Source organism: Aphidius gifuensis, linkage group LG1 (genome assembly GCF_014905175.1).
Source record: "Aphidius gifuensis isolate YNYX2018 linkage group LG1, ASM1490517v1, whole genome shotgun sequence".
In the NCBI taxonomy this organism is placed as follows: Eukaryota; Metazoa; Arthropoda; class Insecta; order Hymenoptera; family Braconidae; genus Aphidius; species Aphidius gifuensis.
In genome coordinates, this window is record NC_057788.1 from 11,090,026 (window position 1) to 11,234,204 (window position 144,179).

Consider the following 144,179-nt stretch of genomic DNA (forward strand, 5'->3'; position numbering starts at 1 on the left):
CCAAATTGACCCATGCAAAGAAATGAGTGAAAAAATTTTCTCCCCGGCGTTGATTTCAAAGGAATTTCTCCGAGGTAAAATTAGTTTTTTCGCACGTTTCTTCGCGTGTGTTTTTTTCGCGGAGAAATATTTCCGAGCGTTCCTCCACTTAATGTTCCTCCAGTTAATTCGGAGAAACGATGGAAAAATTTCTCCTTGTCGTTGATTTCAGAAAAAAAATTCTCAGCAGTAAAATTATTTTTTCACACGGTTGGAGAAATGACGGACAAATCTCAACCCTTTCTCTAACTTTTCTCCACTATTTGTTTATTTTTTTTCTAACTTTTCAGTTTTTAATTTTTCCAAAAATAAATGACTAATTATTAATTGTTACATAACGCAAAGCATGATGATGTTCATTTAGGCTTGGCTACGGTAAGTCGGATCCGGTTTCCCTGATTTGAAACGGATCCAACTTAGAAGTATTTGAAAAAAAAAAAAATCAATTTCAGAATGTCATTTTATTTTTCGATAATATTAAATACATTGTTGCATATATATAGTATTAATCATATCAAGTTTTTCTATTGTAATTTTTATTAACTTTCTACGCTTGTAAAGGACTTTTGATTTCAGCGATTCCATGTATGCCACCGTGGTCAACAGGATAGAGTTGCCGACTTTGAACAGAATAGCCCAGAGATCATATATTTTTTTTTTTAAATCAACATTTTTTTAAAACAAAATTCGGATCCGGTTTAAATATATATTCGGATCCAGTTTAAGTATACATTCGGATTTAGTTTATGCATAAAATCGGGTCCGGTTTGGATGTAAAATCGGATCCAATTTAAATGTAATTTCGGATACATAATTTGGTATTCGATTTAGCCACGGTGTCCGTATTGTAACTGGATCCGGTTTGCCGGATCTGATCTGGAGCCTAGCCGGCGTTATATTTTCAGTCCGAATTGGATCCGGCCATCCTGATCCGATTCAGATATGTAATCAGGTAACCCGGATCCGACCTGGATCCGAATCGGACTGAAATGTCCACTCGGGCTGCTATACTTTACATTTTTATTTTTAGCCAGTTCGCTGTCTGATAAAAATCTTTCAAATTACGATCAAATTGAAGTGTTTAAAAAAATGAATCTGCTCAAAAAGTTTGAATTCTTTCTGACGTGGATTTTAAAAAATAAATAACTTTAAAATATTAAAACTTTGCTAGATGCGTGGCACACAGACATGAACACAAGTATGGTTTTGGTGTACGACGTAAACTTTGCTTGCTAGTGTGTTGCCGCGTACACACATACTACCCGGGAAAAAAGTAGACGATCGTTGAAGATGTTATATTTGTCCACATTTTTGTCGATCGCCGTCGATCACTGTCGATCGCTATCGATATACAACAATCTACAGAAAAATATACAGTTTATAATAATTATTAACTTATGCTGGAGAATTTATCATAATTATAATTATTGAAATATATTTGTAACTTAAATAAAAAAAAAAAAGAATATTCCTGAGTATACTATAATTATGATAAATTCTTCAGCATAAGTTAATAATATTATAATTCGTATATTTTTCTGTGGATTGTTGTATGTCGATAGCGATCGACAAAGATGTGGAAAAATATGACATTTTCAACGATCGTCTACTTTTTTCCCGGGTACTAAAGAACTTGATTTTTTTATTAGTGACAAAAGTTTCAGGACACGGGAATAAAAAATAGCGTTATACGGGCCCTTCGTGGAATAAATATTGGTTCGGTAATGCGACTGGGAATCAACCTTAATCTGATAATTATATTTAATAACACAATTCGAGGGGTTATTCATTGGTGTAGTCATGGTGTCATTCAGAGTGTAGTCATGGTGTAGTAGCATGTAGTCAAGGTGTAGTCACGTTTAGTTACATATGTAGTATTTGTACTTTTTCCACTAAAACTTTTGTGAAAATATTTTTCCGAATTTCTTCGCGATTACGTTAAATTTCTCCGTGATTGCTCCGATTTTTTCCTATGTTCACCCATGCGGAGAAATGAGGAGAAAATTTTTTTCCTCCAAAAAATACTAACGTGGAGAAATGTGAAAAAAAAAATTCTTAAACTCAATAAAAAATTTAAAAAATATAGTTAAAATATAGTAAATAGTGTTGTCATCATAATTATCATAATATCATTAAAATCGGAAAAACTGAGAGCTTAAATAATTTGCATACACGCTGTTCAACGATTGGCACTTATTTTTTCCCTACTTTTAGTTGTGACTCTACATTATGTCGTACAGAGGTGACCAAGGCAAAAAAATTTACAAAAAATACAATATACACTGAAAAAGAAAGTTGAAATTTGTAAACAATTCCAATACTATATAAAAAATATATTTAAAAAAAATCTTGTCTATATTTTTCATTGATTTTATATGTGAGTTATTTATGTTAGTATTTTTATATTTTATTCCTGCTTTTTATCGTTTGATTCAAATTCTGCTAGTATGTAGTTTATTTGACCTATAATTATAATTTTGTACACAATTTTAATTAATCAAAATCATATGCAAAGTAGGGAAATAAATTTTTGATGATGCGGATCATAGACCATTTTTCCAAATTGAATCTCATGATTTTCTCATAACCAGAAAATTTTTCATTAAAGTTTCTTCCAGAAAAAAAGTTATTGATACAGTCACTGAATGCTGAATCCATGAATACCTAAAATTGAATCCTAAATAATTTCATTTGTTACACATGAGAAAATAATTTATATTGATCCAGCATGCGAATTGCAGATGACGTAGTCTATTCGTTTCATTTGATATTGAACTGGCTGTTGAGATAACTGAGATAGATGCAAAAAAATATTGACTTTGTGCATTTAGCCTATTGTCTCACTTTCCTTTTTAATAGATTTGTTCCGCGTATAAAGTGAGATCACTGGAAAAAGTTCAAGAGGTATTTAATGCGCACATACACATGTTGTGTATATTTATATTTCTTTCACTGTTTTGTGAGCGTTCAAGCATAGTGAACTTCTTCCAGTAAACTCACTTTGTACAAGTGTAATTGATTATTTACCATTGTGTGGTATAGTAGAATATATACTTGGTCATTCATGGACATGGGTTGCAATTTATCCATCAGAAGACTTGATGAATAAGTCAAATTTATAATCGATTCAGCGAAAAACTTTGAGCTTTATTATCAGCGAACTTTCGTAGAACCTTTGGATAAAATAAAGATTCACCATCATAAATTAAATAAAAAAATTTAATCAAAATATTCAGATGCTCTATATATTTTATTTTAATCAACGTATAGAACCATCAGCAGTTGTTGCTTGGAACGATTGTTTCCACGTGATTGGTGAAAAAACTGTAGCAAGCACTGATGACGAAAAAACAACGACTCTTAAATTGTGAAATGTTTCTTGCATTCACTTGCATCGCATCCTTGGTAGAAATATTACTCTATTTTTTCTCAAATCATCTGCGCAGTTTGCCACATTTCTTCGCAATTAGACCTTCCAGAAAAACAACAATCTTTCCAAATTGAATTTCTTTCCGCTTTTCCGTGCCCTTCTCCGCAATGGCCCAGTAAAATTTACAATAAACAGTCGATAGTATAAGATGAAAAAAAATATTGTTCGTTTGATTAATATTTAAATAGTTTTTATTTATCCATTCATTTTAATTTTCTAGCTATATATTATAAAAATTCTTTGGTGTAATTGGCGTAGTACACTAAAATTTATTTCGAAGAAACGGAGTTCCTAGTGAGTTTTAATAAATGTCGTGCTTCATTAACAGCTGGTCCCAAAATGTCATTCAAATAATATTTAAATTTTTTACACTTTTCTTTTGTACTAAAGTCATTTGAACTTCCCCACAGTATGTGCCCATCAGCACCACGTTTGATCATTTCTTTGAATCCATTTACAATATCAATCTGTAAAATAAATACAATATATGTAGCAAAATGTTGTTTTAAATTTACATTATAATAATTCAACTTACTTTACTAAGAAAAATATCTTTTTGATCTTGATATTTGTACCAAAAATAAGGTAATATTTTTGATTGAGGTTTGTATGCATCAACAAGTCGTTTAGCTTCTTCAAGTCTTCCAGTAATAAGACCGATTTTTTCATTGCTTGATAAAGAATTTCTCAGATAAACAGATGGTAACATTATGTCCTCCAATTTCCAGAGCCAAAAGAGCCTTTTAAATAAATAATTTTTTATAACAAATAATATACAATGTTCCAAATGATGATCAACTTACTTGTCATTTTCTTCTCGAATATTTGAATGACAATGATAGCTTGATTGTTGAGGTGATAAATTGAAACAATACGGGTATGCATAATAACTCCATGATGCATAGGGTCGCAATGTCTTGGCCAACTTTAAAGTTTCTTCCATAAAAACTCGACCAGCTGTTTCAAATCTTTGAACTGCCTCGTGTTCAATTGACCACTTGTCCCAATGTGGATGTTTTTTATTTTCAATATGAATAGAAAAATCACGATAAGCAGCAAGTGATGCCCAATTTTGACGAAATATTGGTCGCCAACTTTCGAAATCAATAACTCCAATACCAGAAAATGATTTATCAATAATTTGTTCTTCAAGATGTTTCTTGAAAAGTCTTAAGTGTTGTTTAATATTACCTTCTTGTGGAACACCACCATTTCTGATTGTTAATGAAGCTATTTATAAAATAATAATTTAATAAACTATTTTTTTTTATCAATTGATTAAATTTACTTGCCATTTGGATGTTTTAGTAAAGCTGGAAACATTCCAGGATCGTAAAGTATTGCAATCTTTTCTCCTCGAAAATTATCATTTTCATTTTGTTCTATACCGAAATTCTTGACATCATCAAAGTTGATCCCATACTGATGACACATAAATGTTGGTATATTCCAATACACTTTGTAATCTTGTGATGTATGAGATGATATATAATTTTCATTTCCACCAAATATTGTTTGAGCAATTCTAAAAACAGAATGAAATTAATTTCTTTTTTTTCTCTCGCTTCTAAAAATTTTCCTTTTTTTTTTTCTTAAACTCAGAAATGAGATACTTCAACAGAGGACAACAGGTATTGTATTTCATCATTTTTTGAATTCTAGGAATTTTTTAAAAATAATGTATAATATATTTTTTTTCTAACACGATTATATATGTAAAAAAAGTGCCTCAAACAGAGAAAAAATATTACAGTAGTTGAGCAATTGCATCTCATTAATATTATCACAAAGTGAGTGACAATTAGCACCATTAAATAATATCAGTTCAGAAAATCATGGATTTCAAATTAAAAAAAAAAAGATTATAAATTTATAATTTTTTTTCAATTGAATGGAGTAACACTATAAATTATGTTAATATAAAAAAATACTGTATAAAAATGAGGAAAAAATTAAATTATAAAACCATCGAATTTTGAATTAAAAAAAAACTAATAACATCAAAATTAAAAATAAAATGAAAACAGAAATAATAATAAAAGTAGGATGGTAAAAATTAGCCTGTTTTGCACGGGATAGTCTTTCAAACTAACAAGGCAGCTCGGGGAACGACCTAATTCAAGCCTTAATTTTTACCAGGGCCATGTCACACCATAACTTTGTAAGTGGTTGCACGATGCGCACAGAATAAATTTAACTAAAAACTTCACAGTATATAAGTTACAATGAAACAAGTTTAAAAAGTTTTAATTTCACATAATTTTTCATGTGATATCATTCGTGTAAAACCACATAAAAATTTACATGAGTTTTTCCGTAAAATACTCTCATTCAAAAATGTTTTCACAATTAATTATTGTAGAACGAAAAAAAAATTATAAAAATATTTTTAAATGATAAAGTTTATAAAATAACTGATGTAGAATTATATGTAGCAATACATGTGGGATAGCGAGTGGGAAGTGATACAAGATTGCTTAATTTTAATTACATATTTTTTAAAATATTTATTTCTATATGAAATAGTTTCAATCGATTTATTTCATTTTAAAATCTTTTTCATGAGTGAACTTGTTAGAATTGAAATATTGAGATTCATTCAAACAAATAAATTGAATGGATGAATCAATTAAATCAATAAACAATTAGTTAATAATTAAAATAGATTTTAAACGTAATTTAAATCAAATAATAAAATGTATATGAATTTCAAACAATTAAACAATTCTCTACCAATTGGCACAGCAATATTCCTGCCCCAGAAATGAGTAATAAATAATTTAAAATATGATTAAATAATTATCATCAAATTTACTTTGAACACAAGAGTAATGGTAAAACAAAATTATTAACTATTTTAATAATAAATATTAAAAGAAAAATCAATATTTAAATTCTACGTCTCGATTAACTTTCATTTGAACCGTTCGATAAATATAAATAATTAATTAACAATAAGTTCTAACATAAATGAAATTTTTTTTTTTTATAATATATACCCTAAAAATGAAGCTTCCATCAATGGAATAATGACCAGAATAATAACAATAATATTCATATTAAAAATGACATGTATTATTTAAATTTGTAAAAAAAAAAAAAAAAATTATCAAAACATGAGTATATTTAAAACTTTTGGATGATTAATTATTTGCACTTTTACTACGGTTCGAAAATTAAATATGACTGAATTTACTGAGTTTTGTTAGCGAGTATTTATTAGCCTACTCACATTCATATTTTTCCCACTCTATCAACTGTGGGTGTGCGCTGCTCTTTGACACTCAAAATGTCCTCGTATGTACTCCACTTCGCTGGAGATGACCGTGAAATAACGTCATAACTTTATACTGATATATCATGTTGAGTATTGTATTTAATACAATTTGTAAATTATATGATTTCCGGAAAAATAAAAAAAATTCAAAGGGCGTTATTAAGTGTTGATTTAGCTAAATTACAATACGTAGGTCATTATGAGCTTAAAAAAAAAAAGATACGGGCTCATTGACATTCGTTTATTGTTTCTTTATTTGATATTAAAAAATTGCTCATCCACTATATCATAATTCTTTATTATTACTAATAATATTATTTTAAATATTTTTTTTAATTATCATAAATACACAGCAACCCATGTGCACAATATACATCGATAAGAATTTGAATAATTAAAACTGATATTAAATCTGGGTGAAATAAAGAATCAATTGCTCTTTAAAATTAGAATTTTCTCATATTATTGCTATAATTTCAATGGAGTTTTGTGTTTTATTAATACCAATGTGAATTTTTATTTTTTATTATGACAAAGTTGTTGTATTTCAAGTTCTATGACCTTCGAGTTGACAAGGTCTTGGATATACCTCCGAACAAGGAAGATAAGCTACATGTCATTGAGTACTTATAGATTTGTCAGATGGCCTTATGAATTAATTGCCAACACAATTTGCTAATAGATAATAGCTGAGTCTTCTAACTGAAAATAGATGTGTCAATTGATCGTGTCTTCAATCTCGAAAAAAAAAACAAGAAAAAATATTTCAAGGTATTTTTTGGGATTGAGGAAATAATAATAATGGTCGTTGAACTTAATTTTGGAGGCTAATGAGACCGAGGTTTTTAGGTAGTGAAAAAGTCATGCGTGACCGATAGTAAAAGGAAAAAATTAAAATAATAGGTGTATATAAAGATAACGACTTGACGGGGACCTTGTTGACGATGTTACTTTTTATCATTCTATTGTTTAATAAATAAAGTATATATATACTTTTGCCACTTTATTTCTACTTGTTATATATTCTAAACATTTCAAATTTTTTTTTTTTTACTTTGATATATAGTTATACAACAGAATTTGACAAGTTACGAAAATGAGGTCAATATGTTCGTTCTCATCCCATTTTTTTTTTAATACAAAAACGATTATACTCGACATCCGGAGGTTTTGTCAATATTTGTTATGTCATTTTTCTTTTTTTTATTAGTTTTTTTTTTTTATACTTTGTTTATTTGTTTATTTATTTTTTTAGATATAGATCTAGAATTCATTTTATTTTTTTAAATTGTTGTTTGTTCCAATTGCCTCTTTTTATAATTTTGTATATATTTTGTATATATAGGATTTTTAAAAGTTTTTTGAAAAAATATAATCGAGTCAATTGTATATTTATTGATTCACAATATTTTTAATGACTTTTCACTATGATCTGAAATACCGACTGGAGATTCGTAGAAGTATTTCAGATCCATCGAGATTTAACTTTGTATAAATTAGAGGCACTAGAAACTCTATAAATGATTATCATCAATGAATATCATTATTTTATGAATATTATTCCAACAATAGCTACAAATTTGATATAACTAGTTGATTGATGAATAATTTTTATCACACTATGATCTGAAATACTGACTGGGAATTCGTGGAAGTATTCCAGATCGCATCGAGATTCAACTTTGTATAAATTAGGGGCACTAAAAGCTCTATATATTACTATCATCAATAAATATTATTATTTTATAATTATTTTATAAATATTATTTCAACAATAGCTACAAATTCAATAACTAGTTGATTGATAAATAATTTCTGTCACTATGATCTGAAATACTGACTGGGAATTCGTGAAAGTATTTCAGATCGCATCGAGATTTAACTTTGTATAAATTAGGGGCACTAAAAGCTCTATATATTACTATCATCAATAAATATTATTATTTTATAATTATTTTATAAATATTATTTCAACAATAGCTACAAATTCAATAACTAGTTGATTGATAAATAATTTTTGTCACACTATGATCTGAAATACCGACTGGGGATTCGTAGAAGTATTTCAGATCGCATCGAGATTTAACTTTGTATAAATTAAAAGCACTAGAAACTCCATATATGATTATCATCAATGAATATCATTATTTTATGAATATTATTCCAACAATAGCTACAAATGTAATATAACTAGTTGATTGGTAAATAATTTCTGTCACACTATGATAACCTTTTGGGGCTGAATTTCTTTGATATACTTTTATAACTAAACCAACTTGTTTTTTATCAGTAAAATAATGAATATAAAGAAAAAATCGCTAAACATAAAGGAAAATCTCATAATTATGGGAAAATATCAGGGAAATGATGAAATGATTAACGCACACACTTTGTTTCTTTCAATCTATCAAGTGTGCATAAAATTAATTATTATTTAATTTATTCTCACAAACGTTCACGATACGTATTATTTTTGTTGCTGTTGATTTGCTGTTATTTTTAGCACAAATAACATTTATAATTCCAGTAATTATTTCAATTAACAATAATAATATTAGGAAAGCTGTACCGAATGTTATTATCTATGAACAATAACCAGAATTAGCAAGTTTTCTTGATACACCAAAATTAAAATCACACAATAATGTAATAGCACATGACTTTACACTTACCACTTACATTCTGTCATGATGATATGCTAGGCTATGTCTTGATAAGTTGCTGCTCACTTTGAATTTACGTAGTTCTCGATGAGTGAAAAGACAGAACTTGCAGATATAGCTGGTTTTTAAATGTTTAGACATAACATGTTCTCGACATCTTAATAGTCTATTGTAGACTTTTTTTGCATTTTTGACAAGTGAAATTGCTAGATTTTTTATCTGCACACATACAATCATCGATTTCGTCTATAGAAGCTCCGCAATACATAGCTCTGTTGGCAATCAGTATTTCATTGTCAATGAAGTTTTCTGACAAAAAAGATATCGGTGAGGGGCAGCTTCTGTAGATATTACATTGAACCCCTATATTTTTTCCTGATAAGTTGTCTTTTTTTTTTTTTTTTTGTTGATCATCGAAGCCAGGCTCATCTAAGGAACAACCTATACATATACTTTTTTTTTTTTTCATTATATAATTTTGACAAAATATAGAATAATTTGTTTTTTCATTTTTATTTTTGGTTCCAATATTTGTACATTTTTTCACAACAGTATTTGGCAAATACTGAGAACCTTGTCATGGTATTTTTGTTTTTGGTTCCAAGTTCAGTTCTTTCCATAAAACCAAGTTCTTCTGAATTTTCTTTATCATAATTTATCATTAGAGTTTGGCTAACGAAAAATCTCGTATAGAATCATACCCTCCGATGTTAGAAACATGACTTAATGCATTGTTTGATGAATTTACTGAATACAGCATACTTGACTGAACTCGGATATATTCTATATTGTTTTTGGTTATTGTTGGATTGTTTTTGTCATTTTTATAATACTGACTGAAAAGAGCCCTGGTGAAAATATTTCTCCTGAATTTCTCCGCGATTACTCCGAATTTCTCCCAAATTGACCCATGCGGAGAAATGAGTGGAGAAAGGTATCAAAATTTTTTTCCGAATTTTCTCCGAATCGACTTGGGTGGAGAAACGTTCGGAAATATTTTTCCACGATGAGAATACGTGCAGGAACATGTGAAAAAAAAAAAATTTACCGCGGAGAATTTTTTTTCCGAATTTTCTCCGAATTGACTTGGGCGGAGAAACGGTCGGAAATATTTTTCCGCGATAAGAGTACGCAGAGAAACGTGTGAAAAAAAAAAAATTATCACAGAGAAATTCTTCCGAAATCAACGACGAGGAGAAATTTTTCCACTTATTTTCCCACATTCATCAATTTGATGCAACGATCACGGGAGTTTTGTAGACCAAGTACCTCAGGTATATCAACTTTTTTGAAAAAAAGTGTCTTCGAATTTTCATTTTTTTCAAAAAAAATAAACGCATCATTATGCTTTGCGTTATGTAACAATTAATAATTAGTCATTCTTTTTTTAAACAATTAAAAATTGAAAAAGTTGGAAAAAAATTGAACAAATGGTGGAGAAAGTTGGAGAAAGGGTGGAGAGATTCGTCCGCCATTTCTCCAACCGTGTGAAAAAATAATTTTACTGCTGAGAAATTTTTTCTAAAATCAACGAAGAGGAGAAATTTTTCTGTCGTTTCTCATCAACTTGGGTAAGGGAACATTCGGAAATATTTCTCCGCGAAAAAAAACACACACGGAGAAACATGTGAAAAAAATAATTTTACCGTGGGGAAATTCTTCCGAAATCAACGACGAGGAGAAAATTTTTCCACTCATTTCTCCGCATGGGTCAATTTGGGAGAAATTCGGAGTAACCGCGGAGGAATTCGGAGTAATCACGGAGAAATATTTTCACCAGGGAGTATACGCAGTGACTGATGTGTTATTTTTTGTGCCATTATTTTGAATTAATCTTTGGGTCTCAATTTGTCCCGTATCAAATAAACTGAAATCAGGATAATCTCTTCTGATTGTAACTTTACTGAAAATTTGAGCTGAATCTGGATGGAGTGTATGACTATTTAGTAATATTTTTTTGGAGCCAATTTGATCTTCGATTTCTTTTATATTCGGTATTTGTTCAATTATTGTTTTATGATATTGAGCAAATATCGCGTATTTTGTATTTTCAGATTTATTTTTAGTTCCAATTCTACTAACCAATCTTTCACGTGATAAATTATCTGATTTTTTGGAACAATATTTTCGACAAAAAGTTGTGAAATCTGTGGCAATTATTTTATTTCTGGTGCCAATGTTTTTAATACTTCTTTCGATATTGCTCGTTTCATATAACTTTCGTTGGATTACGACAGTTCGTGTAGCAAGATTATCCGGTGTTTTAGTTATACATAAATCTGGTGTCAAATGAACGATATTTATTGCAAGATCATCATATGAGTTGGAGGAAAGAGGTGATCGGTCAGCATGAGAAATTGACAGATAATTTCGTGTAACAGCTTGTTCTTGTAGAATTACCGAAGATGTATGATCGTATGATCAACATTTTTGAAAAATGGTGTTCTAGTTAAACCTTGTTGTTGTTGTTGTTGTTGATCATCCTCACAATATGACTGAACAAGGCTTCGTAGATGAATCATAGGATCCGTCATATTTTTGAATTTTTTTCCAATTGTTTGAATATTGATAATAATTTGGCTTGTCTTGAAAAATATATGTAGTAAAACGTTAAAGTTGATTTCCTTATTTTCTTTGATGGTTCGATTTTTCATCTGCTGAAAAGTAGTTGAAATTTTGAACAGCTCTTCAGAAATAAATTTGTTGCCGGTTTCGTCTTGTCCGGCATCATTTATATTTTGCCAACCCGGGAAATCTATGACATATCCGATCCTATTAGTGACATCATCTTTTAAAAAGAGGATAGTAAACCACCGCGATGATTTAAGATTTGTAAATGAACCTGCTTTAAAAAATAACACGTGATTAGTGGTGGAGAAAAAAAAGTAGTAACTAAAATCGAAAATGACACGCAACAAAGCATACCTTTTGACGAATTATGTAATTTTAGAAGAACATTAAGGTTGATTCCAAGTCCCATCGCCGTACCAATATTTATGCCACAAAGGGCCCGTATATTAATAACGCTATTTTTTATTCCCCGTATCCTGAAATTTTTGTGGCGCCACTGATGAAAAAACCAAGTTCTTTAGTAGTATGTGTGTGCGCGGCAACACACTAGCAAACAAAGTTTACGTCGTACGCCAAAACCATGCTTGTGTTCATGTCTGTGTGCCGCGCATCTAGCAAAATTTCGAAGTTTAAAAGTTAAATATTTATTAAAAGAAAAAGAAGAAAAAATTGAAATAATTATCAAAATTTTGTCTTGTCCAGGGCTACAATCTGATAGTAAATGTACAGTTTTGAATCAGAACAAAAAAAAGTTATTCGTAAAAACATGAGGTAACGCGTATACCTTGTGTGTTAAAGTTGTCAACTTTGACAGTAAATATCTCGAAAAAAGCAAACAAGAAAAAATTCAAAAAAATTCACAATATAGATAATTATTTCATTTAGAAAATAAGCCGAAAAAATCGAAAGTCTATCAGAAATTCAGATATTCGGAATCAACCTTAACACAATATCTAATTGATTTTTTCTTTAAATTATTACGAATACAATCCGTAGTTGAGACCTTTGCCCGATATTTTATTCCCGCTAGGATAAGGCTTCATCTATACTTGACCATTACGTTATCAAATTAGTTCAGGGTTTAATTCGGGTCAATAAAAATTTCAAAAGATGTAAATAATAATTTTTTCATGTAATCTATAAATTGAATATTATGATGTCTTTCAACTTGTACTATTTTTTAATATGTTCTGTTGAATAATATCAATACAAGATTACGATGAATAATTATTTATTAATAAAGAATATAACAATGTTCACACTTGAAGTACCACGATACTCACGATATCGTATTTTTTCATATAAAGCGTTGACTTACATTTCAACTTGTACACTAAGCATTTCTTATTCTTCAATTATTAATTGTAAATTACTGCGTCATTTTGAATATTTATCAAGTTTCCACAAAACTGATGATTAATGACATTACAACTGAAAAAAAAAAAAAACTGAAACAAATCGCTGACTAAATATTTGAATTTAATGTCGTAAAATTTCATGTCAATAAATATAATGGTAAATTTTAATGGCCCATGCTTGGCGACCACTGTTAAAATTGTGTTATTATTCAGGCTTAGCTAACATATGGCTCATAAATGAAAGCCAATAATTAGCAATATTATATTATCCTACATTTGAAGAAATATATTTTGTTAAAAAAATCTCATAATTCAGGAAAATTTTTGGCTCTATTGTCAGTCAATTTTTTTATCTTTGCTATTCTATAGCTAGCTAATTAAATGTGACATTGTGAAATAAAGTCAAAGTACATATAGTAGATTTATAATAGTTTTTTATAGAGATGTAGACAAGAGTCAAGAGACGCCTGAGAATATTGCGCGAAGTCGCGCACTTAATACACCAGTACTACAAGGAACACAACGAGTTTTACTGGTTCAAGGTGTATAAGTAGGCCTCAGGCCATCTTGCTTTTTGAAGTGCACTCTTATAGTGTGCTGAATGTAGTTAATATATACATGTATATGTATTTTTTCACTCATATATGCGTATGTGTATAAATTTCTTGAGTTTCATATTTCAGCATTATGTGATATTCCGGATCTTCTGGTGAGACAAGAAGATTAAGAAAAAAATAATCAGTCAGGTTACTCTGATCATCATATTGGAAAAAAAAAAATACAAGAGAGAAAAAGATATAGCTAGAGAGAAAGAACCAAGCTATACATCCAGCAGCAGCTACTGCAGCATCAAGCAAACTTTGAAGGAGGTGGATGTTGGAGAAGGTAGAGAGTGGTATGAGCCATGGCAAAAGAGGTGGAGGTAGAGGCTGTATGATGCAGAGTAAAACGAAACAGCCAGTGAGACGAGTGAGTTCGGCAACACACAGTTTTACATCGTGTCACGAGGTACCCCTTATCATCAGTTTAACTCTTTAATTGTAAACAACCACTTTTTAATTCATATCAAATTATTATTTTTGTCATTTAACTGTCATTAAGCACAAACAAACAAATTGGAATAATCATATAGTTTAGTGAAATCATCATCAACAATCACAACCATCATTATAATCTTCATCAACACCTCCATCAACACATTTGCCTCTTTTTTTCTTTATTTTTTTTTTTCCTTTTTCTATACTTGTTCTCTTTCTTATTATTAATTTTTTTTATTTATCATTTTTTGGTTTCACAGTGGATTACTTGGATTTTTCAACAGTGTTTCATGTGATTTTACAACGTAATTTATTATTCACATATGTTGCTAGAATGACATAGTTGCAATATTTCATTTTTAAAAAAATAAAATAAATAATATTCCTGTTTCAAGTGAGTTTTTTTTTTTTTTTTTATTACTCATTGGAATTTACGACAACGTTGGTGAAAATTATTATCAAGACAAATTATAAATCAAGTGAGTAAATTTAAAAATAGTTTTTTTTTTTATCTACAAGTTTGTTATAAAATTGTGTAAACAAATTTTTAATATTTAAATTTCATAGTGAAGAAATAAAATTAAATTATTTAGACGATTAATTATAACAAGTCCGGGTGTGAGGTGTGTGTTTCCTTTCAATCTTTTTTTTCTCTTATTGCTTTTTTTTTTTTTCTTTTTTGGCTTTCTCACTTCTATCTTCACGGGTTTTTTTTTTATTTTTTTCGTTCTGCAACGGCGTGAAAGGTCGAGAGATTCTTATCGACTACCGAAGGGTGATGGAAGCACGCAGATTAGTGCCTCAATGCGTCTATATATATTTATATAAAATAACAATTTTAAATTACAATTTTTTAATAATACAATTTATGAAAAAAATTAATAAACATCAAGCTATAATTATTTTATATAAAAAACAAATTTCGCCTATTAAATGGTCAAAGCTTTAAAACTATACTTACAGAGTAAAATTTTAATTATATATATATGTATTCCTGATGGAATTTAGTCTTGGAATTAAATGAAATTGATCAAGATGAGTTATTTTTTTTTTTATTTTACTTTTCTTATCTAAAATCGGCTCTGAACGAAAACTCCTAAAAAGGGAATCAAGAGAGAATCTGTTGATTCTCAAATACGAATTCAAGTTATACCAAAGTACGAAATATTTGAAAAAGTTTAAAACTATTTTGTAACATGGTTTTTTTTTTTACTTTTTTATTTATCATTAATTCTTGTATTTGTTTTTGAACCCAAATTCTTAGAAAAACAAAAAAATTACATCATTTAAAAAAAGAAAAAAACAAAAATTTGACATTTTTTTTAATTATATAAAAAAAACTATCAAATGATGATGGTTGATACGAAAATAATGCTGTATTTGTGTGTCTTTGAAAAATATATTATATACAAATATATATAAACTTACAAGTATCTCAAGTTTCCAGAGATTCAAAAAAATTGACAAAATTATTGAAAAAAAAATACCCAACAAGTTATATCTTTCACATGGTTTACTTGCTTCTCATGTTTCTGAAAAAATAAAAATTTAATATCTTTTAGCCCTACGTGTTGTTATTGTTTAAAAGAGAACAGCTCATGTGGCAAACCACGTGTGCATTAAACCCGAGTGGCATCCCAAGTGGCTCAGTCATCCTTGACCAGCCTGACCACACCGAAAGTACCGTAACGTCAAAGATGTAACGGAGATCCTCATCAAGAGACTATATACATATTATGTGCACCCATTATTAAATATCAATTATTAACTCAAGTGCATTTTTTGTTTATTATTTTTTTTCTTTCGTTTTTACCTATCAAGCTAATTATTTTTGTATATAAATATATATTTAAAATTTAAAAGACAATATTCATCAGATGAATTATTTTGAAAGAAAATTAAAATTCAATAGTGGTTTTAACTCAAAGATTCTAAAGTCTTTCGGCTTACTGATTTATGTATCGTCATACTAAAAAAGCTTTATTAATAAAATTTTTCAAACTTTAAAAGATAATAAAAAGTTTAACTTTAAAAATTGAATTGTTCACTCTTCTTGAAATTGTTCTGAGATATCTTTAGCATAATTTAAAATCTCTCATTGTCATAATGTAAAATATCTAATAAACTGAGATGAAAATAAATTATTTATTGTGTGTAAAATTTGATAACAATTACTGTGCTTTATTGTACAAATCATGTCACAACTTTCTTTCTTTTTTTTATAATTTTTATATATTTTATCCCGTTCAACAATTTCCAGGAATTACACCACGATCATAAATTTTAGATCATGATTGTGTTGTGACTCTTAGAAATTTTAAAACTGGATAAATTATATAAAAATTAAAAATTTATTTGCAATGTACTTAAAACCAACTATTGCAATTCAAAAAGCCGCACTTATCATTTTGCGCAAAACTGTCATGATGTATTTGAAGAATTCACTATTACCCTTAAAGATAAAAAAAAAAGTTTCACTATATTAAATATCAATAAAACCCAAAATTTTTTGTTACCATTACCTAAATTGCGAGTGGTCAAATATTGTTTTCCTGACCAATTCATCCATAACCAGCTTCAGTTGATGATAAATGAGACGCGTTTTTTAAATATGACACCTATTTATAAATTATTTCTGTTTTTGAAAATAAGTTTATCTGTTTATGCCAAATAAGTTTATTAGCCCCGGTAGAAATATTTCTCCAAATTTTATTCCTATCCACCGATTTCAATATTCTTTCTCCACCTGAAACAATTGTAGAGAAATGCGAAGAATCACGGAGAAATATTTTTATCACGGTATTATTTACAACAATTGACCAACACATAAATATTTTATTTTTTAATTTTTTATTATCATGGTTATGATTAAAAAAATTAACAATCGAAAATGATTGAAACATTGACTTTGAATTACCATGCGTAAAATATGTTATTGATAATTTTTTATTTTTTTAACAATTGGTGGCAATATCTTGTCAATATATTTTCAACATACTTAATCTTTTCTAGTTGTGCATACATATTTTTTGGTCTATATTACAATATATATTTTTTTGTTTGATGGCATTCTTTCTTTCACTTAGTCTACATTTTTTAAAATAACAGTTAAGTAGACGAACCCCTACCCTGGTAGAAACAGATTTTTCCGAAATTAGTCTACTCCGAAAAGAACCCGGAGGAAATATGTTATTTCAACCATGGTGAGGCTTCGTCTACTTGACCATTGTCTTATCAAATTAATACAGGGCTCAATTTGGGTCAATAAAAATTTCAAAAGATGTAAATAATAATTTTTTTATATAATCTATAAATTAATTATTATAATGTCTTTTAACTTGTGTCTACAAATTTATGTATCGTCATATCAAAGAAGCTAAAACACTATTTTTTATTTCTTATTATTTTTAAAAGATAATAAAAGTTTTAACTTTAAAAATTGAATTGTTTACTCTTCTATAAGATTTTTTTTTGAGACTTGAAATTGTTAAGAGATATCTCTAGCATAACTTCAAATCTTTAATTGTCATAATGTAAAATATCTAACTAACTGAGATGAAAATTAATTATTTATTGTGTGTAAAATTTAATAACAATTACTATGCTTTATTGTACAAGTCATGTCACAACTTTCTTTTTTTTTTTTTTTTTTGTAATTTTTGTGGCTACAGCGGTTAACAATGAGTACGGACGTACGGTTGACACGGTAGTTTTTACATCGTTAAAACTGAACAGAAAAATATATTAAAAATGTTAGTAAAGTTTAATACAAATTATATAAATGGCTTGTTAATTTTTATCAGGAAAGAAAGAAAATAACAGAAAACGATTATGTTTTCCATATTGTAAATTGTAACAATTGCAAAAGAAACACTTTGAATCTCGTTAATTTCCATATAAATAATTAATGAGTTAATCAAATTAAATAAACTATCTCTTCATTTGAAGTCAGATAAAATGATTTGAATATGAATATGTAGTTAGAGAGTATATAAACAAAAAAATAAATAAACATCATAAAAAAATTAAAACCATTTGAACCAACCCACCTTCGGCTATATTATTTTTACTAGTAAAATTATTGCAGTTACTTTTTGATGAAAAAAATAGTAATTATTAGAATATAACTAGTAAAACAATAATTGTTATATATCATAAAACTTATATATATGTTAATTGAATCTACCCAATTTGTAAATTGTAATTCCTTGGGATCCATAAAATAATATGCAACACATGGAAATTGTTAACTTATAATAGTACAATAACCACCAACCTAATTTGTACTTGTAATTTTTAATCTCTTCCAAGTGTTCTAAAAAATAAAAAAAATATAAAATCGCAATGATTTTTCATGATGAAAAAAAAATCAAAACATTTTTTCACCACAAAACTGACTGAACATAAAAAACTCGTGACAACTATAAAGAAAAAAAAAAATATGTTAGCGGTTTAGTTTTTGATTACCAGAAACCAATTTAAAAAACAAACATTAAAAATAACAATGTCATCATATTTTAACGACATGTTCCTCAGTTTTAGATGGCTGACTTTGTCCTTTTTGGTACAGCTATATAATTGCCATTGAATATTATTATTCTTATCAAAAAATGAATATGCGTGCGTGATTTTTTCCTTGGTTCTTTAGACCCAATCCTTTGTTATTTATTTTTTTTAATTTTTTTATACTCTTAATCTTTTTTTTATGTTCCTGTTGGTGATGTTGTTGCTGCTGCTGCTATGGTCTTAAAAATAGTCGATTTGTTTTTTTTTTTTTTTTCAAATTTGGTTTTGCTGTAGATGCAGCTTCTTTTATCCAGGAGCGAATTAGTATGAGTGAAGAAACAAAAGCAAGGTGATGCCAACCGATTGGGGCAAAAGTAACATTATGGTAGGCCAAAACGATGAAAGAAACAAAGAATAAAAAAAACAACTTGAATTGGCGCCACACATTCAGTGTGTTTTGGTCATCATCCCATGTTGTTTGCAAAAAATTTTTTTTTATTTGTCGTTTGTTTCTCAGACTTTTGACTTATTTTATCTTTTATTTTTTTTTAAACCATTTATTTCATGATTTTAACGCTTCTTGCATTATCTTTTTTATTTTTTTATAATTTAAATTCAAATTCTTGTGCTCTTCCTGATATTAAAAATATTTTACCATTTTTTTATACAATAATAAAATTATCTATGATACAATTGCAACTCTTCGTTGTTTTTTAAACTTAAATTCGTTGGTTTAAATATTTTATGAGGAAAGAAAGAAAAAAGAGAAAAATTAAGTGGGCCGGTATTCCTACACCTCACGACCTTTCACGTTTAGTTAATATATATTTATATTCGTTTTTAAAATAAGTAAAACGTATAAATGATATGAGGTTGAAGAAGCAGGAAAAGAAATAAAAAGAAAGGTGAAATGGCGCCACACGTTTAAGTCATGCCCAAAAGCCGTCGGCAATTTTTTTTAAACTTTTTATCCTTTATATCTGTTCGAAACCCACTACGATATAACTACTTTAAATCAGAATTTAATCAATTTTTATCATTTGCATTTATATAATAATTAATAATATACAATTGACAATTTTTTTAATAATTAAAAAAATTAACTAAAGCTTTAAAGATGATAAATTTATATACTTTTTTTTGTGAATATATTTTCTTTGTGCAATAAAAATGGCGTCAATATACACCTCAGACATTGATGTCCTTTTTTATCGACACATACTGTAGACTTCAACAAGAAGTAAAACATATTTACCAAATACAAAAAAAATATAAAAAGAATGCTTTAAGTGTATTGAATTAACTGTTGTAGCATGACTAAACTGTCCAAGAAACCAGATTAACGAGTTCTCAACACGAAAAATTACGTTGGAAATTCTCCTATAACTTCATATAAGCAAAAATTTTTGATCGCCATGTTGAATCGCATCGATAAAAACTTGTTTACGTTAATAACAGGATGAATTGTACAACAAATAAATGATCTTGAAAGAAAAATTAAATCTCACAGTGAGATTCGATAAATTGATCTTTTTTAAAAAAAAAAAATATTCCATTCTCTCTTCTTTTCATCTCTTGTTATTTTTACTGTCTGAATATGTATGTATTGTCTCTCTTGGTTAGATGAAGATACAAAATATATATATACAGCATAAATATACGATCGAATAGGAGAACGTGATTATGTTTCTGCATATATAATCATTTTACATACATATATCTACGAAAAACCTTGGTGCGAACGAGAAAAAATGACGTCAAAAGAATTGCGTACGTAAACCTCGTGTGGGAAAAGGCCAACACCAGCGAAGGCAATCTCGGATCTTATGTATTATTATTACTTGTGAGGAGATAGAATTGTGCAAGGAATTGAGTGGACCAGTAAAGAGAAAACCAACTGCTACGATATATATAGTTAGTGACAATTTTTATTGTTTTTTAATTTTTCAAATAAATATTTTATATTTATGTTACATATTTTATTTTATTACGCATCGTTATTTTAATGCATACAGAAACGACGTATTTATTAGAAATTTTTATTTTACATAATTGCTCTAGTAATAAATAAATATATATGCAAATTACATCTTGTAATTATTAATTTTATCTTTATTAGACAAATAAAATATCACAGGTAATATTGAATTGCGATTGCACTGTTAGAAAAAAAAATAAAAAAATATATATCGAAATAGATTATTTTTATGTTGACTCAAATCTGATTGTAAAAAAAAAAAAGAAAACGAGCGCTATAACGACGTCTCAAAGTTTAGCAATTTTAACACTCATACTTTTCATTTTTAAGATTAAATTTTCAGCTGAATGGATACAAGCTTTGCAAACTTGATACTATTATTTTTGTATTATATAGAAATAAGTGTGCAGGCTTGAGGTTATCGTGTGTTGAAATTTCTCGTCTTTTTATAACTAGATAAAATTTTTCAGCTTTTTGAAAAATAGATGAAATAATAATGCGCAGTTACAATAGTCAAATTGTCTCTCAAACTGCATCATCTTTGTTCTTCTCCGCAAACTTTTTCTATATAAATTAAAATAAAATTTGGTGATACATGTAAAATTTACTGTACCTGCTTCAGTATATTGAATACTTTTAAAATTATTTACAAATACAATACATATATGAGTTGCAACATATTAAAAAATATCATCATTTAAAATGGATATTTTATATTGAAAGTTGTTGACATTGTCAACGATTAAATATCGAGTAACTATCGAGGATGATGATATATTAATTTTTTTATGTTTTCAAGGGAATTAGTTATAAGTATTAGCTATGAAAAATCCACAAAGTTTTAGTTATCTGAGGTCCTACAAAAGTGGGGAAAAAAAAACAGTTGCCTAATATGAGAATAGGTGTTTAAAGATGCCTCAAAGGCGAGAAGAGAAGGTGGTGTAGCAGAGCTTTAGACTTCTGAGTCGGTGGTTTCAGGGACGTGACCATCAAACACCTGATATTTATTCATTTAATTGGCGGAAAGAGGGGAGGGGCTTCTGAATCGAAACTGCCATCTAGGCTCTATTAAAAATTCTAAGTATCTATCGGCATACCAAAGGTCTATACAGGCTTTTGAAATATTTACTCGAATAATTATAAGTATATATATATTTTTAATTTTTAAAAGAGGCTTAATATTGTGGACAAGTTTTTTATACAAAAGGAAAGATGATAAACAATATTATAAGTCTATGAATTCTCCTAGAAATTGTCAAGTAAGAATTTATAAGAATCATATTTCTCATAAATATTTTTATAACACTAATGAGCTAAAGAAGTGCTGAAAAAAAAAATACTGCTAATTTAAAAGAAAAAAAAAAGGGTATACCTAAATTTATTTTGCCATTTTTTTTTCTTGTTTTTCAAGTTGTTTTAAAGAAAAAATAATATTTAAAAGTGAAAAGGCATAACTTATGTCACAGGAGTTTATTTATGGACATAAGCCTCTTTACTTACACATGGAGTTGCAAAATACGATTAATAATTTAAAAATTTTAAGAATCTTGAAAGAATTTTAGACTTATACAATTATTTATCTTTCTAAAAAAAGTTTTCTAAAATATAGTCATGCTTATCTTCGACACCACAAGATAATTAAAATAATATTTATACCGTAAAATATTGTGCTTGAAAAGTAATTGTCATTGAAATTATTGCAATCTTCTTATTCACAATGAATGCAGTTTCAAGAATTGATTAAATTTCGAAATATTATTTATAAAAATAAATATAAATTAAAGCCAGAACGACAAAGGCAATGCCTAAATTTTAAAATAAAAAAAAAAAAATTCTATGAATATAAATTCGCAACAGAAAATAAATTTCATAAATATATTCGTGAATTCCATTCCACGTTCTATTTAATATTTTGTTTTTTTTATTTTTTTAACGTCTAGTATAAATATTTCTATATACTTTTTATTTTTTTTTATAATTCTTGTTCTTTCACAGCGCAATCCCTCGTCCACACTGATTCTGACACCAACTATACGCGCGAATTATCACCTTTGAAACACGAAGAGATGCACGACCCTGAAGCTCCCTACGTTTCTTAGAACTCACAAAATGAGAATTAAAAGCGATCAAGCGAAATAATCTGTACATGCACTGAGAGACTTGTATATAATATGTATTAAGGATAAACCGATTCTCTGGCTGCCCTTCGTAGCAAATAAATAAAAAATATAATGGAAAAATTTGAATTAATATTCTTGTTTTGCGCAAACCGGATTACCGGAAAAGCAATGTAAATCAATTTTAAATATAATAAAATATAAAACAAAGGAATAAAAGGTGAAAAATATCGAATCGAAATTCCATTAGTAAACATAAATATAAAAAACATAGTTTATCATAAGAATCATAGAGTTTACATATTAAATGTAATAATAATTAAGACTAAAAATTGTTTAGTTGTTTATTCGATATTTATTTTGTACGCGCATGCGCTGATGCAAGTTTTGGGATGACGTAATAGACAGCCTTACCGGTCGTCGAACCGGAGACCTCGAGGCCCGTCGACCGGCTGTGCCTTTCATTGATAAAGAAAAAAAAAACATCATATACTCAGCAGCCACGAGATTTTTTTCAAAGACGTACAGAATAATGTAACCTGCTGAGAAATTTATATATAATGTAACACTAAACAAGAACTATAAGTATAAACTTTTATTGTTGGAAAGAATTTTTTTTCTCTTCAAATATGCTAGGTTCACTTTTTCCAAAAAGGAATAAAAAATCTAGACAACTTTTAATGATGTTCATGAATTTATTTGTGGTTTTCTTTTCTTTTTTTTTTTTTTTATCGGTTTTCAACTATTTTGTTATGAGCTTTAAGATTAGAGTTGTAGCTAAAAATTATTTTCTGTATACTAAAAAAGAAGTCCTGTGGATATCTGATAAAACAATTGCATAATTTTTTTTTTGTTTTTTTTAATTTATTATTTGACATTTTTATCATGAATCAATGCTTGAGTGTTCTGATCTTATTGATCATCATTTTTTGTATCAGTCCATTTTTTAGAGTTCGAAAGAGCATCTCCGACTTTTGTCAATATTTCTTTTTCTGTGGTGATTAGACCAAAAGATGCTTGATCTTCAATAATGACTCCTGTAAAAGTTATATTTTAATTGTTATATATATTAATAAAAAACAAATCATTTTAAGTTCTAGTGAAAAAAAAATTACCTTTTAAACAAGAAAAAAAACAAGAAGTATTGAGTGTTTTTTTGCCATTTCTTTCTCTCTGAGCAACGAATTGTTCTGCAATTTTTTTCGACAGAATTATTTTTAAAATCGTTACACAAGATTTTGATATGCTATGATTACGATCAACATATTGTTTTAAAACTTCACACTGCAAAAAATTTTAAGATAATTTTACGATATTTCTTTAAATTAATGCCAATTTTTATATAAATCATATTGATGTTATGTTATACTTACAAGATCTTTTTTGAATGAGCTATTAGTATTTATCAATTCATTTAATTTATCAAAACCATCCAATTGATCTATTGGAAGTTTTAATTGATATTTTTCACACATTAAATGCTTTCTTCAGAACGAGTGGGTTTGTGTTGTGTCAGGTGGTTTTGGATTGGGTGTGCCATTCCTAGATTGCAGTCATGAGCGAGCAGATACGTGCCCAATAATCGCTTTTCTAATTCGTTGCAATTCACGTTGTTTTCTAGAACGTAATGTAGACTTATTTACCTGCAACATGCTTTTTTCAAATATTAAACTGACAAAAAAATTATCTGCTATTGAAACCAAGTTTTTTAAGTAATAACTATAGTGTCTATTGATGTATGGCTATCAATAGGTGTGTAAATAATAATGTAATTGTTTAATTTGACGCAGAGCGCTAGAGTTGTTTTCGATCTGATTTATAATATCTATTTTTTTCCTATTTTCTGGGTATCGGGTAGGTTTTGAAAAAATTCGATTTTATTATCGAATAACAGGTGACACTGTCATCGCTCACACTCTATTTTTTCTATCTAATATTTGTCAATTTTCTACTTAGCTTTTTTTGAATAAATTATACATAAACTGGTCTTAATCTAACAAAACTAGAATGATTTCTGCCAGGACCCTTGGCACGAACACTAAATTTTCTCAGTTGAGATAAATATAACTAGGTGAATAATGATTTTTACTATGTTCACATAGTAGAATTAACAATAGACGCTCGTGAGAATGATCATGCACCAGACAGACTGTAAATTATACTGTTTAGCAGTTTTATAATGTGCTATATGGTTGAAGTGAATTTTACTATGTTAGCATAGTAAAATGTAAGAAAACAGAAAATACAAAATAAAATCGTCGTTTTTATTATGTTTGTATGGTAGATTTGTTTGGTTTGACTTGTAACTTAAGTAAAAAAAATTTGTTTTTTGTTTAACATTGTAAAGTTCGTCTCACGTGTTAAGGCATAGGGTATATAGGCAGTACTCAAAAAAAAAAAAAAAATGAATTAAAATAATAATAAAATATTTTTATAATTTCATTATTGCTGACAAAAAGAATCCTAAGGTATAGCTGAAGGAAATTCTTGCTTCTCTTTTCAGCTCCAATTATCAAATCCACAGTAAAATTTTGCTGAGTTAGTTTGTCAAAGTGAGCTCATTGAACTTTTCAGAAATACTATTGACCAAACAATTAATCTGAAAAAAAAAAAATTATCTTATGAAAAATGAGCAATAGTTTATGAATATGTCACTAAAATTCAATGGTTTGTTCAAAAACGATTGAACTGTTAGAGATGTCATTTCAGTTAACTTTCGCCAACGACCATATCGGCCTGAATGCACCAGTTCTCGTCCGATCACTGAAGTTAAGCAGGGCTGAGCGTGGTTAGTACTTGGATGGGTGACCGCTTGGGAACACCACGTGCCGTTGGCATTCTTTTTGCATTTTTTTACTATTTTTTAGAATATTATACGAGATATAGTCTAATAGTGCATCGTACACTACTGTCACTAATAAACGAATTTTTTATTGATTTTTACATTTTCTACACTATAGTTTACATTAATTGTTATTAATTTCAGCCTGAGAAGAGTCTTACAAAATCTCTATGTATGCAAATAATAAACATTTCTTTTTGTGTACGTATAGATGCGTATTTAGTTTTCAAGCTAGTCCAATCCGGATCAAATTTGTAATCTCAGGAACCGGATACGAATCGGACTGAAATTTCCACCCCATCACTGCTTTTTTTTTTCAATCAAGTTCAGCTACCACAACCAGACTTTAAACCTTATCTGGTAGCTCGTCAGTACTGCAAAAAAATTCGTTTATTTCCGATTGACTGTGTATGTTGTATGCATGATGCACACCTAAACATCGGATCACTGCCATATAATATTTTTAAAATTGCAAAAAGAATGCCAACGGCACGTGGTGTTCCCAAGCGGTCACCCATCCAAGTACTAACCACGCTCAGCCCTGCTTAACTTCAGTGATCGGACGAGAACTGGTGCATTCAGGCCGATATGGTCGTTGGCGATAGTCAACTGAGATGACATCTCTAACAGTTTAATCGTTTTTGAACAAACCATCAAATTTCATTCAAAAATATATTTTATAAAAAGTCAGGTAACTACTTGTACCAATTGGCTCAAATGTAAGCTTAGATATTCGGCCTCTTCAAGGCCAGTAAATATAACTCTTGTATGAACAAACAAGTTTTTCGTTCATTTTTATTTTATAACTATTTGGTTCATTACTTGAAAATGCACGAATAGTCGAATACATGTAGAAAAATATCAATAGAACTGATAATAAAAATAAAATATTGAGAATATGTAATAAAAAAAAATTGCATTAGGAATATTAGGTTACAAGTGAATACGTTGGTACAATCTGAATATTGTATAATTTCTTTTTTAATAAACTTTTTAAATCTTTGGATTTTGATAATTAAAATTATGTTGATAATGAATTAACAATTAAATTGAAACCAAAAAAAAATATAAATTGAACTGGTTCAAGGTTTCTCAGTTTTGGACCCATTAGATTGATACTTTACTATATAGTGAAGTAATTTCTCCGATAACGGTTTCATGCCGAAAAAATTTCTTCAGCAATGGGCCAAAAACGGAGAAAAACCGGGAAATGGTGGAGAAATGACGGAGAAATATTTCCAGCCAGGAAGAACCATGTTTTCAGAATGATAATTTTTTTAAAACGAACATCGATCTTATAAGATACTTGACATTTATATATCATAAAGACGCTCGAGAATTGGATTATTTTTTTTGAATTATTTCATTGAGTATACTAACATTTTTAAATTGCATTCTTCTTCATCATATAGTTCATAAGTTCGAATCATAATTTGTTATAATAATGTTTAATAATGAAGATATGTTTTTGGTTCTGTCAAAACAATATTACAGCATTTTCGGTAATTTTTCGTTTCTTAATTTATGTAAAAAGTTCTTCTGATGTAAACTTTTATTGCTACCAGATGATATCAAACATAGCTGAAAAAATGCATGAATTAATTAATATATAAATGATGTGAAACATAGCTGATTAATTAATGCATTTTTTTAGCATGTTTGAGAATATTTGGTATATGGCAGCTTATATATAACAACTTAAATTTTGCGTCTCAAAAAACTCTATCACCCGCTCACTGAGTAAAAAAACTAACATTTTTTACTACTACTTTCTAATAAAAATTACCGTGCTGCGTAGTAAAGGCCGGGTATTTTGTATTTAGCTCATAATTATTTGTTATACCTATATATACTACCCTGTTATATCTCAATTTTTACTATGCTGCAAAATAGTAATTTTCAGTAATTTATATTATCGACACAATATTCATTTATTTATCAGAACATTAAAAAACCCAAGAATCGATTTTTAACCGACGATTACCCTGCTAGCAAAGTAAAAATGTTAGTTTGTTTTCTCAGTACGTTGTGGGTTTTTTTTGCTATCTTAAATAGTTTTTGAAATAAAAAAAAAAAAATATTAAAATAATTAATTTTAATTTCAATCATTGAAAAAAAAATAGCAGATTCAGATATTTAGAGAAAAAAAACCCGAAAGAAATCATTTTTTAAATAATTTTATTATTAATGAACCATAAAATTATATTTGAGCAATTAATTAATCTTAAGATAACCATGGCCCTAGCTGGAGTATTGAAAATTTCTAGTTATCAACGGGTAACGCGGGCCACTCGCCCGAACAAACGTTACCACGTCCTTTTTTATTAATGAACACTTTATAAATAATTTTCACGCGGGCTTTGTCAAACTTTTTATTATAATGTTTAAAATATACAATCGAATAACTCATGTTTTTTTTTCAGAAGCTATGAAATCTATTCGAGGAATCTTGATATCAGGTCTTTTCATCCTGATGAAGACGAGTTTACTTCAAGCTCATCGAGAACACAAGGTATAACTATAAAAATGATTATATTTGGTCCACAATAGGTATCCTTAAACTGTCATCAATTGCTTCATTTTTTTTTTTCATAATAAATTCTTTGATCATTTATTTATTTATTTTATATTTTTTCGTATAAATTAAAGTTTTTTTTTTTATTAAACTAATAATTTGTGAACAGTTATTATCCTGTTAACGTTTCGATTGACTTGAAGCATAATAGAAAATGTTTTAGGTACACAACATAGTGCTCTATCCTGATAAACATAGCTGGTGTAAAACAACTCCAATCAAACAAGTTGTGACATGGCCACGTTGTTCATCAAAAGAACTTGACAACAATGTTTGTGTTGGTGCATGTTTTTCATATATGGTACCACACAGTGAACCATCAGCACCAGGAGACTTGATACGGCCTTATTGCGATTCTTGTCAACCTCTTGACAGTGTCTGGCACACTGTGAGTAAAATTATATATATCATTGAGTTATCTATGTTGTTATTTCACATTAAATATTTTACTCTGAATGATTTTTCAGGTAAATCTCGACTGCAAGGATGAAGATAACAAACCAATGACAATTCCAAAAAAGGTCCAAATAATTACACATTGTTCGTGTAGCTCTTGTACGGAAACATCAAGAATTAAACCTGATTACAATACACTGCTTCAGTCTCTCACTGAAGAAAATATAGACAAAAATGTTATAACTGTTAATGAAACACCAGATCTCTTACTAAATCCTCATTTAAATAATTCAAAAAATACAACAAAAGACAGTGTTCAAGCAAATGAAATTTTTTTGCAACTATTTCAACAATTAAAAGACAATGATAAAGTTGATAAAACAGAAACAACAGATTTATTTGAAAAATTTGAAGAAAAAATTGATTTAGAAAAATTTCGACAATTGGTAGAAAAGTATCGTCAAGAAGAGGAACGTGAAAAACATCATCAATCACATCATAAAACAGAAAAAACTCATGGTGAACAACAAGTAACAAGTGAGATTCCACATCATACAAATATTCATCGTGGACCACATCATTCTATTGTCATGGAACCAGATGTTAAAGAAAAAATTGACGTTGAACCTCATTATCTTCATCCAGCTGTAGCTGGACAAGAAATTAGTTATTCTGACAATGTTCTCGTTGATAAAAATGAGAAAAAAGATAAAAATGAATACCATTGATCAAAGCAATTAGATTATATGATTGAGATTTTATTATTATTTTTTTTTTTTTTCAATTTTAATCATTTTATTGAAGTAATTATGCAATCTTGCGAACAAAAAAATACATTAAATCATTGAAATAATATTTACAAAAATTTAAACTTCTTGTTTATAATATTTACAAAAAAATTTAAAAGAAATAAATTATTTTAAAGATAACATATAAATATAAAATAAAATTAATTATATAAATTTGAATGTATAATAATTCAATTTATTTGTTTTGTAAAAAAAACAAGTGAGACAGAAAAAATAAAAAAATTAATTGATTGATTGATTGAAAAAAAAAAAAAAAGAAAAAAAAACATAAATGAAATTTTAATATATTTGAATTTATAATTAATTATTATTTGGAAAATAAACATTTAAAAAAAAAAAACAAACAAAAAGGATATTTTTAATTAATTCACAGACACTGAGAAAATATTTTTTGTTTGAAAATATTTTGTAGATTTAAATTTACTTTGTTTAAAATTTCGGTTTTCTTTTTTAATAATTGCAAAAGAAATATTGTATCACATAATAATAATATATATATTTATTTAGATATAGAAATCATTGCATTAACTCGATAATGACACTATATTGGTTCGAGAAATTATTATATTTTAAAAAGAGAATTAAATCGAGTAAATTCTGTCAAAACAGAACATGAAATATTTTACCCTGAAAATTTTTTCACATAAAAATTATACTATCAAGCAATTTAATTTAATTCAAGTAAAAAAATTTTATGATAAAGAAAACATCATCAATTCGAAAATCACTCCTCAAATTTATATAACTTTTTCTAAACATGAAAAAACAATTTTCCAGTATATGAATCAAATTTTCACATAAAAAATAGGCAAGTAAATAAATGTCAAAACTAAACCATAAAAAATAATTATTATTTTAAATTATATACTGATTTAAACTCAATTGAGCTATTTTAAATGAATTATCATTAATTTCAACGATTAAACTTTCAAATTCATATTTTACGTTTGATTGGGACACACACTTTCACCGTTTATAAATATATATACTTTTTTTTTTTATACACCTGTTGTCAGGTGACTAAATGACACACACACACATCCCCAGCCATCAAACCACAACACATAGAAATACACACATGCTTAACGTACTCAAAAAAATTTACATTGAGGCAATTGTTGTTAATTAACAATTTGCTATACATCCAAAAGTCATTTGCAGATAATACTCATCGTTGCAGTAATTCCTTTCAAATTATATTATATAAAAAAAATATTTATAGGTCTTATATCTATGTGTATGTACTATACATATGTATATATAATGGATTGGCTCGAGTAGCTATTTAACAGTCACATATATATAAATGAGTACATGCACAAGAAAGATTCATTGGTCACTGAAGTTGGAGAATACGTCACAGATAACGAGCATCAGACAGAGCCTCGAAATTATCAAACATTGTCGGTCAGTAGTGATATCGGTGCCAATGGATATACTCGACTTTTACGTGGCTACTTTGTAAAAATGATTTAAAAAATATTTACACACGTGTTAACTTGCATGCTATATATTTTTCAACTAATTTTTATGCAATACGTTTATTTCCGCGGGTCGGTTATCATGTAGTTACATTGAAATAGCAAACGGATTTTAAATTCGAGCCAGTACTCGTGCTGTAACAAACTAAGGAATGTGATATTTTCTAGTTTTTACGAAAATAAGTTTTTTTTTTTTTTTTTTTTTCTCTAACCTGTTTTATATTATGTAAATTACGTAGATTTTTTTTTTTTTTTTTATCTAGTTTTATTCTCTATTGTAAATTTAAGAAAAAATTAAAAAAAAAAATATACTCTTGACAAATTGAGTGTGGTCTCTGAGGGTGCAACAGTTTAAATTATCAATTCATCATGGATATCATGGACGGTAAAATTATTTAATCATTATTTAACAATTTATTATAATAATGTCATGAATTTTATACTAAATATTAAAATGTCTATAGTTTTTTGTGGCCACTCACGAGTTAGTTTTTGTCTTAATCATCCATCAACAATCTTGACTATTGAAAAAAAATAAAAAATAAAATAAAAAAACCAAAACTGATAATTCTTAATTGACTAAATGACCCTGAACAAAACCGCTTAGATAATAAAAGAATCACATCGTGTTTGACTTTTACTTTTTTAAAAATATTCAAAATTCATTAGTCAAGAAAAATATATACATATATGCATGTTTATATTTGATGTTTTTCAATAAAATATTACACAACTTTATATCAGTTTTAAGATGCTGTAAGTTGTGAATATGTGACCCCAAGATTATCGCTAACGAGTGCATATAGTTGGTAATGAGGTACATATTGCAAACAAGAGAATAAATTATTTCATAACACTCAATTTAATTAAAATGCAATCCATCAAATTTTTGTTTATTTTGTATATCGTTAATTATAATTTATAACCAAGGAAAATTTTTATAATATATTGAAACAAATATTATTTAAAAAATTTATTAAATTTATTTTTCTTAATATTCATTACTGATATTATATTTTTAAAAGTCATAGCTTATCATAATAATTTGTGTTTTTTAAAATGAATAAGTTAGTTCATATTATAAACGTCATTTATGATATTTTAAAAATAGAATAAAATTTATTATCAGTATAACAAAAATTAAAAAATTTAATGAAAAAAAAATATACAGAAAATCTATAAGGATATTATTTTTTTATCGATATATGAATTTATTCAATTTTAAAGAAATTTAAGTAGCTAATAAACAATTGTTTTTAATTCTTTGTTGTTTATTTTCAATTGTTTTATTAATTTTATTGTTAGTGTTTTGTATATATACAATAATATTTCAAAACATATTTATCTTATATATGCAAATATTCATAAGATCATTGCTCGTCTTTTATAGACAATTTTCTGTCATATAGAAAGATATTATATGTGTCTTCGTACGCGTTCAAATAAGACAAATTAAACTATTGAACAAACATAGCAGAATAACCCATTCAACTCATACATTGTCTGTTGTAATCTTTCAATGACCGTCAAATTATTATATTAGTTTATTTTATTTACAATATAGTATAGAGGAACTTAGAGATCATAATTTGTTAATTAAAAGATTGAAAAATATTTGACTATAACTAACAAAATTTTCGTCAAAATTTCGCGCAGTAATTTTTTTGCAGTTAATAATTATTTATAGTGAAAATATTTTTCCGGAATTTATCTATGAATTCTCCTGAAGTCTCAATTACTTAGAAACTCTGGAAGAACGTCTAAAATAATATTTGCACCATGGTGAATAGTTATACGTACTGGGATAAAAAAAGACAGAAGGATTCCAATTGCTCATGCTTTGTAAATCAGCGAGTACATTTAATATTATTTATTTTTTATTATTATTTATTTTATTGATTTGAACATATGATTATTTTTCTATACTTTTTCTGATTAGAAAAAACGAAAAATTACCTTAAGATAATGACAGAATACAGTTGAAAAAATAAGTTAATTTCCGAATTCAGTAAAAAAAAAATACAAAAAATATGCTAAATTCTAATTTAGAAATTTTAAATGCAGATTGTTAAGAGTGTTATCCACTATCCAAGTTTTCCATGCAAGTTCTTGCTACAAATATAATTTATTACCAGAAAACCCCAGATTTCACTAGAAAGTCTAGTTGTTTCTAGTGAATTTTGTCGAAGTTGCAGGGTGGTTTCTATCATGCAAGGCATTTATCAATCGAATCATATAAATTTTCAATAATTTCTGTAGTTTTTTTATATAAAAAATGCTTTTTTGGGCTTGATTAATTTTTTTTATCCATTGAAATTGTACACTGATAAACGCATGCGCGCACCTGCATCCTCTCTCTCTCTCTCTTCAATACCTACGATTGACGCCATTTTTTTAGCACTTTAACACACTGATACACATGCACATGCAGTCATGCACATGCATAAAATAAATGTGAGTCTGTAGACAAGTGAATCAGCGTTCTAAAAATTGCAATTTGCAATACTTACCAATACTCACAGACCTTTTTCGATACTCGGTGAGATCTGATGTTATCCGATTCATGGTCAAATTATACTTTGTTGTACAATCAGTAATCAATACTGTAATTTTTTAAATAGTTTTATATGTTGATTCAGTTGGTTTCTAAAATTTACTTCGTAAAATGTTTTTTTTATTAAATTAATAAATTACTTACTCAACTAAATTCCTCAAATATCGGAGTAAATTTTGTGCAACATTAGCATGTTCACAACCAAATAATAGTGTCAAGTGTTAAAAATTTAAATAAATAAATTTTTTAAGAGTGTGTGTGATATATTTAATAATTACTTTTTTTTAATGACATTATTATTAGCTATGTGAATTTTAATTATTATAACCAGCATGAATAAAATGTCGGGTATGAACTATTGCTCCGTATTTTCTGTACTTAGAAGTCCTGAATCGGGTAAATTATTAAAAAGAATCATCTGAATTATTTTATTTATTTATTTAATTATTATTTACTTAAAATATTATTAAATTAAAAATTATGATTGTGTTTAATGAAAAACATTAATTATTCAATATAATTTTGATACAAAAAATTATTTAGATTTTTTTTTTTTCCTTTTGCAAATGTGAGAAAAAAAAAAAAAAAAAGAGTTGGTATATTAAACCAGCTGCCGAATTACGTCAACATACGAAATAACATATATATATATTTATAAAATTAATCATAAATTATTATTTTTTTTTCTAAATTCAGTGAAAAAGTAAAAATAGATTTTTTCTTTTTTAACATACAACAATTAGCTATATTTAGATAATTATTATTATAAATTTTATTTATGATGATTGTTTCGTGTTGCTTGAAAATTTGTTTTTAAAAAAAAAAATAATATATATTGGACTTTGATATGTTATCATTGTTATACCTTCATTGTTGTTTCTTGTGAGTTAAGAATTGTCTTATCGTGATTTACAAACATTAACTATTACCAAGTAAAAATATATTCAAGTAAAAAATTTATTTAAAATAGTTTTTTTGAATATAAAATTGAGAACGAGGTCAAACAAAGTATTTTGTCGATTGTATAATAATATACGACAATTAAAAACGATATTTATAAACCGTTATGTATTTGAGATCAACTAGAGGAAAAAAAGGGTGGTACGAGAATAAAATTGTGGCTGTCAGAAGTTGTGATTGGGTAGCTGGAAGAAAATCATACAGATCAAAAGTAAATAAAATAATATTGACAGGTGAAATTAACGTCAAATTAATATCATCATCATCAGCTTTATCAAGTAGCAGTGATTGGAAATCATTGGAAACAAAAGACATTTATCAATTGGGATTGGAACGCGGTATGAGTGAGGGTGAACGAGCAGTAATAACGCCACTAATTGGCTGGCGAAAACTTACAGATCCTGGTGACTGACATAAAATTAAAAAATCAACAATATCGAATAACAATCGATAGCACCCACCAATTAATTATACAATCATCAACAAAAACAAGAAATTATTTTGTATTTTATCATAAAAAATTTCAATGAATTTTTTAATAATATACAAAAAAAAATTATTTAAAAAATATTTAAAGATGGCAGGTTATCAGTGTCGGTAGCAGATGGGGTTTCTGCTTGACAGTGATTGAATCATAAAATTAAAAAATTTACCTGATCTAAATGTAGTGTCATTAGTTAATAGACTCATGCTATTTACCAAACAAACAAGTATCAGATAATCAATTTGCCATCTTCGTCAGTCAATATTTAAAATTGATAATTTATAATAATTATAAAAAATAATATTAAGCATAAATAAGATAAATAATTTAAGTACAAGACAATAATTTAAATAGTGTTTCGAGTGGTTGGTTTTGCTTTTTTTTTTTTTATTTGTTTTTAAAAAATTCATCATGCCTGCTGCACCAAATAAATTAAATTTAAATTTTGCTAAAAATGCATACAGTGTTTTTGGTAATCGTGATAATGATAAACGCAATGAAAACCAGAGAGAGCAAATAAAAGAGCTACTTGAGGGTAAGAATATTTTCCTCAAGCTAGAATTTTTTTTTTTGTTTAAATCAATTATAGTTTTCATTGCTAGAAAAACTTATATTTATTACTATAAGTTAAATTTACTTTATTTTATATTGTTACAGGAACTCGAGGCAATGGTCTTTCACATCTTAAAAATGGTGTTGATTATATCAATCCAGGCAAAGAAGATCAAATGGAAATTTATGGGTTTGTTGATAATCAAAAAAAAAAAAATAAATTACTAGTTGAGATTATTTATTTACATTTTTTTTTTAATTACTTTCAGATACCGGAGAAATAAAAAGCATACATTTTTAACATGGCTTTTAATAGTGCTTACTTGTGGATTACTCCGACTCATATTTCATTGGATTCCTCATCTAATGATTATGTTCACTCATTCCAAGTGTCCTCTGGAAGAAGCTGACACTGTTCTTCTTATTGAAAGATTTCAAGGAAAACATGCCAGTCATTATGTTAAAAAATTGTATACAATTGTCGCTGAAGATGTTGTGTAAGTTGATATTTTAATTTGATAAATTAACTGGCAAGTCTACATACACGTCCTCTATTTTCCCGAATGAGAAAATATATAAATTTTCCTAAACTTTAATACAACTTAAAATGCCATTGTAACAATTAAAAATTTAATAATAATTATCTTTATATATATATTTTTTTTTTTTAAATTAGAAAAAATTCAATCAATAAAAAATGTTTGATTGATGAACCAGTGACTGATTGTGCAACTAAAGATGAACCAATTGATACAACAATTGCTACAAAAAAAGATGAAATTCCACCGACTTTATCAATTCATCTTTATGGTGGTAATTTTAAACAAGTATCATCAATCCTAACATTTAAATGTAAAAAAGTTACTTATATATGGGACAACGAAAGATCTGAATTTATGAAGTTAATTGGCCTTGATAATGATGTACTATTGTCAACATTACATCAAATGCCTGGTTTAAGCGAACACGAACAATTTTTACGGTAATTAAATTAAATTGTTTCTTTTTGCCAATTAAAATATACTCAGCATGCAATTAGCTATTACAATAAACACTAATAAAATGTTAAATGACTAATAATTATTTTTTAATTTACAGAAAAATTGTTTATGGAAATAACGAAATGATTATTCCAGTAAAATCTTTTTTAACTCTTTTGGGTTGTGAGATTTTAAATCCATTCTATGTCTTCCAAATATTTAGTTTTATTTTGTGGCTATGTGATAATTATTATAAATATGCTGCTGTTATCATGACTATGACTGGTATAGGAATTTTTATGGAAGTCTGTCAAACACAAAAAGTAAGTTGTAAAATTGAAAAAAAGTAATTGCCATCAGTTATTTATCAATTAAATATATAATTTTTTTTCTCTTTATTTTCATGATAATGATGATAATAATAATAATAGAATCAACGCAAATTACGCTCAACTCTTCATTCATCGGATGTTGCAACAGTAATGATTGATCGTACAACTGGAAAAACAGAATCAATAACAACTGAACGTCTTGTACCAGGTGATATTCTTGTTATTCCACCACATGGTTGTTTAATGCCATGTGATGCTGTATTACTTACTGGTAATTGTATATTAAATGAATCAATGTTAACCGGTGAATCAGTACCAGTCACTAAAACACCAATACCATCATCAAATGAAATAACATATGATACTAAAGAACATGCACGTCATACATTATTTTGTGGTACAAAAATTATACAAACACGTTATTTTGGTGGTGAAAAAGTATTAGCTGTTGTTGTTAGAACATCATTTGATACAAGTAAAGGTGAACTTGTACGTTCAATAATGTATCCTGCTCCAGTTGATTTTAAATTTGAACAAGATTCATATAAATTTGTAGCATTATTAGCTGTTATTGCTAATATTGGTGTAATATATACTGTTATTACAAAAATAATAGAAGGTATACAACCAGTATCAGAAATTGCACGTAGAGCACTTGATTTATATACAATACTTATACCACCAGCATTACCAACAGCAATGAGCGTTGGACGTTTTGTTGCACAACGTCGTCTTGAAAAAAAAAAAATATATTGTACAAGTCCACGTGCAATTAATGTTGCTGGTTCAATTAATTGTATATGTTTTGATAAAACAGGTACACTTACTGAAGATGGTCTTGATATGTGGGGTATTGTACGTAGAATTGAAAAAAAATTTATAACACCAGAAAAAGATATAGCAAATATATCAATTGATGAAACAATTATTGGTATGGCAACTTGTCATGGTATAACAATAATTGATGGTCAATTAGTTGGTGATCCATTAGATTTAAAAATGTTTGAATCAACTGGTTGGATACTTGAAGAACCTGATGTTTCTGATACAACAAAATTTTCTATGATGTTTCCAACAATTGTTAAACCACCACAAGATAAAAATAATTTTTTAACACCAAAAAAAAATAAAAATGATTCAATAATAACACCATTAAAACAACAACAAAATTCAATAACATCATCTGATATTATTGATGATAATATTTCATTGAGTAATTTTGCAATATCTGATAATGAAATAAATGAAGAACAAGGATTACAAATTGGTATTGTTAGACAATTTCCATTTACATCAAGTTTACAAAGAATGAGTGTTATTACAAGAACATTAGGTGCATCACATTATGAAGTTTATTGTAAAGGTAGTCCAGAAATGATATTAAGTTTATCAAAACCTGAATCAATACCAACTAATTTTTCATCAATATTACAAGAATATACATCTGAAGGATATCGTGTTATTGCATTAGCACATAAAACACTTACAAAATTATCATATCCAAAAGTACAACGTATGAATCGTGAAATTGCTGAATCAGATTTAACATTTTTAACATTTGTTATATTAGAAAATCGTTTAAAACCAGAAACAACACCAGCTATTGAAAAATTAAATCGTGCACATATTAAAATAGTTATGGTTACTGGTGATAATATGTTAACAGCATTATCTGTTGCAAGAGATTGTGATATGATTAAACCAGAAATATCAGTAATTGCTGTTTCTTCAATAATGCAACATCAAAATAATACAAAACCACAATTATATTTTACAAAAAGTAATAGTCAATCAAGTCCAATGTCACCAATTATTGGACAAGGAAGTATAAGTGAAATGACTGATTTAAATAGTATTGCATCATTGGAAACAATTGAAAGTGGATCATTTACAAATGCAACAAATGTTGGTGGTGGTGGTGGTGATAATGACAAATATCTAACTGATAATAATATTTATTCAAGTAATAAATATATATTTTCAATGACTGGTACAACATGGACAACAATTAAAAATCATTATCCAGAACTAATACCAAAATTAGTAACACGTGGTGCAATATTTGCAAGAATGTCACCAGATCAAAAACAACAACTTGTACAAGAATTTCAATCATTAGGATATTATGTTGCAATGGTTGGTGATGGTGCTAATGATTGTGGAGCACTTAGAGCAGCTCATATTGGTATATCATTATCAGATACTGAATCATCAGTTGCATCACCATTTACAAGTAAATTAACAAATATATCATGTGTATTATCAGTTATACAAGAGGGTCGTGCTGCATTAGTAACATCAACAAGTATATTTAAATATATGGCTGGTTATTCACTAATACAATTTATATCTGTGATGATATTATACAGTGTTAGATCAAATTTAACTGATATGGAATTTCTTTATATTGATCTTTTTATAATATCAGCATTTGCTTATTTTGGTGGTAATACTGAAGCTTATGATGGACCATTAGCTAAAAGACCACCATTAACTAGTTTAATAAGTACATCACCAATTCTTAGTTTATTTCTTCAACTTGTTATTGTGGCTATATTTCAATTTATAAGCTTTTGGCATATACAACAAATGTCATGGTTTACACCATTTATTGCAAATACAACATCAGATACAGAAGAAACAAAATGTTATGAAAATTATGCAATATTTATTATTTCATCAATGCAATATATTATACTTGCAATTGTTTTTTCAAAGGGTCAACCATATCGTAAATCAATATTTACAAATTATGGTCTACTTGGTTCACTTACATTATTAACATTATTTTCAATATATCTTGCTATTGATCCAATGGAAAAAGTTAAAGAACACTTTGAACTTAAAGTACCAAATGAATTACCATTTAAAATTATATTAATTGTTTATGGATTTGTAAATTTTGTTATTGCTCTATTTGTTGAATATTTTATTATTGATTATGTTATTGTTAAAAAATGGAGATATCAATGGCATGATATTGATAAATCAAAAAAAAAATTTCTTGCTATTGAAAGAGATCTTGGTAATAATCATAAGTGGCCACCATTATCACAAGAACCATTACCAGAAGCAGCACCAGATATATTAATTAGACAAAATACTGTTACTGAAATTAAAATTGAAAAAAAAATACCAGATTCAATTTATCAACCAGATTCTGGTTTTTTAAATAGTCCAGTAATATCAGCTGACTTTAATAGATTTGGATCTGTTCGTGAAGTTACGTTAAATCCAAGATCATTATTTTATAATGAAAGAGATACAGTGTCAATGTCTAAAGTACCAATATGTTTAGAAGATCGTGAATTAAATAAAATAAAACAACCAAAACTTGATTTAATAACAAAACGACGACATAATTCAGAATCAGAAAAACGTATTTATTGTGATGATGAAATTGAAAAAAATAAACAAATTAATTATTCAAATAGATTAAAAAAACTTAATACAATTGCAACACTACCAAGAAATCATCAAATTAGCCAACAAAATCAAAAATTTATCAACAATTCAAATCATGATAATTCAATATCTAATGGTACACAAAGCGTTCTTGAACTTGATATTTTACCATCCTGAGATATTATCAAAATTATATCATTTAATAAATTGATAATCTTCATAAGAATGGTGCTAAATTTTAGATTATCAATTAGAGATGTCAACATAATAATCATTGTGCATTTAGATGTTGATTTTAATTTTTTTTTTTTAATTTCTCTAATTTTTTTTTCCTTGAAATTTTCGTACAAATAAATTTCAAAAATAAAACTGATAATTATCTCTGCCGATTAACAATGATCTCTTGATGATTCATTTTGATCTTCAATGAGTCATTGACACAATAAATACAAAATAGATAAACTAGTATTTGTTGATAAAGTATTATTCAATAAAAGTAAAATCTATACAATTCATTATTAATAAAAATTAAATTGTAATAATTATTATAATATACTTAAAAATGAATAGTTAAATAATGTGTGATAAATAACACAGAACATAGATGGGATCAATTTGCATTAATTGTTTTATTGTTATTCCATCTGATTAGAAAAAAATGTGTTTAATAAGAAATTAAATAAACGAATAAATAATAATGTGTTTAGAAAAATTGTATGTCAAATAAACAACATAGATAAAGTAAATAAATGTAAAAAAAAAAAAAAAAATTGATAATTACGTTTGATTGATTCACATGCCAGGTGCATGAAAATTATTTGTTAAAAAAAAAAAAAAATAACTGATAACTAAGTTACTTGATTAATCTCTTTGTTTTTATGATTTTTTTTTTTTTTTTTCAGGGATTAGATAAAATATGTGATTTGCATATACAATTATACAATTATACAATATAGCTGTTGAACGAAAATTATACAATTTAAAAAAACAAATTTATGACTAGTCAAATAAAAATGTACCCATTGAACGAATTTTTTTGGTCTAATAATATATTATTTATTTTAATTACATAATAATATTTTAAACAGATGAATTATTATTACTAGGAAACTGGTAATTAATAAAATTCTCTTTGTATGTTTATAATAATTGTTTTAATTTAAATTTGACTAGATATTATATTAGCGTTCGATTTATGCTTAAAAATTTGCACTGAATTTTTCTAATTACTAATAATAATATCAAATATTAAAAAAATTATTTATCATTTTTTTTTTTTTTTTGAGTATTATACTGGCAAGAATTATTTAATTTTCCAAAGGTATATTATAAATTTAATTTAAAAAAATACTAATTTATTACTTATTTATACAATAAAAAATCATCACGGCAGATAGTTAAAAAATTTATAATAATATATTTTATTATTTAATAAATTATTATGAATTTAACTTTAAAAAATTTGTTTATGAAGTGATTTTATTACAATAATTAAAGGCTGATTTTAGTATAACAAAAAAAAAATTGCAATATTTTATTAGATTTATGTAACTATCTGTATGCCAATTGTCAAAAGTAAATCAACAACTTAACTTTTGCAACTACTTGATTAGGGGAGCCTGTTCCGTTCATTCTTAACTTACTATGACTCATAATTATATTTAAAGATACAATCTCCAGTTAAACTTTTGTTTGTACAGTGATGTATTAACTCTGTATGACTAGCTGAACATAAAGTTTGGTATGTTTATCATTTCTGAAAATCTTTGATGTTTTTTTTTTATAATTATACTTTTTTTTTCTCACATTTTCATTAAACTATAATTACATAATTAAACTTTTATCTATTTTTTGAATTTTATATTTTTCCTGATCATTCTATTGTCTTGCTCGATGTAAAAAAAATTTATCAACAAATTAATTGTCCAGTATTTAAACTACCAGTCGAATTAGAAAAAAATTCTAAGAAGCTGTTTGTCTCGAACAAAATTGCAGTTTTTTTTTTTTCCAATAGCTTAATTATTGATAAAGATATTGCAGTTATGTTAATATTCTTTTAGCACACACCATGTGTCCAAAAGAAATTTATATTCTTTCGCTCTCTCTAACATACAACGCTCGTGGACTAATAAATTTAATTAGAACATACAAACTAATAAAAAAAATTCTCTTAAATAACAATTAAATATTTAAATTGTTTTCATCAACGATTCATATATACCAAATCGTTTCCACGAAACATTGCATCAATTGCTATTTTTTTATTATATTCAAGACCCCTTAATTCAATCATTTCCATAAATTTTTGATATCTCATCCAAGCTGTTATTGTCATTGTAACTTCATCTTCTTCTTCCGATTGTAATCGTGTTTTATCCTCAACTTCTTGTCCAGTCAATGTTGACTCTGTTTCTTTGCAAGCATTTTGAATATCTGGTATCATCTGCATTGAAAAAAAAATAACAATAAAATTCAATTGCATTTAATTTTTTATAAATTATAATATTGAAATAGTATGGGCAATGTTTGCAGAATGCGGTGTAGACATTTCATATACAAAACTCCCCACCGAGTATCATTAAAATCAATACTTTGGTCATGTAGTTGCAGCATACATACAGAATAGATTTTTTTTTTAAGGATTCACCCGTAATATAAATATCTCACACAATCACAATATTCATAATCAATTTATTCTATTATTTCTCTCATCTTTCAGCACACACACACATGAATTTAATTTTTTTTTTTACACAAATAAATTGAATAAAATTTAAAATAAAAATGAAATGGTATTATAATTTTATTGATTGTTTGCTCACCTTTAATTGTGTGGATTTAAAGTTTTCAACTTTAATTTTTTTTCGGAGTAAAATGTATTTTTGTTTTTCTTTGCAAAAATTACAAGTAGCAGGAGTTAATATATATATTTTTTAAAAATAATAAGTCAGAGTTAATGCGTATTCTGACAGTAACAGAGTCAAACTAACTGGACTAAATTGTTGCTGTGTTAGGGTCGTGTCTCTCCCGTGGACACCCCCTCTCTCTATGAACAACAACTGCAAATGTGGGAGCCATATGGGATATTATGTGTACCCTCGTGCCCTTTTTGTATTTTTTTTATTATAAAAATATCGCCAGCGAGTGGGTCCTTTCAAATTCTGAGTGGCATTTATGTAACTTAATTTTATGCTTTTATTAAAATTTATACTCGGCAGCTTGAAAAAATTTAATTACAATGACCAAAAAACATTTCTGTGTTTCAATAATTATTTACTAAATTAAAGACATTTTTTTTTTAAAGAAAATAAATTGTTTTTCTAATTATTTTTTAATTATTAATTTAATATATTTTATAAAATTATTCTGCAAACTATAATGATGTTTATACTTGATAAATAAATTATCTAAAACAAGATAGATTATTTCGATTTAATAGTAATTTATTTCTTTTTTCTTCTTTGTAAAAAAAATTTTTCCAGTCAAGATCGATCAGTAAATCCAAACAACTAAATTTATATATACATATGGGTTTAAAAATTTATATAAATATATTTATACAATTAAAATTCATGAGGGTTGCTGTTATAACATTATATTCATAGATTGATAGATGTTTTTTTTTTTTTTTTCCTATTTTGAAAAGCGTAGTTTAATTTTTATAGGGAATAAAATTTTTTTAGAAAAATGATTATGATCAATTTTTCTTTATTTAAAACATGTCTAAATATAGAAAACTAGAAAAAAAATTAATTTAAAAAATATTTCTTTATTGTGTTTGAAAATATTTTCAAGCACATTTTGGTCATTAAAAACCTGATGAACACAATATTCAATTCTTTAAATATAATTACTAATTAGTGTAGAAATTATTTTATTTTTAAAATACCGTATAAATATGTATACATATATAAGGCACGTGCACCTTTTGATTTTATATACAGTCTACCCTCAAATACCAGCTGGCGGAAGTATTCGACTTAAAGTTTCATCACGAAATAATATTAATATGTGTTATTTTCATTGTTAAGAATTATTATTTTTTTGTAGCTATCTGAAGATCTTTGTGATGTTTTTTTTGGAATAAACACGTGGAAGAAAAGATTCAGTAATTTTTTAAAAATAAAATTCAACTCATTTGGTTTTTAATTTTTGAGGCAACGAAGATTAGAAATTAGTATTCTATAGCATGGTGGTTTTTACATTTTATAAAAAATTTCAACCAAAATTATGACAGAGAATATTACAAATGCATATTGCTCTTTAATTTTTATCATTTATAAAATAGAATCTTATTATACTGTTACGTACCAAGTTAAATTAAACTAATGACATAACAAAAAGAATGAAAGAATGTTTAACTATAAAATTTAATAATTTAATAATTTGACAATAATAAAATTTAGTCAACTCGGTATTTAACGTATTTTTATAAAAGTTATTTTGTTATTCCTTACAGGGTAACGGGTCAGGAGGGAATGTGTATAATAGTAGATGTACCTTGATGTAAGAATATCCCAAAGACAATATTGTTATAGAGCGTGTCAATCTGGATGATCGCCTAGTTGATGGTAGTAGTTTAAGAATATCCTATCGGTAGAGAACTCTTTATTATTTTATTTAATTGAATTTGATTTTATAAAAAATGATTTGATTTAATTTATGATTTGAATAAGACAAAAGTTGTCGTAAGAGTGAAACTCCTTAAAAATTAAAATTAAAATTTCGCATAAAAATTAAAATAAAAGAAGGGATGATCCTCAGTGGAAACATCTTTTGACCAATCATAATTACTGGTTGCCATGATAGTCAGCGTTTATAATTTGCTTAGACCATTATTTATAATAATTGTTAAACTCAACGGATGTTGAATATCGGGTTGCTGAAGTAAAATTTGTAGAATAAAAATTAAAATAAAAAATAATATTGAAAAGTAAAAAATTTTAATAAAAAATGTCAATGATGCTAAAAGTAAAGAAAAATAATTATTAAAAATAAAAGAAAAAATTTATGTGCTACTCGATATTGAAATACAACTATTGAATTTAATAAATATTATTAATTTATTAATTTATTCAATTATTAAAATATGAATACCTAACAATACTGTATAAACTGTTTATAAATTTTTACCATGCAGGACTAAAATTTAGTTGCATCACAGTAATTACTGTTCAAGCAATCATTTTTAATTTTTTAATAATTTTTTTTACAGTGTACAGTTCAAAAGTAGGCTATGCAATTAATAAATAATAAATTAGAAATTTCTTTTTTAAAAGTAAAATTAATAAAGTTTGTAATATTCAATTTAAAAAAAAAACCTGAAATTTTATATCATCTCGCTAAGCTTTGAATTTAAGGCAAAATAAAATTTTTATTTTATATACTATAATGAAATTGTTGATATATTGATTCCAAAGTATTTTTAAAAATATCAATTTTTTTTTTATTTTCAAAATTCAAATAAAAATCCGGATGAATATTATTTAAAGCAGCTTGATTATGTCGGCATTTTGGTTCTCCAACCCTTTTATATTTTCACCCCCGCAGCTGACGGAGTAAACCATCTGGTTTTCGAAGCAAACAGCTGTTTTTTTTTTTTTTTTGCTCCAGATCACTTATACGCCTGCAATACCTATCAAGACCAAATTTGAAAAGGTAAAGAAAGTAAGCTAAGAAAAAAGAAGAAAAAAAAAAAAATTACTTCTCAGGAGCCATGATCGCAGCAGGATGTAGAACTCTCCCTTTATTTCACTTTTATTTATTTTTTCTTATTATAAAATTATAAAATTTAAAAAAAATTTCGAAATAATATGCATTGAACGATATGATTAATTTTTGAGATGATAAAAATAATTTAAGCAAAATATATGCTTACATTATAAGCTTGTAAAATTATAATGTAATTATTCATACAAAATGGAAATTTTTTGAGTTTAAAAGTACATGGGTTAATTAGTTTTAGTTTCACCGAACTGAGTTTGAAATCGTAATTAACTGTGGTTATAGCTTTATAATAATAATGTGAGCAAACAACTACTATAAATATATAAAATAATTTTTAAAAAATTATAATAGATCTGACGAAACCATCAATGATATACAGCATTGCCAATAAAATATTCATTTTTAATATACCAAACCTTTTTCTCGATACCTAAAAAAAATTTATATTATTACTATTTAATTTTGTATTTTCGAAAGATTGTTAAGACATTTTTTTCCTAATTTTTTTTCGAATGAATTTTACTTTTACCTAGCAATGAGATCTTTAACAGATCTGGGGTTCCCTTTTTTTTTTTTTAATTTTTTTTTTTCGAAGCAGATGCATGGCATGTGCTACAAATCGCCAGATGCCCCATTGGCGTAGAATTCTACAACGAATGAATGGATATTTCTAAAAATTACTATTATTTTTTTTTAGTTTAAAATTTTAGGACAAGATTACGTGCCGAGAAAACAAACTTCCTGTCTCTATTTTTTTTTATAGTCTAAATATTTTTAATTTAAATTCCTTTTCGTTGTAATATCTATATAATTTTTTTTTTTAATAAATAATTGAATATGTTTAAATAAAACAACATAAGTTTATTACTTCTACAGTGACTATTTATTTTTATATAAAAGTAATAATGCAATGTTTATAGGTTTATCGATTATTATTGTACATATTTACAAATTAAATTAAATTATTTTATGATAAAAAAAGAAAAAAAAAATTATTCTCCTAAGACAAATTGATTGAATCAATTTTTTTTTTTTTTCATTCTCAAGACCCTGCGATGTTTATAATATCGAGATAATCAAATAGTTGTTATTTCGAAGCGAAAAAATTTGCACTTGTTTGTTAAATTTACAAAATTTGATTAATATTTTAATTAAAAAAAAAAGTATGCAAATAAACCAAAAAAAAAAAAAAAAAAAGACAGCCAATTACTAGATAAATGTTGTTAATATGTTATAGCTGATATGAAATCAAAGAATCTTGTTCACGATCCAGCGATGAACGTCTTTTTTCTTTTTTTTTTTTTTATATTTTATTAAGTAAACTGGACGCATGTCATGTCTCTTTGAACTTGCAAATGACTTTTGAGTGCTAGAACAATTGGATGTTGTAGAGAAAGTCCTTCAACTTCTGTAAGATATTTAACAGCTTCAGCAGTACACTCATCCCAGCCAACATCCCAAGATGATGGAATTTCTTCAGGCTCATCTGTACGATAATTTTGCTCATAACGACAACGTTTATTTGATACAAAATTATTATATTCAGATATTTGATTGTCTTTAATATCATCAAGTCCAGAACAATAATAATTGTTATCAAATTTAATATCTGAATTTTGATTTTGATTATTAACTTCATGGCTTAATTCCATATTTTGATTTTCATTGTCTTGTAAATTTTGTGATGAATATTCAGTATTACAGGATGATGAATTTTTTTGTTGAGAAAGTTTTAATTCTTGGGTAAGTGATGATGCTAATTGATGCAATAGTTTTGTGTTTATTGAATTATTTAAATCATCTTCATTGTTATCATCATCTAGATCAACTCCTTCATCCTCAGATGAACTCAGTAAGTCATCATTATCATCATCATCATCAGAATTTTCTACACCCAAAAGATTTAATAATCTTTCAGCTACACCTGTAAATATTTAAATTACCAAAATCATTTCAAGTTTTAAAAAATAATAAATATCTAGTTTTTCTTTTTATTATTTTTCTTGATCTCATGGGAATCACATCACGCTATTATAATTTTTTTTTCATGGGAATAACTACTTGTTACCTGTTTTTATTCAAAGTCCTCTGTCATGAATTTTTTTTTAAATTTCGCACGAGTCTCTATCACCCTATTTTTTTCTGACTTGAAATATTTATTTATTTTTTCTTCATGACATGATAAAAACCGCTAGATGACCAATGCTTATATAATGCCATAAAGATATATACATGTAAAATAAAAACCCCTCAATAAATTGAATCGGCTAAAAATTTAAAAATGCATTTCTTGGCGTTTATATAGTGGGCACTCCCAGGGGTTTAGTATTCACGCATATGGATACAATGCTTTTTCGGTTGAGTTATAATCGTTCATGGGAACTAAAGCTATAGCCTGACCGTTTAAAAGGGATCCATATATAATCTTGTATACCAATTTTTTTTTTTTATCAGTTAAATACCATTTTACCAATTTTTTGTTAACTCATTGAGTTGGTGAATTAAAAAACAACCCAGACATTATTTGATATTCATAAATTGTTGAGTCAGGTTAGTATATTTATATTGTTATTCCAAACGCAATAAAAAAAACGTGAATGCTAAAGAAAAAAATTGCTATTATAAAGCGTATCTCTAAATTTTTTTCATCATAAACTGTTGGAAATAAAAAATGTAAAATTTAACATAAATATTATCTTCGATCTACACTTAATTTTTGGGGTAATTTAATACTATGCTCATTTATTGAATAAATTTTATATTAACTTGAAATTGAATTTAAAAATAAATGTTTATTTATTATTTTAAATAGAGGAAAAATATTTATTGTAACATTAAAATTGTATGAAATATATTTTTGTTTTAAATTTAATATTTTTACAATAATACTGCTTTTTATTTTTAACTTTGAATGAAAAAAAAATTAGAGTAGAAAAAAATACATCTGTTAATTTTGCTGGATGATACTTTTAATTTTAATTCAATAACTTTTAAGTTAAAAAAAAAAAAAAATGTTTTTGAACTTTAAATAGTTTAAAGAGCTCTGAATCGTGTTGGAAAGTTTTATAATTTTATATTCTTGATATAACAATGTTTACTATACAGTTTTTTAATTTATAAAATAATAGATAAATTATAAAAATTTAAATTAGTTTTAAAATCTCGTGAATTATTATTTTTTAAATTACATGTTTTAAAATTGGGAATGTTTTTTTTATTTTTTCAAAGCCAAGATAGTATTCCCACGTTTGTTGCAACGTCAGAATATATAAGAGGGTAAATTTTTGAACCTTTTTCACCTTAGATTCCCCTTAGAATATCGTTTTTTTTTTTTTTTTTATTTTCTGAATGTACAAAAAAGTCTTGGGACAAATACCCTTCTCATCAATAACTTGACAGTGTCCACAAGAATTTTTTTTTCCTTTTTCTTTTATTGATTTTTTGTGGGAAATAAAAATATTGAAATATAAAATTTATATATACTGATCAGTTTTTATATTTTAAAGATATATAAAAAATATATTAACCATGAATTGTTAAGGCTACATTGGAAATATCAGTCTCACGGTCAACGAGATCATCTGAGCCACTGCTATCACCTTCACAATCCATTATTGTATCCTGAAACAAAGAAAAAAATAAATTATTAATATCTCATTACATTTTTATTTCATTTTTGTATACACTCAATGAAATTATCTGATGTATTTTTAACTTTAAAATTAATTTCCTTTCAATTTAAAAATAGCTTTTCTCGATTTATAAAACTTTTATTCAATTATGAATATAAAAAATATCTCATTTAAAATAAATTAAATGAAGAAAAGTTTTGTAATTAGTTTCTATATAAAATGGACTTTTGATGTATTTTATAAATTTATACTTTTTAATTTCTATTATTATTTTATGAAATTTATATACGATTTTTAAAAACAATATTTTCATTTGACCCCATCAAGAATATTATCTTTATTATTTATTCTAAAAAAAGCTATTAAACTTTTGAATAAATAAAGAAAAAGTTATTGTATAAATTAAAAAGGGTAGCTCAAAGTAAAATTATGAAACTTTTTTTTTTTTTTCTCGTACCAGATATAGAAGTTGTAAGACAGGTGCGTTAGTATCGATGTTGTTATAAAAATATCTTTACTCGAATTTTCAGAAAGTATAATAATAATAACAACAACAATAATAATAATAATTGGTAATATTAATTTTTAACATTCATTACGAGAGACTTTTAATTTCACAGATGAATTTCAGACTGTTTTTATATATATGACTAATTAAGATCTTATATATCGGAAAAAATTCAGTAGATAAAAATCTTCCCAATCAGCAATTCAATTTAGATTGATTTAATGATTTCATTAAAAATTTGAGGCTTCATGTTGGAACTGTTGCAAATAAATTGCCTTTTTTTTCTCTTTTTATTAACTTCTTTAAGAAAATATATATAAACTTATTGGAATTGATGACTGACATAAGATAAAATTATGTAAAAAAAAATTCACCGAAAGGTAAAAGCCATAAATATATATATTTTTTTACTATTCAATTAATTAATTATTAGATTTTTTATTTTAAACTTGATTAGTATTAACTATCTAATTAATAATAAAAATAATAATGCATTAATAAATTCAAATAAAAATACTTTAATGACATTTAAAATTTTTGAAGTTTAAAAAAAAAATAAATATGATATAAAATAATAATTATCAAGTGTAATAATAAATCTTTACCTCAGACATGGCGTCTTCCATCATGTCACTTGTCTTCTCTTTTATGTGCATTCCCTCTCGCTACTTGTTAAGAGGACCAGTGGAGAACAGAATAAGAGGCAGGAAAGGGGAAAAGGGGTTGAGAAATAAAAGTAATAAAAAGGAAGCAAAACAAAGAAGAAAAAAAAAAACAGCAAGAGAGGGATTTATAATTTCTCAATTTTTATAAGAAATGCACTTTAATTAAGAGACAAAAAAATATGTCACTAATGAAGCACACAGTCCATGTATACTCTCTCTTTCTCTCTCTCACCTTATTAACTGTGAATATGTAAAAGTATACTTAATCAAGTATAAGTGTATATATATAAACATAATTATATGTATAAATAAAAAACACAAACACGATTTATAATGAGATCACGATGAGATACACTTGATTTGCCAATTGACTGATATATATCACAAATCTGTCATAATTGCTGTATAGTTATTAAAATCACTCGCGAAAAAAATTTAAAAAACCTGTAAACAGTTTAGAATTTTGATTTGAAATTAATAAAACTAATATGGTTTACTTAAATTATATGTAATTGCTTATAAAACGTAACTTATTTTAAATCATAATTTAAAAATTTTATCATTTCGAAATAAAAAATTTTAATAAATACTCCAAAATGATAAATTGAATAATAAAAATTGTCGTATTAATAAATAAATTGATTATTAAATTATTTAAATTTTAAAATATTGAATTATTAAAAATTGTTGAATTAATAAAAAATAAAAAATGACCCACCAAGTCGGTGGCTCATAGTGAACTGACCACAATTTCTGACTGCTGCATTTTGTATGATGTATATATACAACTATACAAGAGGTGAATTTTATTAAAGAATATATAAAACATATCACGAGAGAGGAGAAGGTGACGAGAGAGAAAGCACGAGCACACTGCACACACAACACTGCTATAAAGTCTGGCTAGTCTCTCTGATACTCAAGAGAATGATGATGATGATGATGATTTCGACCAGGACATGACATAGGAGAAAAAAAAAAATAACAAGCAGCTGTGACGACAGAGCTCTCACCGATTATATTTTCTTTATTCAGTATATATTTTTTGGTATTATTAATTTGTTTTTTTTTTTTTTTACAGTGGGGAGGAGAGCAAGGTGGCTCCAATTTGATGTCAAGTTATAAGGGGCCATTTTGAAGAGGGAAATTCAAACAGAAACACTGTTGAACAACTCGATGAATTTCTCAGAAATTTTCCAAAATTTCTCCGTAAATTTTATTATAAAAAAAGCTTATTTTAAAAAGGAAATCCGGAGGGATTATTTGTTAAGTAATACTGTTGATTATTTGTTGTATAAATTTTCAAAGTCAGTGATCGAAATTTATCATATACAAATAATTTCATGTCCAACACGACAGTGGTTTCCAATTTAATTGAAAAGGTTTTATTTCAACCATTTAATCAATTGATAATTGATAAACTATGCATTATACATTTTTCTAATTTGAGTACGAGTTGTTATATACTGTTAAAAATATTGGTAAACTATTTTCAAGACTTGCCATTATATTTTGTTGAGAATTACAATTCCATGTTGGTAATATTACCAGATAAATTTGTACATCTTTAAAGAGTTATTTGGGGATCATATATATAAACTACATTGACTACAATAAATTCAAAATTGTCGATATGTTTATTTCGATTTTCGATTGACCATTTAATAAATTGTTATTTGAATATACGAATAGTAAACAACAAGTGACTAAATTTTGAATTAAATTTTTTACGTTGGAGCCTTTGGCTAATCCGTTCTATATAGAATATATACGAAAAAACAACATACAGCATTATTCAAATTAATTTCTACACACTTTTTTTTTAAGATTTCGTAATTTCTAATAATTTTACCGACACCCGAGTGTAGCCGGGTATCGCCAGGTAGTAATATTACTATACAGTAATATTTTAAAATCAATATTTAGCCGCAGTTCTCGTTGATAATTGTAGTAAAATTATTTCATATGTCACAATTGTACCAGCCACTGTGAGTATGAAATTTCGTGTAATGAAAAAAAAATTCATTCCCGTTAAAACGACATTATCATTTGACACTATGTTATACAATCGCTCGGTCTGTAAATAAAAAAAAAATAATTAATATATGAAAAATACATATATACAAAATTGAATTAATAATTTAATTACCTCTTTGGTATATTTTGAACTTGGACAACGATAAATTGTAGATAAAATTGTTTTACTGTTATCATGAATCCTTGATGCTGCAAACATAACTCCAATTGTTTTAATTACAACAAAAGCAAATGCATAGAATGAATAAATTGTAACTAGTGGTACATCATTTTTTAGTCTAAATAAAAAATAAATATTATATTTATTTAATAGAAAATAAGACAAATTATTTTTAACTAATATATTAGTACATGCAAATCAATACTCACGATAGTCCAATGAATAATTCAATACATATGTAAATAAAATTATGTGCACACGATATAAGAATCAATGGAGAAATAATTTTGTCTGTTTCTTTTACTAAATTATTTAAAATTCCATAATTCACTCGGAGTACATACCAATAGTCATCATAATTACTCCAAATTTTTGATTTAATTACCAGTTTATTTAATAATTTATATCGTTCAGCAAGTCCTGTTGATATCTGAAAGTTTATTATAATTTTTTTAAAGCGTTATTGTTATTATTTATTAGTATTTGTTAATTTATATATTTAATTTGTAAATAAACACATACCAGAACTATAAAAAGATCAGTAAAATTTGAAACACAACGTGGAAAAATTGATATTATTGATTGAATTATTCCACTGAGTACGTGGATAACTATTGAAAAAAAAAAAATTCATTAAAATTTTAATAATTAATGTGAGTATTATTAAAAAGTTATATTTTTTTGGAAAAATTTATATATTTATGTACAATCTCCTGAAGTGTGATGTTTGTTTCCAATGATATCAGTCTCGAAACAGTCTTCTTTACAAGCACTCGAGGTATTTGATGATTTTTGTAACGAAATTTGAATAAAAACCCACCAAACGTGTTGAAAAATTGTGCAAATCAACATTATAATTGATATTGTATTAAATTTCCATCTAAGTGCTGGATATTTTTTATTAAAACTGAAATTAAAACAAAGTTTAAGGTAAATTTTTTTCATTTTTTTTTATTAAATTTCTTTTGGTTTTACCAGCTTAATTGCATTTCCATTATTTTCCACTGTCTTTGAAGTTTAATTAATTTTTTTGGTAACCACAAAAATATTAAAAATTCAAACAATGTTGCGCCAAAATAAATTGTAACCGATATTGCATCTGCATATTCCACTATTTTAATGTAGAAATAAAAAATTGGTTTTGTATACAAATTTAAAATTATATTTAAAATTAAAATTATATTATATTATATAATTTAAATATTAAAAAAATTTATTACTTTGTAATTTGGTATAATGATGAATATCAACTTGTTTTTTAGTTGATGAAATCATTAGAATAATGCAGTTTAATAATAAACTTGCAAGAAAAATTAAAACAATTAAACTGTATAATCTTTGAAATTTTTTGCAGCTAAATGTTTTTGTTTCTGAATATTTTTTGAATATTCTGGAAATTAAAAATACTCCAAATATTTGACTCAGTTTAAGAATTGGTTTAATTGACATATTGAAACATTCTGGATCCTTAAAAAAATATAAATTACATTAGCAATATTGTTATAAATAAAATATTAAAAAAATCAAAAAAATAATTATCGTCAAATGAATAAAAAAAATGACCTTGTTTGTTATTTACAAGCCAATGAAATTAATAAGATTCAAATTATAAAAATTAATAAATTCAAATATAAACCGAAATATTGAAAAGAATAAAGAAAACTTTAAAATTTTCTAAGAAAAGATTTGAATATTTGATACATTTATGAATAACTGTACTAATCTTTTTTATGTTTAATAATTAATTTTATTATTATATATATTCGAAATTATTGTAAATTTTGTTTATGAATATACAAACATTATTTCCAACTAAAAAAAATAAATATTATGACAATTATTGACATACTTACATCTACTATTATTTTCTTCTGATAATTTATTTTATTAAAATAATCGTGTGGCTTTAATTTTGCAAGCATCTTTTCATCATTTGACAAGAGCCAAATATTATTATTATTATAATTATCATGATCATTTTTAATTATTTTTCGAGCTTGAATTGTGTCAATTGACTCGATAATTAATGATTTTTTTGACATTATACTTTGTGATGAATCTTAATATTGAATGTAAAAAGATTTTTCAGATGGAGTCTCTTTACTTGAATATATTTTAAATGCTATTATACAATTGAGAAAAGTAGTAGCTAAAAGATGTAACGGAAGTTGAACTATTCTGATGTGCAAAATTGACTGATTTTTAGAGTACGAAAATTAATTTCTTTCCTGAATGACTATCGAAAATTCTGTCTAATCAGATAAGAGAACAATCATTTTTATCTATTGTACTAATGTAATGAACATGTCAATCAAGTTAAATATACTGGCACAATTCCCTATACTAACATTTTTTTTTTCTTTACAAATTTTTTATTCAAAAAAAAATATTACGATTCTCGAATATTTAGTTCGAATTAATAATTAATTAATATTACTTCGAAGAAATAATTTAAAAAATTGAATTACAATTTACATAAATATTCATCAGCCTAATTTTTTACATATTAATAAACTAATAATTTTTTCGTATAATATATAGTCAATCATAACTCCATTTCATCTTAATTAACAATGTCCAATGCTAAATGTAGATCAATCAGTTAATTATTGTATCTTTGTCTTATTTTTTGTCTTATTTTTTTTTTAAATATGCTTTGAATATTTCTAGATATTATGCGATAACATTTGCATATTTTTTTTTTTTTTTTCAAGGTTGATATTTTTAAAAATTTTGCAAATATTAATACTGAATGTTTAATCTTTTTATAGTCATATAAACAATTGTTGTCAAATGTTGGTAAACATAGATAAACTGGTGAGTTATTCTTTCTTTGTCTTACTTATATAATATGTATATTTTCTCAAAAATATTGTTTGAATATTTAAAGCCATAAAATACGACAGAAACGTTTATTTCCGCATTGTTTAAATTATTACTTTAGTTTTTATTGTCAATTTTTATGTAGTTTTTTTAAAAAATATTATTTTTTCCAAATCTAACGTATAGAAAATTTCATATCCACGTAAGTTTTTTACAATTTTTCAATAGTTTGCAAGCGAGTTTATGACACTGTAATCAAAGGAATTTTTTTTTGTTATCACAACACGGATACACAAAAATCAGGAAATTACAAAAATTCATAGCACCTTAAACGTATAAATAGCTGTGAATTTTATAAAAAAAAAACAATATTGCTTAGTCAGCTTTGTAACACGTCTTAATTTAGTGTCAACTTATTAATTTTTCAATAACAAACTCGTTGTCTACTCTGATCTAAACATGAAAACATGTGAGTATAAATATATACATATATAATAAATAAATAAATTTTATATGCCAGTTAAATATTTATAATTTTTTTTTTTGTGATTTTATTAGTTGTCATCATAGCATTATTTTTTGGTCTTTTCAATGACTTAATCCACGCTGCAAAATTAAAGAAGTTTGAAAAATCAGCAAATAAAATGTCTCTTGATCTTCTCAAAGTAAATATTTATCTTATAGCTATTCAAAATAAATTGCATATTAATTAAATCCAATTTTTATAACCACCAAGATATTAAATACTCATTGTGGAATTTTTTAGATTTTACTGGAAACCCAAACTGGTAATTTTATTTCTTCACCATTTAGTGTTTCTCAGTTGTTAATGATTCTTTCAACTGGATCACGACGAGGAACAAAACGCCAGTTCGAAAAAGTTTTACATATTAAACCAGCAGATACCTTCGAACATGGCAGCCTTGATTTCACATCGGTGAGAATTATTATTTAAAAATAAAATTAAAAAAAAATACGATAGATAACAAATTTTCTTTTATATATATTTATTTATAGAAGTGGGATAAAAACATTTTAAGTATGGCAAATAAAATATACATAAATGATCTCTATTCAATACGTAAAAAATTTATTATTAATACTGTTGAAATTTTAAATAACAAAAATGCAACAGAAATATTAGAATTCTTGAGTTTTAAAAATGTTAGTTCTTCAGCAAAAGTTATGAATGAATGGGTTGAAAAACAAACAAATAATAAAATCAAAGATTTTCTTCAACCTGGTGAGTTTGTGGTTTTTATATTTTTTTTCTTCCAACAATGATTTGTGGTGAACAAATTTTTTTGTAGATTTTTTTAGTTTCAATTACTTAAAAATTTAAAGGAAGAAAATTAAAAAAAATATTTAAACTAGAAATTATAATTATCATGTGATATATTGTTTATTTTTTGCAGATGACATTGATAAGAATTCTTATCTTATTCTCATCAACGCAATATATTTCAAAGGAATGTGGAAACATAGTTTCGATGAAAAAGAAACATTCGACAGAAAGTTTTATGTTGATAAAAATACTCAAAAGAACGTTCCAACTATGAGAATAACTGATGAAATATTTTATAAAACCCATGAAGGACTTGGTGCTCAAATTATTCGGCTTCCTTATAAGGTAAAATTGAAATTATCATCAAAAATAATAATTCAATACTAGAATTTTATTCTAATTGTCAAATATATATAGGTAGCAGATGACTATGATCCAATGAGTATGATTATTATTTTACCCAATGAGGGTCAAACATTGTCCGATATTAAAAAAAAATTGAATACTGTTACATTTGAGTCTTTATATCCAAATAATACATCAAAAATTACGTTATTTTTACCAAAATTTATGATTACAACGAAATTATCACTCAATGAGCACTTGCAAGAAGTATGTATATCCATTATTTTTTTCTCTACTCAGTTACTTTTCTAACTGTTTTTTTATTTCATGTTAAATTTACTTTATTCTTTTATTATAAATAAATTATTTTTCGTAAAGATGGGAATCAAAGATGCATTTACATTCAATGCCAATTTCAGTGGAATCACTAAGCGAAATAAAATTTCTATCAGTAAAGTTATACAACAAGCATTCATCGAAATAAATGAAGATGGCACTGAAGCTACTGCTGTCACAGGTAATTTTACATGAGCAATATTACTATTTTTTTTTTTTTGTTACGATTAATTTAATAAATTTGATAAATTTTTTACAGAAATAGATGCTATACTCTTAATGTCGGGGGGTCCACCTCCTTCTCTTCGAATAGCTATAAATCGTCCGTTTCTTTTTCTTTTGGCAACCAAACGTGTTATTCTTTTTACAGGATATGTCAACGACCCAACTTTAAAATAAAAATTTGCGCTTAAATCATTATTTTGTTTTTTTTTAATTATCAAAGATGTTTCTGATAATAAATTATAAATTTTAAACAATGTAATATTAATTGAAAGTAAATAAATCAGTTTAAAAATAATAAAAATCTTTTAAATGTAACTATGTAGTTCAATCTTTTTTTGTATAAAAAGAACGAAAACAAAAAATATCTAATTATTTATATTTTACAGATATCAACTAATTATTAAATTGAAAAACATTATCGTTAAACAATTATTTTTTTTTATTAAACAATTTTCAAAATTTCAACTCACCATACTGTGAATCATAAAAAAGAAATAAAAAATTAAAAGAAAATAAAAAAAAATAATGAGATCAACAACCTTTTTAAGATGATAAATCGAGAATATATTTTAAACCGGTTTTTCCATCTAATTGCAAGGTTTTGATCACAGCCTCTTGATATTCAACTAGAGGAATAATTTTATACGATGGAACTTGAAGCTGCTTTGATGAAAATAATTGAGCAAGATCATTTAACATATTTGTTTTTTCTTGAGATATTCCATTAGTTTTTGCCCAAGCAGTCATCCAAAATCCTTTGATTGCTATATTCTAATTTAAAAATAATAATAAATATATAAGCTCATTATTATTCACTCAATTAATAATAAAAATAAATTTCTTTAAAATACCTTAAAAATTAAAGCAGCAGTTGGAACACTAAATGGTTCTCTTGACATTCCTCCATAAGTAACCATCGTTCCACTGTGTCCCAAATGACGAAGAACTTCAAGAGCATTTTGACCACCAATACAATTAAAAGCTAATTTAGGTGCTGGTAATTGTTTAGATTTAAAAAGTGTTGTTGTTCTGAGTTCAGCTTCAGTCAGTACTTCTGTTGCTCCTAGTTTTTTTAAATAATCTTTTAAATTTAATATATCTGGACGATCTCGTACTATATTAACACTTTTATAATTCCATGCTTTACAAAGTTGAATAACAAATTGTCCAACAGCTGAATTTCCACCATTTTGAATGACAGTATCTCCAGGTTGAAGATTTGTAAAATCTTTGAGCATTCTATATGCAGTACAAGGATTAACATTCAACATACAAGCTTCAATTGTTTCAAGTGTTTTTGGTATCTGTAAATAAACAAAAAATTAAATTACAAATACTAAATTAATTTTTTTCTTTTATCTTTATCAAAGTTCTGAAATAAATACAAGTATAGTTACCTTGATTAAACTATTTGGTAAGTAATTTGCTTGAGATCTCCATGTGCCAGTATGATTATCATTTGGTACAACTTTATCGCCAACATTAAAACCTTTGACACTGGCTCCAACATCAATTATTTCTCCAACTCCCTCATTACCTGGTACAGCGGGTAATGCTGGTTTACTAGGATATTTTCCTTGTATAGTATTGATGTCTGCTGGATTTACAGGTGCCAAAAGCCATCTGACAGTAACCTGATCACTTGCAGGCTTTACATCAGGTACTTCTATCAATTTTAATACATCAGCAGGCTCACCATAATCATTGTATAATAATGATTTTGAACTTTGACTAGCTGATAAGCTTATACTACGTATCACTGACATTTTTGGTAACAAATTTGAACGTGAAATGTTGAAAATTGATTTGCTGATATATGACACCATTTTTCTAAATAAAAAAAATTTCGAAATATTTAATTAATATGTTGTATTATTATCTGAATCAAGTAGGTAAATTATTTCGACTAATTGTCTCATCCTTATATTAATTTTGAAACTCATATTTTTTTATTGCAATAATAAACAAAATAACATTGGTTTTAGATAAAAAAAATTTACATACCTAGTAATTTAATTTGATCTTTTTTTATCTCTAGAAAAATATTTATTTTTTGGTTAATCCTTTGAGTCTTTATTAGACACAATTTTTTGTATTTATTATTATTTTTACAAAATAAATAAAACTTGAAAATATATTGACATTTGACAAGTATATATAATGTGAGGTTAGAAATTATTATTTATTAAGGCTCTTAGTTTATTTACAAATTACAAGCCGTAGTTTGATTTTCGACAAGGGTATTATACAGTATCATACGTATGATACCCCAAAAATCATCGAATTATCCATCACTGGTGTCATATCTGGTCATATCTGTGAAATGACAGGTAAAAAATTTTTCATGACTGATTTATAGTCACTAGCGGCAGAATGACTTTTTGAAACATCAAATTATTGTATTAAGCTTAATTGAATTATTTATTTTTCGATATTAAATATTCAACAATAAAAAAATCAATGTGCATTATTTCTCTTCAAGTCAACTTTTACACATGTAAGTAATTAAGAAAAAAAAAAATGTTTACCCACTTGAAACATATATGCAAAACATCTAATTTTTTTTCTATTTTTTTACTCTTTATTTTCAAGTTTTTATAAAAACAAATAAGTATTATTAAATATTTAAATAATTCATGAAATAAAACTAGCATAATGACAATTTTATTAATGATTATTTTAAGATTTTATCAACAATTATTTAACTGATAATAAAAATGAGGCTTTGTGGTTAAAATAATAGCATGTCATTGCTATTTACATTAGCCTTGCAAGTTGCAATGATTATCTAAATGATTAATATCTGTTATGCCAATTATATTACGCAATAATAAATCCATATACTTTTTAATAAAAAATAATTGTTATTTGTATATTAATAAATTAAATTATGATTTTTTGATTTCAGATAAATTTTAGTAAAATTATATTATTTAAAATAATAAAAATACCTGAATAATACTGTATAATAGTAAAATTAAAAAATGGAAAATATAACAACAAATTATTGTCCACCAAATGTTACTTTTGGACAAATATGGGTGGCCAATGGAATATCAAAATGTTTTACAGATACAGTCACAATTTCAGTATTGACAATTTATTTATTTATTTTTGGAACAGCACAGTTATGGGTTTATAAAAAATATGGTACTTCAGTTGATCATAATTCAATAGCTAAAAGTAAATTATACAATCTTCAAAAAATATTACTTTACCTTGTACCTTTGCTTAGTTTAATAAGAATAATACTTCAAGCAACAATTCTTAATGAAAAAAAAATATTTGGCTATATGGTAAGTTGATAAATAAATTAATTTCAACACTTGTTATTTAATTTATAATAAATTAAATAAATTTTTTAAATTTTACAGATTTTAAATACGTTATTGACACTGATTGTTTATCCATATTCTGTTCACATTTTAAGAATTGAAAGACATAAACGATTGCCAAGTGTTCCACCACATGGTCATGGTCTTGTTTTACTGGGTTTTTGGACACTAGCTTTTATCGGTGAAAATTTTCCTTTTATGAACATTGGAAAATCAGAATGGTGGTTTTATTTAAACACGTAATTAGCCATTATTATTTTACATGCATATATATTCTTGTATCTATTTTTACCACTTGATTATAAATAAAATTGTTTCTTTTTTTTCATTCGGATTGATGTAGGCCTAGCGATCAAATAGAGATGGCTCTGTTTGTTTTAAGATATCTCAGTAATCTCATGATATTTGCATTGGGCTTGCGAGCACCTGGTATCATTGATAATTCAGAACAAAATTACAGTTCACTTAATGAAGACATGCATCCAGGATTAAGTTTTTATCGAAATGTAAGTAAATCTATTGATTTGTTTTTATAATAAATTGTATGTTTTTATCTTTTGTTTTTTCTTTTGTACAGCGTCCTGATGATAACTCATCAACATGGAAAAATGCATGGTACAAAATAAAAATATTAGCACCATTTCTTTGGCCAAAAAAATCAATACTTCTTCAATTGAGAGTTATATGTTGTTTTGGTCTACTTGCTGCTGGACGAGCTATAAATCTTTATGTTCCAATTTATAATAAAAAAATTGTTGACAGTGTAACAGATACTCCAATTGAATTTAGATGGGATTTGGTATTAATTTATGTGGCATTTAAATTTCTTCAAGGTGGTGGAACTGGTGGTATGGGTGTATTAAATAATTTAAGATCATTTTTATGGATACGAATACAACAATATACAACTTGTGAAGTTGAAGTTGAATTATTTCGTCATCTTCATAGTTTAAGTTTACGATGGCATCTAGGAAGAAAAACTGGTGAAGTATTACGAATAATGGATAGAGGAACTGACTCAATTAATAATCTTCTAAATTATATACTATTTTCAATAATACCAACAATTGTTGATATTATTATTGCAATTATATTTTTTGTAAGTGCATTTAACAAATGGTTTGGTTTAATTGTATTTTCAACAATGGCATTGTATATTATTGTAACTATACTTGTTACTGAATGGAGAACAAAATTTCAAAGACGTATGAATCTTGCTGATAATGCAAGAAATGCCAAAAGTGTTGATAGTTTATTAAATTTTGAAACTGTCAAATATTATGGAGCTGAAAAATATGAAGTTGATGGTTACAGAGATGCTATTAATACTTTTCAAATTGAAGAATGGAAATGTTTAATTACACTTAATATATTAAATACAATGCAAAATGTTATTATTTCTGGTGGACTTTTGGCTGGTTCATTGCTTTGTCTTCATACAATTGTCATTGAAAAAACTCTTACAATCGGAGACTATGTAAGAATTATTATACATTATTTTTAAGTCTAGTATAAAAGATATTTATTTATATTTTTTCTTTTTATTTTTTAGGTTTTATTTGCCAGTTACATAATTCAATTGTATGTACCACTCAATTGGTTTGGTACATATTACAGAGCTATACAAAAAAATTTTGTCGATATGGAAAATATGTTTGAATTGTTGAGAGAAAATCAAGAAATAATTGATGCACCAGGAGCTAGTATATTGAATGTCAAACGAGGACAAGTTGAATTTAATAATGTATCATTTGGCTATACTCAGGATAAAATAATATTAAAAAATATAAGTTTTGTTGCACCAGCTGGTAAAACAATAGCTTTTGTTGGTCAATCTGGTGCTGGAAAATCAACAATAATGAGATTATTATTTAGATTTTATGATGTTGAACAAGGTTCAATTTTAATTGATGATCAAAATGTTAAAACAGTTAAACAAGAAACATTAAGAAGTGCCATAGGAGTTGTACCACAAGATACAGTTTTATTTAATAATACAATTAAATATAATATTCAATATGGTAGAATTGATGCACCAGAAGCTGATGTTATTGCAGCAGCAAAAGCAGCTGATATACATGATAGAATATTAACATTTCCTGAAAGTTATGAGACACAAGTTGGTGAACGTGGTTTACGTTTAAGTGGTGGTGAAAAACAACGTGTTGCTATTGCTAGAACAATGTTAAAAGCACCAAAAATTGTACTACTTGATGAGGCTACAAGTGCACTTGATACACAAACTGAAAGAAATATACAATCAGCATTAAATCGTATTTGTAATAATCGTACGACAATTATTATTGCACATAGATTATCAACAATTATTCATGCTGATGAAATACTTGTATTAAAAGAAGGAGAAATTGTTGAACGAGGAAAACATGAAGAGCTCATTTCAATTGAAGGTGTTTATCATTCTATGTGGCAAGCACAATTGCAAAAAGATCCTGAACTCAGTGAAGATGATTCCAGTGATAAAAATAATGTTAATGTAGTTGTAAAAAGTGGAAAGTCATACGGCCATCCTTAGTAGAAAAATTATATCTTTTTTTTTTTTTTTTTTTTACTAGAACATTTAAAATTTAAAAAAAAAAAAAAAAAAAAAGACTGACAATAATAAATTTTTAAATGAAGTTAGGTGATGGTGAGAAAATTTATTAAATTAACAATTTTAATTAATTCAAACATTGTATATAAATTTGTTGATTAATTTATCTTTCAAATAAAAGGAAAAATTTTTATAAAACTTAATTTATGCATCATTTAAAATATTGTCAAATTTATCAGTTAAAAATTGCTGTGATATGAGCCATTCTTCATTGTGAATTATATGATTTTCCATTATTCCTGTTGTCTTCTTGGTTCTTTACGACGAGATGGTGCCACTGGAGCTGAAGCATAATCATCTTGTTGTTGTTGCTGAGCTCTTGCAGCTGGCTGATAATATTTCAAATTGACTTGTAATCCTATTTTAATAATACAAGAAATGATTAATTAATTAATTTATTATTAAAACATCGTTAATAAAAATAAAATTAACTAACCAGAAGGATCCTGGGCCTCAATTTCCTCCATAAGTATTTTGAGTTTGTACACTATCATCACCATTTGTGGGTACATCTTGTATACTAAAGTCAACAGTATCTAATTAAGCTAATTGACAAATAAAAATTAAAGTAAATAAATAATTATTTGTAAAAAATACTTGCAACAATATGCATATCTACCATTGTTATTATATCAGCTTATGATAATTATTATATGCTGATTTTTATGATTATTTTATTATTGTTTCTTGAAGGAAATTTTAAACATTATGTACAATCAGGAAAACAATGAATCTATCAGCTGTTGGTGAAGTTGTTGGCTCATATACAATTTACAAAGTGGATCATTTAAAATTTACATGTATACTATATAATATATATAATATTATGATCAAACTGTTTCCTGATTCAAACTGTTGTAAAGTGAAATTCAATAAAATCATAGACATCAACGATAATAACAAAACTCCTCATTTATCTATATATTTTTTTTCTTTTTCAATTAGGAAAACAATTAGAGAAATTAGAGAAGTTTGAATTGTTTATACATCATTAAAAATATTGTCAAATTTATCAGATGAAAATTGCTGTGATATTAGCCATTCTTCATCGTGAATTATATGATTTTCCATTATTGTTGGAAATAAAATTGATGCTAAACTCATTGCTGCAAAAATTGTCCAAAAAGTTATCTGAAATAAAAAATTGTATAAAAATTAATAATACTTTTTTTTTTTTTTTTTCATATAAAAAATGGATTACTTTGGCTTTACTTTTATTCCCTGTGAAAAATTCATTTAAGAAAATTATTCATTTATAAAATTTGTCAAATATTGTTTTACTTCGATTTTAATTTTTCTTTATGGTTGTTTGAATGTCAAAACATAATAAATAAAAGTGTTGAATTGGTTGGAAGACTTTGTTTATTTTCTCGTTGCTATGCTCTTGTCAAATAGTAAATAATGTTTATAATTAAATTACTTATTAATTATTTTATTCAAGCCAGCTAAAATTACATTGGATATTGCCAATTCAAAATGCTTGGTGATAAAAATATGGAAGACTAAAAATTGACACATGATCAAAACCACATTGCATCTATACTTGAAAAATATTTCATTAAAAAATAAGATATATATTAACAAATAAACATAAACAATATATTATCCTAAAACCAGCTGAAATTTATCTCGACATCAAAAAGATTATAATAGTCTCTAAGTCTTCTTGCTTGACAATATTATATCATATGCAATTAATTGTACAATCTATATATTTTTGATAATAGTCGAATATTTTCTTGGCGAAAATATATTTCTCTAGATTTTTCTTCTTGAAACACTTTCAAACAAATTGATCAAAGAAATTTGATAAATTTTTTAAATAAAATTGGGTTTTTATATAAAAAAAAAAAAAAAAGATTGAAAGCCTTTGGTATTTTTAAATGAATGAACTTGATAATTCATCATTTTATTTTTTTATTCAACATAATACTTGGTTTTTGACTGGCCTGCCTGGCTACGGCGGTCTGCGTATTAACTCATGTTTAATTTCTGCGCACATGGTCCCCCCATCGGAACCAATCAGAACGCACCCCAGGTTAATAATAATAATAATAACAAAAACAACAATTATAAACAAACGTAAGTAAACAAAAAAATTTTTATTGATGATTTAAAAATCAATCATAATTATTAATAAAAAATTAATTTGAAAAAAAAAACAGATACGAAATACGGATGAATTGGGATCCCGATATCGATATAAATAAATTATCGTCAAATAAAGTAAAAAAGATGGATATCTGTATAGATATCTATTTAGATCTGTACGGATTTAAGTAAATCTATACAGATCTACAGATATCTATCTTTTTTACTATATACTTTGGTCACTACCGTCAGATCTAGGCATCTTCCCCGTGATTTCTTTAGATCACGCCTTGAGATGAATCTAACCAGATCTGGCCATATATAGATCTAACCAGATACAGACTATTATTTCCCGGGTATTTATGAAATGTAAAAGTGGTAATTATATAACAAATTCAGTTGCATGTCAGGCAATTGTATCACTAGTCAACAATGGATTATTGACAATACCACAAACATTATCAAAATTTGTTGTATATAGCTCAGAAAAAATATTGTGTAAAATTACTCAAAAATATCAAAATTATGCAAGTAGTGTATTATCACAAATATTTTATAAATTATTAAATACAAAACAAGTTGATGATACAGATGAGTTGTTATTTATGATTCCAGAAATGGTTGTCAGTAAAGAAAATGTACCAATTGTCATATTCATACATTGGAACCGTTTATTGCAGGTGGTGAACTACTAAAGTATCTTGCCATTGAATATATTTAAGATTAAACCAGATAATTTTACCAGATAAAAAGCCATCAAAATTATTTACAATCAAAAATTATTATGGGATGATATAACAAATGATAAATTAAACAAATCAATTATTGTACGTAATTTCCAATTTATTTAAAATTAAATGTATACATTTTTAATCTTAAACTATAAATTATATCTCTATTGATATTGTATTATTTTTTTTTTTAGTGTACATAAATGTTTTCTTGAATGTATGAAAGACATACAATCTGAATTGAAACATGAAAAATCAAATGTTCTTTGGTGTTGGGATTTAATGTGTCAAATACAAGCAACAATTCACAATACATCTGACAAAAAATCAATTGAATCAGCTAAATTTTTATCTGATTCATTATCTGTAACAATCATTTTTTTTTTTTTAAAGCCTTGAAATTAGATGAAAAACCCAAAAAATAATAAATTTGCACTTACGCCCTTCTTCCTTTAAAATTGACGTTTTTGGCACTTACGCCCTTTATCCTTTAATGCGACGATATATATTAATATTGTTATTTTTTTTTTTTCTCTTTTAATGAAATTTGTATTTAAACAATAATTACCATGATACAGCAGCAATAATTATGATGGTAAAAAAGATTCGCAAAGAGTGTGCACCGTGACCATTGGTGACCAGTGCTCGTTATTATATTCGGCCATATAATGAACAATGATGGATTCTTTAGAAAAATTATGGGATGGGTTCAGGGTTGTAACTTGTAAGTAAATAATTGTCAATTTTTATTTTTTTTAAATTAGGTATATTATTACGTAGGCGAAGCCTATAGTATTAAATTCATACACGTTTTTTTTAAAATGATCATATCTTGTAAAGTAATAAAGGTAGAAGGATCGTATTAGGACCAAATTATTCGTCTATGAAAATACTAAAACCAGGGACTTACTAAAAGTAATTTTAATTGTTAGTTAATTTATTATTAACAAAAAACGATCACCGTGTAATTTTCAAAGTCAAATAATAAGAAAACTAAGAACAAATCATGGATGCGATTTTTTGCCAGGATATTAAGAATGACGGAATTTATAATAATCGAGTTGAAAATTGTTTTTAATGTCGTTGGAAGATTGTTAATAAACAAAAAAACAAAATTGCTGTTTTTTTATGTTTTGCATAACTCTTTAAAATTTTAACTTACAAGCTTTGTTTATAGCTCAAATTAATTGTCTTTTCAATACCGAGAGCCACCCTTTCTTGATAAAATTTGCTCTGATCATTCGTTAATTAGATATCAGCAATTGTTTATAACAATCACTATCAGCCTTTATGTTACAGTCGAAAAATAGTAACGAAGGAGTGATTTTAGCGATTTTTATCAAGAAAGGATGGCTCTCAGGAATTTAATATCAAATTTTTTGAGCTTAATAAAACTTTTTTATGTTAATTTGTTCAAAAGTTATCCGAAATATAAACAATTACCGATTTTTATTTTGAACATTTTTTCTTCAAAAAAGAGTTTAAAGCGCATGCGTAAAACTTTCTTTGCTGTGGTTACAATTTGCTTGATCGATAAAATAGTTATTTATATTACCATGTTATTAAAAAGAAAAAAAAAAACTACCATGGACAAATTTTTATAAATAAAAGTAATAAACAAAATGGTTCTAAAAAAGATTTATTCAGTTAAAAAAAAAGTAAATTGAACGATTTATTTTTTTATATTTGTATTGATTTCTTTTTTGAACGAATCTAATAAAATTATTAATTACAAGTGGTATAACCTCAAATTTTTTTCATCTGTATTTTGATTTATGTACATAATTTGACAGGTGAAAAACAGCGCGAAAAAAACAAAAAATATTTAATCATATAATTTAAAATTATTAATAAAAAAAAAAACTAAAATGAATTTGGAATAATCAAGAGGAACCACACGGGCTTTCGCCGGAGTTTTGAAAATTTTCAATTTTCAATAGAACGAATCCGTTACTAAAAATTTTTTATTATTATTACTATTATTATTGATATTACTATATTATTATTTTAGAATTAACGTTGTTATCATCACTGATACTTTTAACAATAATTATCAACAATAATTCTAAAAAAAGAGAAAAATTATAATTTACATTTTTTAAAATTAATTCAATATTTTAATAAAAATATATTGAAATTATATGAATAACTTAACAACTATGTATAAATACTAAATCCTAAATGACTAATTTCTTTTACTTTATTCTAACTTTTACCAAATCTCTGGGTCAAGATACAACCAGTTAGATTTAATTTTCAACGTTGAAGCTATAGCATCATTTTCAAAGAATATATGCAAAGCAATATTATTAATACGTTTTTTAGTTATTTCATCAGCACCAGTAACCGTGTTAATATTGTAATGTAAGAGCGAAGGAGACGAAGAGTATCAAGATTTGAACATTCTTTCATACACTGAATTGTACTGAATTATACCAGCATCAGTGATGTTTTTACAATATTCACACCCAAGTTTCTTTAATACTTTTAATTTACTGATAAAATTGTCTGTAACACCATCCATATTCCTGACACTCATTTCTTCTAATATTTCCAAGCTGATTATAGACTTGAGAACTGCTTCAGTAATATTGATGCATAATTGACACTTCTGAATATTCAAGATATTGCAATTTTGACAACTCATCGAGGATGACTGCAGGAAAAACTGGCTCAATATTATTATCATCAATATCATTATCATGATTTGATATAATTAAAAGTTTTTTCCAATTGTTTGAAATTGTAAATATTGTATTTACAAATTCATTCCCGGAGACTCCATCCGCGAAGCCATAATCTAAATATTCCAGAAGTTCCAGTTCTGTATATTTTTGAAGAGCAGTTTGTTATTCCTTCACTCTACTTTTTAGTTTATTTGACATTTTCTCTAACTTCGGGACAAGTAAATAACCAGTTAGATTCAATTTTTAGCGTTGAAGCTTCTGCAAAATCTTTATAACTTATACACAAAGCAATATTATTTATACGATTTTTGGTTATTTCATCAGCGCCAGTAAATGTTTCAATTGTAATGTTACAGCCGTAGAGACAAAGAGTATCGAGATTTGGACAATTTTTTATTAGTTCGATTATACTAGCATCGGTGATGTTTTTACAATATTCACACCCAAGTTTCTTTAATCCTTTCAATTTACTAATAAAATTGTCTGTAACACCATCCATGTAGCTGACATTTATTTCTTCTAATTTTTCCAAGCTGATTATAGGCATGAGAGCTGCTTCAGTAATATTAACGCATGCAGTCATCTCTAATTTTTGTAGATTTTTACATGAATTAGCAATAGCAATAATACTGCTATCTTGGAAATCGCGCATATTCAACACATGTAAATATTCAAGATATTGCAATTTTGACAACTCATCAAAAATGACTGCAGGAGGAACTGGACCAATAATATTATCATCAATAACATCATCATCCTCATCATTTAATAAAATTAGATGTTTAAGTTTTTTCCAGTTTGAAATTGTAACTATTGTATTTATAGATTCATTCCTGACTCCATCCGCGAAACAATAATATAAGTAGTCGAGATTTTGTTGTTCTGTCAATTTTTGAAGAGCAGTTCCTATTATTCCTTCACTCCAAATATCTAAAGACCTTAAATTCTTGCAATATTTTACCAATTTGATTGCTATGTTATCATTAATTCTCCAACGAGTACCGAAATGTTCCAAGTTTAGAAGATTATCCCAATTTTTAATTGAAATATTAGGTGCATCAGAATCTGCACGCAACATAATATTGCAATGTATTATATTCTTGGATGAATTCAAAATATTATTGAGTACGTTTGGAGTCTTCATGCCCCATCGGTTACTAATGTTGATGTATTCTAAATTTATGAATTGATTAAAAATATCAACAGGATTGTACAAGCAGTTTTCACTCACAAAACAATCAATAAGACTGAGTTCCACAAGTGATGTTGTTTCGGATATTCCTTGAATTATGTCATCTAGAAGGCAGCCTTTTAATGACAAATATTGAAGTTTTTTGAATTTCCTTATATTCTGAAAAATTATGAAAATTAATTTAAACAAATTGAATTTATTGTAATGAATTCATTTGATTCATTTCAGTATTAATAATAAATAGTAACTTACGAAAAGCACTGGTGTCATGAAGTCCTCTTTATCATAATCCAAAAAAATTTTATTCATTCCTTCTGGAAGATAATTGATTATGTGAGGTTGAAACTTTGCATTATAACAACTTCCCATATTCATTACGTTTATCTCAATTATTGTCAGTTTATCTAAGTTTTTGAAGGCACGAATGTAGTGATCGATATTCATTTCCAATAGCTGGTTGTAAATTAAATCAAGACGTGTTAAATTTTTGCAGCACTCCCCAATGATTGGCATAATACTAGAATTGCAATGTTCAAAAAGAGACAAATCTCTCAAATAATTACCAAAATTCGATAATAATTTCTCAACATATGATGGTGCCAACAAATTTTTATCAAAAACACGACCAGCTGATTCACCAAATGTGTATTTTTTAATGTCATACCAAGCTAGTTCACATGCCTCTTTCCATTTGGAACACTAAATAAGATTAATTATATTTTAGCAGCATGAATATTTGTGCCAATGAATCATGATTCATAGTGTTAATGAGATCTATTTGTTCGTCAACATGATGATGTTGTTCTTGAACGTGACAGATCCTTTTTTGACACATGATGATAAATCCTAAAAATAAAAAAAAAATAATATATTGAAACAATAACGATGAGTTTAATTTTTTTCGAATAAAAAAGATTCAGGCTTATATATTGACTATTTCTAAAATAATCTTCATAAAAATTAATTTTGTAAGTATTTATGACTTTAATAATTATCTTATATTAAGTAAAGTTTAATAAATAAATAAAATTCTGTACGCAAGAATTCCTGGCAGCGAGGACATGACAATATGACATGTAAATAAAAACAAATAAAAATAAAAATGAACGTTGTGACGGATGGATATACTGATAATAATAAAATACTGAAAATAAAAATATTCTCGACGAGCGACGAACAATTTTATTATTCACAAGTTGAATATTTTTTAATACGTTTGGAAACGTTTTAAAAAATAACCATCATCAAGCTCGAGCTTAATGATGGTACAATAAAAAATTGTACGTATTGGAACGTTTTAAAAATTATTAACTTGACACGTGAAAATATTTAGATTATACCAACAAGTATTCAACGAATTAATTATAATTAATACCATTAATACTATATTTTATTAGCAACGACCAATAACAAACCGAACAATATTTATATTATTTTTTCTACAAGAATTCACCATATGGTCCAATATTCATAATTTCCATTCGGAAAATCATTAAAAATTTTGTAAAAGATAACTATTTTCATTAAAATTAATCAAAATTACTTCAAAAAAAAAAATTTCAATAATATTTACCTTGATTTTAATATTATAATATAATTTATTCTTAGCAGCAATCACTTTGAATTACTTGATACAACTAAAGCGTTTGGCTGCATGTCTATCCATGTCTATCTATGGATGGACCTTGACTGTGCTCATATGCGTATTTAACTCATGTTTAATTTCTGCGCACATTGTCCCCTCACCGGAACGCACTATTGGTCAATAACAATAATAATAACAACAACAATTATAAACAAACGTAAGTAAACAAAAAATTTTTTATTAATGATTTAAAAATCAACCGTAATTATTAATAAAAAATTAATTTAAAAAAAAAAGGTACAAAATATGGATGAATTGGAGTAGTACAAATTATCGTCAAATAATATCCAGTTTTAATAACACATGGAATATCGAAAATATTGGATGGAGCAAAAAAAAAACTATCAAATATACTATCAAATAAAATATACTATCAAATGTAAAACCAGTTGTCTACCAACATCATACAAGAGTGCCTATCACAACTCATTGATCTCATTGAAAAATCAACGACATTTAAATGACAATTGGACAAAATATTTATCCACAAAAATTCCAATTGATTTATAATAAAAATAAAAATATATACTTATATATTGTTTTTTTTTTTTTTTCTCTTTTAATTAAATTTGTATGTAAACAATAATTACCATGATACAGCAGCAATAATTATTATGATGGTGAAAAAGATTCGCAAAGAGTGTGCACCGTGACCATTGGTGACCAGTGCTCGCTATTATGGGCCATATAATGAACAATGATGGATTCTTTAGAAAAATTATGGGATGGGTTTAGGGTTGTAAGTAAATTATTGTCAATTTATATTTTTTAATTTTTTTTAATTAGGTATATTATTATTATTATCGATATTACTATATTATTATTTTAGAATTACTGTTGTTATCATCACTGATACTTTTAACAATAATTCTAAAAAAAGAGAAAAAATATAATTTACTTTTTTTAAATTAATTCAATATTTTAATAATAATATAGAAATTATATGAATAACTTAACAACTATATATAAATACTAAATCCTAAATGACTAACTTATTTTAACTTATTCTAACTTTAACGAACTCTCTAGGGTGCTAGGATGTTCTCTCCGAAAGAATTGGGGCTATTCTCGAATGAATACGAGTCGACTCGATCCGTGTGAACGAGTCGACTCGTATTCATTCGAGAATAGCCCCCCCTGGTCGGCTAAGGGTGCCATGATTATTAGTAATAGATAGACACTTACTTTTCTTTCTTTTAGTCTTTCATTTGTACTAATTAAACTCGTAAGTGTCTATCTGTTTTTTTTTTTTTTTTTTTAATAAACAAACTAAGTTACTAGTAACCATGGCACCCTCAGCCGACCAGTTTCGCCTACGAACATCCTGGCTGAATCATTTGATATTTTCTCTAACTTCGGGACACATGAATAACCAGTTAGATTCAATTTTTAACGTTGAAGCTTCTGCAAACTTTTCATAGGATATACACAAAGCAATATTATTTATACGATTTTTGGTTATTTCATCAGCACTAGTAAGAGTTTCAATTGTAAGGTTACAGCCGTAGAGACAAAGAGTGTCAAGATTTGGACAGTTTTTTATACATTCGATTATACCAATATCAGTGATATTTTTACAATATTCAAACCCAAGTTTGTTTAATCCTTTCAATTTACTGATAAAATTGTCTGTAACACCATCCATATTACTGACAATCATTACTTCTAACTTTTCCAAGCTCGTTAAAGACATGAGAGCTGCTTCAGTAATATTGACGCATGAATCCATCTCTAATTTTTGTAGATTTTTACATGAATTAGCAATAGCAATAATACTGCTATCTGGGAAATTATGCATATCCAACAAATTCAAATATTTAAGATATTGCAATTTTGACAACTCATCAAAATTGACTGCAGGAGGAACTGGACCAATAATATTATCAGCATTATCATTATCATTATTTATTAAAACTAGATGTTCAAGTTTTTTCCAGTTTGAAATTGTACCTATAGTGGTATTTATAAATTCATTCCTGACTCCCTCCGCGAAACAATAATATAAATAGTCCAGATTTTTTAGTTCTGTCAATTTTTGAAGAGCAGTTTCTATTATTCCTTCACTCCAAATATCTAAAGAATCTAAATTCTTGCAATATTTTACCATTTTGGTTGCTATGTTATCATTAATTCTCCAACGAGTACCGAAATGTTCCAAGTTTAGAAGATTATCCCAATTTTTAATTGAAATATTAGGTGCATCAGAATCTGCACGCAACATAATATTGCAATGTATTATATTCTTGGATGAATTCAAAATATTATTGAGTACGTTTGGAGTCTTTATGCCCCATTTATTATTAATGTCGATGTATTTTAAATTTACAAATTGATTAAAAATATCAACAGGATCGTACACGCAGTTTTTACTCACAAAACAATCAATAAGACTGAGTTCCACAAGTGTTGTTGTTTCGGATATTCCTTGAATTATGTCATCTAGAAGGCAGCCCCTTAATGACAAGTATTGAAGTTTTTTGAATTTCCTTATATTCTGAAAAATTATAAAAATTAATTTTAACAAATTGAGTTTATTGTAATGAATTCATTTGATTCATTTTAGTATTAATAATAAATAGTAACTTACGAAAAGCACTGGTGACATGAACTCCTCTTGATCATAATCTAAGAAAATTTTAATCATTCCTTCTGGAAGATAATTGATTATGTGAGGTTGAAACTTTGTATTCTTACAATTTCCCATATTCATTACGTTTATCTCAATTCTTGTCAGTTTATCTAAGTTTTTGAACGCATGAATGTAGTGATCGATATTTATTTCCAATTCCTCGTTGTAAATTAAATCAAGACGTGTTAAATTTTTGCAGCGCTCACCAATGATTGGCATAATACTAGAGTTGCATTTTTCAAAAAGAGACAAACCTCTCAAATAAATACCAAAATTTGATAATAATTTCTCAACATATGATGGTGCCAACAAACTTTCATCAAAAATACGACCAGTTCGTTTGCCAAATGTGTATTTTTTAATGTCGTACCAAGCTAGTTCACATGCCTCTTTCCATTTGGAACAAACTGTAAAAAAAAATATTAAATTAAAGAAAATAAAAACATTAAAATTATATAATTCAAATAAGTAAAACTTAATTTTAACTTTTATTACCTTTTTCCATGGCTATCCTTTTATGTACTGGCAGCCGCATGAATATTTGTGCCAATGAGTCATGATTCATAGTGTTAATGAGATCTATTTGTTCGCCAACATGATGACGTTGTTCTTGAACGTGACAGATCCTTTTTTGACACATGATGATAAATCCTAAAAATAATATATTGAAACAATAACGATGAGTTTAATTTTTTTCGAATAAAATAGATTCAGGCTTATATATTGACTATTTATGTATTTATAAAACAATGGGTAAGTTCATAATCGCTGGTTATTTCTACATTTAACGCGCGATTCTGAACGCGCAGCACAGGGGATTGTATCCGGGGAATTCCAGGGAATTCATCAAATGTAGAAGTAACCCGCGATTATGAAATATGAACACACCCAATATGACATATTGACAAATAAAAATAAAAATGGACGCTGTGACAGACGAATATATCTACTGAATAATAATATACTCAAAATAAAAATATTTTCGACGGGCGAAGAACAATTTTGTTATTCACAAGTCAATTATTTTTTAATACGTTTCAAAACGTTTAAAAAAATAACCATCATCAAGCTCGAGCTTAATTTATTAGAATAATGATGGTACAATAAAAAATTGTACGTATTGGAATGATTAAAAATAATTTACTTGAAAATATGTGAAAATATGTAGATTATACTAACAAGTATTTAATGAATTGATTATTATTAATACGATTAATACTATATTTTATTAGCAACGACCAAAAAACCAAACGATATTTATTATTTTTTCTAGATGAATAATATATACAAAATAAATAAAATTAATGTAAAAAGTAAAATTTAAATAATATTTACCTTGATTTTAATATTATAATAGGTATAATATATTCTCAGCAGAAATCACTTTGAATCACTTGATACCACTAAAGCGTTTAGCAGTATGTTTATCTATGGACTGATATATCAGTCCATATATGGACCGTATGGACCTTGACTGTGCTTGACTGGCCTGCCTGGCTACTGCGGTCTGCGTATCAACTCATGTTTAATTTCGGCGCACATGGTCCCCTTATCGGAACCAATCAGAACGCACCCCAGGTTAATAATAATAATAATAATAATAATAATAATAATAATAATAATAACAAAAACAACAATTATAAACAAACGTAAGTAAACAGAAAAATTTTTATTGATGATTGAAAAATCAATCGTAATTATTAATAAAAAATTCATTTGAAAAAAAAAAACAGATACGAAATACGGATGAATTGGGATATAAATTATCGTCAAATAATATCCCGTTTCAATAACACATGGAATATCGAAGATATTGGATGGAGAAAAAAAAATAATATCAAATAATAAAAGAGATGATTATGTATCAAAAATATCAGTACTATAGATACATTACCCGGGAAAAAATAGTCTGGTTAGATTTATGGAATAGATCTGTTAGAATTAAGCGTGATCTAAAGAAATTACGGGGAATATGCCTAGATCGGACGGTAGTGACCAAAGTATATAGTAAAAAAGATGGATATCTGTATAGATATCTATTTAGATCTGTACGGATGTAAGTAAATCTATACAGATCTACAGATATCTATCTTTTTTACTATATACTTTGATCACTACCGTCAGATCTAGGCATATTCCCCGTGATTTCTTTAGATCACGCCTTGAGTGAATCTAACCAGATCTGGCCATATATAGATCTAACCAGATACAGACTATTATTTCCCGGGTATTTATGAAATGTAAAAGTGATAATTATATAACAAGTTCAGAAATGGTTGTCAGTAAAGAATATGTACCAATTGTCATATTCATATACATTGGAACCGTTTATTGTAGCTGGTGAACCACTAAAGTATCTTGCCACTGAATTATATTTAAGATTAAACCAGATAATTTTACCAGATAGAAAGCCATCAAAATTATTTACAAACAAAAATTATTATGGGATGATATAACAAATGATAAATTCAACAAATCAATTATTGTACGTGCTGGATTGGTATTAAAACGTGACAAGGAAATACCATTAAGTTGGATGAATGAAATGGTACGAGCTGCAGTACCACTACCAGGATAATTTCCAATTTATTTAAAATTAAATGTATAAATTTTTAATCTTAAACTATAAATTATATCTCTATTGATATTGTATTATTTTTTTTTTTAGTGTACATGAATGTTTTCTTGAATGTATGAAAGACATACAATCTGAATTGAAACATGAAAAATCAAATGTTCTTTGGTGTTGGGGATTTAATGTGTCAAATACAAGCAGCAATTCACAATACATCTGACAACAAATCAATTGAATCAGCTAAATTTTTATCTGATTTATTATTTGTAACAATAATTTCTGAAGCAACTGAAAATTGTACAATTCAATTGTCAAATAATTCATCAATTGTCAATTCACATGAAATAAGAGTGTCATTATATCCTCAAGCAATATCAATATTTTCTACAATGCCACATTGAAAGATGCAATGCAGCAGGTATTTTATTATATACCAAAAATATAATTGCTTATTAATTAATCTTTATCACTATCACTTTTTTTTTTTTTTTAATTAGTGATGCAGATAGTTTAATTATTAATACATTTTTCTTTTTATTTATTTTTTCAGACAATGGAGTGGCTGCATTTTATGAGAACCAGTTGTCTACCAACTTCATACAAGAGTGCTTATCACAACTCATTGATATCATTGAAAAATCAACGACATTTAAATGACAATTGGACAAAATATTTATCCGCAAAAAGTCCGATTGATTTATAATAAAAATAAAATTGAAAATATATGTATTTATATTGTTATTTTTTTTTTTTGTCTTTTAATTAAATTTGTATGTAAACAATAATTACCATGATACAGCAGCAATAATTATTATGATGGTGAAAAAGATTCGCAAAGCGAGTGTGCACCGTGACCATTGGTGACCAGTGCTTGCTATTATGGGCCATATAATGAACAATGATGGATTCTTTAGAAAAATTATGGGATGAGTTCAGGATTGTAAGTAAATTATTGTCAAATTATATTTTTTAATTTTTTTTAAATTAGGTATATTATTATTATTATCGATATTACTACCCGTGTAGGAGAACACAACACGGCCAAGCATCGGCCGATGCTCGGCGAACATCGGCCAATAATCGGCAAACATTAATGGGCCTTTAATGCGCCAAGCCTGGAGCGTTACGGTAATTTAATATCAGCTGCCATTAATGGCCCAATAATGTTCGCCAAGATTGGCCCGATAAATGGCCCATTAATGGCCCATTGATATACAAAGGGTAAGCCAAGAGTAGACCAACCATCAGTTACGCTATTTGCCATTAATGGGCCATTAATGCGCCAAGCCTGGAGCGTTACGGTAATTTAATATCGGCTGCCATGAATGGCCCAATGATGTTCCCCAAGAGTAAACCAAGTATGGCCCATTTATTAATTTCATTGAAAAAAAAAAAAATATATTTTTTTATATATTTTTATATTTTTTTTTTTTTTTATTATTTATTATTTATTATTTATTATTTAACAATCGGGCTTTTATTATACAAGCTATTAATAATCAATTGAAGAAATTATCATTAAACACTATTGAGATTTGATTCTACCTGGACTTGAACTCGGGTCTTCTAAAGATATCCTGAAGCATTACCACTCGGCCACGGCGGCTATAACGAAAGTCATAATTAAATTTTTGATTTGAATCGAATCAACAAGAGACCAACTCTTGGCCGCCCAAGAGTCAGCCGAAGCTTGGCCAGTGATGGCAACCATGCGTTGGCCATTTAAGGTTTAAAAAGATTGGCCGATGAATGGCAGACAAGGCCATTAATGTATGAGCCAAAGATTGGCCAATGACTGGCAACCAAGCAATGGCCATTAAAAGTCTACCAAGACTTGGCCGATGATCGGTTACCAAGCAATGGCCATTAATGTATCAGCCAGAGGTTGGCCAATGATTGGCAAACAAGCAACGGCCATTAAAAGTCTACCAAGACTAGGCCGATGATCGGCACCAAGCAATGGCCATTAAAAGTCACAAGACTAGCCGATGACCGGCAAACAAGCAATGGCCATTAAAAGTCTACCAAGACTTGGCCGATGATCGGTTACCAAGCAATGGCCATTAATGTATCAGCCAGAGATCGGCCAATGATTGGCAAACAAGCAATGGCCATTAAAAGTCTACCAAGACTAGGCCGATGATCGGCAACCAAGCAATGGCCATTAATGTATCAGCCAGAGACAATGATTGGCAAACAAGCAATGGCCATTAAAAGTCTACCAAGACTTGCCGATGATCGGCAAACAAGCAACGGCCATTAAAAAGTCTACTAAGACTAGAAGCCGATGATCGGCAACCCAGCAATGGCCATTAATGTATCAGCCAGAGATCGGCCAATGATTGGCAAACAAGCAATGGCCATTAAAAGTCTACCAAGACTAGGCCGATGATCGTCAACCGCCATTAATGTATCGCCGGCTAACATGTATTGCTGCTACCATCGGCCATTTAAGAATCAGCCAAGGCTCGGCCGATGCATGGTTGGCAATCATTGGCCATCTAAGAGTCAGCCAAGGCTCGGCCATGAATCGGAACCATGAATTGGCAGTACAAGAATGGGCCAGTTGTTTGCCAATGATGAACCATGAATGGCCCATGCCTGGCTACCAATCATTGGGTGCCATTGATGGGCCAATGCATGGCCGTGTTGTGAGTCTTGGCGATTCCTACACGGGTATATTATTACACGGAGAGAAAAATATATGAAATTTTCATATACAGTATATGAAAGTTGCACCAAATCTGCTGGTATATGAGAATTTCATATACTGTATATGGAAATTTCATATACTACATATGAAAAAATCATATACTCTGAATTTTTCAGCTCAAAGCTAATATATGAAAAATTCATATACTGTATATGAAAATTTCATATGCAGTATATGAGAATTTCATATACTGCATATGGAAAATTCTATTAGTACAATATATATCAAAAAACAATTAATTTTTTAAATTTAAATTATATAGGATGGTATAAATTCATTTAATTTTTTTTCATTTGTCTACCATTTTTTATAATTTGTTAAATAACTATTAAATTATAATTTTATTACAAATATTTCAATAAATAGAATGGAAATACGAACATGAATACCTTCTTTATCTAACCTTTCTAATTCATTAATAATTTGGTCAAAATTATAATTATATATACCATACTTCGTAGTATTTTTGTCTAATAAATGAAATAACGTTAAAAGAAAAATGTTTCTTAATTTGTACTGTAACTCTTTAGGCAAACAAGCTATTTTAAAATGAACAGCACACCATTTCAATATAGTTCTATGCGATCCTAGTGGATTAATTGTTTAATAATCGTCGTATGATATACAATAAAAATTGGATTTGCTTTTTATTGAATTTCATTTCAATTCCACAAAGAACCTTGTACAAAATTAGAAATAATATTTTCAGTGATGTTTTTCAGTTAATTTAAATAATTTTATGCTTTTGCAAAATGTCCTGGTATTTCAAAAAATCTTTGAAGCGTTTCACTTATTGAAATAACTTGTGAAGTAACTGGTACATTTTTGTATACATTTATAAATGATTATATCATTCTCTTTGTCAAATTTATATCTTCACCAGTTTATCGTGGAAAGTATATTAAATTATATATAATTTTTACATAGATTATGTATAGTTTTACATAGATAATACATAGTTTTGGGCCTATTTAGTATGTATAATCTATATATAATTTTATACATAATCTATATAATTTATACATAATCTCTATGAAATATAGCCAAAAAATTAAAAATAGTAAAATGACATAAAAAATACATATGTATTCGCTATATACAAAAATATATTCAATGTATAATCTGTATATAATTTTATCAATTAATTCTTATTCATATTCATATTTTCACTATAAAATTTTTATATACAGACTGTATACAGACTATGGACTTCTTGATTGTTTTTTTAATTTTTTCAATTTCCATATAACAATATAAAATTAATCAAAAACATATATGTATGTTTAATTTGTCATTAAATTTCAAGGGTAATTTCAATTATTATATATACTAATAGTATATTGAATATATTATATATAAATAATAATATAAATTAATATATTGAAATTTTCTTCTTGTATATAAACTATACTAATACATTTATGCCCTTATATATACCCTTATTAGTAATAAGTTATTTATTAGTAATTATTAGTAATAAGTTATTACTTTCTAAAATTTTTCTGTATATTTCATATAGATTGTGTATAGATTATATATAGATTATACATACTAAATAGGCCCAAAACTATGTATTATCTATGTAAAACTTATACATAATCTATGTAAATTTTATATATAATTTATATTATACTTTTCCACGTGGGTAGAGACGTAGATTCCTGTACAATTAAAGTATCAAGATTTTTAAAATATTTAAAAGCTCGCTGCTCAGTTTTAAATTTGCTCAAAAAAAAATCATAACTTGTAAAAATATCATCATGCGATTAATAATTATTTGAAGCATTAAAATTTGTTGACTTTCTTAAATTAACTTGAGTGTGTAAACCGATAACTACAAGTTTTATCAATTAATTCAAATCATCGATAAGTTCAGTGACCTTGACTCGAGGCAATAATTAATTGTCATATAATTTAGCAACAAAAAGAGTTATTTCTTCTTTTAAATTTGATTGATGATAATTAACATCACCATTAGCTTTTTCTCTGTCGTCTATAATTTTTTCAGTATCTTCACTAATATTCATTTCCATACAGAATCATTCGTATCTAGATAATACGAATTAATAGAAGCTAGAATTAAAATTTTCAGTCTCTTTTAAAACACTTAAGCTAGTATTTTTCTCAAAATGAAAATTAATACGATGTTTTTGAAACGTCCTAAATAATTTAATCCACAATCATTGTGTATAAACTCGATGAAAAGTTTTTTCTTAACATTGAAAAGTTTCTTCATTGTCATGTATAATATTTGTATGTTTTAAAAGCTTTTCATTGTTTTTAAAATACTTTATCCAAAAAAATATAATAAAAAGTTCAACTGAATTTTTAATGATTAAAAAAATATGATAATAATAATTTTAAAACGATAATATTTGAGTTTTAATGAGAGTTCAATTGACTGGCCTTAAAATTCATTTTAACAAAAAAAAAAAAAATACAATTAATATATTATATAAATAGTTAAACAATAGAAACAATAACAAACATGGATTTGAGAGGGAAAATAAAATATTTATAAAAAAAAAAAAAATAAACAATTTTAGTGATGATTAATTCTTTTAAAAAAAAATATTAATAATAAAAATTTTTAAACAACTTAATCTTCATTTTATTGAAGCAATATCGAAACGGCTTAAAGCAAAAATATCGAATTGAAAAAAAAATTTCATTCAATGACTAGAATTCATAGTTAAAAAAAAATTATTATAAATTTAAAAAATGAAGGATGTGAATATAATTTTCCTTCAGTCAATTCAAACTTATATATACTAGCCTAAAAAAATTGATTAGAAAAAAATTTTAGAATTAATTATATAAAAAAGATCAACCAAAAAATAAATTAAATAAAATATAGAAATTGTTTTTTTTTTTTTTTCAAATTAAAGTTGTAAATTTCTATAGAATGTTTTTTACACCGAGCTAAAATAATAATAGTGATAATAAAATTAATAATCAAAATGTTTTTCTGCTCGAATAAGAAAACAATAATAAATATAATATCAAAAAAAAGAAAAATAAATTTTTTAGATACTTCAAGTTTCGAAATAATTATCATATATATTATTGTTTATAATTTTTTTATTTTAATTTTGATAATTTTGTTAATAATTATTAAATAATAAAAAAAAAAAAATTATTCATTGATAATGTGTGAATATTCTTACGCAGATTTTGGACATGATTTTAATTTTAGAATTGTTTTTTTCTTTTTTTTTTTAAATTGATTGATAAAGAAAAATGAGAAGAAAAAGGGGAAAAATAAAATGAAAATTTCGACGCACATATCCAAACGAAAAAAAAAAAAATATATTGGCTTTTAGTAGAATGGCTAGTTTTGTGAAATTTTATAAACTCATTCACCTTAAAGACTTCGATAATGACGTCAAAGATAGTACTATAATATTCCTTAATATTAATTATTTATAATTAACAATTTGATGATTATTAATTATTATTGAAAGCAATTGACTGTACTTTGACGAGTCATTTTACAATATTTAGGGTTTTAAACATAAAAAAAAAATTAAAAGAAAGCAGTATAAATTTTAGTTTCAACTCCAATTACCCATTGCAAAAAAGCTTGGATACTTCTTGAAAGAGGCATATTTGAAATCTGTTCTCCTTTAAAATATTTGATCAATCCATTTAAAAACACTACTCGGTGACATATCCCGTATAGATTAAGAAAAAACTTTTGTAAAGAGAAATTGTATATTTTTCCGTCTATTTTGCTATTCTAGTCAATATTTGAGCTTATTTCTGAAAAAATATGGAATTATATCTTGTCATAATGTGTTAGTAACTAGTCCCATTACTATTGAAAACATATTAGACTTAGTTTAGCTGTTACATGAGTTGTGATTCTATTGAAATATTTGTAATAAAATTATAATTTAATAGTTATTGAACAAATAATAAAAAATAGTAGACAAATGAAAAAAAATTCAATAAATTTAGACCATCCCAAATAATTTAAATTTGAAAAATTAATTGTTTTCTAATATATATTGTACTAATAGAATTTTTCATATGCAGTATATGAAAAATTCGTATACCGTATATGAAATTCTCGTATACTGCATATGAAATTTTCATATACAGTATATGAATTTTTCATGTACTAGATTTGAGCTGAAAAATTCAAAGTATATGATTTTTTCATATGCTAGTATACGAAATTTTCATATACTATATATGAAATTCTCATATACGAGCAGATTTGGTGCAACTTTCATATACTGTATATGAAAATTTCATATATTTTTCTCTCCGTGTATTTTAGAATTAACGTTGTTATCATCAATGATTCTTTTAACAATAATTATCAACAATAATTCTAAAAAAAGAGAAAAATTATAATTTACATTTTTTAAAATCAATTCAATATTTTAATAAAAATATATTGAAATTATATGAATAACTTAACAACTATGTATAAATACTAAATCCTAAATGACTAATTTCTTTTAGTTTATTCTAACTTTATTACCAAATCTCTGGGTCAAGAATCAACCAGTTAGATTTAATTTTTAACGATGAAGCTTTAGCATCATTTTCAAAGAATATATGCAAAGCAATATTATTAATACGGTTTTGAGTTATTTCATCAGCACCAGTAACCGTGTTAATTGTAATGTTAGAGCGAAGGAGACGAAGAGTGTCAAGATTCATACACTGAATTGTACTGAATTATACCAGCATCAGTGATGTTTTTACAATATTCACACCCAATTTTCTTTAATCTTTTTAATTTACTGATAAAATTGTCTGTAACACCATCCATATTCCTGACACTTATTTCTTCTAATTTTTCCAAGCTGATTATAGACTTGAGAACTGCTTCAGTAATATTAATGCATAATTGACACTTCTGAATATTCAAGATATTGCAATTTTGACAACTCATCAAGAATGACTGCAGAAAGAACTGGTTTAATATTATTATCATTAATATCATTATAATGATTTCATATAATTAAAGGTTTTTTCCAGTTGTTTGAAATTGTAAATATTGTATTTACAAATTCATTCTCGGAGACTCCATCCGCGAAGCGATAATCTAAATATTCCAGAAGTTCCAATTCTGTATATTTTTGAAGAGCAGTTTGTTATTCCTTCACTCTACTTTTTAGTTTATTTGACATTTTCCCTAACTTTGGGACAAATAAATAACCAGTTAGATTCAATTTTTAATGTTGAAGCTTCTGCAAAATCTTCATAGGAGATACCCAAAGCAATATTATTTGTACGATGTTTGGTTATTTCATCAGCGCCAATAAATGTTTTAATTGTAATGTTACAGCCGAAAACACAAAGAGTGTGAAGATTTGGACAATTTTTTATAAATTCGATTATACCAGCATCAGTGATGTTTTTACAACATGCACATCCAAATTTCTTTAATCCTTTCAATTTACTGATAAAATTGTCTGTCAGACCATTCATATAATTGACATTTATTTCTTCTAATTTTTCCAAGCTGATTATAGGCATGAGAGCTGCTTCAGTAATATTCACGCATGCAGTCATCTCTAATTTTCGTAGATTTTTACATGAATTAGCAATAGCAATAATACTGCTATCTGGGAAATTATACATATTAAACAAGCTTAAAGATTCAAGATATTGCAATTTTGACAACTCATCAAAATTGACTACAGAAGGAGCTGGACCAATAATATTATCATCAATAACATCACAACCCTCATCATTGAATAAAATTAGATGTTTAAGTTTTTTCCAGTTTGAAATTGTAACTATTGTATTTATAGATTCATTCCTGACCCCATCCACGAAACAATAATATAAATATTCGAGATTTTTTAGTTCGGTCAATTTTTGAAGAGCAGTTCCTATCATTCCTTCACTCCAAAGATCTACAGACATTAAATTCTTGCAATATTTTACCAATTTCGTTGCTGTGTTATCATCAATTCTCCAACGAGTACCGAGATGTTCCAAGTTTTTAAGATTATCCCAATTTGTAATTGAAATATTAGGTGCATACCAATATGGATGCAACAGAATATTGCAATGTATTATATTCTTGGATGAATTCAAAATATTATTGAGTACGTTTGGGGTCTTTATGCCCCATTCATTATTAATGTTGATGTATTCTAAATTTTCGAATTGATTAAAAATATCAACAGGATTGTACACGCAGTTTTCACTCACAAAGCAATCAATAAGACTGAGTTCAACAAGTGTTGTTGTTTCGGATATTTCTTGAATCATGTCATCTAGAAGGCAGCCTTTTAATGACAAGTATTGAAGTTTTTTGAATTTCTTTATATCCTGAAAAATTATAAAAATTAATTTAAACAAATTGAATTTATTGTAATGAATTCATTAAATCTATTATAGTATTAGTGATCAATAGTAACTCACGAAAATCTTTGGTGACATGTACTCCTCTTTATCATATTCCAAAATAATTTTAATCATTTCTTCTGGAAGATAATTGATTATGTGAGGTTGAAACTTTGTATTATAACAACTTCCCATATTCATTACGCGTATTTCAATTATTGTCAGTTTATCTAAGTTTTTGAATGCATGAATGTAGTGATCGATATTCATTTCCAATAGCTCGTTGTAAATTAAATTAAGACGTGTTAAATTTTTGCAGCGCTCACCAATGATTGGCATAATACTAGAATTGCAATGTTCAAAAAGAGACAAATCTCTCAAATAAATACCAAAATTTGATAATAATTTTTCAATATATGATGGTGCGAACAAACTTTCATCAAAAAAACGACTAGTTGTTTCACCAAATGTGTATTTTTTAATGTCGTACCAAGCTAGTTCACATGCCTCTTTCCATTTGGGACAAACTGTAAAAAAAAATATTAAATTAAAGAAAATAAAAACATTAAAATTATAATTTAAATAAGTAAACTTAATTTTTATTTTTATTACCTTTTTCCATGGCTATCCTTTCAGGTACTGGCAGCAGCATGAATATTTGTGCCAATGAATCATGATTCATAGTGTTAATGAGATCTGTTTGTTCGTTAACATGATGATGTTGTTCTTGAACGTGACAGCCCTGGCAGAACTGGCGTGATCGCTTTTGTCGCCAAAGCCAGAGCAAAACCAGAGCAAAGCCAGAGATAATAAAAACAGAATATTAACGATATCAAACGTAAATTTGGGCTTTATATGGATATATTATTTAAATTAAATTATTATTGAACTTGGCTAATATTGATGTAAAGAGATAAATATAAGTGAATATAAGTAGAACAAGTAATGTAAATGTTGATAGATTTTGACGTTTTGAGGTTGACTTGGATCGGTTAAACACAAAAATCCCTAGCGAGAAGCAATAGCAAATCCAGACCTTTTCCAGAGTAAATAGCCAGACTTGTAAAAAAAACATTTATTTATATAAATAAAACTAACTATTAATAAACAAAATTAAATTAATAAATTTTAATGACTTTTAGAGACTTTTTTATTGTTAAAATTAATTTTTCGCTTAAAAAAACACATAATCTCTGTAATACAAAGCCAGAGAGAAAGCCAAGTAAAAACCAGAGTAAAACCAGACAAAAGCCAGAGCAAGCCAGAGTAAAGCCAGACTTGTAAAAAAGACATTTATTTATAACAATATCACTAATTATTAATAAACAATAATAAATTAATAAATTTCAATGACTTTTAGAGACTTTTTTATTGTCAAAATTAATTTTTCGGTTAAAAAAAAAAAAAAAACACATCAATCTCTGGCAATACAAAAGCCAGAGAAAAGCCAGAGTAAAGCCAGAGTAAAACCAGACAAAAGCCAGAGCAAAGCCAGAGTAAAGCCAGACTTGTAAAAAAGACATTTATTTATAACAATATCACTAATTATTAATAAACAATAATAAATTAATAAATTTCAATGACTTTTAGAGACTTTTTTATTGTCAAAATTAATTTTTCGGTTAAAAAAAAAAAAAAAACACATCAATCTCTGGCAATACAAAAGCCAGAGAAAAGCCAGAGTAAAGCCAGAGTAAAACCAGACAAAAGCCAGAGCAAAGCCAGAGTAAAGCCAGACTTGTAAAAAAGACATTCATTTATAACAATATCACTAATTATTAATCAACAATAATAAATTAATAAATTTTAATGACTTTTAGAGACTTTTTTATTAATATAATTAATTTTTAGCGTGAAAAAAAAAAAAAAAACACATCAGGTCTGAAGCAACTCTGGGCTTTACTCAACTTTTGTAACCAGATTGATGTGTTTTGTTTTAAGCGAAAAATTAATTTTGATAATAAAAAGTTTCTAAATCATTAAAAGCTATTAATTTATGTTATCAATAGTTAATGCTATTATTATAAATAAATAATAACTTTCTTTACAACTTTATCTATTACTCTGGCTACTCTGGCTTTCCTCACAACTTTTATGTGAATTGATAAGATTTTTTTTTTTTAAGCGAAAAATTAATTTTAATGATAAAAAAGTCTCTAAAAGTCATTAAAATTCATTAATTTATTATTGTTTATTAATACTTAGTGATATTGTTATAAATAAATGTCTTTAAAGTCTGGCAACTGGCTCTAACAATTACTACTCTAACTTTTATTCTGGCTTTCAGCCAGAAGATACCGATTTTTCAAGCGAAAAATTAATACAACAATAAAAGAATAAAATCATAAAATTATTATTGTATTGTTATCAATAGTTAGTGCTATTATTATAAATAAATGTCTTTTTACAGTCTGGCTTCTCAACTGCTCTGGCTTTTGTCTGGTTTTACTCTGGCTTTACTCTGGCTTTCCTCTGGCTTTTGTATTGCCAGAGATTGATGTGTTTTTTTTTTTTTTTTTTTGCGAAAAATTAATTTCAATAATAAAAAAGTCTCTAAAAGTTGATAAAATTCATTAATTTATTATTGTTTATTAATAATTAGTGATATTGTTATAAATAAATGTCTTTTTTACAAGTCTGGCTTTACTCTGGCTTTGCTCTGGCTTTTGTCTGGTTTCACTCTGGCTTTACTCTGGCTTTCCTCTGGCTTTTGTATTGCCAGAGATTGATGTGTTTTTGAAAAATAATTTCAATAATAAAAAATCTCTAAAAGTTATTAAAATTCATTAAATTTATTATTGTTTATTAATAATTAGTATTGTTATAAATAAATGTCTTTTTACAAGTCTGGCTTTACTCTGGCTTTGCTCTGGCTTTTGTCTGCAGTTTCACTCTGGCTTACTCTGTGGCTTTCCTCTGGCTTTTGTATTTTTAAGAGATTGATCATGTTGCTTTTTTTCAAGCGAAAAATTAATTTTAACAATAAAAAAGTCTCTAAAAGTCATTAAAATTTATTAATTTATTATTGTTTATCAATAGTTAGTGCTATTGTTATAAATAAATGTCTTTTTTACAAGTCTGGCTTTACTCTGGCTTTTGTCTGGTATTACTCTGGCTTTACTCTGGCTTTCCTCTGGCTTTTGTATTGCCAGAGATTGATGTGTTTTTTTTTTTTTTTTTTTGCGAAAAATTAATTTCAATAATAAAAAAGTCTCTAAAACATAATAAAATTCATTAATTTATTATTGTTTATTAATAATTAGTGATATTGTTATAAATAAATGTCTTTTTTACAAGTCTGGCTTTACTCTGGCTTTGCTCTGGCTTTTGTCTGGTTTTACTCTGGCTTTACTCTGGCTTTCCTCTGGCTTTTGTATTGCCAGAGATTGATGTGTTTTTTTTTTTTTTTTAAGCGAAAAATTAATTTTAACAATAAAAAAGTCTCTAAAAGTCATTAAAATTTATTAATTTAATTTTGTTTATTAATAGTTAGTTTTATTTATATAAATAAATGTTTTTTTTACAAGTCTGGCTATTTACTCTGGAAAAGGTCTGGATTTGCTATTGCTTCTCGCTAGGGATTTTTGTGTTTAACCGATCCAAGTCAACCTCAAAACGTCAAAATCTATCAACATTTACATTACTTGTTCTACTTATATTCACTTATATTTATCTCTTTACATCAATATTATTGCCAAAAATAAGTTCAATAATAATTTAATTTAAATAATATATCCATATAAAGCCCAAATTTACGTTTGATATCGTTAATATTCTGTATTTATTATCTCTGGCTTTGCTCTGGTTTTGCTCTGGCTTTGGCGACAAAAGCGATATCGTTTTCTTCTGGCTTAGCTCTTACCATTTCCGCCAGGGAGATCCTTTTTTGACTCATAATGATAAAATCTAAAAATGAAAAAAAATAATATATTGAAACAATAACGATAAGTTTAATTTCTTTCGAATAACGTATAGATTTAGGCTTATAAATATTGACCATTTCTAAAATGATTATTATCCAATATTAAGCCATATGACTATTATGTGACATGTAAATAAAGACAAATAAAAATAAGAATGGACACTCTGACGGATGGATATACGGATAATAATAAAATACTGAAAATAAGAATATTCTCGACGAGCGACGAATAATTAATTTACTCACAAGTTGAATATTTTTTAATACGTTTCGAAACGTTTTAATGAATAACCATCATCAAGCTCGAGCTCATAATGATGGTACATAAAAAATTGTACGTATTGGAACGTTTTAAAAATTATTAACTTGACACGTGAAAATATGTAGATTATACTAACAAGTATTCAACGAATTAATTATTAATACCATTAATACTATATTTTATTAGCAATATGACCAATAACAAACCGAACAATATTTATATTATTTCTTCTACAAGAATTCACCATACGGTCCAATGTTCATAATTTCCATTTAGAAAATCATTAAAAATTTTTTGAAAGGTAACTATTTTTATTAAAATTAATCAAAATTACTGTAAAAAGTACAATTTAAATAATATATACCTTGATTTTAATATTATAATATAATTTATTCGTAGCAGAAATCACTTTGAATTACGTGATACAACTAAAGCGTTTGGCTGTATGTCTCTTTATGTCTATCCATGTCTACCTATGTATGGACCTTGACTGTGCTCATATGCGTATTTAACTCATGTTTAATTTCTGCGCACATAATGGTCCCTCGACCGGTACGCACCGTACGCACCGTAGGTCAATAATGATAATAATAATAATAATAATAATAATAACAATTATAAACAAACTTAAGTGAACAAAAAATTTTTTATTAATGATTTAAAAATCAACTGTAATTATTAATAAAAATGGTACAAAATATGGATGAATTGGAGTAGTATCCAGTTTCAATAACACATGGAATATCAAAAATATTGGATGGAGCAAAAAAAAAACTATCAAATATACGATCAAATAAAATATACTATGAAATGTAGAACCAGTTGTCTACCAACATCATACAAGAGTGCCCATCACAACTCATTGATATCATTGAAAAATCAACGACGGTTAAATGACAATTGGACAGAATATTTTTCTACAAAAAGTCCAACTGGTAACCATGGCACCCTCAGCCGACCAGTTTCGCCTACGAACATCCTGGCTGATCATTTGACATTTTCTCTAAGTTCGGGACAAATGAATAACCAGTTAGATTCAATTTTTAACGTTGAAGCTTCTGCAAAACCTTCATAGGATATACACAACTCAATATTATTTATACGATTTTTGGTTATTTCATCAGCGCCAGTAAATGTTTCAATTGTAATGTTACAGCCGTAGAGACGAAGAGTATCAAGATTTGGACAATTTTTTATACATTCGATTATACCAGCGTCAGTGATGTTTTTACAATATTCACACCCAACTTTCTTTAATCCTTTCAATTTACCGATAAAATTGTCTGTAACACCATCCATATGACTGATACCTATTTCTTCTAGTTTTTCCAAGCTGATTATAGACATGAGAGCTGCTTCAGTAATATTAACGCATACAGTCATATCTAATTTTTGTAGATTTTTACATGAATTAGCAATAGCAATAATACTGCTATCTTGGAATTCACGCATATTTAACACATATAACTCTTCTAGATATTGCAATTTTGACAACTCATCAAAAATGACTGCCGGAGGAACTGGACCAATAATATTATCATCAATAACATCATCATCCTTATCATTTAATAAAATTAGATGTTTAAGTTTTTTCCAGTTTGAAATTGTAACTATTGTATTTATAGATTCATTCCTGACTCCATCCGCGAAACAATAATTTAAATATTCGAGATTTTTAAGTTCTGTCAATTTTTTAAGATCAGTTTCTATTATTCCATCACTCCAAATATCTAAAGACCTTAAATTGTTGCAATATTTTATCAATTTGATTGCTATGTTATCATTAATTCTCCAACGAGTACCAAGATGTTTCAAGTTTAGAAGATTATTCCAATTTTTAATAAAAATATCAGGTGCATTAGAATCTGGACGCAACATAATATTGCAATGTATTATATTTTTGGATGAATTCAAAATATTATTAAGTACGTTTGGAGTCTTTATGCCCCATTCATTATTAATGTTGATGTATTCTAAATTTACAAATTGATTGAAAATATTAACAGGATTGTACAAGCAGTTTTTACTCACAAAACAATTAATAAGACTGAGTTCAACAAGCTGTGTTGTTGTTTCGGATATTCCTTGAATTATGTCATCTAGAAAGCAGCCACTCAATGACAGATATTGAAGTTTTTTGAATTTCTTTATATCCTGAAAAATTATAAAAATTAATTTAAACAAATTGAATTTATTGTAATGAATTCATTTAATTTATTATATAGTATTAATCATAAATAGTAACTTACAAAAAGCTTTGGTGACATGAATTCTTCTCTATCATAATCCAAAATAATTTTAATCATTTCTTCTGGAAGATAATTGATTATGTGAGGTTGAAACTTTAAATTCTTACAACTTCCCATATTCATTACGCGTATCTCAATTGTTGTCAGTTTATCTAAGTTTTTGAATGCATGAATGTAGTGATTGATATTTATTTCCAATAGCTCGTTGTAAATTAAATCAAGACGGGTTAAATTTTTGCAGCGCTCACCAATGATTGGCATAATGCTAGAGTTGCATTTTTCCGAAAGAGATAAATCTCTCAAATAAATACCAAAATTTGATAATAATTTTTCAATATATGATGGTGCCAACAAACTTTCATCAAAAAAAAGACCAACTGATTCACCAAATGTGTATTTTTTAATGTCGTACCAAGCTAGTTCACATGCCTCTTTCCATTTGAGACAAACTGTAAAAAAAAAAATATTAAATTAAAGAAAATAAAAACATTAAAATTATAATTTAAATAAGTAAAACTTAATTTTTATTTTTATTACCTTTTTCCATGGCTATCCTTTCATGTACTGGCAGCCGCATGAATATTTGTGCCAATGAATCATGATTCATAGTGTTGATGAGATCTATTTGTTTGTCAACATGATGATGTTGTTCTTGAACGTGACAAATCCTCTTTCGACACATGATGTTAAATTCTAAAAATAAAAAAAAAATAATATATTGAAACAATAAGGGTAACTTTAATTTTTTTCGAATAACGTATAGATTCAGGTTTATATATATTGACCACTTCTAAAATAATTATTATCCAATATGGAGTAAAATTTAAAAAATAAATAAAATTTTGTACGCAAGAATTTCTAGCAGGACATATGTCCTATGACTTTTATACATGTATGACATGTAAATAAAAACAAATAAAAATAAGTATGTACACTGTGACGGATAGATATACTGATAATAATAAAATACTGAAAATAAAAATATTCTCGACGAGCGACGAACAATTTTATTACTCACAAGTTGAATATTTAATTTTAATACGTTTCGAAACGTTTTAAAAAATGACCATCATCAAGCTCGAGCTTAATGATGGTACAATAAAAAATTGTACGTATTGGAACGTTTTAAAAATTATTAACTAGACACGTGAAAATATGTAGATTATACTAACAAGTATATTCAACGAATTAATTATAATTAATACCATTAATACTATACTTTATTAGCAACGACCAACAACAAACCGAACAATATTCATATTATTTTTTCTACAAGAATTCACCATATGGTCCAATATTCATAATTTCCATTTAGAAAATCATTAAAAATTTTTTAAAAGGTAACTATTTTTATTAAAATTAATCAAAATCACTGTAAAAAGTACAATTTAAATAATATATACCTTGATTTTAATATTATAATATAATTTATTCTTAGCAGAAATCACTTTGAATTACTTGATACAACTAAAGCGTTTGGCTGTATGTCTATTTATGTCTATCCATGTCTACCTATGTATGGACCTTGACTGTGCTCGTATGCGTATTTAACTCATGTGTAATTTTTGCGCACATGGTCCCCTAGCCGGAACGCGCACCATTGGACAATAATAATAATAACAACAATAACAATTATAAACAAATGTAAGTAAACAAAAAATTTTTTATTAATGATTTAAAAATGAACCGTAATTATTAATAAAAAATTAATTTGAAAAAAAAAGGTACAAAATATGGATGAATTGGAGTAGTATAAATTATCGTCAAATAATATCCAGTTATAATAACACATGGAATATCAAAAATATTGGATGGAGAAAAATAAAAACTATCAAATATGCTATCAAATAAAATATACTATGAAATGTAGAACCAGTTGTCTACCAACATCATACAAGAGTGCCTATCACAACTCATTGATGTCATTGAAAAATCAACGACATTTAAATGACAATTGGACAAAATATTTTTCCACAAAAAGTCCAATATTGATTCATAATAAAAATAAAATTAGAAATATATATTTATATTGTTATTTTTTTTTTTTTGTCTTTTAATTAAATTTGTATGTAAACAATAATTACCATGATACAGCAGCAATAATTATTATGATATGGGCCATATAATGAACAATAAATATTCTTTAGAAAAATTATGGGATGGGTTTAGAGTTGTAAGTAAATAATTGTCAATTTTTATTTTTTTCAATTAGATATATTATTATTATTATTACTATTATTATTAATATTACTATATTATTATTTTAGAATTAACGTTGTTATCATCACTGATACTTTTAACAATAATTATCAACGATAGTTCTAAAAAAAGAGAAAAATTATAATTTACATTTTTTAAATTAATTCAATATTTTTATAAAAATAGATTGAAATTATATGAATAACTTAACAACTTTATATTAATACTAATGACTAATTTTTTTTAGTTTATTTTAACTTTTACCAAATCTCTGGGACAAAGAAACACCAGTTAGATTTAATTTTTAACGTTGAAGCTTTAGCAAAATTTTCAAAGAATATATGCAAAGCAATATTATTAATACGGTTTTTAGTTCTTTCATCGGCACCAGTAACCGTGTTAATTGTAATGTTAGAGTGAAGGAGACAGAGAGTATCAAGATTTGGACATTCTTTCATACACTGAATTGTACTGAATTATACCAGCATTAGTGATGTTTTTACAATATTCACACCCAAGTTTCTTCATATTCAAGATATTGCAATTTAGACAACTCATCAAGAATGACTGCAGGAAGAATTGGTTCAATATTATTATCATCAATATCATTATCATGATTTGATATAATTAAAAGTTTTTTCCAATTATTTAAAATTGTAAATATTGTATTTACAAATTCATTCCTGGAGACTCCATCCGCGAAGCGATAATCTGAATATTCCAGAAGTTCCAGTTCTGTATATTTTTGAAGAGCAGTTTCTGTTATTCCTTCACTCCACTACCTTTTAGTTCATTTGACATTGTTCCTAACTTGAAAACAAACAAATAACCAGTTCGATTTAATTTTTAGCGTTGAAGCTTCTGGAAAATGTTCAAAGGATATACACAAAGCAATATTATTTATACGATTTTTGGTTATTTCATCAGCACCAGTAAGAGTTTCAATTGTAAGGTTACAGCCGTAGAGACAAAGAGTGTCAAGATTTGGACAGTTTTTTATACATTGGATTACACCAGCATCAGTGATGTTTTTACAAGATTCACACCAAAGTTTCTTTAATCCTCTCAATTTACTGATAAAATTGTCTGTAACACCATCCATATTACTGACACTTATATCTTCTAATTTTTCCAAGCTCGTTAAAGACATGAGAGCTGCTTCAGTAATATTAATGCATGAATTCATCTCTAATTTTTCTAGATTTTTACATGAATTAGCAATAGCAATAATACTGCTATTTGGGAAATTATGCATATTTAACAAATTTAAATATTCAAGATATTCCAATTTTAACAACTCATCAAAAATGACTGCTGGCGGAACTGGACCAATAATATTATCATCATCATCATTATTATTATCGTTATTTATATTAAATAAAACGAGATGTTTAAGTTTTTTCCAGTTGTTTGCAATTGTAACTACTGTATTTATAAATTCGTTTCTAACTGCTTCCACGAACCAATAAACTAAATATTCGAGATTTTTAAGTTCTGTCAATTTTTGAAGAGCAGTTCCTATTATTCCATCGCTCCAAATATCTAAAGACCTTAAATTGTTGCAATATTTTATCAATTTGATTGCTATATTATCATTAATTCTCCAACGAGTACCAAGATGTTTCAAGTTTAGAAGATTATTCCAATTTTTAATAAAAATATCAGGTGCATTAGAATCTGGACGCAACATAATATTGCAATATCTTATACTCTTGGATGAATTCAAAATATTATTAAGTACGTTTGGAGTTTTTATGCCCCATTCATTATTAATGTCGATGTATTCCAAATTTACAAATTGATTAAAAAAATCAACAGGATTGTACAAGCAGTTTTCACTCACAAAACATTCAATAAGACTGAGTTCAACAAGTGTTGTTGTTTCTGCTATTCCTTGAATTATGTCATCTAGAAGGCAGCGACTTAACGACAAATATTGAAGTTTTTTGAATTTCCTTATATTCTGAAAAATTATAAAAATTAATTTAAACAAATTGAATTTATTGTAATGAATTCATTTGATTCATTTTAGTATATTAATAATAAATGGTAACTTACGAAAAGCACTGGTGACATGAACTCCTCTTGATCATAATCTAAGAAAATTTTAATCATTCCTTCTGGAAGATAATTGATTATGTGAGGTTGAAACTTTGTATTCTTACTATCTACCATATTCATTACGTTTATCTCAATTCTTGTCAGTTTATCTAAGTTTTTAAACGCATGAATGTAGTGATTGATATTTATTTCCAATAGCTCGTTGTAAATTAAATCAAGACGTGTTAAATTTTTGCAGCGCTCACCAATGATTGGCATAATACTGGAGTTGCATTTTGCCAAAAGAGACAAATCTCTCAAATAAATACCAAAATTTGATAATAATTTCTCAACATATGATGGTGCGAACAAACTTTCATCAAAAAAACGACCAGTTGTTTCGCCAAATGTGTATTTTTTAATGTCGTACCAAGCTAGTTCACATGCCTCTTTCCATTTTGGACAAACTGTAAAAAAAATATCAAATTAAAGAAAATAAAAACATTAAAATTATAATTTGAATAAATAAAACCTAATTTTAAATTTTATTACCTTTTTCCATGGCTATCCTTTCATGTACTGGCAGCCGCATGAATATTTCTGCCAATGAATCATGATTCATAGTGTTAACGAGATTTATTTGTTCGTCAACATTATGATGTTGTTCTTGAACGTGACAAATCCTTTTTTGACTCATGATGATAAATTCTAAAAATAAAAAAAAATAATATATTAAAACAATAACGATAAGTTTAATTTTTTTCGAATAAAATAGATTCAGGCTTATATATTGACTATTTATGTATTTATAAAACAATGGGTGTGTTCATAATCGCTGGTTATTTCTATATTCAACGCGCAGGGGATTGTGTCCGGGGAATTCATCAAATGTAGAAGTAACCAGCGATTATGAACACACCCAGTATGACATATATCTATTGACCAAGAAGACTAGAAAGATCCATTGGAAAGATCTTTCTAGTCTTCTTGATATATACTAAATAATAATATACTGAAAATAAAAATATTTTAGACGGGCGAAGAACAATTTTGTTATTCACAAGTTAATTATTTTTTAATACGTTTCAAAACGTTCTAAAAAATAACCATCATCAAGCGCGAGCTTAATGAATAATGATGGTACAATAAAAAATTGTACGTATTGGAACGTTTTAAAAATAATTCAATTGAAAATATGTAGATTATACTAACAAGTATTTAATAAATTGATTATTATTAATACGATTAATACTATATTTTATAAGCAACGACCAAAAAACCAAACGATATTTATTATTTTTTCTAGATGAATAATATATATAAAATAAATAAAATTAATGTAAAAAGTAAAATTTAAATAATATTTACTTTGATTTTAATATTATAATAGGTATAATATATTCTCAGCAGAAATCACTTTGAATCACTTGATACCACTAAAGCGTTTAGCAGTATGTTTATCTATGGACTGATATGGACCTTGACTGTGCTTGACTGGCCTGCCTGGCTACTGCGGTCTGCGTATTAACTCATGTTTAATTTCGGCGCACATGGTCCCCTTATCGGAACCAATCAGAACGCACCCCAGGTTAATAATAATAATAATAATAATAATAATAATAATAACAAAAACAACAATTATAAACAAACGTAAGTAAACAGAAAAATTTTTATTGATGATTTGAAAATCAATCGTAATTATTAATAAAAAATTCATTTGAAAAAAAAAAACAGATACGAAATACGGATGAATTGGGATATAAATTATCGTCAAATAATATCCGGTTTAAATAACACATGGAATATCGAAGATATTGGATGGAGAAAAAAAAATAATATCAAATAATGAAAGAGATGATTATGTATCAAAAATATCAGTACTATAGATACATTACCCGTGAAGAAATAGTCTGTATCTGGTTAGATCTATATGGTCAGATCTGGTTAGATCCATCTCAAGGCGTGATGGATATCTGTATAGATATCTATTTAGATCTGTACGGATGTAAGTAAATCTATACAGATCTACAGATATCTATCTTTTTTACTATATACTTTGGTCACTATACCGTCAGATCTAGGCATATTCCCCGTGATTTCTTTAGGTCACGCCTTGAGTGAATCTAACCAGATCTGGCCATATATAGATCTAACCAGATACAGACTATTATTTCCCGGGTATTTATGAAATGTAAAAGTGATAATTATATAACAAGTTCAGAAATAGTTGTCAATAAAGAATATGTACCAATTGTCATATTCATATACATTGGAACCGTTTATTGTAGCTGGTGAACCACTAAAGTATCTTGCCACTGAATTATATTTAAGTTTAAACCAGATAATTTTACCAGATAGAAAGCCATCAAAATTATAATTAAAAAAGCAAATGCTCTTAAAAATGATCTTGTTCATCATGACAATGAAACTCTTCTTACGAATATTTTAGAAAAATTATTAGATAAAATTGATATTGATAATAAAATATTTAAATACTTAGTTAAAGCACTTGTTGATTTACCAACAGAGGTTATTGAAAGAATAACTCTACCAAGTGTATGGGATGATATAACAAATGATAAATTAAAAAAATCAATTATTGTACGTGCTGGATTGGTATTAAAACGTGACAAGGAAATACCATTAAGTTGGATGAATGAAATGGTACGAGCTGCAGTACCACTACCAGGATAATTTCAAATTTATTTAAAATTAAATGTATAAATTTTTAATCTTAAACTATAAATTATATCTCTATTGATATTGTATTATTTTTTTTTTTAGTGTACATGAATGTTTTCTTGAATGTATGAAAGACATACAATCTGAATTAAAACATGAAAAATCAAATGTTCTTTGGTGTTGGGGATTTAATGTGTCAAATACAAGCAGCAATTCACAATACATCTGACAACAAATCAATTGAATCAGCTAAATTTTTATCTGATTTATTATTTGTAACAATAATTTCTGAAGCAACTGAAAATTGTACAATTCAATTGTCAAATAATTCATCAATTGTCAATTCGCATGAAATAAGAGTGTCATTATTTCCTCAAGCAATATCAATACTTTCTACAATGCCACATTAGAAAGATGCAATGCAGCAGGTATTTTATTATACGCCAAAAATATAATTACATATCATTAATATTAACTTATTAATTTATCTTTATCACTTTCAGTCATTTTTTTAATTAGTGATGAAGATAGTTTAATTATTAATACATTTTTCTTTTTACTTATTTTTTCAGACAATGGAGTGGCTGCATTTTATGAGAACCAGTTGTCTACCAACTTCATACAAGAGTGCTTATCACAACTCATTGATATCATTGAAAAATCAACGACATTTAAATGACAATTGGACAAAATATTTTTCCATAAAAAGTCAAATTGATTTATGATAAAAATAAAATTGAAAATATATATATTTATATTGTTATTTTTTTTTTCTCTCTTTTAATTAAATTTGTATGTAAACAATAATTCGCATGATACAGCAGCAATAATTATTATGATGGTGAAAAAGATTCGCAAAGCGAGTGAGCACCGTGACCATTGGTGACCAGTGCTCGCTATTATATTGGGCCATATAATGAACAATAATGGATTCTTTAGAAAAATTATGGGATGGGTTCAGGATTGTAAGTAAATTATTGTCAAATTATATTTTTTAATTTTTTTTAATTAGGTATATTATTATTATTATTATTATCGATATTACTATATTATTATTTTAGAATTACTGTTGTTATCATCACTGATACTTTTAACAATAATTCTAAAAAAAGAGAAAAATTATAATTGACATTTTTTGAATTAATTCAATATTTTAATAAAAATATATTGAAATTATATGAATAACTTAACAACTATGTATAAATACTAAATCCTAAATGACTAACTTATTCTAATTTTTACGAAATCTCTGGGAGGAAGCCAGGATGTTCTCCGGCGAAAATGAAGGGCTATTCTCGAATGAATACGAGTAACCATGACACCCTCAGCCGACCAGTTTCACCTACGAACATCCTGGCTGATCATTTGACATTTTCTTTAACTAAGGGAAAAACAACTAACCAGTTCGATTCAATTTTTAGCGTTGGAGCTACTGGAAATTTTTCATAAGTTATACACAAAGCAATATTATTTATACGATTTTTGGTTATTTCATCAGCGCCAGTAAACGTTTCAATTGTAATGTTACAGCCGAAAAGACAAAGAGTGTGAAGATTTGGACAATTTTTTATAAATTCGATTATACCAGCATCAGTGATGTTTTTACAATATCTACATTCAAGTTTTTTTAATCCTTTCAATTTACTGATAAAATTGTCTGTCACACCATCCATATTACTAACACTTAATTCTTCTAATTTTTCCAAGCTGATTATAGACATGAGAGCTGCTTCAGTAATATTAACGCATGCAATCATCTCTAATTTTTGTAGATTTTTACATGAATTAGCAATAGCAATAATACTGCTATCTGGGAAATTATGTATATTTAACAAGCGTAAAGATTCAAGATATTGCAATTTTGACAACTCATCAAAAACGACTGCAGGAGGAACTGGACCAATAATATTATCATCAATAACATCATCATGCTTCTCATTTAATAAATGTAGATGTTCAAGTTTTTTCCAGTTTGAAATTGTAACTATTGTATTCATAGATTCATTCCTGACTCCACCCGCGAAACAATAATATAAATAGTCCAGATTTTTTAGTTCTGTCAATTTTTGAAGAGCAGTTTCTGTTATTACTTTACTCCCAATATCTAAAGACTCTAAATTCTTGCAATATTTTACCAATTTGATTGCTGTGTTATCATTAATTCTCCAACGAGTACCGAGATGTTCCAAGTTTAGAAGATTATCCCAATTTTTAATTGAAATATCAGGTGCATTCCAATTTGGAAGCAACATAATATTGCAATGTATTATACTCTTGGATGAATTTAAAATATTATTGAGTATGTTTGGAGTCTTTATGCCCCATCGGTTATTAATGTTGATGTATTCCAAATTTACGAACTGATTAAAAATCTCAACAGGATTGTACAAGCAGTTTTCACTCACAAAACAATCAATAAGACTGAGTTCAACAAGTGTTGTTGTTTCGGATATTCCTTGAATTATGTCATCTAGAAGGCAGCCTTTTAATGACAAATATTGAAGTTTTTTGAATTTCCTTATATTCTGAAAAATTATAAAAATTAATTTAAACAAATTGAATTTATTGTAATGAATAATTCATTTGATTCATTTTAGTATTAATCATAAATAGAAACTTACGAAAAGCACTGGTGACATGAACTCCTCTTTATCATAATCCAAATAAATTTTATTCATTCCTTCTGGAAGATAATTGATTATGTGAGGTTGAAACTTTGTATTATAACAATTTCCCATATTCATTACGTTTATCTTAATTATTGTCAGTTTATCTAAGTTTTTGAAGGCATGAATGTAGTGATTGGTATGAATTTCCAATTGCTCGTTGTAAATAAAATTAAGACGTGTTAAATTTTTGCAGCACTCACCAATGATTGGCATAATACTAGAATCGCAAAATTCAAAAAGAGATAAATTTCTCAAATAAATACCAAAATTCGATAATAATTTCTTAACATATGATGGTGCCAACAAATTTTTATCAAAAACACGACCAGCTGATTCACCAAATGTGTATTTTTTAATGTCGTACCAAGATAGTTCACATGCCTCTTTCCATTTGGGACAAACTGTAAAGAAAATATTAAATTGAATAAAATAAAAACATTAAAATTATAATTTAAATAAGTAAAACTTAATTTTTATTTTTATTACCTTTTTCCATGGCTATCCTTTCATGTACTGGCAGCAGCATGAATATTTGTGCCAATGAATCATGATTCAGAGTATTGATGAGATCTATTTTTTCATCAACATGATGATGTTGTTCTCGAACATGACAGATTTTTTTTCGACTCATGATGATAAATTCTAAAAATAAAAAAAAATAATATATTGAAACAATAAGGGTAACTTTAATTTTTTTCGAATAACGTATAGATTCAGGTTTATATATTGACCACTTCTAAAATAATTTTTATCCAATATGAAGTACAGTTTAATAAATAAATAAATAACATTTTGTACGCAAGAATTTCTAGCAGGACATGACAATATGACTGTAAATAAAAACAAATAAAAATAAAAATGAACGTTATGACGGATGGATATATACTGAATAATAAAATACTGAAAATAAAAATATTCTCGACGAGCGACGAACAATTTTATTACTCACAAGTTGAATATTTAATTTTAATACGTTTCGAAACGTTTTAAAAAATGACCATCATCAAGCTCGAGCTTAATGATGGTACAATAAAAAATTGTACGTATTGGAACGTTTTAAAAATTATTAACTAGACACGTGAAAATATGTAGATTATACTAACAAGTATTTAATGAATTAATTATAATTAATACCATTAATACTATACTTTATTAGCAACGACCAACAACAAACCGAACAATATTCATATTATTTTTTCTACAAGAATTCACCATATGGTCCAATATTCATAATTTCCATTTAGAAAATCATTAAAAATTTTTTAAAAGGTAACTATTTTTATTAAAATTAATCAAAATCACTGTAAAAAGTACAATTTAAATAATATATACCTTGATTTTAATATTATAATATAATTTATTCTTAGCAGAAATCACTTTGAATTACTTGATACAACTAAAGCGTTTGGCTGTATGTCTATTTATGTCTATGTATGGACCTTGACTGTGCTCGTATGCGTATTTAACTCATGTGCATGGTAGAAATATACAGGTAGGTCCATGTGGATGGCTACTTAGAGTTTTGCGCAGTAGAATTTATTTTCGTCCGAGGAATGGACATACCTGTATATTTCTACCATGCTCATGTGTAATTTTTGCGCACATGGTCCCCTAGCCGGAACGCACACCATTGGACAATAATAATAATAACAACAATAACAATTATAAACAAACGTAAGTAAACAAAAAATTTTTTATTAATGATTTAAAAATGAACCGTAATTATTAATAAAAAATTAATTTGAAAAAAAAAGGTACAAAATATGGATGAATTGGAGTAGTATAAATTATCGTCAAATAATATCCAGTTATAATAACACATGGAATATCAAAAATATTGGATGGAGAAAAATAAAAACTATCAAATATACTATCAAATAAAATATACTATGAAATGTAGAACCAGTTGTCTACCAACATCATACAAGAGTGCCTATCACAACTCATTGATGTCATTGAAAAATCAACGACATTTAAATGACGATTGGACAAAATATTTTTCCACAAAAAGTCCAATATTGATTCATAATAAAAATAAAATTAGAAATATATATTTATATTGTTATTTTTTTTTTTTTCTCTTTTAATTAAATTTGTATGTAAACAATGATTACCATGATACAGCAGCAATAATTATTATGATGGTGAAAAAGATACGCAAAGAGTGAGCACCGTGACCATTGGTGACCAGTGCTCGCTATTATATTGGGCCATATAATGAACAATAAATATTCTTTAGAAAAATTATGGGATGGGTTTAGAGTTGTAAGTGAATAAATGTCAATTTTTATTTTTTTTAATTAGGTATATTATTATTATTATTACTATTATTATTAATATTACTATATTATTATTTTAGAATTAACGTTGTTATCATCACTGATTCTTTCAACAATAATTATCAACAATAATTCTAAAAAAAGAGAAAAATTATAATTTACATTTTTTAAATTAATTCAATATTTTTATAAAAATAGATTGAAATTATATGAATAACTTAACAACTATGTATAAATACTAAATCTTAAATGACTAATTCCTTTTACTTTATTCTAACTTTTACCAAATCTCTGGGTCAAGAATCAACCAGTTAGATTTAATTTTCAACGTTGAAGCTTTAGCATAATTTTCAAAGAATATGTGCAAAGCATTATTATTAATACGGTTTTAGTTATTTCATCAGCACCAGTAACCGTGTTAATTGTAATGTTAGAGCGAAGGAAACAAAGAGTGTCAAAATTTGGACATCTTTTCATACACTGAATTGTACTGAATTATACCAGCATCAGTGATGTTTTTACAATATTCACACCCAATTTTCTTTAATCTTTTTAATTTACTGATAAAATTGTCTGTAACACCATCCCTATTCCTGACACTTATTTCTTCTAATTTTTCCAAGCTGATTATAGACTTGAGAACTGCTTCAGTAATATTAATGCATAATTGACACTTCTGAATATTCAAGATATTGCAATTTTGACAACTCATCAAGAATGACTGCAGAAAGAACTGGTTTAATATTATTATCATTAATATCATTATAATGATTTCATATAATTAAAGGTTTTTTCCAGTTGTTTGAAATTGTAAATATTGTATTTACAAATTCATTCTCGGAGACTCCATCCGCGAAGCGATAATCTAAATATTCCAGAAGTTCCAATTCTGTATATTTTTGAAGAGCAGTTTGTTATTCCTTCACTCTACTTTTTAGTTTATTTGACATTTTCCCTAACTTTGGGACAAATAAATAACCAGTTAGATTCAATTTTTAATGTTGAAGCTTCTGCAAAATCTTCATAGGAGATACCCAAAGCAATATTATTTGTACGATGTTTGGTTATTTCATCAGCGCCAATAAATGTTTTAATTGTAATGTTACAGCCGAAAACACAAAGAGTGTGAAGATTTGGACAATTTTTTATAAATTCGATTATACCAGCATCAGTGATGTTTTTACAACATGCACATCCAAATTTCTTTAATCCTTTCAATTTACTGATAAAATTGTCTGTCAGACCATTCATATAATTGACATTTATTTCTTCTAATTTTTCCAAGCTGATTATAGGCATGAGAGCTGCTTCAGTAATATTCACGCATGCAGTCATCTCTAATTTTCGTAGATTTTTACATGAATTAGCAATAGCAATAATACTGCTATCTGGGAAATTATACATATTAAACAAGCTTAAAGATTCAAGATATTGCAATTTTGACAACTCATCAAAATTGACTACAGAAGGAGCTGGACCAATAATATTATCATCAATAACATCACAACCCTCATCATTGAATAAAATTAGATGTTTAAGTTTTTTCCAGTTTGAAATTGTAACTATTGTATTTATAGATTCATTCCTGACCTATCCACGAAACACAATATAAATATTCGGAGATTTTTTAGTTCGGTCAATTTTTGAAGAGCAGTTCTATCATTCCTTCCTTTTTCACTCCAAAGATCTACAGACATTAAATTTTGCAATATTTTACCAATTTCGTTGTTGTGTTATCATCAATTCTCCAACGAAACCGAGATGTTCCAAGTTTTTAAGATTATCCCAATTTGTAATTGAAATATTAGGTGCATACCAATATGGATGCAACAGAATATTGCAATGTATTATATTCTTGGATGAATTCAAAATATTATTGAGTACGTTTGGGGTCTTTATGCCCCATTCATTATTAATGTTGATGTATTCTAAATTTTCGAATTGATTAAAAATATCAACAGGATTGTACACGCAGTTTTCACTCACAAAGCAATCAATAAGACTGAGTTCAACAAGTGTTGTTGTTTCGGATATTTCTTGAATCATGTCATCTAGAAGGCAGCCTTTTAATGACAAGTATTGAAGTTTTTTGAATTTCTTTATATCCTGAAAAATTATAAAAATTAATTTAAACAAATTGAATTTATTGTAATGAATTCATTAAATCTATTATAGTATTAGTGATCAATAGTAACTCACGAAAATCTTTGGTGACATGTACTCCTCTTTATCATATTCCAAAATAATTTTAATCATTTCTTCTGGAAGATAATTGATTATGTGAGGTTGAAACTTTGTATTATAACAACTTCCCATATTCATTACGCGTATTTCAATTATTGTCAGTTTATCTAAGTTTTTGAATGCACGAATGTAGTGATCGATATTCATTTCCAATAGCTCGTTGTAAATTAAATTAAGACGTGTTAAATTTTTGCAGCGCTCACCAATGATTGGCATAATACTAGAATTGCAATGTTCAAAAAGAGACAAATCTCTCAAATAAATACCAAAATTTGATAATAATTTTTCAATATATGATGGTGCGAACAAACTTTCATCAAAAAAACGACTAGTTGTTTCACCAAATGTGTATTTTTTAATGTCGTACCAAGCTAGTTCACATGCCTCTTTCCATTTGGGACAAACTGTAAAAAAAAATATTAAATTAAAGAAAATAAAAACATTAAAATTATAATTTAAATAAGTAAACTTAATTTTTATTTTTATTACCTTTTTCCATGGCTATCCTTTCAGGTACTGGCAGCAGCATGAATATTTGTGCCAATGAATCATGATTCATAGTGTTAATGAGATCTGTTTGTTCGTTAACATGATGATGTTGTTCTTGAACGTGACAGATCCTTTTTTGACTCATAATGATAAAATCTAAAAATGAAAAAAAATAATATATTGAAACAATAACGATAAGTTTAATTTCTTTCGAATAACGTATAGATTTAGGCTTATAAATATTGACCATTTCTAAAATGATTATTATCCAATATTAAGCCATATGACTATTATGTGACATGTAAATAAAGACAAATAAAAATAAGAATGGACACTCTGACGGATGGATATACGGATAATGATAAAATACTGAAAATAAAAATATTCTCGACGAGCGACGAACAATTTTATTATTCACAAGTTGATTGTTTTTCAATACGTTTCAAAACGTTTTAAAAAGTAACCATCATCAAGCTTGAGCTTAATGAATAATGATGGTACAATAAAAAATTGTACGTATTGAACGTTTTAAAAATGATTAACTTGAAAATATGTAGATTATACTAACAAGTATTTAACGAATTAATTATTAATACGATTAATACTATATTTTATTAGCAACAACCAATAACAAACCGAACAATATTTATATTATTTTTTCTACATGAATTTACCATATGGTCCAATATTCATAATTTCTATTTATAAAATCATTAAAAAATTTTTAAAAGATAACTATTTTTTGAATATTAAAATTAATTAAAATTTCTGTAAAAAGTAAAATTTAAATAATATTTACCTTGATTTAGATATTATAATAGGTATAATATATTTTCAGCAGAAATCACTTTGAATTACTTGATACCACTAAAGCGTCTATCTATGGACCTTGCCTGGCTTGAATACTGAGTATTAACTCATGTCTGTTTTCTCCGCACATGGTCCCCTCATCGGAACCAATCGGAACGCATCGGAACGCACCCCATGTCAATAATAATAATAATAATAATAATAATAATAATAATAATAATAATAATAATAATAATAATAATAATAATAATAATAATAATAATAATAATAATAATAATAATAATAATAATAATAATAATAATAATAATAATAATAATAATAATACATAATATAATAATAATAATAATAATAATAATAATAATAATAATAATAATAATAATAATAATAATAATAATAATAATAATAATAATAATAATAATAATAATAATAATAATAATAATAATAATAATAATAATAATAATAATAATAATAATAACAATTATAAACAAACGTAAGTGAACAAAAAATTTTTTAGTAATGATTTAAAAATCAACCGTAATTATTAATAAAAAATTAATTAAAAAAAAAAACATACAAAATATGGATCAATTGGGGTATAAATTACCGTCAAGTAATCCAGTTTTAATAACACATGGAATATCAAAAATATCAGAATTAGATAGATTATTTATGAAATGTAAAAGTGATAATTATATAACAAGTTCAGTTGCTTGTCAGGCAATTGTATCACCATAGTCAACAATTGACAATAGTCAACAATAGATTATTAACAATACCACAAACATTATCAAAATTTGTTGTATATAGCTATAAGAAAAAATATTGTGTAAAATTACTTAAAAATAACAAAATTATGCAAGTAGTGTATTATCACAAATATTTTATAAATTATTAAATACAAAACAAGTTGATAATACAGATGAGTCATTATATTATAATTATTATATATAATAATTATATCAGTATTATTTATGATACCAGAAATGGTTGTCAAGAAAATGTACCCATTGTCATTCATACATAGGAAGCACTCATTGCAGCTGGTAAACCACTTAAGTATTTTGCCATTGAATTATATTTAAGTTTAAACCGGATAATTTAACTATAAATTATATCTCTATTGATATTGTGTTATTTTTTTTTTTTAATGTACATAAATGTTTTCTTGAATGTATGAAAGACATACAATCTGAATTGAAACATGATGAACCAAATGTTCTTTGGTGTTGGGATTTAATGTGTCAAATACAAGCAGCAATTCACAATACATCTGACAACAAATCAATTGAATCAGCAAAATTTTTATCTGATTTATTATTTGTAACAATAATTTCTCAAGCAATATCAATACTTTCTACAACGCCACATTGGAAAGATGCAATGCAGCAGGTATTTTATTATAAGCCAAAAATATAATTACATATCATTAATATCAACTTATCAATTTATCTTTATCACTATCAGTCATTTTTTTAATTAGTAATGAAAATATTTTAATTATTAATCTAGTTTTCTTTTTACTTATTTTTTTAGACAATGGAGTGGCTGCATTTTATGAGAACCAGCTGTCTACAAACTTCATACAAGAGTGCCTATCACAACTCATTGATATCATTGAAAAATCAACGACATTTAAATGACAATTGGACAAAATATTTATCCACATAAAGTCCAATTGATTTATAATAAAATTAAAAATATATACATTTATATTGTTTTTTTTTTTTCTTTCCCTTAATTGAATTTGTATGTAAACAATGATTACCATGATACAGCAGCAATAATTATTATGATGGTGAAAAAGATTCGCAAAGAGTGTGCACCGTGACCATTGGTGACCAATGCTCGTTATTATGGGCCATATAATAAACAATGATGGATTCTTTAGAAAAATTATGGGATGGGTTCAGGGTTGTAAGTAAATTATTGTCAATTTATATTTTTTAATTTTTTTTAATTAGGTATATTATTATTATTGATATTACTATATTATTATTTTAGAATTACTGTTCTTATCATCATGTCTTTCATTTGTACTAATTAAACTCGTGTGTCTATCTATCTTTTTTTAATTACTAGTAACCAAGGCACCCTCAGCCGACCAGTTTCGCCTACGAACATCCTGGCTGAATCATTTGATATTTTCTCTAACTTCGGGACAAGGAATTAACCAGTTAGATTCAATTTTTAACGTTGAAGCTTCTGGAAAATGTTCAAAGGATATACATAAAGCAATATTATTTATACGATTTTTGGTCATTTCATCAGCGGCAGTAAGCGTTTCAATTGTAATGTTACAGCCGAAGAGACAAAGAGAATCAAGATTTGGACAATTTTTTATACATTCGATTATACCAGCATCAGTGATGTTTTTACAATATTCTAACCCAAGTTTCTTCAATCTTTTCAATTTACTGATAAAATTGTCTGTAACACCATCAATATTACTGACAATTATTTCTTCTAATTTTTCCAAGCTGATTATAGACATGAGAGCTGCTTCAGTAATCTTAACGCATGAATCCATTTCTAATTTTTGTAGATTTTTACATGAATTAGCAATAGCAATAATACTGCTATCTGGGAAATTATGCATATTTAACAAGCTTAAATTTTCAAGATATTGCAATTTTGACAACTCATCAAAAATAACTGCAGGAGGAACTGGATCAATAATATTATTATTAATATCATCATTATAATCATTTAATAAAACTAGATCTTTAAGTTTTTTCGAGTTGTTTGAAATTGTAACTATAACTGTATTTATAAATTCATTCCTGGCTCCATCCGCGAAACAATAATATAAATAGTCCAGATTTTTTAGTTCTGTCAATTTTTGAAGAGCAGTTTCTGATATTGCTTCACTACAAATATTTAAAGACCTCAAATTCTTGCAATATTTTACCAATTTAGTTGCTATGTTATCATTAATTCTATAACGAGTACCGAGATGTTCCAAGTTTAGAAGATTATCCCAATTTTTAATTGATATATTAGGTGCATTAGAATCTGGTTGCAACAAAATATTGCAATGTCTTATACTCTTGGATGAATTCAAAATATTATTGAGTACGTTTGGAGTCTTTATGCGCCATTCATTATTAATGTTGATGTTGATGTATTCTAAATTCTCAAATTGATTAAAAATATCATCAGGATTGTACAAGCAGTTTTCACTCACAAAACAATCAATAAGACTGAGTTCAACAAGTGTTGTTGTTTCGGATATTCTTTGAATTATGTCATCTAGAAGGCAGCCTTTCAATGATAAATATTGAAGTTTTTTGAATTTCCTTATATTCTGAAAAATTATAAAAATTAATTAAAACAAATTGAATTTATTGTAATGAATTCATTTAATTTATTATAGTATTAATCATAAATAGTAACTTACAAAAAGCAGTGGTGACGTGAACTCCTCTTTATCATAATCTAAGAAAATTTTATTCATTCCTTCTGGAAGATAATTGATTATGTAAGGTTGAAACTTTGTATTTTTACAACTTCCCATATTCATTACGTTTATCTCAATTATTGTCAGTGTATCTAAGTTTTTGAACGCATGAATGTAATGATTGATATTTATTTCCAATTGCTCGTTGTAAATTAAATAAAGACGTGTTAAATTTTTGCAGCGCTCTTCAATGATTGACATAATACTAGAGTTGCAATGTTCAAAAAGAGACAAATCTCTCAAATAAATACCAAAATTTGATAATAATTTCTCAACATATGATGGTGCCAACAAACTTTCATCAAAAAAAAGACCAGTTCGTTCGCCAAATGTGTATTTTTTAATGTCGTACCAAGCTAGTTCACATGCCTCTTTCCATTTGGGACAAACTGTAAAAAAAAATATTAAATTAAAGAAAATAAAAACATTAAAATTATAATTTAAATAAGTAAACTTAATTTTTATTTTTATTACCTTTTTCCATGGCTATCCTTTCAGGTACTGGCAGCAGCATGAATATTTGTGCCAATGAATCATGATTCAGAGTGTTGATGAGATCTATTTGTTCGTCAACATGATGATGTTGTTCTAGAACGTGACAGATCTTTTTTTGACTCATAATGATAAAATCTAAAAATAAAAAAAAATAATATATTGAAACAATAACGATAAGTTTAATTTCTTTCGAATAACGTATAGATTTAGGCTTATAAATATTGACCATTTCTAAAATGATTATTATCCAATATTAAGCAATATGACTATTATGTGACATGTAAATAAAGACAAATAAAAATAAGAATGGACACTCTGACGGATGGATATACTGATAATGATAAAATACTGAAAATAAAAATATTCTCGACGAGCGACGAATAATCAATTTACTCACAAGTTGAATATTTTTTAATACGTTTTGAAACGTTTGAATGAATAACCATCATCAAGCTCGAGCTTAATGACGGTACATAAAAAATTGTACGTATTGGAACGTTTTAAAAATTTTTAACTTGACACGTCAAAATATGTAGATTATACTAACAAGTATTTAATGAATTAATTATAAATTAATACCATTAACACTATATTTTATTAGCAATATGATCAATAACAAACCGAACAATATTTATATTATTTTTTCTACAAGAATTCACCATAATATGGTCCAATATTCATAATTTCCATTCGGAAAATCATTAAAAATTTTTTAAAAGATAACTATTTTTATTAAAATTAATCAAAATTACTTCAATAAGGATAATTTAAATAATATTTACCTTGATTTTAATATTATAATAGGTATAATATATATTATCAGCAGAAATCACTTTGAATTACTTGATACAACTAAAGCGTTTGGCAGTATGTTTATCTATCTACTGATATGGACCTTGACACCTTGACTGTGCTTGACTGGCCTGCCTGGCTACTACGGTCTGCGTATTAACTCATGTTTAATTTCGGCGCACATGGTCCCCTTATCGGAACCAATCAGAACGCACCCCAGGTTAATAATAATAATAATAATAACAAAAACAACAATTATAAACAAACGTAAGTAAACAAAAAAATTTTTATTGATGATTTAAAAATCAATCGTAATTATTAATAAAAAATCCATTTGAAAAAAAAAAACAGATACGAAATACGGATGAATTGGGATATAAATTATCGTCAAATAATATCCGGTTTCAATAACACATGGAATATCGAAGATATTGGATGGAGCAAAAAAAAAACTATACTAAAAAAACTATCAAATATACTATCAAATAAAATATACTATCAAATGTAGAACCAGTTGTCTACCAACATCATACAAGAGTGCCTATCACAACTCGTTGATATCATTGAAAAATCAACGACGTTTAAATGACAATATTATTGTCAGTTTATCTAAGTTTTTGAACGCATGAATGTAGTGATCGATATTTATTTCCAATAGCTCGTTGTAAATTAAATCAAGACGTGTTAAATTTTTGCAGCGCTCACCAATGATTGGCATAATACTAGAGTTGCATTTTTCCAAAAGAGACAAATCTCTCAAATAAATACCAAAATTTGATAATAATTTCTTAACATATGATGGTGCCAACAAATTTTTATCAAAAACACGACCAGCTGATTCACCAAATGTGTATTTTTTAATGTCGTACCAAGCTAGTTCACATGCCTCTTTCCATTTGGGACAAACTGTAAAAAAAAATATTAAATTAAAAAAAATAAAAACATTGAAATTATAATTTAAATAAGTAAAACTTAATTTCAACTTTTATTACCTTTTTCTATGGCTATCCTTTCATGTACTGGCAGCAGCATGAATATTTGCGCCAATGAATCATGATTCATAGTGTTAATGAGATCTATTTGTTCGTCAACATGATGACGTTGTTCTTGAACGTGACAGATCCTTTTTTGACTCATGATGAATTCTAAAAAATGAAAAAAAATAATATATTGAAACAATAACGATAAGTTTAATTTTTTTCGAATAAAATAGATTCAGGCTTATATATATATTGACTATTTATGTATTTATAAAACAATGGGTGTGTTCATAACCGCTGGTTATTTCTACATTTAACGCGCGATTCTGAACGCGCAGGGGATTGTATCCCGGGAATTCACCAAATGTAGAAGTAACGTATTTAATTCAAAACGTATCTAATCGATCTTAATGAATAATGATGGTACGATAAAAAATTGTACGTATTGGAATGTTTTAAAAATAATTTACTTCACTGTGAAAAATTTCTGCTGAATTTTAGCAGAAAACTGCTTGGCAATAAGTGGTTTAAAATAAAAAAAAAATTATTTATGTTAAACAAAAAATAATTTGTTTAGAAAAAAAAAAAATTCTTGTTTAAAATAATAATTTGTTTATAACATTCAGATATAGTTTTGTTAAAAACAATAAACAGTTTGTGTCAAGCAAAAAAACTGCTAAACGTAAACCCAGTACTCCTTGACACGAGCACTATTATGATTATTATATTCCATAAGGTTCTCGTTACGAACGACAGAGGGATTTTTTTAAGCAAAAACCTGCTAAACGTAAACCCAGTACTCCTTGGCACGAGCACTATTATGATTATTATATTCCATAAGGTTCTCGTTACGAACGACAGAGGGATTTTTTTGAGCAAAAACCTGCTAAACGTAAACCCAGTACTCCTTGTCACGAGCGCTAATACGATTATTATAATAGAGTAGCGTCTCACTTTAAATGACAGAGAGATTTTTTAAAGATAAACACTGTTAAAATTATGCCACATGGTATTTGATTTAAACAATGGCTATTTGTAAAAAGAAAATTGTCATTTGTTTAAAACGATATACTGTTTGTTTCAAATGACAGATGACTCAATAAAAACAATAAAAGTAATGAATTAAGGAAAATTGAATTTTGTTATAAACAAAAAGGGTTTTGAAAGAATCAATGTTTGGTTTGATAAAAACGGTTTTTTTTTTTAATCAAACTAATAAAATGTTGAAAACGTGAAAAAAAAAATTAAAAAATTAAAAAATTATCTATTCCATTTGGTTAGTAATTATTTCTGATAATTGCTAACGAATTACAAGATGGAATTTATTTTTTTATTTATTTTTTTTTTTTTTACGTTAAACTAAATGACCTAGGCGAGGAACGAACTGGGGACCAGCGAGATAGAAGGCGAGCGCGTTATCCGATTAACCACGAGACCGAATTTACAAACTAAAATTTATTTCTTATACATAAAGAACTTGAAAAATACCAAAAATAATTTTTTTTTTTTAAATATAAAACAAATTATTTAATTAGTAATTAGTTAATTAATTATTATTCAATATTAAAAATGATTATTTTTTTTAATCTAAAACTAAAATTAAATAAATAAAAAGGTCAAATTAAAAAAAATAAAGAGGAAAAGGAAATAAATAAAAAGGAATAATAAATTCTAAACATGGAAAGAAAATTTTTTATTAATTTTTTTTTGTTTATTTAAAAAAAGAATAATGTCAAATTAACAATATAAAAATTCTTTTTAAACGAATATTTTCATTTATTGTTTATTAATATTATTTAACGATATTATTATTATATTTTATTTTATTATTTTTATTTTTGTTACTTTTTTCATTTTATTATATTAATGTTTATTATTTTGCTCTTAATATTTAAAAAAATACTAATAAATTACCAATATGATAACACTTAAACCTATTTTATGTTTGAACATTCAATTTTTTTATTAACTAATTACAGACTTATTTAATAAAATGTACGCGATATTACATTCTTTGTTTGTTTAGTGTTTCGATTATTAATATTGTCAGTGCTCACAGGTAAATATGTCGATTGAGAATAAAACGTCATGTAGGTTACTAGTTTATGTTTTTGAGTAATTAGCCATGTTGCTGTCTCTTCGACTACATATGCTTGTATGTGATCGTCTAAATGAGAAGTGTGTAATTTATTCACAATAAAATAAATATTATCCTGTGTTCTTATCATATATTTAATTACACCAAATACTGGCATGTTGTTTGATATTTCAACGATAATATTAACTCCTGATTTGTATAATGTCCCATCATATTTGGCTTCAGACAGTAATTCCACTTCTTCGTCTCCTTTTACAGGACTCGTACTTTCGAAATTCTTAAATTCTACTAAATTTTTCATTAGAATTTTTTTTTTAATTTTCAATGTTACAATGTTTGTCATTGGTTTGTTATCATAAAATTTTTTAGATAAAGTCAATTGAAATCGCAATGCAAGAGTATAGAGAGGGTTCACACGAGATATTGCAGTGTTTGCTGATCTTTTTCTATCTCGATGAACAGCTTCTCCACGTATACTTGAAGCATAACGAAGAGGCCCTAAAATTTCCATTGCTCTTGGATAGTGTGATAAAAAATGATCTTTTGGAATACAGTGCCCGAGATTCAAATCATCAATTTTTTTATAAAATTTTTTTATTAAAATATCAAGCTCATTGGGGGTCTCTTTAGAAAAGCTTGGTGCCATGATTAAAAAAAAAATTTTTCTATATAAAATATAGATTCCCCAGATATTATTTCCTCGAGGAATATATTCACCTATCAGAATTCCTAGATATTCAATGACAAATGACATTTCAGAACCTGTCAACGGGATATGTTCTTTATCAATCCATTTGTCTTGGAATTCTGAGGGAATATTTATACCACTATTTGTATCAATGTTCAACAATCTAATTTTTTCATTGAGATCTTTAAGAGTAAAATCTATTTCCCTTGAGCTCAACAACTTATAAAGGATTTTTAATAACCAACGCTTACCAGTACCTTCTTGTAAATCATGAAGAGGATCAACAGAAGGTGAGTCGAACATATTGAAAACTGGCTCAAAAACCGATCTCTCTCTCACTCCATGGCTATGTTCTTCTTTTTTCAGTGTTTCAACGATTCGAAGATCCTCTTCATAATTTTTTTGATTACGTAAAATACACTTGTCTGCATCAGTTATTATTTTTTTCATTGTTTTACCCGAAATGCATATTCTGCAAAAATTTGATGTATTAAAACCCCTTACAAAACCTAAAATTTGATTCAATCCTAGATTATCCCCCAAGATACGACCAATACAAAAAAAAATTTGTCGCTTAACACCAGAAACTAATACATTTATCCCAGACTTTTGCAGTGCCAGAATCTCAAAAATGAATTTACCAAAAATTTTTTTGTTACCTAGTCTTGCATAATCTGGTTCATTATGTAATTGAGCTAGAAACCAATTTTCTAGCTTACCACTAAACTCATCGGGAAGACATGATATCGTGTAATAAACCGCGCCTATTTTTTTTTTGTGTGAACCCATTGGATTATTTATTTCAAAGTCATCAAAATAAATAGTGAGTGGTATCACGAATTTACTTTCGTGTTGTGACTTAATTTGACGCCAAGCTTTTCCCTGAGTAAATGAAGTAATTGGATACGAAATATCTGAGGTCTCTAATGCTTTTTCTATGGTATTTAACACATTTGGTAATTCTAGAAATTTTTTTAATACTGACTTCATAGGAATGGTTTGAATATAGATGTTAGTTGGTAGCCATAAAGTTTTCCCATGATTTTTTTTTTTCAGCGGTTTTAAACGTGTATCAACTAACTTTGGAATGGGTTTGATTAGTGTTTGTTTTATATTAAATTGTTTGAAAGCTTTGGACTGTGAATTTATATTGTGAAATGAATCTTGTAAAAATTTGAGAGCTGTATCAATTCTGCTATTAAGAAATAAATGGGGTTCAATTTTTTTTAATTCATCAATAGATTTTTTTTGAAAATCATTGAATAAATTAATAATTTGTTGGATAACCTTCATTGATAACGACACATTTGAATATAATTCTTTGACAACATTTTCTGTTTTTTCTGTTAAACTTTTTTGAAATTCTAATAATTTAGAATCAAAAGCTTTGTTGAAATAATTTCCTCTGGAAATAGTTTGTTCAACATTGTCTTCATCGAGTGCCTCAGTGCAAGGACTTTCATTGTTTCCAAAAGACACATTTGAGCTTGGTGGGTTAATACAAATTTTTTTACATGGCTGATCATTTAGTAAGGTTGTTTGTCTTTTATTTTGAGATGGATCAAATATAGGTTCTGGGTGACATTTATCAACATGTGCTAGATATTTATAGATATCACCGAAAGGTTTATTACAAGTATTAATAGGACAACGACCTGATCTAACAGTAGACTTGTGATAAATTTTCATGTGTTCTATTATTTTTTGACGATTGTCTGACGCCCATGGGACTATTATACAAATCGGACATTTATACATTGTAACTTAATTGATATCATTCACGAACTAATAAAAAATGCCTTTTATTTATGTATGTTTTATCAACTCAAAAATATTGATATGACTTTTAAACCCTAATAAAATATTTTAATTTTTTATCAACTAGAGAGAGTTTTGAACGTAAATGAATAGTTTGATTTATAATTAAATGAAAACTTATTGTCTTGACTAAATGGCAATTTTTTACCTTTCTAAAATAAGCAACTACTACTTTTTTTTTTTCAATTAAATATCAAGCTCAGATGCTCTTGGTTATTGTCTCCACACTGAAAAAAATTTTTTCTATTTTTAAGACAAAAAGTTCTTAATAATAGAAGTTTTCTTCTTGCAAAAAAATGGATTTGGATTAAGAAAAAGTTGATTTGGATTGAGACAAAGACTTCTTAATCCAAATCATAAAAAACTTCTTGAATCATGAAAAAAACGTCTTGGTTCAAAACAAATTGTTCATGTTTTTAGAAGTATACTTCTTGGATTATGAACAAATGCGTCTTGGACCGAGACAAACTGTTCATGTTTTTAGAAGTATACTTCTTGGATTATGGATAAATGTGTCTTGGATCGAGACGAACTGTTCATGTTTTTAGAAGTATGCTTCTTGGATTATGGATAAAAGTGTCTCGGTTCAAGACATATTGTTCATGTTTTTAGAAGTATACTTCTTGGATTATGGATAAATGTGTCTTGGATCGAGACGAACTGTTCATGTTTTTAGAAGTATGCTTCTTGGATTATGGATAAATGTGTCTTGGACCGAGACAAACTGTTCATGTTTTTAGAAGTATGCTTCTTGGATTATGAACAAAAGTGTCTCGGTTCAAGACATATTGTTCATGTTTTTAGAAGTATTCTTCTTGAATTATGAATCGATATGTCTCGGTTCAAGGCAATATTGTTTTTATTTATGAACATTTATTCTCAATAGGATTGAAAATAAAAAAAATAAAAAAAATTTTTCAATTACAAACTTGTAATTTGTAATTTTTTTTTTCCTGCAATTTTTATTTTATAATTTTTTTTCCTACAATTTTTTTTTTTTTTTACCTAACGCGGGACCCGAACCTATGACCGTAAAACCTATCTAATCTAAACCTGTGCCTTAGCTCGCTTAACCACGGGCGCGATATGGAAACGGAAAGTTATTTGTATTACTTTAGTGACAAGATATTTTTTTTTTTTTTAAATTTATTACATGAACAAATGAACTAAAACTACCACGTATCAATTTGTATTACTTTAGTGTACTATTGTATTATTTTATGTTTTCTAAATTTTATTAAACATTTAGATAACATTTTATCAGTATTATTATTTAAGAATATAAACAATTTAAATGCTAGTATTTTGAGTCGATTCAATATTGCCACATTTTGTATTTTAATAAATTAAATTTAACATTTATTTGATTTAATTTATTTTTAGAACGTACTGATATAAAACTTAAAAAAAAAATAATACATTTTTTTTCAATTTTCGATTATAATTTAGTTTTTCTTTACAGTCAGTAAATCTTAAATCTTTCAATAATTCTAACTATCATATTATTGTTGTTTATATTCTTAAATAATAATAATGATAAAATGTTATTTATATGTTTAACAATTATTTGGAAAACATAAAATGTTTCGATATAACAAAAGAATGATATTATAGTAATTTAATAATTAATTATAAAAAAATATATATATACGTGTAGTTTCAGTTCATTTGTATAATAAATTTTAAAAAAAATATCTTGTCACTAAAGTAATACAAATAACTTTCCGTTTCCAGATTGGTTCAATTCTAAATCACGGTCATAGGTTTACGATAAATTGTAGGAAAAAAAATAATACAATAAAAATTGCAGGAAAAAAAAAATTACAAATTACAAGTTTGTAATTGAAAAATTTTTTTTATTTTCAATCCTATAAATATTAAAAACAATATTGCCTTGAACCGAGACATATCGATTCATAATTCAAGAAGAATACTTCTAAAAACATGAACAATATGTCCGAGACACTTTGTTCATAATCCAAGAAGCAAAACATGAACAGTTTGTCTCGGTCCAAGACACATTTATCCATATCCAAGAAGTACTTCAAAAACATGAACAGTTTGTCTCGGTCCAAGACACATTATCCAAAAGCATACTCTAAAAACATGAACAGTCGTCGATCCAAGACACATTTATCCATAATCCAAGAAGTATACTTCTAAAAACATGAACAATTTGCCTTGGACCGAGACACTTTTGTTCATAATCCAAGAAGTATACTTCTAAAAACATGAACAATTTGTTTTGATCCAAGACGTTTTTTTCATGATTCAAGAAGTTTTTTATGATTTGGATTAAGAAGTCTTTGTCTCAATCCAAATCAACTTTTTCTTAATCCAAATCCATTTTTTTGCAAGAAGAAAACTTCTATCTGACAGAAGTTTTTTTTTTCAGTGCATAAGCTTGAACTGCTGATAACAAATACATGAGGCCTCAGTTTGTATTTCGTTCTGCTCGTTGACGATAATTGATTAACCAAGTGGCAAGTAATCTAAAAAATAAATATTCAAATAAGTTTATGGCTTTAGACTCAGTAATAATAAAAAATAAATTTCCATTGAAGTTATGGTACTATGTTTTTTGTAGTTATTCACCGATAAATCTTTTACTGGCAGTAAATTAATAGTCTTATTATTTAATTATTAAATATGTTGAAAATTACTTATTGAGATGGCTTTATGAATTAACAATAAATTCGTGATGGGACAAAAAAAGAAAATATGGGGTTAATTTTCATTGTTATTTTTTTTAACTTATATATTTTTTTTTTTTTTTAGATTAATTTACTTCCTTAAATGCATCATTTATCTTTTAAATACTATTTCAAAAAAATTAAATTAAAAATATATGCAAAGATAAATTAAAGTTTAGTGATACAAAAATTAAAATGGAATAAAATAGTTTTTCAATCAAAAATTATGATGAGCCAACTATCCACGAGACCATATTTAATTTACAATCAATCTTCTTTTTTTTTTTTATATATATATTATAAACAATAAGTTTCTTAAAAAAAAAAATTATATATATACCTTACTTTTTTTGATGAGTAAATAAAATTTTAATTTTCTAGGTTTTCTTTATCTCTCCGTGATTTTTATTGATGGATCCAACTGGTGCAAAATCTAGAAAATGAATATTTAAATAAATTTATGACTTTAGAATCAGTAATAATAAAAAATAAATTTCTATTGAAGTTATGGTACTATGTTTTTTGTAGTTATTCACCGATAAATCTTTTACTGGCAGTAAAGACTATTAAGTCTTATTATTTAATTATTAAATATGTTGAAAATTATTTATTGAGATGGCTTTATTAATTAACAATAAATTCGTGATGGGACAAAAAAAGAAAATATGGGGTTAAATTTCATTGTTATTTTTCTTAACTTAAATATTTTTTTTTTTTTTAAATTAATTTACTTTCTTAAATGCATCATTCATCTTTTAAATACTATTTAAAAAAAATTAAATTAAAAATATATGCAAAATAAATTAAAGTTTAGTGATACAAAAATTAAAATGGAATAAAATAGTTTTTCAATCAAAAATTATGATGAGCCAACTATCCACGAGACAATATTTAACTTACAATGAATCTTTTTTTTTTATATATTATAAACAATAAGTTTCTTAAAAAAAAAAAAATTATATGTATGGATATCTTACCTGTAAGATAATTCAGCGAACTATTTTTAATCATGTTGTTACCAGCATTATTTTTATTTATTGACAACAAATATTTATTTCATTTGTTTTGTTAAAATAATTTGTTGTTATAAAATAAAAATTCGAGGTTAGACTGACATTTTGTCTTCTTAGTTCGCACGCTGACCACTTTTTAACGCATGCTCTCGACACCCACACAAATACCCACGATGTATAAGCGTGTGTGTGTATACATTGTTTTTTCAACACCATTGAACACAGTGTTGTCCGACAAACGTAAACACCGGCATTACAAGAACACATTCCTCTTGAAATACTTGATGAATTTAACTATTTTTCTCGTGATTTTGTTTCTAATTTTTGCTTAAATTATGGTAAGTACCTCAACTTTGTTTATATATTTTAATATCATTCGTGATACGTGGAAAGAAATAAATAATTCAACGGTGACAAAAAATATATTGTGAAAGAAAGAAAACGGTAATGACATCATCATTTTCATTCGTTTATTTTCCAAGCATAAAAAAAACAACATCTCAAGTTCATCTTCTACAAATTATAAATAATTTTTTTTATTTGTTTTTTATAAAACGAATCAATATTTAATCAATCAACAAAATCATATTCATAAAAAAAAAAATCAAGTGACATCAAAATTGGACTGTTGTTATTATTATTATGATCTTTTTTTTTAAACCAAGAAAAAAAGTGCTATTTTTATCTCGTTATTTTTATTAAAAAAATTTCAATAAAAATTATTTTATTGAAACGCGTTAATTTTTTTATTTAGTTTATTTTTTAGAATATATAATCAGTCAATCAATGGAAAAAATGCCGTGTATTAAAAGAAAATTTTAGACAAACAAACAAATAACATCATGTTCTCAGTTTTTTATTTCTATTTTCACAACATAAAAAACAACAAAAGTCAAAATATTCTTAAATAGTTCTTTACATTCATTTTGTTTAAATTTTTGTGATGATTGTTTATTTCATTATACGTTATGCCTCACAATATAATTTTTTCTGGATACTTAATATAATTAGAATATTTTTTTTTTTTGACATTTTTTTTTAAATGTTCAAGCAAGTGTCTTGACATCTTGACAACTGCTTTATTTATAGTCATGAAAACATAAACTAATCATTTTTTAATCAAACAGGCGGACAATCAAGGTGGAGTTAATGGAAATGATCAAGATATACCAAATGGTCCTCGACGTTATACTGATGTAGAACGAACAAATTTTATTGCTGCTTTGAATATGAGAGATGCTTTGGAAGCAACTGCAGAAGGTCAAGCAATTTTGACCTTATATGATGAAGCAAATTCAAAAGAACTTCCAAATCCTGTTATAAATCGACGATTAGTTTACAGGATAGTTGGAGATGCAGCCATGGCTGTGAAACCAGAGTATTTTTTTTTTTCATATATTATTTTAAGTTAAACGTAACTGAGTTGATCTTTTTTCTAAATAATTTTCTCTTTACAGCATCGAGACAAAGGAAATACATTCTTTGGCCAAAAAAATTTCAGATTTTTTTAAAAATGAGCTTGTTGAAACATATTTTGACCAAGTAAATGGAAAATATTACGGAGTATTATATTACTATATTAAAAACAAAAAAAATAAAATAAAAAACATAAGGAAATCAAATTCTCTCAACAATGAAGAAGAAATAATAGGTAATTATAATGTTATATTATAAATCCAACTCATTGAAACAAAATTTCATTATTTCCATATTTATAAGTATAAATAACAAGAAACAAATTAAAATGATTTATACTTATAAATAATGTTAGTTTGTTTCAATGAGCTTTGAATAACCAGATGTTTGTAACATTAGCATAACATTTGGATTTTATATTTATATTCAGATGATCCAGACGAAATAGCGAGTAAATTATTCCTAGATACCAATGTTGATCCACTGGACGAAGTTGTTGCTGCATGGAAAAAAACCATCAACATGCGTAAGAGACAACTTTTCGATACTCATGATCAACCGAAAAAAAAAAAAAAACAAGACAACAATACAGATAACAATGAAACAGTTTTGAAAATTGGACAGTTTCTTAATGCTTGGTCAAGTTTAAAAGCACCATATGGTCATCAGTTAGTTGAACTGGACTTTGCTGCGTGGTTTCCTGAAGCAAGCCAATTAACAACCGAAAAACTTGCGGGATTACTGGAAAAATTATTTTTACGTCTTCAAAGTACAAAAAAGAATTAAAGACAAATAAGATGGATTTCCGAAATTGAAGAAATGCAAGAAGAGATTAATTCTGCAGATACGAGTGATAATGAGAAAATCGTAAACCAAATAAGACTTATTGCTTATCTTTTACCACCAACAGGACGAGGTTCACCCACAGACAAGACCAGTGTCATCGACGTCATTGACAGTATTTTAATTTTTGTTGATGTTGGTATTTATACAATTAAAAATAATCATTAACTGCTAACAAGACATAACGTATAAATAAAAAATTCATTTATTATTGCAGGATAATGACAATGCAGTTCAAAGAGCTCTTGCTGAAAGACAAACTGAATTAATGAAAAGGAAGAAAAAACTGCAACCACTCCTCGTGATTGTTGGAGAATATGAAGGAATCTTTTGCTGTGTGTATGACGTTGTATGGAAAGTGGAAAATGTTTTGAAAGGATTTGATATATTGTTTAAATCATTTTTTACGTTAGATTTGAATTTCCCTTACCAAAGTATAACGCAGTATGAAGTTTTGCAGCATTATATATATGAGATAGTATTAAAACCAATTCATCCAAAGGCACGTACTGTTATTTCAGATTTACAACAAATAGTTGATTAGTAAAAATTTAAACATAAAATAGGTTTAAGTGTTATCATATTGGTAATTTATTAGTATTTTTTTAAATATTAAGAGCAAAATAATAAACATTAATATAATAAAATGAAAAAAGTAACAAAAATAAAAATAATAAAATAAAATATAATAATAATATCGTTAAATAATATTAATAAACAATAAATGAAAATATTCGTTTAAAAAGAATTTTTATATTGTTAATTTGACATTATTCTTTTTTTAAATAAACAAAAAAAAATTAATAAAAAATTTTCTTTCCATGTTTAGAATTTATTATTCCTTTTTATTTATTTCCTTTTTTTTTATAATAATTTGACATTTTTATTTATGTAATTTAAGTTTTAAATTAAAAAAAATAATCATTTTTAATATTGAATAATAATTAATTAACTAATTACTAATTAAATAATTTGTTTTATATTTAAAAAAAAAAAATTATTTTTTATTTTTCAAGTTCTTTATGTATAAGAAATAAATTTTAGTTTGTAAATTCGGTCTCGTGGTTAATCGGATAACGCGCTCGCCTTCTATCTCGCTGGTCCCCAGTTCGTTCCTCGCCTAGGTCATTTAGTTTAACGTAAAAAAAAAAAAAATAAATAAAAAAATAAATTCCATCTTGTAATTCGTTAGCAATTATCAGAAATAATTACTAACCAAATGGAATAGATAATTTTTTAATTTTTTAATTTTTTTTTTCACGTTTTCAACATTTTATTAGTTTGATTAAAAAAAAAAACCGTTTTTATCAAACCAAACATTGATTCTTTCAAAACCCTTTTTGTTTATAACAAAATTCAATTTTCCTTAATTCATTACTTTTATTGTTTTTATTGAGTCATCTGTCATTTGAAACAAACAGTATATCGTTTTAAACAAATGACAATTTTCTTTTTACAAATAGCCATTGTTTAAATCAAATACCATGTGGCATAATTTTAACAGTGTTTATCTTTAAAAAATCTCTCTGTCATTTAAAGTGAGACGCTACTCTATTATAATAATCGTATTAGCGCTCGTGACAAGGAGTACTGGGTTTACGTTTAGCAGGTTTTTGCTCAAAAAAATCCCTCTGTCGTTCGTAACGAGAACCTTATGGAATATAATAATCATAATAGTGCTCGTGCCAAGGAGTACTGGGTTTACGTTTAGCAGGTTTTTGCTTAAAAAAATCCCTCTGTCGTTCGTAACGAGAACCTTATGGAATATAATAATCATAATAGTGCTCGTGTCAAGGAGTACTGGGTTTACGTTTAGCAGTTTTTTTGCTTGACACAAACTGTTTATTGTTTTTAACAAAACTATATCTGAATGTTATAAACAAATTATTATTTTAAACAAGAATTTTTTTTTTTTCTAAACAAATTATTTTTTGTTTAACATAAATAATTTTTTTTTTATTTTAAACCACTTATTGCCAAGCAGTTTTCTGCTAAAATTAAGGACAATTTTATTTATTTTTAACCAAAAATTTTCCCAGTGTTGAAAATATGTGAAAATATGTAGATTATACTAACAAGTATTTAATGAATTGATTATTACCAATACAATTAATACTATATTTTATTAGCAACGACCAAAAAACCAAACGATATTTATTATTTTTTCTAGATGAATAATATATATAAAATGAATAAAATTACTGTAAAAAGTAAAATTTAAATCATATTTACCTTGATTTTAATATTATAATAGGTATAATATATTCTCAGCAGAAATCACTTTGAATTATGTACTTGATACCACTAAAGCGTTTGGCTGTATGTATAAACCTTGACTGTGCTTGTTGCTTGACTGAAATTAACCACAATTAACTGAACTGGACTGAACTGGACGAAAATTCGAAAAAGATAGAGTGGGTATAATCGAGTGGGTATAAAATGAACGTGGTTCCAAAGGATAAAAGCGTAGACAAGCACAATGGGTAAAAAATGCTGGTCTGGATATTACACAGGTCAATAAAAAATGCTTGTTTGTGAGGTAAATACATTAACATTAATTATTTGAGTGAATAATTTTTCTAAGCTAATTATATTTGATATTAATTACTGTCTAATACCAAGAAATATTCAGAACTTAATGTATTATTGTTGGATTAAAGTATGACATATTTGAAGAGTAAAACAAAAAGCACAGCAAAAAAAACTTCTAGCTTCAAGTAAATTTGCTGGAATAAAACAATTGTATATTATTGCACAACTTTTAATTGTACATATATAAATTTTGAGTATTAAATACCAACGCAAAATTTTTTTGAATTATGTAAAATGTTTGGAATTGACAATAATAAAATCTTTTAATTATTAATCTTTTAATATTATTTGTCACTTTGTCTTATTATTATTTGTGTTTTGCCTTTTCAATAATCTATATTTCTATCATATTTATAAATATAATTTTTATATGAATAAATCAAAGTTATTATAATATAGCTGTATTTATTTAAATTATTTATTGAATTATTAATTCAATAATTAAAAATAAAAATTATTATTTATTTAAAATATATATTTACTCAATTTATATATTAAATTAATTTCTTTTCTTTTAAACTGTTCAAAACTTCCCCTTCTCCCCACTCCATACAAAAAGCACGATATGGCGGACCAATCAAAAACTAGACGGCTATTGGCACCACTCTGATTATACCCACTCTAAAAGTCAGTTTGCAACAGCGTAGGACATGAAGGGCTGGATTAGCCATATTATATTTTAACGACAAGGCTATCTGAGGCTATCCATTGCTATCCATCCAACTGAGCACTTAAAAAACTTAAAAAACTTAAAAATCTAGGGATTTGTGTAGGGGCGTGCGAATAGTCTTCGAATCGAATCGAATCGAATAGTACTATTCGACTGTAATTCGAATCGAATTATTCGACATTTCGAATAGTCGAATTATTCGAATTTTCGAATATTCGTGTAAAAACGAATAGTCGAATAGTAACGAATTATTCGACTATTCGAGTTTTTCGAATATTCGTAACGAATTATTCGACTATTCGAGTTTTTCGAATATTCGTATAAAGACGAATAGTCGAATAGTAACGAATAATTCACTTATTCGACTATTCAACGGTATATTTTTAATTTTTCGAATTGAAATGATTTAATGCATTCAAAAATTGTTCCAAATAGAAGATAATTGTAAGAATATTGAACTCAAACATGAGATAATTTTTTATTTATATTATTTCAATGAATTTATTGAATACTTATTAATAGAATACAAAGTATATTATTAATCTTACACCCGGTTCCATTTATTAACAAATACAGCCATATTTTACATTTATTTATATTTATTGATTGCACTCTTTCATCACCTTATCAATCATGGAATAATTAAGAATTTCGTTTAATTTATTGAAAAGAAAAAAATAATTACAAAACAAAATCATTAATTTTTGGATATAGAAAAGACTCGGTTTTCAGGTCTGTGAACTTGGCCCCCCAAGTTTGAATAAAAAATTTATAATTTTTTTTTTTGATTCTTTTATGATAGTAATTGATATAAGTGAATTATTTTTTGATAGTAGTTCAACCATTAACTGATATTTTTTTTTTTTTTTAAATGCCATTCTCCCGATCAAAAATTTTTGAATTTTTATTTTTTTTTCTAGTTTAATATCGTTAGTAGTTGATAGTAATTAGTAGTTCAAAAATAAAAGTCTTATAATTTTTTCATTTTTTTATTTTTTTAGAATGTGTCGGAATTAATAACTTCTCTTTTAAAACTAGCTACTATTGGCTACAGTAATTTCTTTTTTAATAGTAGTTTCATAAACTCGTTTGAATATATAATCGAAAAAAAACTAAATTTTCAAAAAAATATATTCTCGTATTCCATGTCAGAATAACCTGTAGAAGGTTAGCACACCACAATGGACACAAACTAATATATAGTTAGAATGAAAAATTTTATGTTATATATTTTTCTATATTCTTATATATTTTTTTTTATGCAATGTTGTGCTAGCTTAATATTAAGTTAACACAACTTCTTTAATAATTATTTTATTCTAATAAACTCTCGATCAAAATTATGTGCTTTTTATGTGTTTTTATTCTACGTTTGAGTTAATTTTTTTTTTAAATTACTTTTTATTCAAATATTTTTTTTTTTTTTCCTAAAAATGTTGTGCTAAAAAAATTATTTCAATAAAAAGTAATTAGAATAAAAAATTGATTCAAACGTAGAATCAAAACACATAAAACTTTATCGAAATAGTAATAAGAAAGAATAATTTTAATATTAAGCACTAACTTTTTATTAAAAAATATATAAAAGCACAAAAATCGCGAGTTCCACACGAAAATAGCACAAAAAAAGCATAAAATTTTAATTCTAACTACATTGTGGTGTGCTAACTTTTTAGAGGTGTCGGAATAGTAGTTGAATAGTATTAATAGTCATTTTAATATATTTTTTATCAATGAATGATATATGTAAAGAAAGTGTAAAAAAAATAGAAAAAAATTAACTATGAAATATTTATTTTTGATTATTTTTTTAAAGATATTTATAAAACCACTATTGTAATAATTATTATGATTTTTGTTTTGTAATTATTTCTTTCTTTTTAATTTATTGACCGTAGTTCTTTTTTATTCCTTGATTGATATGGTGTTGAAATATTAATATAAATGTAAAATATGGCTGTATTTGTTAGTAAATGGAACCGAGTATAAGATTAATACTATATTCTGTATTCTATTAATAAGTATTCAATAAATTCATTAAAATAATATAAATAAAAAATTATCTCATGCTTGGGTTCAATCATTCTCACAATTATCTTCCATTTAGAACAATTGTTAAATGCATTAAATCATTTTAATTCGAAAAATTAAAAACATACAGTCGAATAGCCGAATTATTCGTTACCTTTCGACTCTTCGTCTTTATACAAATATTCGAATAACTCGAATAGTCGAATAATTCGTTACTATTCGACTATTCGTCTTTATACGAATATTCGAATAATTCGAATAATGACGAATAGTCGAATTATTCGTAGATATTCGACTATTCGAAAATTCGAATAATTCGATTCGATTTTCGAATTGAATATTCGATTCGTATTCGATACGAATTATTCGAGTTTTCGAATATTCGCACACCCCTAGATTTGTGGTGTGGAAAAATATTGTGTAAATTAGATTTAAGTGTTTTAAGTTTTTTAAGTGTTTTAAGTTTTTTAAGTTTTTTAAGCTTTTTAAGCCTTTATATGAAGAAATTTTATATTAATAAGATTTTTAGTTTTTCAATTTTTTTATCTAAAAAAAAATAGACCAAAATAGACCCTGAAAGTTGACCTGTGGCTAAGTAAAAAATTTGGCTGGTAAAAATAGATAGGTATTGTTTTTTTTGCTATAATTGAGACTAAATGAAAGATGTATATTTAGCTAAATAAATATCTAGCTAAGTAAAAAATCTAGCTCAGGAAAAGATGTAGCTAAGAAAAAAAATTAAGCTGGTAAAATAATGTAGATATTGTGTGTTTGGCTATAATTAAAGCTAAATAAAAAATCTAGCTAAGGAGAAGATGTAGCTGAGGAAAAAATTAAGCTGGTTAAATTATGTAGATATTGTGTGTTTGGCTATAATTTATTATAAATTACTTAGCTACATTTTTTACTTAGCTAGATATTGTACTTATCTCAATTATAGCCAAACATACAATATCTACATAATTTTACCAAATCTTATGTACATCTTTTACTTAGCTATATATTTTTACTATTTATAGCTATACATACTTTAGTCTCAATTATAGCAAAAAAAAACAATATCTATCTATGTTTAACAGCTAAATTTTTCACTTAGCCACTCAATTTTCAGAATTTATTTTTTTTTGGTAAAATAAAATTTTTTCATATAAAGGCTTAAAAAGCTTAAAAAACTTAAAAAACTTAAAACACTTAAATCTAATTTACACCATATTTTTCCACACCACAAATCCCTAGATTTTTAAGTTTTTTAAGTTTTTTAAGTGCTCAGTTGGCTGGATAGCCTTGTGCTTATTTTAATTCTTATTTTTAAAAAGTTATTTGTTCGACGCCACTGTTCTCTCCTCAAGTTTGCATAATATGAGCATGTGCATGATCATGCGCATTGAAGTGAAAAAAAATAAATACACAAAAAGAAAGCACCTACTGCACAAATCAGCACAAATTCAAAAAATTTTTGTTCGAATGCGCAGTAAACTTTTGCGCATGTCGCATAATACGTTTTCGCCTTAAAATTTGTAAACCATTTGTAAACAATAATAAATGTATTTGTTTATACTTTATAAATTCTTAAAACCGGTTTGATACAACACGTTTTACACGTTCACAAACGTTAACACATGTTATTGTCAAGTGTCAACTTTGTTATAAACATGAAAATAAACAACAAGAAATAGGATACGAAATGCATAATATACTACCAAATGATAGTGATGAAGAAATGAGTTGTTTTGATTCTGATGAGAAAGAAAAATTAAAGAACATTTATACAAAATTGTTGAAAAAATATAAAAAAAATGTGATGTATGAACAAAATGAACAACTGTATAAAGATTATGAAAACTCAGTAAAAATAAATAAATCACAATTAATTGCTGAAAAACAAATAGAAAATGATTGTAAAGAATTCAAAGAAAAAGACTTAATGAATGAATGTAATGAAAAAATGTTTGAAGATCATGAAGACGTATTAACACATGAAAATGAACAACAATTAATTAATTATCATGAAGAAATGATTGAAAATTACGAAGAAGAACAAATGGAAAATAATTGTAAAGAATTAAAAGAAAAAGACAAAGAAAAAATGATAGAAAATGATGGTGAAGTAATAAAAGAAAACAGTGGTGAAAAAATTAAAGAAAATGATGGTAAAAAAATTATAGAAAATGATGGTGAAGTAATAAAAGAAAACAGTGGTGAAAAAATTAAAGAAAATGATGGTAAAAAAATTATAGAAAATGATGGTGAAGTAATAAAAGAAAACAGTGGTGAAAAAATGATAGAAAATGATGAAAAAATGGACGACTTTGATGAATTCATGTCTGATTCTCTTGTTGAACCAGAAGATTATGAGAATATAATATCACAAGCGAATGATAAAGAAACAAAAAAAGATAATAAAAATGATGATGAGAATGATAAAAATAAGGAAGTCATTACAGTATCCAAAGAACCGATTGATGTAAAAGATATTAATTTAACAAAACTCAGTGAACTAACAATAACTTTGCAATCTTCAAAAATTATTGTAAAAGTTCATTCTGTTTATCCTTGTACTAGAACAAATTTTTTTTTCATCGTTCAAGGTAATGAAAAATTACCTATTATGCTCTGTGTTGCATATCCATTTATTGGAAATAAATTACGAAATAAAATAAAGCCTGGTACATTTATTGAAATAACAAATGCTTGTGTAAAATATATTGATTCACAACATAGTATACTCTGTGATGATTCTACATTTGAATTAGTTTTAAATGAATTTTATAAAACAAAAATTAACATACTGTCAGTTATATCAAATAACATTAATGATTTACCAAGTTCATCAGGTATTTTACCAGAACAGTCACAATCTAATTCGAAAGTTAAACCTAACAAGTTGTTTAGGAAAAATTCTCAACCTACTGTTAAACCATTTATTATTAAAAATAATAATAATATAAAGTTTACACCCTTTACTACTTTTGCAAAACAAAATTACACCAAATATGAAAAAATCAGTAAGAAAAATAATTTTTATAATTTTAAAAATAACTATAAGCACAATTTATCATATATTTTTGTTTATTTACTTTATAGATGTTATTGGAAGAGTTTTAAGCTATACTACATGCAGTAAAATATGGACCAGAGATAACGAGCAGACTATTCGACATGTGAAACTCGTAGATATGTCAAATAATCAAGTAAAATTTTTAGTTATTTAAAAAAAAAAAAATATATTTAAAATATATCTTTATCTGTAAAATATATTTTGTTATTTAATTTTCAGTTAGATGCTTCATTGTGGAATAAAAAAGCAGAAACGTTTTCACCACCTTTAGGTAGTCTTGTACAAATACAAAAAGCTGGAGTAAGAAAGTACCAAGGAAAAAATAATTTAAGTGTTTATGATTGTTCAAATATTGAAGTTTGTAAAGAAGATGAATAATTTAAAACCTCAACTTTGTAGAGATTTTAATTTATAAAAAAACAAATATGACAAGCAAAAAGTTAAAATAATAATTGTCTTTGTAATTATGAATTTAAAAAATATTATTTTTTTTTTATTCATATAGCTTTAAAAATTCATCAAGTTTGTGTCAATTTATAAATGTTAATTTTAAAATATTTTAATAATCATTTACTTGCTTGAGAGATGAAAAAAACATATTTTAATTATTAGCAAACAGTTGACAATAAAAAAAAAAAAGTCTGCATGAACAGTGATTCAATAAATTAAGTTTTTTTAAAAATTATAAAATTCTTGAAGGTTCTTGACGTGATACTAAAACCCATCCATCATTACCAGGTGTTTGAACAGTTGGATTCAACACTGTTCCAGGTCCAATTGGACCTTTCATAATCTCCAATTGACGCTGAAGATTTCTATATAATTTAACCAGAGATTCCTATACAACAAAATTAAAAAAAGTTAATTAAAAATTATATTATAATTACTTTTTTATAATGTAATAATAAACCTTTTCATCCTCGAGTTTACGAAGTTCTTGTTGTTCTCGTAATCCATCGGGACTCAATGAATTGAGCATTTTCATTTTTTCACGACCAATAAGTGCAATTTCAGTTTGTACTTTAAAATATTCTGTAGCTAATTGTTTGTGTTCTTCAAATATATCTTTTGATATCTGACACGTAACATCAGGCTCAAGTGGTCTTAGATCAGCATCCAAAAGTCGATAAACTTCGTCCAATTGATCAGTATTGCTACTATCACTACTTTCTGTAAATGATAATTATTAAAAATTAAATATTTATTAGATTGAAAAAAACATAATTAAATAAATGTATTACTAACGCAGCAAGAGTAAACAATTTTTTAAATAATCAGTATCAACAACTCTTGATAATTTATTCAGATTTGACATATCGTTGAAAACGTGACCAGATAATAATCAATTTTTTAATAATTATAATTTATTTATTTCAACATAATTTAATGTAATTACTTTAACATTATCACGCTATTTATTAAATAATTATTTTTACGTTTGAGATAAACTCAAAGTAATCACTGAAAACAAAATAAAAAAAAAAACAATAAAAAGAAAATAAAGAAAACGATGTGTGTTAGTCAGATGGTATACTAAACACAACAAATCCACAGTTAAAACGGGGAAGCTGACTCAGCTACACCTGCCTATGTTGGAGGGAAAAAATAAAAAATAAAAAATCTCAATTTTACTCCCCACTCAACGAGTTTGCAAAACTATCACACATAGTTAAATTCTCTGGGTTCAATAACGTTGCCAAATGATTCTAAATCATACTTTGGCAATCATTTAATCTAAAAATTACATAATTTTTTTATTTCCCCCATCTATTTTTTTTTTGTCCTTTGATGAATAAAATATTTTTCAATAAATTTATTCAAGGTCCCAAAAAGAAACAATGAGCAAATTTATTTTTAGCCTCAATAAATGTATCAATGTTATTTTTTTTATATTTTGTTTCAGTTTAATTTTAAAAATCTTATTATTTTATTTATGAAATATATATATTTTTATTATTTATAATTTGTATTATCAAGCAAGAATAATTTTATTTTTCTTGCAATGACTTGAAAGAATTTGATTTTAAATTAATCTACAACTGGTAGATGAGTCAGATTTTCATTTCTATTAGTCGTTTGAGTTTTGTCTCAAAATAAATTGTGCTGCTTGGCTACGTGTGATGACAAAGACAGAATGAGGTGACCCTCTGTTATGCATCAAAGACGCAATGTGTGATCCTACTCTATTAATTATATATATAAACTCGTGTGAATAATATAAAAACCAAATAACAAATTTACACTTGAAATGGTCTTTCATCAACTTTTTCAGTCTGCAGCAACCAATTATTCAAAATATTGTATCAAATAAACTTAAATTTATTTTTTTTTTACTTACTGCTAATGGATTTTTTAGATTTTGGTCTCATTTTGTCGAGGCCAGCTGTGCTACCAAGTTCCCATGATGTATCTGACGATGTTGCCAAATCCCAACTTGTCTAAAATAATAAATAAAAATAAAAGTTATTAAATATAATTTTTCAATTTTCAATCTAATAAAAAAAAAAAACAATAAAAAAATATTAATCTTACTGGATCACATTCAACATGAAGTGGTTGAAAATTATTACAATTTATTGAAGATATTGTTGAAAGTTTTGTTGAAGATGCCATTGGAGGTAAAGGTGGTCTTGATGTATTTATTTTATTATCTTGTCGTGTTTGTTGTTCTCCAGTTGATATCATTGTTATATTTGATTGTAAATTTTTAATTGATTCTGATATATCTAGCTGATTTTGATTAAATTGATTATATGATGCTGAATTATCACCATTAAATTGACTATTTGAAGTATCCCATGTTATATTTATTGTGTCATCATTTGTTTCATTATTATCATTAATATATTCTACATTTATACTTGAGCTTGGAGTATATTCAACTGGCTCTAAATCACAATTAAATAATTCTGATAAATTAATCATAATTCTAACTATTTCATTCATTGATGGACGTTGTTCTGGTTCTTTAGCCCAACATCTTGTTATTAAATATTCAATTGGTTTTGGACAACCTTCAATTAGTGGTGGTCGTTGTCCAGTATGTACAGCCCACATTATTCTATAAGCAGATCCACCAATATCATCAAATGGTTTTTGTCTTGTTAATACTTCCCACAGTATAACACCCCAACTGAATATATCACATTTTTCAGTATAACGTGAACCCTCAAAAACTGGTGCCATCCATGCTGCTGAACCTTTGTTATTTGTCATATAAGTATTTAAATCACATGCAGTACCAAAATCACAAATTTTTAAAATTCTACCACCAGATACTAAAAGTAAATTTGGTGGTTTTAAGTCTCTGTGAATTAAAGGTTTAGGTTTCATGTTGTGAAGATATGCAACACCTTGTGCACATTGTACAGCCCAACTGATAGCATGACCAGCAGTATAATGAGGTTTTGGTGAACAGTGCAATACTAAAATCAATATATATATATAAATATATTAATTAGATTATAAATATAAAACAATAAATTAAATATTTTTACCATTGTATAATGATCCACCTTCAGCATACTCCATAACAAGACAAACTGGATTTTTTGTACATGCTCCATATAATCTGACAATATTTGGATGTGAAACTCTAGATAATTGAACAAGTTCAATACCAAATGCAATACGTTCACTTTCAGTATTAATATGTTTTATTGCAACGTCAATATTTCTCCATCTTCCTTTTCTAACAACACCAAATGAGCCTTTGCCAACAACCTGGTAAAAATAACAAGCATCATTAATTTCTAATATATTTTTCTAACATATTATTTGTCATATTGATCAATGAAATTTGTATTTAATTATTGGAATAGGTTAGGATACAAAAAAATAATGTCAAACCTCTTTTATTTCGATTTCATTGTAGTCAATTTCTTTAGCAAATGATTGTTGATTTGGTGACTTTAGTTTTGGTACTTGAGTTTGTTGTTGTTGACTAGTTTGTGTAGATGCTGTTGACATTAGTGATGATCTAGCTGTTGATGTTGTTGTTGCTGTCAATGCTGGTGACAATAAGTCAACACTTAATTGATCCTGTTTATTATCTGTCATCTGTATTGTTTGTAATTCATGTTGATTGTTACAACAGTCATCTGTTATATTTATTGACATATCTTTCACGTAAAAAAACAATTACACTAAAAATTCAATGTCATGTCATGGTTGTCAATGAAAACTTGAACTTGTAAACTTTTTTGATTGATTATTAACTATTTTTTTTATATAAATTCAAATCAATAGAAAATTATTTTATTTCTATGTTTCATGATTTATATACCAGTTAACACATTAACTAAACAATGTGTTTATTAATTAACACACAACAACAACAACAAATATTTGACGTTTATTGATGTTACATCACCATCATCATCATCATCAGCTTTTTAATAATTACTTCATTTTTATACAACAGATATATGCGATAAGGTTAAAAAACGTAAAAAAAAAAAATGTTATTAATAATTTCACTTGGCTATATATTTGTAAACACCTATACATAACCTTAACTGCATCTGAAATTCGAGCTATCGGTACTTTTTCTTCAAGTAAAACCAATATATTATGATAATGTTATTACCAGTCTTTTTTTTAAATATTAATTATTGATGTAATTATTTATTATTATTAATAATAATATTTGTTTATGTAGGTTGTTATCATTTATTTTGGTTTATATTTTATTTCATAATTTATAAAACTGTGGCGATGACGTGAGAGAGAAGTGGTCACGTAAAATGCCCAGATTCATCATTCATGCATATAGAAATGTAGACATAAATTTATGTATGTATAGTATGTACATATAAATATGTATTTATATATATGCAAATTGAATGTAATACATACGTAAGCGGTGTCTCTCAACGCTGCTCCACGCTATAGAAAACATAAACATAACTTTACTTTAACATGATTTTCATGATTTTTTAATTGTTATAAAAAATAAATATAAATTTAAATAATAGTATTTATCGGCGCTTTAAAATAGAGAAGAAGAAAAATTTGTGACACTAATAACTGTACTGATTCAATGAGGTAAATCAAAATTTATAATTTTAAAAATTAAGTACATTTATAATATTTATACACGTGTTTTTGCGTGTTTCAATTGTACTTTTACATGTTGCATGACATTAATATTATTTAACTTTAAATATGATTTTATTATTGATATTGATTTTACTGGTAAATCATGAATCTCTATTTGATTTATCTTTTGAAATATATACTTTTTTTATGGTTATTTTTGTTTATTTTATTATTTAAATCAAATTTGATTGTAATGCATTTCAATTCATCATTATTATTTTAATATATAGTTTCAGAGTTTACTTACAATGAGTACAAAAAGAATAAGTGTTGAGACAGGCCAACAAACCTCTAATGATGGTGACAAGGATCAAAAAATTGTCATCAATTCACTGGATTACGACTCATTAGCAAAAATCATTATGTTGTTGCTTATACCAGAAAGGATAGACATGGAAGAAGGTGAATATTTATCTTATCAAAATAAAGTTTTATGTTAATAAAATATCAATTATCAATTATAATTAAATCTCATCTGTTTTCTTCTAGTTTGTACGAAATGGAAAGAAGCATGTCAACTAGCTTGGTATGACATTAAAAAATACAAATGTGAATTATCAATTGGACGTTGTTATGATAACCGTTTGTTGACACAATCATACCTCGAGAAAATATTATTAAGATGTGGTAGTTATTTAAAAGTATTGTCTCTCTCAGATATTTGCAATTCAAGTATCATGCCATTTGTTAGTGATCACTGTAAAAATTTAACAAGTCTTGAATGTGAATTTGACGTCAAGTCATTAATTCATAATAGTGATGACTTTGTTCAAGCATTTACACATTTGGATAAATTAAAATGTATTAAAATATTAGTGAACCACCATAGAGATTACAATGATAAAACAATTAGTCTTTTTGAAATAATTAATAGTCTTCCAGAAGAAATTAATGAAATTCATATACTTTCTAAATATTGGTGTTACGGTGAACCAGCAGTTCTTCTCGTAAGTTGTTATTAAATATCAACTATAGTTGTTTATCACCAGTGACAAACAATACTATCAATCAAATGAATAAAAATTATTTAAATAAATTTCTATTATTTTCAGACTTTAAAAAAATTTAAAAAACTTCAAAAATTGACATTAAATGGCCTTCGTTTAGACGAGCCAATTCTTCAAGAAATAGCAGAAATAACAACCCTTGTTCATCTTGACATTCAAATACATAATAAACACATAAGGTTTCCTCTATTTGACAAACTCGTTAACATAGAATATATTAAAATAGAAATTGGAGTTACACTTGAATATGTAGATAGAAGAGAACTCGCTACAAAAGCACTCAACACTATTTTTTGTACGTGCAAAAATTTAAAACATCTTGATATTCCACCCATTTATTATAATCTTGATGAAATTCCTCTTGAAAATTGGATAAATTTACAAAATTTAGAATATCTTTGTTTCCCTGTGTGTGATAAATTATCGCTTAACTTAGCAAATGCAATTGTTAAATATTGCAAGAATGTGAAATACTTGAGTATAAAATATGCCAACAACTTTGGTTTAATAAATAATACTGCTGTAATAAAGTTAACAGAGTTGAAAAATCTTGAAAGTTTAATACTAAATTATCTGCTTTTTGAACTTAGTAAGAAAGCAATAATCGCAATTTCAAACAATTGTAAAAAACTTAAATATTTAGAACTTGCTTATTGCAATATAGTACTGGCAGGTATTGATGATGACCTTTCTTCTCCATCTGTTTTCAAAGAGTTATCAAAATTACAATATCTTGAACATCTAAACTTGAGTAGTTCAGAAAATGTTAAAGATAGTACAATTATTGCTATCGCTAATAATTGTAAAAACCTAAAAAGTTTAGAAATCCAACGTTGCACAGATATTACTGAAACAGGTCTCGATGCTTTAACAAACTTGAAAAATTTAGAAAAACTAAAAGTAGGCTTTGGTCATATTTCAGACAGCTTCATTATCAGGTTGAGAGGATTAAAAGAATTGGATTGTTGTTATTGCCGTGAACTCACTGATGCTGGTATTATTCAATTTATAAAAAATAATCCAGATCTTCAATTACTTGATGTCACATCTATTGATAATATTACAATTAATATGGTTATTGCTGCTGATCAGGCAACTAAAAATCGTACAAATGGTATTATTTTACGAATAAGAACAAACAATTCATCAATAATAGAGGCTTCTAAGTCAATAATTAAATCTGAATGGTTAGTTGTTGAAGAAAGACTCTTTTAAATTTATCGTATACTTTTCTCTTTTATTCATACGCTCAATATTCTTCCATAATGTATTCTCAAAAACACTTACAAAAGTTACCAAGTTGAAGTCATTTTAACAAAAGATTATTATTATTATTTATTATTATTATTATTATTATTATTATTATTATTATTATTATTATTATTATTATTATTATTATTTCAACTTGTTTTCTCTATTACTTGAAATCATAAAAATTCAAATGTCAATGTTAATATTTTTGTAAAACAAAGTTCAATAATTAAAACACTTTCTTAAATAATTTTTTTTGTATGAAACAATTTATTTTTACCCTTAGTCGCACATATATGTCATTACAGGTTTTAAAAACTATTTTTATATGTTATTACTAAACTTGCAATTTATTGTTGATACTTATAAATTTGTTAATGACAAATGCATCTCATTGACAATATACCTATATTCTTTTAATAAACAACCATTCACAAAAATAGGTTGATTAATTATTCCCCTATAAACAAGTATTTGCATACAGCCAAAAATATTTCTATATAGATATGTCGAAGATAAAAAGAAAATATTATTCTATTGATAAAAAATGACAAATATTTTTATTTATTCAAATAACCATTTAGTATTTTAATATAAAATAAAAAAATAAATACAAAAAGATTGAATTAAATTTATGTAAATCCTCAGAACAAAGCAAGTCAATCATCAAACTGAAAAACAAAAAAAAAAAAATCCCAAAAGTTAAAAAAATAAATTATAATACATAATCGGTTTAGAACAATTTAATTCATCGTTTCAACTACTATTTATAGTTTTTAAACAATTATTATTGCAAGAATATTAGTATAAAATCACTACACAATTGTTCACTATTTAACGAAAAGGCATTTTGGATTTCCGGAAGTTTTCCTCGCGCCATCAGCTGAAAAATTACCAACTATCATTTTGTAGGGTAAAGAATATGTTGAAACTAAAAAGTGGTTGAAAGGAAGCTCTCATACGTAAAAAACAAAAATACTGTGACCCACGTGTTTATAACCTTGAAGTTGCAGTTTATAAAAAAATTATTTAGATTTTTTTAATACGAGACTGAGCGCCCGCTTGCGCGGTCGTTTTTATTTAACTTGAATGTCGATGTCATATGTTTGGGAATAGTTACGTTTTTTCGTATGTTTTTTTATATACATATAATAATTGAATATGCATTTACATACTTTAAGTTTGTTATTGTATCAGTAGCCTTTTTCATTTGACTGTAGATATATATGAAAATAAATAAACAAAAAGAAATATGATGAATATCCCGATATTCAGTGCAAATATTTTATATCAATTTCATTAATATTAATTCTACATAAGTGACAGTTTTTTATCTTTCACTTAAATCATTAATATCTATAAAGTTTTATTTTAATAGATAATTTCAATAATTGTCATGTTAGTCAACATGTGATGTTAAAGGAAGTTAAAAAAATGACGTGTAGATCGTGCCCTTCGGGCACCCATCTCCGACTTTCTATTATTCGTTTTTAAAAAAAAATATTATGCGGATCCCAGCTTTTTTTGTTCCAAATTGTATTATTGATGCTGATGGTGATATTTAATGATTATCGAATCAATCAATACAATTTGACCATTATTTTGGCTCCATTTTACTCAATGTATGTGTGTAAATATTTATTACTTTCTCATTCATGTTTTTCGACAAATATAAGGGTGCGTGAACCTGGCCTGCATAAGTCCTAGAAAAAATATCTAGGATACTCATTAGAAGCGTCTTGATTTGTACTAATTTGTACCACCATTGATTTAATTTGTACCTCAAAATTAAAGGGTCCAGAAAGGGTTAAAAATCGACTTTTTTTCTAGATGACTTAGGGGGGAAAAAAAAATTGCTACAGACGCAGAAAAATTTGTACTAATTCGTACCATCAAGCCCGGAATTTGTACCTCCAAAATAACAACGAAAAAAAATTATTTACTCCAAAATGATAATTAACAATTGCATATCTATTTTAATTATTGAGGTACAAATTCTAATTTAATCGGTACAAATTAGCTCTTGTTTTGTTCTTGTATTGTAATTATTGAAAAATATTAATTTTTGAAGGCGCCATGCAATTGTTACTTAAATATTTTTATTAACAAATGCATGGCGCCTTCAAAAATCAATATTTTTCAATAATTTTTTTTTGTTTTAAAGGGCAAAACGAAAGCTAATTTGTACCGATAAAATTAGAATTTGTACCTCAATAATAATAATAAAGTATTATAAATTGATATTTTGGAGTAACTGGTTTTTTTATTATTATTGAGGTTAGCCTTATTTATCGGTACAAATTAGCTTTTGTTTTGTTCTTTAAAATAAAAAAAAATTATTGAAAAATATTAATTTTTAAAGGCGCCATGCAATTGTTACTTAAATATTTTTATTAACAAATGCATGGCGCCTTCAAAAATCAATATTTTTCAATAATTTTTTTTTTGTTTAAAATGGCAAAACAAAAGCTAATTTTTACCGATAAAATTAGAATTTGTACCTCAATAATAATAATAAAGTATTATAAATTTATATTTCGGAGTAACTTGTTTCTTTATTATTATTATTAAGGTACAAATTCCGTTCTGATCGGTACAAATTAGGACACAATCTGTTCTTCAAAACAAAAAAAAAATGATTGAAAAATATTCATTTTTAAAGGCGCCATGCAATTGTTTATCAAATATTTTTATTAACAAATGCATGGCGCCTTCAAAAATCAATATTTTTCAATAATTTTTTTTTTGTTTTGAAGAGCAAAACATAAGCTAATTTGTACCGATAAAATTAGAATTTGTACCTCAATAATAATAATAAAAAAACCAGTTACTCCAAAATATCATACTATAATACTTTATTATTATTATTATTGAGGTACAAATTCCGTTCTAATCGGTACAAATTAGGACACAATCTGTTCTTTAAAATGAAAAAAAAATTATTGAAAAATATTAATTTTTGAAGGCGCCAAGCATTTGTTAATAAAAATATTTAACTAACAATTGCATGGCGCCTTTAAAAATTAATATTTTTCAATAATTTTTTTTTTATTTTAAAGAACAAAACAAGATCTAATTTGTACCGATTAAATTAGAATTTGTACCTCAATAATAATAATAAAAAACCAGTTACTCCAAAATATCAATTTATAATACTTTATTATTATTATTGAGGTACAAATTCTAATTTTATCGGTACAAATTAGCTTTCGTTTTGCCATTTAAAACAAAAAGAATATTATTGAAAAATATTGATTTTTGAAGGCGCCATGCATTTGTTAATAAAAATATTTATCTAACACTTGCATGGCGCCTTTAAAAATTAATATTTTTCAATAATTTTTTTTTTATTTTAAAGAACAAAACAAAAGCTAATTTGTACCGATAAAATTAGAATTTGTACCTCAATAATAATAATAAAAAAACCAGTTACTCCAAAATATCAATTTATAATACTTTATTATTATTATTGAGGTACAAATTTATTTATCGGTATAAATTAGCTTTCGTTTTGTTCTTTAAAACAAAATCTATTGAAAAATATTGATTTTTGAAGGCGCCATGCATTTGTTAATAAAAATATTTAAGTAACAATTGCATGGCGCCTTCAAAAATTAATATTTTTCAATAATTTTTTTTTATATTAAAGAACAAAACAAGAGCTAATTTGTACCAATAAATTAGAATTTGTACCTCAATAATTAAAATAGATATGCAAT

At 26.3% G+C, this 144,179-nt stretch overlaps 15 protein-coding genes, 1 long non-coding RNA gene and 2 other non-coding genes across 28 annotated transcripts in view; 7 read left to right on the forward strand and 11 right to left on the reverse strand.

The window, feature by feature from the left end:
- Positions 1-3,490: 3,490 nt before the first annotated feature.
- LOC122848107 (hyaluronidase-like) lies at positions 3,491-9,509 on the reverse strand. 5 transcript variants are annotated; one of them, XM_044145956.1, is made up of 6 exons: positions 6,469-6,565; positions 4,762-4,994; positions 4,661-4,699; positions 4,273-4,579; positions 4,005-4,209; positions 3,491-3,936 (listed from the first exon to the last, which is right to left on the reverse strand). In XM_044145956.1, exons 1-6 carry the CDS (start codon positions 6,525-6,527, stop codon positions 3,739-3,741), a joined length of 1,041 nt encoding a protein of 346 aa, XP_044001891.1. In that variant the 5' UTR covers positions 6,528-6,565; the 3' UTR covers positions 3,491-3,738. The 5 variants fall into 5 exon arrangements, with proteins under 5 accessions (XP_044001891.1, XP_044001882.1, XP_044001911.1 ...); XM_044145947.1 differs by having other exon boundaries at positions 3,492-3,936; positions 4,273-4,699; positions 6,469-6,657; XM_044145976.1 differs by lacking the exon at positions 6,469-6,565 and adding an exon at positions 9,419-9,509 and having other exon boundaries at positions 3,494-3,936; positions 4,273-4,699.
- A 4,695-nt stretch (positions 9,510-14,204) lies between these two features.
- On the forward strand, positions 14,205-30,323 carry LOC122848134. Of its 3 annotated transcripts, none has more exons than XM_044146001.1 (5): positions 14,205-14,346; positions 14,636-14,854; positions 28,245-28,330; positions 28,557-28,781; positions 28,861-29,649. In XM_044146001.1, exons 3-5 carry the CDS (start codon positions 28,247-28,249, stop codon positions 29,515-29,517), a joined length of 966 nt encoding a protein of 321 aa, XP_044001936.1. In that variant the 5' UTR covers positions 14,205-14,346; positions 14,636-14,854; positions 28,245-28,246; the 3' UTR covers positions 29,518-29,649. The 3 variants fall into 3 exon arrangements, with proteins under 3 accessions (XP_044001936.1, XP_044001945.1, XP_044001930.1); XM_044146010.1 differs by having other exon boundaries at positions 14,206-14,346; positions 28,242-28,330; positions 28,861-30,323; XM_044145995.1 differs by having other exon boundaries at positions 14,207-14,378; positions 28,242-28,330; positions 28,861-29,648.
- On the forward strand, positions 25,695-25,813 carry LOC122847955. The gene has a single exon (XR_006373412.1). It is a non-coding gene; the product is annotated as a 5S ribosomal RNA (ribosomal RNA).
- On the reverse strand, positions 26,300-26,418 carry LOC122847956. The gene has a single exon (XR_006373413.1). It is a non-coding gene; the product is annotated as a 5S ribosomal RNA (ribosomal RNA).
- Positions 30,324-30,811: 488 nt separating the features above from the next.
- LOC122848154 (polyamine-transporting ATPase 13A3) lies at positions 30,812-42,341 on the forward strand. 2 transcript variants are annotated; one of them, XM_044146031.1, is made up of 6 exons: positions 30,812-31,464; positions 35,735-35,819; positions 35,899-36,126; positions 36,306-36,611; positions 36,728-36,932; positions 37,041-42,341. In XM_044146031.1, exons 1-6 carry the CDS (start codon positions 31,449-31,451, stop codon positions 40,521-40,523), a joined length of 4,323 nt encoding a protein of 1,440 aa, XP_044001966.1. In that variant the 5' UTR covers positions 30,812-31,448; the 3' UTR covers positions 40,524-42,341. The 2 variants fall into 2 exon arrangements, with proteins under 2 accessions (XP_044001966.1, XP_044001957.1); XM_044146022.1 differs by lacking the exon at positions 30,812-31,464 and adding an exon at positions 33,540-35,612.
- Positions 42,342-47,123: 4,782 nt separating this feature from the next.
- On the reverse strand, positions 47,124-51,883 carry LOC122848163 (protein PFC0760c-like). Of its 3 annotated transcripts, XM_044146062.1 has the most exons (5): positions 51,597-51,883; positions 51,202-51,322; positions 50,819-51,118; positions 49,601-49,694; positions 47,124-47,997 (listed from the first exon to the last, which is right to left on the reverse strand). In XM_044146062.1, exons 3-5 carry the CDS (start codon positions 50,867-50,869, stop codon positions 47,387-47,389), a joined length of 756 nt encoding a protein of 251 aa, XP_044001997.1. In that variant the 5' UTR covers positions 50,870-51,118; positions 51,202-51,322; positions 51,597-51,883; the 3' UTR covers positions 47,124-47,386. The 3 variants fall into 3 exon arrangements, with proteins under 3 accessions (XP_044001997.1, XP_044001987.1, XP_044001980.1); XM_044146052.1 differs by lacking the exon at positions 51,202-51,322 and having other exon boundaries at positions 51,624-51,879; XM_044146045.1 differs by having other exon boundaries at positions 50,819-51,322; positions 51,624-51,879.
- An 878-nt stretch (positions 51,884-52,761) lies between these two features.
- On the reverse strand, positions 52,762-54,070 carry LOC122850714 (gustatory receptor for sugar taste 64f-like). Its single transcript, XM_044149860.1, has 6 exons — positions 54,051-54,070; positions 53,783-53,982; positions 53,598-53,686; positions 53,285-53,505; positions 53,028-53,193; positions 52,762-52,955 (listed from the first exon to the last, which is right to left on the reverse strand). The coding sequence occupies exons 1-6, from the start codon at positions 54,068-54,070 to the stop codon at positions 52,794-52,796; spliced, it is 858 nt and encodes a 285-aa protein (XP_044005795.1). The 3' UTR covers positions 52,762-52,793.
- Positions 54,071-56,932: 2,862 nt separating this feature from the next.
- Positions 56,933-58,326, forward strand: LOC122848318 (antichymotrypsin-2-like). Its single transcript, XM_044146309.1, has 5 exons — positions 56,933-57,141; positions 57,314-57,528; positions 57,601-57,795; positions 57,907-58,045; positions 58,124-58,326. The coding sequence occupies exons 1-5, from the start codon at positions 56,940-56,942 to the stop codon at positions 58,261-58,263; spliced, it is 891 nt and encodes a 296-aa protein (XP_044002244.1). The 5' UTR covers positions 56,933-56,939; the 3' UTR covers positions 58,264-58,326.
- Positions 58,327-58,507: 181 nt separating this feature from the next.
- On the reverse strand, positions 58,508-61,419 carry LOC122848304 (enoyl-[acyl-carrier-protein] reductase, mitochondrial). 2 transcript variants are annotated; one of them, XM_044146296.1, is made up of 4 exons: positions 61,308-61,419; positions 59,487-59,919; positions 58,941-59,393; positions 58,508-58,860 (listed from the first exon to the last, which is right to left on the reverse strand). In XM_044146296.1, exons 2-4 carry the CDS (start codon positions 59,913-59,915, stop codon positions 58,633-58,635), a joined length of 1,110 nt encoding a protein of 369 aa, XP_044002231.1. In that variant the 5' UTR covers positions 59,916-59,919; positions 61,308-61,419; the 3' UTR covers positions 58,508-58,632. The 2 variants fall into 2 exon arrangements, with proteins under 2 accessions (XP_044002231.1, XP_044002223.1); XM_044146288.1 differs by lacking the exon at positions 61,308-61,419 and adding an exon at positions 60,094-60,248.
- Positions 60,392-64,173, forward strand: LOC122848228 (ATP-binding cassette sub-family B member 6). Its single transcript, XM_044146156.1, has 6 exons — positions 60,392-60,586; positions 60,998-61,385; positions 61,464-61,663; positions 61,768-61,930; positions 62,002-62,901; positions 62,977-64,173. The coding sequence occupies exons 2-6, from the start codon at positions 61,074-61,076 to the stop codon at positions 63,955-63,957; spliced, it is 2,556 nt and encodes an 851-aa protein (XP_044002091.1). The 5' UTR covers positions 60,392-60,586; positions 60,998-61,073; the 3' UTR covers positions 63,958-64,173.
- Positions 64,174-64,276: 103 nt separating this feature from the next.
- LOC122848356 lies at positions 64,277-65,346 on the reverse strand. Its single transcript, XR_006373451.1, has 3 exons — positions 65,237-65,346; positions 64,472-65,166; positions 64,277-64,393 (listed from the first exon to the last, which is right to left on the reverse strand). It is a non-coding gene; the product is annotated as an uncharacterized LOC122848356 (long non-coding RNA).
- An 8,275-nt stretch (positions 65,347-73,621) lies between these two features.
- Positions 73,622-75,657, reverse strand: LOC122848242. The gene is made up of 3 exons (XM_044146182.1): positions 75,506-75,657; positions 74,969-75,417; positions 73,622-74,875 (listed from the first exon to the last, which is right to left on the reverse strand). The coding sequence occupies exons 1-3, from the start codon at positions 75,648-75,650 to the stop codon at positions 73,715-73,717; spliced, it is 1,755 nt and encodes a 584-aa protein (XP_044002117.1). The 5' UTR covers positions 75,651-75,657; the 3' UTR covers positions 73,622-73,714.
- Positions 75,658-91,560: 15,903 nt separating this feature from the next.
- On the reverse strand, positions 91,561-93,395 carry LOC122848263. The gene is made up of 2 exons (XM_044146228.1): positions 93,047-93,395; positions 91,561-92,951 (listed from the first exon to the last, which is right to left on the reverse strand). The coding sequence occupies exons 1-2, from the start codon at positions 93,305-93,307 to the stop codon at positions 91,785-91,787; spliced, it is 1,428 nt and encodes a 475-aa protein (XP_044002163.1). The 5' UTR covers positions 93,308-93,395; the 3' UTR covers positions 91,561-91,784.
- A 7,903-nt stretch (positions 93,396-101,298) lies between these two features.
- Positions 101,299-103,018, reverse strand: LOC122848270 (F-box/LRR-repeat protein 4-like). Its single transcript, XM_044146241.1, has 2 exons — positions 102,589-103,018; positions 101,299-102,492 (listed from the first exon to the last, which is right to left on the reverse strand). Exons 1-2 carry the CDS (start codon positions 102,847-102,849, stop codon positions 101,329-101,331), a joined length of 1,425 nt encoding a protein of 474 aa, XP_044002176.1. The 5' UTR covers positions 102,850-103,018; the 3' UTR covers positions 101,299-101,328.
- Positions 103,019-105,854: 2,836 nt separating this feature from the next.
- LOC122850845 (F-box protein SKIP2-like) lies at positions 105,855-107,718 on the reverse strand. Its single transcript, XM_044149932.1, has 4 exons — positions 107,649-107,718; positions 107,115-107,545; positions 106,902-107,021; positions 105,855-106,505 (listed from the first exon to the last, which is right to left on the reverse strand). Exons 1-4 carry the CDS (start codon positions 107,716-107,718, stop codon positions 105,855-105,857), a joined length of 1,272 nt encoding a protein of 423 aa, XP_044005867.1.
- A 24,412-nt stretch (positions 107,719-132,130) lies between these two features.
- Positions 132,131-133,480, forward strand: LOC122850939. The gene is made up of 3 exons (XM_044150012.1): positions 132,131-133,049; positions 133,129-133,235; positions 133,322-133,480. The coding sequence occupies exons 1-3, from the start codon at positions 132,131-132,133 to the stop codon at positions 133,478-133,480; spliced, it is 1,185 nt and encodes a 394-aa protein (XP_044005947.1).
- A 76-nt stretch (positions 133,481-133,556) lies between these two features.
- On the reverse strand, positions 133,557-137,854 carry LOC122848235 (mitogen-activated protein kinase kinase kinase 7-like). Its single transcript, XM_044146169.1, has 6 exons — positions 136,952-137,854; positions 136,600-136,825; positions 135,635-136,527; positions 135,441-135,540; positions 134,013-134,272; positions 133,557-133,940 (listed from the first exon to the last, which is right to left on the reverse strand). Exons 1-6 carry the CDS (start codon positions 137,219-137,221, stop codon positions 133,785-133,787), a joined length of 1,905 nt encoding a protein of 634 aa, XP_044002104.1. The 5' UTR covers positions 137,222-137,854; the 3' UTR covers positions 133,557-133,784.
- A 587-nt stretch (positions 137,855-138,441) lies between these two features.
- LOC122851038 (F-box/LRR-repeat protein 15-like) overlaps positions 138,442-144,179 on the forward strand; it is a 19,754-nt gene continuing 14,016 nt past the window's right edge. The window contains exons 1-3 of the mRNA XM_044150122.1: positions 138,442-138,604; positions 138,692-139,054; positions 139,853-140,203. Of these exons, the coding sequence (XP_044006057.1) occupies positions 138,451-138,604; positions 138,692-139,054; positions 139,853-140,203 (868 nt within the window). The 5' untranslated portion in view covers positions 138,442-138,450. The remainder of the gene's footprint in view (positions 138,605-138,691; positions 139,055-139,852; positions 140,204-144,179) is intronic.

What these genes read in the sequence shown, in the direction of transcription:
- LOC122848107 (XM_044145947.1), bottom strand. Translation starts at nt 6,527, where the DNA reads ATGAATATTATTGTTATTATTCTGGTCATTATTCCATTGATGGAAGCT. An exon ending in ATGGAAGCTTCATTTTTAGG is followed by an intron (nt 4,995 to 6,468) that starts GTATATATTATA and finishes TTCTGTTTTTAG; the next exon opens with AATTGCTCAAACAATATTTG. An exon ending in AAGATATTTTTCTTAGTAAA is followed by an intron (nt 3,937 to 4,004) that starts GTAAGTTGAATT and finishes TTTATTTTACAG; the next exon opens with ATTGATATTGTAAATGGATT.
- LOC122848134 (XM_044146001.1), top strand. Translation starts at nt 28,247, where the DNA reads ATGAAATCTATTCGAGGAATCTTGATATCAGGTCTTTTCATCCTGATG. An exon ending in AAGCTCATCGAGAACACAAG is followed by an intron (nt 28,331 to 28,556) that starts GTATAACTATAA and finishes AAAATGTTTTAG; the next exon opens with GTACACAACATAGTGCTCTA. An exon ending in TTGACAGTGTCTGGCACACT is followed by an intron (nt 28,782 to 28,860) that starts GTGAGTAAAATT and finishes ATGATTTTTCAG; the next exon opens with GTAAATCTCGACTGCAAGGA.
- LOC122848154 (XM_044146022.1), top strand. Translation starts at nt 35,489, where the DNA reads ATGCCTGCTGCACCAAATAAATTAAATTTAAATTTTGCTAAAAATGCA. An exon ending in GAACACGAACAATTTTTACG is followed by an intron (nt 36,612 to 36,727) that starts GTAATTAAATTA and finishes TTTAATTTACAG; the next exon opens with AAAAATTGTTTATGGAAATA. An exon ending in AAGTCTGTCAAACACAAAAA is followed by an intron (nt 36,933 to 37,040) that starts GTAAGTTGTAAA and finishes TAATAATAATAG; the next exon opens with AATCAACGCAAATTACGCTC.
- LOC122848163 (XM_044146062.1), bottom strand. Translation starts at nt 50,869, where the DNA reads ATGCACATAAAAGAGAAGACAAGTGACATGATGGAAGACGCCATGTCT. An exon ending in TGGAAGACGCCATGTCTGAG is followed by an intron (nt 49,695 to 50,818) that starts GTAAAGATTTAT and finishes TCTTTGTTTCAG; the next exon opens with GATACAATAATGGATTGTGA. An exon ending in TGTAGCCTTAACAATTCATG is followed by an intron (nt 47,998 to 49,600) that starts GTTAATATATTT and finishes AAATATTTACAG; the next exon opens with GTGTAGCTGAAAGATTATTA.
- LOC122850714 (XM_044149860.1), bottom strand. Translation starts at nt 54,070, where the DNA reads ATGGAAATGCAATTAAGCTG. An exon ending in ATGGAAATGCAATTAAGCTG is followed by an intron (nt 53,983 to 54,050) that starts GTAAAACCAAAA and finishes TTTTAATTTCAG; the next exon opens with TTTTAATAAAAAATATCCAG. An exon ending in GAATTATTCATTGGACTATC is followed by an intron (nt 53,194 to 53,284) that starts GTGAGTATTGAT and finishes TTTTTTATTTAG; the next exon opens with ACTAAAAAATGATGTACCAC.
- LOC122848318 (XM_044146309.1), top strand. Translation starts at nt 56,940, where the DNA reads ATGGCAAATAAAATATACATAAATGATCTCTATTCAATACGTAAAAAA. An exon ending in TTATTCGGCTTCCTTATAAG is followed by an intron (nt 57,529 to 57,600) that starts GTAAAATTGAAA and finishes AAATATATATAG; the next exon opens with GTAGCAGATGACTATGATCC. An exon ending in TGAAGCTACTGCTGTCACAG is followed by an intron (nt 58,046 to 58,123) that starts GTAATTTTACAT and finishes AATTTTTTACAG; the next exon opens with AAATAGATGCTATACTCTTA.
- LOC122848304 (XM_044146296.1), bottom strand. Translation starts at nt 59,915, where the DNA reads ATGGTGTCATATATCAGCAAATCAATTTTCAACATTTCACGTTCAAAT. An exon ending in TACCAAATAGTTTAATCAAG is followed by an intron (nt 59,394 to 59,486) that starts GTAACTATACTT and finishes GTTTATTTACAG; the next exon opens with ATACCAAAAACACTTGAAAC. An exon ending in CTGCTGCTTTAATTTTTAAG is followed by an intron (nt 58,861 to 58,940) that starts GTATTTTAAAGA and finishes TTTTTAAATTAG; the next exon opens with AATATAGCAATCAAAGGATT.
- LOC122848228 (XM_044146156.1), top strand. Translation starts at nt 61,074, where the DNA reads ATGGAAAATATAACAACAAATTATTGTCCACCAAATGTTACTTTTGGA. An exon ending in TGGTGGTTTTATTTAAACAC is followed by an intron (nt 61,664 to 61,767) that starts GTAATTAGCCAT and finishes GGATTGATGTAG; the next exon opens with GCCTAGCGATCAAATAGAGA. An exon ending in CTCTTACAATCGGAGACTAT is followed by an intron (nt 62,902 to 62,976) that starts GTAAGAATTATT and finishes TTTATTTTTTAG; the next exon opens with GTTTTATTTGCCAGTTACAT.
- LOC122848242 (XM_044146182.1), bottom strand. Translation starts at nt 75,650, where the DNA reads ATGTGTCAAAAAAGGATCTGTCACGTTCAAGAACAACGTCATCATGTT. An exon ending in AAGGATAGCCATGGAAAAAG is followed by an intron (nt 75,418 to 75,505) that starts GTAATAAAAGTT and finishes TTTTTTTTACAG; the next exon opens with TTTGTTCCAAATGGAAAGAG. An exon ending in TCATGTCACCAGTGCTTTTC is followed by an intron (nt 74,876 to 74,968) that starts GTAAGTTACTAT and finishes ATAATTTTTCAG; the next exon opens with AATATAAGGAAATTCAAAAA.
- LOC122848263 (XM_044146228.1), bottom strand. Translation starts at nt 93,307, where the DNA reads ATGCCAATCATTGGTGAGCGCTGCAAAAATTTAACCCGTCTTGATTTA. An exon ending in TCATGTCACCAAAGCTTTTT is followed by an intron (nt 92,952 to 93,046) that starts GTAAGTTACTAT and finishes ATAATTTTTCAG; the next exon opens with GATATAAAGAAATTCAAAAA.
- LOC122848270 (XM_044146241.1), bottom strand. Translation starts at nt 102,849, where the DNA reads ATGCCAATCATTGGTGAGTGCTGCAAAAATTTAACACGTCTTAATTTT. An exon ending in TCATGTCACCAGTGCTTTTC is followed by an intron (nt 102,493 to 102,588) that starts GTAAGTTTCTAT and finishes ATAATTTTTCAG; the next exon opens with AATATAAGGAAATTCAAAAA.
- LOC122850845 (XM_044149932.1), bottom strand. Translation starts at nt 107,718, where the DNA reads ATGAATCATGATTCATTGGCACAAATATTCATGCTGCTGCCAGTACCT. An exon ending in AAGGATAGCCATGGAAAAAG is followed by an intron (nt 107,546 to 107,648) that starts GTAATAAAAATA and finishes CCAAATGGAAAG; the next exon opens with AGGCATGTGAACTAGCTTGG. An exon ending in ACATGTCACCAAAGATTTTC is followed by an intron (nt 107,022 to 107,114) that starts GTGAGTTACTAT and finishes ATAATTTTTCAG; the next exon opens with GATATAAAGAAATTCAAAAA.
- LOC122850939 (XM_044150012.1), top strand. Translation starts at nt 132,131, where the DNA reads ATGATAGAAAATGATGGTGAAGTAATAAAAGAAAACAGTGGTGAAAAA. An exon ending in CACCAAATATGAAAAAATCA is followed by an intron (nt 133,050 to 133,128) that starts GTAAGAAAAATA and finishes TTTACTTTATAG; the next exon opens with ATGTTATTGGAAGAGTTTTA. An exon ending in TAGATATGTCAAATAATCAA is followed by an intron (nt 133,236 to 133,321) that starts GTAAAATTTTTA and finishes TTTAATTTTCAG; the next exon opens with TTAGATGCTTCATTGTGGAA.
- LOC122848235 (XM_044146169.1), bottom strand. Translation starts at nt 137,221, where the DNA reads ATGTCAATAAATATAACAGATGACTGTTGTAACAATCAACATGAATTA. An exon ending in ATGAAATCGAAATAAAAGAG is followed by an intron (nt 136,826 to 136,951) that starts GTTTGACATTAT and finishes TATTTTTACCAG; the next exon opens with GTTGTTGGCAAAGGCTCATT. An exon ending in TTCATGTTGAATGTGATCCA is followed by an intron (nt 135,541 to 135,634) that starts GTAAGATTAATA and finishes TTATTATTTTAG; the next exon opens with ACAAGTTGGGATTTGGCAAC.